This window comes from Scyliorhinus torazame, chromosome 16, assembly GCF_047496885.1.
Source record: "Scyliorhinus torazame isolate Kashiwa2021f chromosome 16, sScyTor2.1, whole genome shotgun sequence".
NCBI classification, from domain to species: Eukaryota; Metazoa; Chordata; class Chondrichthyes; order Carcharhiniformes; family Scyliorhinidae; genus Scyliorhinus; species Scyliorhinus torazame.
In genome coordinates this window covers 147,308,468-147,452,646 of record NC_092722.1, presented here as the reverse complement: position 1 = coordinate 147,452,646, position 144,179 = coordinate 147,308,468, and the positions used below count along the sequence as shown (strand labels likewise).

The window sequence follows — 144,179 nt, the reverse complement described above, 5'->3', positions numbered from 1 at the left end:
TGAAGATGGTTGCTGGGCTGGTAACTCCCTTGGGAGGTCCTTTGATGTGCGACCCTATTCTTGACGATTCATTGTCATTTTTCCTCCTTTCTCCCCAAGTCTACTCTCTTCCAATATTTTAAATCACCCGGGTTTTATTAGTGAGTCCATTTTCAAGTTCCAGTATTAACCAGCGACTCTCAGGTAATCATCATAATAAGTTGGTAAACAAGGGTTTTGATAATGTGACATTACAGATGTAAGGCACAGTAAATGTCAGTGTTTTTTTCTGACAGAAAGGTTTTGAATTTCCATTTCCCCCTTATTAAAATGAAAGTAACGATTTACTGGATGGCCAAGCAGAAATTGAATTTTGACAGCTTTGTCAGGAGAGCTTTCTTCGCCTTCAACAAATATGGGCAGATTGCTGAAGGACCACCTCATAGATGTTTGCCCATGGTATAAAAGTTTTCTGCATCAAGGCCTCACTTTAGACCTAGGCGGCTGCCTGCATTCTTAAACATTTACTATGACTGAATATGCAGAGGTCAATGCATGTATGTTACCTCGGAGTATGGTATTTAAGACAAATTATGCAATAAACCAACACTCATTCTAATTAAGCAACCAGCTGTTTGTATAAGTTACTTTTTTATGATCTTAATGATGATTCTGTGCATTTTAATTATGTAGCCACTTCTAATCAGTCTGAAAAGTGACTGCTTGATAACAGGTTTGCCAAAATATATTAAGAGAATTAGAATGCAATGCTTAGTTTGCTATGTCTAAATGCCTAATAATTGACTGAAAAGTAATTTTGTAATCAACTTGTTGCAATCATATTCCCCAGATTTCATTAACATTCATTTTGAACGATGCAAATAATGTTATCTACTGGGTAAGTAAAGGGGGAACAATTATTATTTTCTAATTAATTGATCGGTTAATGAATCACAAAAGTGTGTAATTATTTCACCCTTCATGGGACAATAGGCACTTAGCTGCACATAATTTAAAAGGGCACAAGACCTTCTTTTTCATTCTGGAGTGTTGGTGTGGTTTTTTTTACTGAGGCAAGAGTTGTTCTGTGCTTGACTGTGAATCCTAGTAATTAGAGTGCTCTTACATTTTTGGTATTAGAAATGATTCTTGAAAAGGGTTGGGAACAGTTAGCTCAGCAGTTTGATCTTGTAAAATCTTGATGTTTTAAGGATATTAAAAAATTTATGTGCATATTTTACTGACCACATAAGTAAATTGTGCTGATTAAGCAGAGTTGCTGTGATAATGAGGAGATCCAGAGATAAATGGCAGAATAAATGAAAAGGACAAAGGGAATCATTATAAAATTCCCATAAAACATTCCTCAGCCTATATCTTGACGTATTTAAGCTTCTTACAATGGACTCCTTTTGTAAGCCACTTTGATGAACCATAGCCTTTAATATGACATGCTTTTAAGACTGCCTTATTCATGAAGAAACTGTACTACAAATTCCCTTTATTGTGCTTCTGTCTTAAGTACCCTTTTGCAGATGACTCCCAAATAGAGCAGGGCAATAAAAATGGAAACCTACTCTACAATTCAAATAACATTGTATTTTCCATTATGTATTTATTAAACATATGTTGATATGTTTTACTGAGCTGCATTTGAAACAGAGTACATAACAGCAAATAAAAGATTTATTGTAGACTTCTTGTAAAAATACTTGCTGAAATCATAATCAATAAAGGGTTTGATTTCACTATGATTGCTTTGACTTGAACTGGGAATATTTAATCATGTTAATGTTATTTTCCATCTTCTGGCAGCAGATTTACAATTTCCTGTTTAAATCCAACTATTTTTGACTTTTCATGCTTTTTCTTCTAAGACCTATTCCCTTCGTCATTCTCCTGGCCTGGTACCTCTATAACTTAGAGGCAGGTACATGTAAACTAGTACCAGAGGGGACCGGTGAGCACCCAAGCAGAATTTTCCAATCTTCACTTACTGTCCTCCCAGGGAGAAGTTCCACACCTGACGAGAATAGGATTTGAACCTAAATTTATCCACACACATTGAGCACTGTGGTTCTGATGCACAATATTATTGACCAAATCTTTTTGTGAAAAAGAGCTCTAATTAATTACATATTTCCGTATAATATCGACAGGATAAGACACAGCTGTGATGCTCTACTCAGCCAAATATATGTGCTTACAGATAAAGCACAATTAAAGGGTGGCACGGTGGCACAGTGTTGTTAGCACTGGCTGCCTCACAGCATCAGGGATCCGGGTTCAATTCCGGCCTTGGGTGATTGTGTGAAGTTTTTATGTTCGCCCAGTGTCTGCGTTTCTTCCGGGTGCTCTGGTTTCTTCCCACAGTCCAAAGATGTGCAGGTTAGGTGATTGGCCATGCTAAATTGCCCCTTCATGTCCAAAGGGTTAGGCACTGTTAAAGGGGTAAGGGGGAGTGGGCCTTTGGAGGGTGCTCTTTCAGAGGGTCGGTGAAGACTCGATGGACTGAATGGTGTCCATCTGCACTGTTGGGATTCTATGATTCCATGAATTATTTGCGCAAAACATTATAGCACAGCCTTAGCCTCAAGAAATGAGTGGGGAGGTAAAGAAATGGTGGTGAGGGGGCAATAAAGAATGATCTTGTTAATTAACACGACTTCCATTGTAAAATGGAATCTTTACCCAGAAGCTAGTGTTGGAGATGAGGGGCGAAATTCTCCGGTATCGGAGCGATGTCCGCCGACCGGCGCCCAAAACGGCGCAAATCAGTTGGGCATCGCGCCGCCCCAAAGGTGCGGAATCCTCCGCATCTTGGGGGGCCGAGCCCCAACCTTAAGGGGCTAGGCCCGCGCCGGACTAATTTCCGCCCCGCCAGCTGGCGGAAAAGGCCTTTGGTGCCCCGCCAGCTGGCGCGGAAATGACATTGCCGGGCGGCGCATGCGCGGGAGCGTTAGCGGCCGCTCACGGCATCCCCTCGCATGCGCAGTGGAGGGGGTCTCTTCCGCCTCCACCATGGTGGAGACCGTGGCGAAGGCAGAAGGAAAAGAGTGCCCCCATGACACAGGCCCGCCCCCGGATCGGTGGGCCCCGATCGCGGGCCAGGCCATCATGGGCGCACCCCCCGGGACCAGATCGCCCCGCGCCCCCCCCCCCAGGACCCTGGAGCCTGCCCGCGCTGCCTTGTCCCGCCGGTAAGAGAGGTGGTTTAATCCACGCCGGCGGGACAGGCATTCCAGCAGAGGGACTTTGGCTCTTCCGGGTCGGAGAATCGCTGGGGGGGGGGGGGGGGCCCGCCAACCGGCGCGGCGCGATTCCCGCCCCCGCCGAGTCTCCGGTGCCAGAGAATTCGGCAGCCGGCATCGGGGCAGCGGGGCGGGATTCATGCCACACCCGGCGGGGGTGTCGGAGAATCCCGCCCCCTGCCACTTTATAAGTTTAAATAATAACAATAATTTTTATTTGTGTCACAAGTAGGCTCACATTAACACTGCAATCAAGTTACTATGAAAATCCCCTAGTCGCCACTCTCCGGAGCCTGTGCGGATGCACCGAGGGAGAATTCAGAATGTCCAATTCATCTGACAAGCACGACTTTCAGGACTTGTGGGAGCAGCGGAGGAAACCCATGCAGACATGGGGAGAATGTGTTGTCTCCGCAAATCACAACTATATACCAATTCTTGTGTGTTTGTGATAACTGACAGATTTAAACCGAAAGGAACACTTTTACTATTCATATATGAATGGAATGTGTTTTGTATGTGTATGGTTCTGAATCTGCAGGGACAATTGAAAGTGCTGCAGAGTTCAAACAGGCGTGGGGCATGATTCTCCGTTCGGGAGATTATGGGCGGGATTCTCCGACCCCCCGCCGGGTCGGAGAATCGGCGGGAGGTGGCATGAATCCCGCCCCGCTGCCCCGATGCCGGCTGCTGAATTCTCCGGTGCCGGGGTCTTGGCGGGTCGGGAATCGCGCCACGCGGCCGGTCCTGCCGGCGTAAATCAAACCAGGTCCGTACCGGCGGGACCTGGCTCTGCGGGCGGCCTGCAGAGTCCTAAGGTGGCTTGGGGGTATCTGGCCCCGGGGGAGGGGGGTGCCCCCACGGTGGCCTGGCCCGCGATCGGGGCCCGCCAATCCGTGGGCGGGCCTGTGCCGTAGGGGGCACTCTTTCCCTCCGCGCCGGCCGCTGTAATGGTCCGCCTTGGCTGGCGTGGAGAAGAACGCCCCTGCGCATGCGCTGGGATCACGCCAGACCACGCTGGCACTCCTGCACATGCACAAACACACGCCGGCCGGCAGAGGCCCTTCGGCGCCGGATGGCGTGGCGCTAAACACTCCGGCGCCGGCCTAGCCCCCGAAGGTGCGGAGGATTCTGCACCTTCCGGGCATCCCGACGCCGGAGCGATTCACGCCAGTCCTCGGCGCTGGTGCGACCCGCCCCGCCGGTTAGGGGAGAATCCCGCCCACTATGTTCTCCCGCCAGAATAGAATCGCTCCTGGTCTGCGCTGCCGCGAGGAATAGTGCCCAGGAGTGAATCTCTCTCCCTTGCAATGCAAATATATGCATGTGTTTTGGCTTTCTATGAAGCCTAAGCCACCTGTAACAGCTGCTGCTTTCAACATGTCTGTCTGAGGCAGCAGGTGTAATGTACTGGTAAGTGAAAAAACAGTTATTTTCCACCGTTTCTGCCTGGACTGCTCTTTACCTTCCATGCCGCGGTGACTGGATGCGGGATTTCTGATGGGGGGGATCCCTGATGGGACAGTCTCTGATATGGGGGTCTCTGTTGGAGATCTGATGGGGGGGGTCTTTGTTGGTGTCTGAAAGCGGAGTCTCTGCCGGGGGTCTGATGGGGGTTCTTTGTTGGGGATGTCTAATATTGAGCTCTCTGATATGAGGGACTCTAATATGGGGGCCACTGATCTGAGGATTTGATGGGGGTTCTCTGTTTGGGCTCTCAGATATGAGGGTCTCTAATAAGGGAATCTGATGGGGGGGTCTCTTGGGGTTTTGATGGGGGTCGAGGGTAGGATAAGCAGGTGGGTGAGGGGTGGGTGAGGGGTGTCCTTTGATGGCCTTTGGGTACAGCTACATTACATAATTATCCCCTTGACCCACCGCGGAGTCCGCTGCATCAGGGCCTCTCTTTAAATTACTTGCAGCAATCCAGACACACGTCAATCCCCTCTGAGAGGGCCAGAACATCATAGGAACGTGGAGAAATGGGCTTCCAGCTCATAATCGAATGCAAATGGGTTCAAATGACCCTTTGCGTCTTCCTGCGGGGTGCATAGCTCGCATTGGAATGGCCAGTGCCGATCCTGTTTTTAGCCTGACGCTCGATTCTCCGCTGCATTGGGAATCCCACTACCAGAAGCGGGCGGCAGAGAATTTTCATTGCTGAAAGTGTTTGAGCCCACACTGTGTGACTCCTGACTGTATTAATAAGATGAAACAGCCTCGATAGGCCTCCGGAAAGATGCCTTTTCCTTATTCAGAGCACAGAGAATTTAAAATTTGACCAGCAAAGGTTTTCCATTCCAGAGAGAGGTTTATGGTTTATCATAAAGGAGTTGGGGCTTCATAGACCGTCCCAGCTCAACAGAACTGAGACCAGTTCAGGATATGAATGTCAATGGTTGGAGAGATATGAGCCATCGTGGAGCAGGATCTGGTACCATACTCAACCAATTCCCATGCCCTGTCAGTTTCACTTAAGGGGCAAAATTCTCTGGAAACGGCGCGATATCCGCCAACTGGCGCCAAAAACGGCGCAAATCAGTCGGGCACCGCGCCGCCCCAAAGGTGCGGAATGCTCCGCATCTTTGGGGGCCGGGCCCCAACATTGAGGGGCTAGGTCGGCGGCGGACGAATTTCCGCCCAGCCAGCTGCCGGAAAAGGCCTTTGGTGCCCCACCAGCTGGCGCGGAAATGACATCTCCCGGCGGCGCATGCGCGGGAACGCTAGCAGCCGCTGACGGCATTCCCGCCCATGCGCATTGGAGGGAGTCTCTTCCGCCTCCGCCATGGTGGAGACCGTGGCTGAGGCGGAAGGGAAAGAGTGCCCCCACGGCACAGGCCCGCCCGTGGATCGGTGGGCCCCGATCGCGGGCCAGGCCACCGTGGGGGCACCCCCCAGGGCCAGCCCGTGCCGCCTTGTCCCGCCGGTAAGGTAGGTGGTTTAATCTACGCCGGCGGGACAGGCATTTTAGCGGCGGGACTTCGACCCATTCGGGCCGGAGAATCGCGCGGAGGGGCCCGCCAACCGGCGCGGCACGATGTCCGCCCCCACCGAATATCCGGTGCCGGAGACTTCGGCAACCGGCGGGGGCGGGTTTCACGCCAGCCCCCGGCAATTCTCCGACCCGGCGGGGGGTGGGAGAATCTCGCCCCAGTTTACCATGGCCCTCAATTGCTATGCTCCTTCCAATGGTCTGCCACAGCCCGCTGCGACATTTTCCAATCAACGGCCCACCTTGCACCTCCGCCATCACAGATGTATTCTTTGCTCAGGTGGGGGAATCACAGCAACTATCCAATGGATGTGGCATCGCAGAGGGCCAGGGCTTCATCAACATAGCTGGCTTCCATAAAGTCAGTGAGTAGTTGGCAGTATCCATGCGCTTATAAATACATTGATGTAGTAGCTGCAAACCTTTGTGAACAGGAAGTTTTTCCACTCAATCAATGTCCAAGTGGTGCGACTGCAACAAGGTCTTCCTGCACTTATATGCACGTTTTCCAGACAGCTGTCAAGACAGTTTCACCTTAAGGCATTCACGGCAGCCACAGCTGTGATGCACGATCAATTGCACAAAGACTAAAGTTGGGTACAACTGTGGCTTTATTACAGTCAGATGCGTGGCCTCCTGCTGCAGGAGGCGAAATGGCAGGGCACTGGAGGTCATGCACTTGATACGCAACTGCACCTAGGTGTTAGAGATAAAAGCAAAATGTGTAACAGGACACAGGCCTGGAATAGAAAAAAGAAGTAATTTTAATGAAGAGCTCTCTGCAACGAACAAAATGTCAGTTAACTTTTAGCTTGGTTCATTACAATGGGGCCTCAACATAATTTTCTGCTCATTTATGTGATTTGCATCTACTTGTGCTAGATGGTTGAGATTAAATGGAGAATCCCTCTGAGGTGGAACCTCGAGCAGCTGAGCACCATTATTACCACTCAGGAATGTAGTGTAATTGAAAATAATCAAGGGTGGGGAGGAATAAATAGAAATGAAAGTAATCGGTTGAGGGGAATGGGAAATAAATATGAGAAATCTGCATGTCGAACGGGCTGTGGAGGGGGTTGAATCTTTTAAAGTAGGGTGCGCAGTCCAAATTCCCTGCAGTTAACATGTAATTCAATCTGTGTAAGCATTAGGGTTGATGCTCTCTATCTGAATGAGGTGAGAGGGGATGAATGTGTATCTTCTGCACGGCTGCTATAATTCCAGATGTATAAATGAAAGGAATCAAGGTAACCAACTGTGCATGAATAGTGACAATTATTCTAAAGTTAGATATGTTTCAAAGCACATGAATAATTCTTTTGCACAAATAAATAAAAAGGATATTTATATTATGTAGATATCTTGTGTTTATTTTCATTACGTAATTATTCAAAACAAGTTTTACTTCAGTCAGAAGCAAAGGGTAAAGTGAAGTTGGAAATAAAATTGGAATTGAGTAAAAGGGCTTCCGGTTAAAATGAGGTGCAGGGGAGTAGGAGAAAGGGAGAGGGGTGGAGATGGAAATTGGAAGACCGAGGGGGCAGAGAGGGAAGGGAAGTAGAGAAAGATGTAGGGGATGGAAATTGAAAGGAGAGAGAGAGGGGTGGGGAAGGGGCGGGGTAGGGGAAAGCTGAGTGGGCACAAAAGGGGATGAGGAGAAGGAAAAGGGAATAGAAGAGAGAGGGGAGGGAAGGAGATGGGGAGGGGAGAGGGATGGGGAGAGGTGAGGAGGATGGGGAGACTGGAGGGGGGGATGGAGAGGGGAGAGGAGGGAGAGAGGGGAGACGAGGGAGAGAGGGGGGAGGGGGGATGGGGACATGGGGAGAGGGAAGGGGATGGGAGGAGGGGAGGGAGAGAGGATGGGGAGAGGGGAGGGGAGAGGATGGGGAGGGGAGAGGATGGGGAGGGGAGGGGATGGGGAGAGGGATGGGAAGAGGAGAAGGAAGGCTGGGAAGAGGATGGGGAGGGGGAGAGGATGGGGAGGGGAGGGGATGGGGAGAGGGATGGGAAGAGGAGAGGGAAGGGGATGGGAGAGGGGTAGGGATGGGATAGGGGAGGGAAGGGAATGGAACGGGCGGGATGGGGAGAGGAGTGAGGGAAGGGGAGAGAAGGAGAGTGGCAGGGAGGGATTGTGAGTGGAGGGGAGAGGGAGGAACCGGGATAGCGGGAATTGGATGGAGGGAGATGGGATGCAATTGGGAGGAAAGGAATAAGTTTGGGAGAGGAGGAGATGGGGTTTTGGAGGGCAGAGGAAGGGGATAGGAATGGAATGGGAGGGGAGGGAAGGGAGGGTAGGAAGACGATGGGAGGAAAGGGAGATAACTGCAGCAAAACCAGAATATATTCCAAGGCACCTTAAAACAGGTGGGAAATTCAGAAGATTGAAGACTCCAACATTGCTTTGGCTTTTGTACACCATTCACAGGATGTGGAAAGCACTGAAAGGATCAACTTTTATTGCCCAGCCCAAATTGTCCTCCAGAAATGGTCATGACCTGCTGCAGTCTGTATGGTGAGTGGTTTGGCACAGCTGTGTGGTTTGTTAGGTCACCTCAGAGGGCAGTTAAGAATGAATCATATTTCTGTGGGTCTGGAGGATTCACACACGTTCTGGGGGTGTTTTTGAGCCACACTCTCCATGTGTGAGGAACTTGGTGTGGCCTTAACATCTGGAGAGAGTTGAAAAATATAATCCTCTCGTAATTGGGTTTTGGAATTTCCATTAGATGTGAGATAGTTTAGCTGATAACATTGTTTAGCATTGTAGAAGTGTATGTAGTGATCTGTACATCTGTACATACATCTGCACATACACCAGGGACTGCAGCACAGATGTGACAGACACAGCATCACTAGAGGGAGCATCAGAGTCGGGTATAAAGGGTCGAGCCCAACGTAGGATCCGCCTCTTTGAGAAGCACCGAGCTAGTGAGCAGCAGCACACAGAGACAGCTCAGCATAGGCAGTTTACCTTAGTTTCACTGGTGATACCTCTTGACTGTTTTACATCTAGTTGAGCTCTGGAAGCAGAATGAATCCTTTGAATAAAGAGCTTGTGTTAACTGTAAGCCTTCAGTCTTCATTCAGACTTGGAGAATAACATATGGTACCAGGTGTGACATCAGCAAGCCAGCTAGACAACAGCAAGAGAAGAGGACTTAAACCAGACATTCGACCACAGAAGGCCTCGCAGCATTCGGACCCTTCAGATACCAATTGGCACGATGGACCCAATCCAACCTCCACGCCTGCTCCAGACAACTGGTAATATGCATTCCAATTGGAAACTTTTTATACAACAGTTCAAAATATATCTAGAAGCTAAGGATCTAACCTCAGCATCTGATGCCAGGAAGATAGCCTTGCTCTTATCCCTGGATGGGCCGCAGGCACTAGAAATATATAATTCCTTTACCTACCTGGCAGGGGAGGACAAGGGCAAGCTGGAAATAATCATCACAAAATTTGAAACCCACTGTCAATCTGAAGTCAATGAGATATTTGAAAGATTCAAGTTCACCAGGCGTTTACAAAAACCGGGAGACTCTTTCAGCAGTTTTGTAACTGATTTAAAATTACTAGCTCAATCCTGCAACTTTGAAAACCTCCGTGACTCCCTCATCAGAGACCAGATAGTCAATGGTATATCTGATGAGGGACTTAGAAAATACTTACTTAAACGAAAAGACCTAACCCTAGAAACAGCCATGAAAAGATGCTCTACTTATGAAAAAAGTAAAGAAGAATATGAGGAGTTTACTTACCGGCCCAAGGCCTTCACCACGAGGTTGAGGCCGTCAAAATGGTGGCCCAGGCGTCCAGAAGGCGCTCCTCTAGTGGCAATCCCGCGCACGCGAACCTGGATGCAGGCCACACGCATGCACAGTTCTCCCGAAGATTCGACACTGAAGAAAGGCCTACTGCGCATGCGCGAGCATGGAGGGACAGCGTCATGACGTGTTCCCTGCTGCAGACACGCCCACTTAAAAGTGGGCTTCTGGAAAACAATGTTTAAAGTGTGGCAAATACAACAACTTTGCCTCACAGTGCAGAGCTGCACTGCTAATGAAGACAACAAGACAGAAACACATGAACTTCAATGTAAAAAGCATAGATTCAATGGAGCACAAAAAACCCAAATGATGAGTATTCCTCGGACGAGGACAACCTCGTTGCGACAACTCGCTTATTGTGGACACGATCGAGACAATCGAGGAACATGACTCAACAATCGCCACGCCTCACCCGGTCAACAGCATTGATTCCAGCAGTGAGTGGACTGCGACTGTGCAAGTCAATGACTTTCCATTAGTCTTCAAACTTGACACTGGGCCTCAGCTAACCTCCTCACTAGTAAGGATCTCCATTCGATTCCAGGAGACCATGAAATAATACCCGCTGCATGTCGGCTGAAGGACTACAACGGCAATCAGATTGCCTCAAAGGGATCGTGCCATCTCCGGGTGGACAACAAGACGATACGCAAGCAGCTACGATTCGAGATTGTAGACGACAATAAATCATCACTGTTAGGCACTCAGGCCTGCAAAGACCTGCGGCTGGTGCAATGCATTTACATGCACACCCAGGATCCATCAAACCTGGAAGCTAAAATCCACAGCATGCTATGAGAATACCCTGACATATTCAAAGGCATGGCATCTTACCCTGCCAATACAAAATCATGCTGAAGACAGACCCGTCATTCAGCCGCCCAGGAGGGTTCCAACTCCACTGCGGGAGAAGTTGAAAGCGGAACTCAACAGACTGCAGTCACAAAGCGTAACATCGCGAGTCACACAGCCGACTGACTGGGTTAGCTCCATTGTCTGTGTTAAGAAAACTTTTGGAGATCTTCACATATGCATAGACCTGAAGGACCTGAACCAGAACATTCGCGGGGAACACTACCCCATCTCCAAGCGTGAAGAGATCACGTCTGAGATGGTGAATGCTCGTATCTTCACCAAGCTCGACGCCTCGCAGGGGTTTTGGCAGATACAGCTCGATGACTCGAGCAGATTACTGTATACGTTTAACACGCTATTTGGACGTTTCTGCTTCAATCGCATGCCCTTTGGCATTATCTCTGCGTCAGAGATCTTCCACAGGATAATGGAGCAAATGATCGAGGGCATCGAGTGTGTCAGAGTCTATCTGGATGACATCATCGTATGGTCCACCACTGAAGAAGAACACCTCTGTCATCTGAAGACGGTGTTTCAGAGGATTCATAAATAAGGTTTGAAACTGAACCAGGCAAAATGCACAGTTGCGAAGGAGTCTGTAACCTTTTTGGGTGACACCATATCATCTCAGGGTGTCAGCCCTGATCAGGTGGAAATCGCTGCAATCGGGACCATGAAGACGCCACACGACAAGAAGGTGGTGCTACGATTTCTGGGCTTCGTCAACTTCCTCGGCAGGCTCATCCCAAACCTGTCCACATGGACAGCAGCTTTATGCAATCTCCTACGAAAGACCACTGTGTTTGAGTGGACACAACGTCACCAAAATGAATGGGTGGATCTCAAACAGCAACTAACGAGGGCACCGACCCTTGCTTTCTTTGACGCAACCAGACCCACCAAGATCTCCACTGACGCCAGCCAGGACGGGCTTGGCGCCGTTCTCCACCAACAGGACGACCAGTCTGACTGGGTCCCGGTGGCATACGCGTCCTGGGCCATGACCCCAATTGAGTGCAGATATACACAGAACGAAAAAGAATGTCTTGGACTCCTCACTGGGATTCTGAAGTTCCATGACTATGTGTACGGCCTGTCCACGTTCATAGTGGAAACCGACCACAGACCATTGGTCCATATCATAGACAAGGATCTAAATGACATGACACCTCGTCTGCAGCACATCATGATGAAGCTGCAAAGGTATGATTTCACCCTAGTATACACCCCGGGACGAGATCTTGCCATTGCTGATACACTGTCCCGATCCATTGGCACTGACAACGCACCATCAGCCCCTATCAGAGAAATCGAGACCCAAACACAGTTATACATGGAGAATTTGCCTGCTTCGGATGAGAAGTTTTGCCTAATCCGACAGGAGACGCAGAAAGACGCAACCTTACGGAGGGTGCTGCACCTACTCCAGCACGGTTGGACGAGGGGACAATGTCCACAATTTCAGAATGTCAAGTCAGAACTGATTGAAGTTGACGGCCTGCTGCTACGCAATGCGCAGATTGTGATTCCGGCCACACTCCGCGCCAAGATGCTACGTAAGATTCATGAAGGTCACCGAGGAATTGAGAAATGCAAAAGGCGAGCACGACAGGCTGTGTACTGGCCCGACATGAGTCAAGACATAACGGACATGATCATGACATGTGACACCTGTCAAAACCATCAACCTGCACAGTGCAAAGAACCACTGCAGCAACACAAACTCACAATGGCACCGTGGCAAAAGTGGGCATTGACCTATTTCATGCCACAGGGCGTGATTACATCTTGATCATGGACTATTACTCAAACTATCCGGAGGTACTGAAACTCCATGATCTCACGTCTTCATCTGTCAACAAGGCGTGCCAGGAGACACTCGCGCGACATGGAATCCTGCGTGAGGTAATGCCAGATAATGGTCCCTGCTTCGCGAGCTGGGAATGGAAAGAGTTCTCAGACCGCTACAGCTTTCGGTATGTAACGTCCAGTCCGCGCTACCCACAGTCAAATTGGAAAGTGGAAAATGATATCCACATCGTTAAACGGCTTATTAGCAAGGCAACAGATTCATGGTCGGACATCAACCTAGCGCTGTTATCCTACCGAACAACCCCATTGAGCTCAGGACTGTCGCCAGCACAGATGCTCTTTGGCAGGAGCATCCGGATAACCCTACCGGCGATTCAATTTCGAGACCCCAAGAACGTTCTGGTACTCGACAAAATGCGGGTACTACGGACCAAACAAAAACAATACCTATGATCAACATGTGATCCCACTCAAGCCACTGAACATGGATGACATCATCAGGATCAGGGACCCAGAAGGCGGATGGTCTGAGCCAGCCATGGTGATCAGGCAAGAGGCACCGCGGTCCTACATTGTCAAGTCGTCGGTAGGAGTACTCTTTCGCCGCAACCACCAGGGTCTGTTAATGCTTCGGCCTACGACGCCGGTGTTTCCCACACTGGACTTGACCAAGTCCATTAGTCCACCGGGCGTTCCCAGTCAGACAACACCAGACAGTACTCTTGATGACATCAAACCGTCATCCCCACCTCCACCGTTACAACGGTCCAGCAGAAGCCGTAAGGCACCTGACCGGCTGGATTTGTAACAACACTTCAACACACCCACAAAACGAATATGAACATTTCTAACGATGGACCCATAATACTGTTAATTGTTTCTGTGTTACTTTATCATTTTCGCAGTGTACAGATTTGCTTATTCTCACCACTTGTTCTGTACAGTTTTCTTGCGGTCAGTTTAGGAAACATATCAACTCAAAAAGGGGGTATGTAGTGATCTGTACATCTGTACATACACCTGCACATACACCAGGGACTGCAGCACAGATGTAACAGTCACAGCACCACTAGAAGGCAGCATCAGAGACGGGTATAAAGGGTCGAGCCCAAGATAGGATCCGCCTCTTTGAGAAGCACAGAGCTAGGGAGCAGCAGCACACAGAGACAGCTCAGCATAGGCAGTTTACCTTAGTTTCACTGGTCATACCTCTTGACTGTTTTACATCTAGTTGAGCTCTGGAAGCAGGACGAGCCCTTTGAATAAAGAGTTTGTGTTAACTGTAAGTCATCAGTCTTCATTCAGGCTTAGAGAATAACATAGTGTACTGTATTCTTTACTTATCTAATTCCTCAGTAAATGTTCGAATCTAATTAAGTGTAATGTAATAAATTAGCTTTGTTTGTTAAACACTGCTTGCTGTTTTTTGTCAGCACTACAACCTTCACCATCCTGAAGAACAATACAAAGAACACAACACAGGGTAAAAAAAGCAGATTTCCTTAACTGAAGGACATTAGTGAACCAGTTGTGTTTTTACTATGATCTACGAGTTGCATAGTCACTATTACATTTTTGAGCATTTTCTTTTTTTTAATAATATATTTTATTCAACTTTTTCGGCCAAACAAAACAGTACAAAGGTTTTTCCCCTTTTTACAACAGCAAAACAATATAAATAACCGTGACCGTATTTTAACAAATAAATAAATAATATATAAACTAAATGGCAACTGCCATAACAAAAACAATAACTCTCCCAAATAATAAAATCAGCAATTCAATATACATAACCAAGTACCAATATCTTTACAAAAACACCCCTGAGGACCCACCTGGGCCCTCCCCCCCCCTCCACCCCCCCCCCTCCCTCCCCCCTGGGTTGCTGCTGTTACCTTCCCATTTCCTTTATCGTTCTGCGAGGTAGTTAATGAACGGTTGCCACCGCCTGGTGAACCCCTGAGCCGAACCCCTTAGTGCAAACGTTATCCGTTCCAGTTTTATAAACCCTGCCATGCCGTTTATTCAGGTCTCCACGCCCGGAGGCTTGGCTTCCTTCCACATAAGCAGTATCCTTCGCCGGGCTACTAGGGACGCAAAGGCCGAAACATCAGCCTCTCTCGCCTCCTGCACTCCCGGCTCGTCTGCAACCCCGAATGTGGCCAGCCCCCAGCCTGGCTCGACCCAGACCCCCACCACCTTTGAAAGCACCTTCGCCACCCCCACCCAGAACCCGTGCAGTGCCGGGCATGACCAAAACATGTGGGTGTGGTTTGCTGGGCTTCTCGAGCATCTCCCACACCTATCCTCTACCCCGAAAAATTTACTGAGCCTTGCTCCGGTCATATGTGCCCTGTGCAAAACCTTAAATTGTATCAGGCTAAGCCTGGCGCACGAGAACGAAGAGTTTACCCTACGTAGGGCATCTGCCCACAGCCCCTCTTCAATCTCTTCCCCCAGCTCTTCCTCCCATTTTCCCTTCAGCTCATCCACCATGTTCTCCCCCTCATCTCTCATTTCCCTGTATATATCTGACACCCTACCATCCCCCACCCATGTCCCTGAGATCACTCTATCCTGAATCTCCTGCGTCGGGAGCTGCGGGAATTCCCTCACCTGTTGCCTCGCAAAAGCCCTCAGTTGCATGTAACGAAATTCATTCCCTTGGGGCAACCCATATTTTTCCGTCAGCGCTCCCAGACTCGCAAACGTCCCGTCTAAGAACAGATCCCTCAGTTGCACAATCCCAGCTCTCTGCCATGCTCCAAATCCCCCATCTATTCTCCCCGGGACAAACCTATGATTATTTCATATCGGGGACCGCACCGAGGCTCCCGTCCTCCCCTATGTCGTCTCCACTGCCCCCAAATTTTCAGTGTTGCCACCACCACTGGACTTGTGGTGTATTTCTTCGGGGAGAACGTCAGCGGTGCCGTCACCAGTGCTTGTAGGCTGGTTCCTTTGCAGGACGTCATCTCCAATCTCTTCCACGCCGCTCCCTCCCCTTCTCCCATCCACTTACGCACCATTGAAATATTGGCGGCCCAATAGTACTCACTTAAGCTCGGTAGTGCCAGTCCCCCCCTCTCCCTGCTATGCTGCAAGAACCCCCTCCTCACTCTCGGGGTCTTCCAGCCCACACAAAACTCATGACGCTTTTCTCGATCTTCTTGAAAAAAGCCTTCGTGACCATCACCGGGAGGCACTGAAACACAAAAAGAAATCTCGGGAGGACTACCATTTTGACCGCCTGCACCCTCCCCACCAGTGACAGGGGCACCATGTCCCATCTCTTAAAATCCTCCTCCATCTGTTCCACCAATCGTGTTAAATTAAGCCTATGTAAGGTTCCCCAACTCCTGGCTATCTGGATCCCCAAGTACCGGAAATCCCTTGTTACCCTCCTCAGCGGTAAATCCTCTATTCCCCTGCTCTGCTCCCCCGGATGTACCACAAACAACTCACTCTTCCCCATGTTCAATTTGTACCCCGAGAATTCCCCAAACTCCCCGAGCGTCTGCATTATCTCAGGCATCCCCTCCACCGGGTCCGCAACATACAACAGTAAATCATCTGCATACAATGATACCCGGTGTTCTTCTCCTCCCCTGAGTACTCCCCTCCACTTCCTGGAGCCCCTCAGTGCTATGGCCAGGGGCTCAATTACCAATGCAAACAGTAACGGAGACAGGAGACACCCCTGCCTCGTCCCTCTATAAAGACGGAAGTAGTCAGACCTCTGCCTGTTCGTGATCACACTTGCCACCGGGGCCCTGTATAGCAGCTGTACCCATCCAATGAACCCTTCACCAAAACCAAATCTCCTCAACACTTCCCACAGGTAGTCCCACTCCACCCTGTCAAATGCTTTCTCGGCATCCATCGCCACCACTATCTCCGCCTCCCCCTCTGGTGGGGGCATCATCATCACCCCTAGCAGCCTCCGTATGTTCGTGTTCAGCTGTCTCCCCTTAACGAACCCAGTTTGATCCTCATGGACCACCCCCGGGACACAATCCTCTATCCTCGTCGCCATTACCTTAGCCAGGAGCTTAGCATCAAATTCAAAAGGGAAATGGGCCTGTAGGACCCATACTGCTGCGGATCTTTATCCTTCAAAAGTAACGATATTGTCACCTCCGACATAGTCGGGGGCAACTTCCCTCTTTCCCTGGCCTCATTAAAGGTTCTCGTCAAGAGCGGGGCCAGTAGGTCTATATATTTCCTATAAAATTCCACCGGGAACCCATCCGGTCCCGGGGCCTTCCTCGCCTGCATGCTCCCAATCCCCTTTACCACCTCCTCCACATCCATCTGTGCTCCCAGTCCCGCCCTCTCCTGTTCCTCCACCTTCGGTAATTCCAGCTGATCCAGGAAATGCATCATTCCCTCCTTCCCTTCCGGGGGCTGAGCCTTATACAACCTCTCATAGAATGTCTTAAACACCCCATTCAATCTCTACGGTCCCCGTTCCATCTCTCCCTCCTCATCCCTCACCCCACCTATCTCACTCGCCGCTCCCCTCTTCCTCAATTGTTGGGCCAGTAACCGACTCGCCTTCTCTCCATACTCATACTGCACTCCCTGAGCCCTCCTCCACTGTGCCTCTGCCTGACCCGTGGTCAGCAGGTCAAATTCCACATGTAACCTTTGTCTTTCCCTGTACAATCCCTCCTCCGGTGCCTCTGCATATTGCCTGTCCACCCTCAGAAGTTCTCTCAGCAATCGCTCCCTTTCTTTACTCTCTTGCTTCCCTTTATGTGCCCTTATGGATATCAGTTCCCCTCTGACCACCGCCTTCAACGCCTCCCAGACCACTCCCACCTGAACCTCTCCATTGTCATTAAGCTCCAAGTACCTTTCGATACACCCCCTCACCCTTAGACATATCCCCTCATCCGCCAACAGGCCCCTATCCATTCTCCAGAGTGGGTGCTGTTCCTTTTCCTCTCCTACCTCCAGATCTACCCAGTGTGGAGCGTGGTCCGAGATGGCTATGGCCGTGCACTCCGTCCCTGTCACCTTCGGAATCAGTGCCCTTCCCAGGACAAAAAATTCTATCCATGAATATGCCTTGTGAACATGGGAGAAGAATGAGAACTCCTTACTCCTAGGTCTGATAAATCTCCAAGGATCTACTCCTCCCATCTGCTCCATGAAGTCTTTAAGCACCTTGGCCGCTGCCGGCCTCCTCCCGGTCCTGGACCTCGACCGGTCCAGCCCTGGATCAAGCACTGTATTGAAATCTCCCCCCATTATCAACTTTCCTGCCTCCAGGTCTGGGATACGCCCCAACATACGCCTCATGAAGTTTGCATCATCCCAGTTCGGGCCATATACGTTCACCAGAACCACCGCCTCCCCTTGCAGTCTGCCACTCACCATCACGTATCTACCCCCACTGTCCGCCGCTATGGTCTTTGCCTCAAACAGTACCCGTTTCCCCACTAAAATAGCCACCCCCCTATTCTTCGCATTTAAACCCGAATGAAACACCTGTCCCACCCATCCTTTACGTAGTCTGACCTGATCTATCAGTTTCAGATGCGTCTCCTGCAGCATAACCACATCTGCCTTTAATTTCTTTAGGTGTGCGAGTACCCGCGCCCTTATAATCGGCCCATTCAGCCCTCTCACGTTCCACGTGATCAACCGGGTTGGGGGGCTCTTTACCCCCCCCCCCCCCCCCTTGTCGACTAGCCATCCCCTTTTTTACCCCAGCTCCTCACCCGGTTCCCACGTACCCGTATATCCCACTGACGGTGCCCTCCCGCCTTGACCACCCCGCCCCATAACAGCTCCCCCTTCCCCTTAGCAGCAGCAACCCAGTTAGCTCCCTTCCCCCCCCCCCTCCGCTAGATCCCCCTCTCGCGTAATTACACCCCCCATGTTGCTCCCAGAAGTCAGCGAACTCTGGCTGACCTCGGCTTCCCGTTTGTCCTCGGCCTCTCACTGTGCGAGGCCCCCACCTTCCTGCGTCCCTGTTCCCGCCTTAATTACCATAGCGCGGGAATGAGGCCTGCGTTTCCCACTCAGCCCCGCTTTCCTACCCACCGGCGCCCACAGTTCCTCATACTCCCCCCCCCCCTCCCCCAAACGAGGGGAAGAGAGAAAATTTACAGGATTAAAGAATTAACAATTGAAAAATCATCCCTCCCCCTTCCTCGTCCCACATAGTCACCCCACCACTTTGCCCCAGAAGCTCTTTCTCTCGCCACACTATTCCAGCTTCTCGTCCACTATAAATGTCACGCCACTTCTGCCGTCTCAAAGTAGTGGTACTTCCCTTGGTATGTGACCCACAGTCTCGGCTGTTGCAGCATTCAAAATTTCACCTTCTTTTTGTGAAGCACCGCCTGAGCCCGATTGAAACTTGCCCTCCTTCTCGCCACCTCCGCACTCCAATCCTGGTATACGCGGATCACCGCGTTCTCCCACCAGCAACTCCGAGTTTTCTTCGCCCATCTTAGGACCATCTCTCTGTCATTATAGCGGTGAAACCTCACCACTATGGCTCGAGGTATTTCTCCTGCCCTTGGTCTTCGCGCCATAACTCGATAAGCACCCTCCACCTCCAAAGGGCCCGTTGGGGCCTCCGATCCCATTAGCGAGTGAAGCATCGTGCTCACATATGCCCCGACGTCCGCCCCCTCTGCGGCCTCGGGAAGACCTAAGACTCTTAGATTCTTCCACCTCGAATTATTCTCCAGGGCTTCCAACCTCTCCACACACCTCTTGTGCTGCGCCTCGTGCATCTCTGTCTTCACCACCAGGCCCTGAATTTCATCTTCATTTTCAGCAGCCTTTGCCTTCACGACCTGAAGCTCCAGCTGCTGGGTCCTCTGCGCCTCCTTTAGCCCTTCAATCGCCTGTAGCGTCGGGGCCAACACCTCATTCTTCAACTCTTCCACACAGCGCCGCAGGAACTCTTGTTGCTCCGGGCCCCATATCGAACTGCCACCTTCCGACGCCATCTTGCTTCGAGCTTCCCTTCCTTGCCGCTGCTCCGAAGGATCCACTGCAATCCTGCCGCTATCCTCTCCTTTTTCCATCAACGTCCGGGGGGGATTCCCTTCTATTTCACCGCACAGTGATTTTGGCCGTTTAAAATTGCCGTCGGGGCTCTTATCAAGAGCCCAAAAGTCCGTTCCAACGGGAGCTGCCGAAACGTGCGACTTAGCTGGTCATCACCGCACCCGGAAGTCATTTTTGAGCATTTTCAACCTCCAACTTCCAGACTGGGATATGAATTCAAGATTGACACCTTCAGCAGATAGGTTTTGTGGTTACCGGGAAGCAAAGGATGTCAATATAAGTCCCTGTTCATCAATTTTGGGTGGTGATCAGCACTTCCTGGGACCTACAAGAATTTTTCACATGCTGGCTCTGGGATGTAGCAGCAAGTGTGGGTAGAAAACAAGAACATTTGCTGTATTCCCTTTCTGCATTCCTTTGCCCCTTCAGTGGCTGGGAAGTTTCAGGCACCAGTGACTCAGAGGTGTGTGAAGGAGAATTTCTCTCAATAATTTCCCCCCTATTCTGCAGGCGAGAGAATAAAAGATAATGCAAGCAGCTGGAACTCTTAAGTTTTAAAACATTTTGGCAGATTTTCAGGAATAAACACTGACAATACTGATTCAGCCTTATTTTTTTTTTAATTCACTGGCAAGGCCAGCAATAGTTACCCATCCCCAATTGCCCTTGATTTGAGTGCCTTGTGAAGCCAGTTCCATTGGCCTGAAGTCACAAGTAGGCCAGGATATCAATGGTGAGTAGGGAGGTCCAGATGTGCGGAACAGCAGATTTTCTTCCGTAAAGGATCAGTCGCTATGACTGAGACTAGTTTTTAATTCCCAATTTATTAATTGAGTTTAAATTCCACCAACTGTGCATGGTGGGGTTTGAGCCCATGTTCCAGACTATCGGTTTTGATTAAAGTAAGTTAAGCAAAGTCGCCATAATCCCAGGTGACCATAGGCAGCTTTCCCCTTTGAGGGGCAGAGCTGACTGGTGGTGATTTAACCTAAGAGTCACCACACCTCAGGCGAGGAGAAAGGTTGAAAAGGGCCTCAATAATCTCAGCCACTATGGGAATTGAACCTGCCCTGTTGGTGCTGCTTTACATCACAAACCAGCTGTCCAGCCAACTGAGCTAAAACAGCCCTTTGGATTATTAGTCCAGTAACATTACCACTCCCCATGGGTGAAGTCATAGGTCCATTATCTTGAAACCTTCAAGACCAATCTTTAAATAATTTCCATTTAAAAGCTTTAATTCACAAGGCGGCCATTTCAGCCGATCATGCCCTGCTTTAGCTAGCATTGCCCATATGAATGGTGGCAGAGTACGAATATTGGTGGGTGATGCTGACACACCAGAAACAGAAGTTAAGAAAAGTTTTTTGTACTTTCAACCACATCCTTTTGTTCGATTTGCTCATGAAAACGTGAACTTATTTTTCAGTGCGGCACCTGAGAAGATGTGAGATGGGTCAGTAAGAAAGGAGCCTCAGTCAAAGGCAGCGCACTGTCAAGTTAAATGTGCAGAAATGAAGGTAGCAGCCTGCTTGCAAGAGAAATGTCATACCTACTCCAAGATCCTTTGTACTTATTCTTGTGTTTTATCCCTTAGCAATGTCTGGAGACGAGTCTCATTTGGTTCAATGTGTGAACACGAGCTTTGTTTCAATGCTACTTAAAGTCTGCTTCCTCATGCTTGCTCTTCAGTTTCAATGGCTAGTATTTTACGCAGATTAGATAGTTTTACGTTGTCCAGGTAATTTAGTGGCAGACAGCCATTCAGTTGTTTCACTTTCCTCATCCAAGGTTGGGATAAACATGGGCAGGAGCACTGGCTGTGCGAGTTCAGGCAAAGAAGTTTGCTGCTGCTTTATTGCAGAGATTTCACCCCTTTTCCTGTGGTTCCTTCTACAATATTTGCTTTGTTTGCCTTGTTTTGAGGACTCTTCTGTTTTCTCAACTCCCACAAGAGTATTTCTGTCCAGTGCAGCCGGGCACAGTGATCTGCATTTCAGCAGATGGGCATTGTGTACTCGGCTGGGGCACCTCCTTTGAGGAGGCAGAGAATCCATTCAGACAAAGTTCCATTCATTAGGCCACGCTCTACCTGCAACAACATACCAGGCTCACCCCCAACCCCGGGAACAGGTTGAAATGCCCAACACATTATTATTATTTTCACACCTGACCCGTAAATGCATCCAGGGCTACTGGCCTGATCTCCGAGTCCCAGCAGGCACACTCTTGAGCACCATGAAGGATGCTCACTCTTCAAGAGTTTTCCACACAATACCATGCCGAATCGGTACTCACCGTTACTAAGCGCAGAATATCATTAAACCTTGCTCGGCACTGAATCCACGTGCAATTCGCCACATGGTACCCGTTGACCCGGGCTGCCACCTCTGCCCACGCCTTCTGCGTTTGGTGGAGTTGTCTCTTCTTGTCATCCTGCAGCATCAGGATGTCCTGCCTGGCATTAACTGCCTCCACGAGAATGCGCAGACACTCAACTGAGAAGCAGGGGGCAGAGTGCCCAACTTCATTGCCCTCCCATCTGGTGTGTTTGGCGGTTGCTATTGCCAGGAATTCTGGAACTTCTGGCAGTCTTTAGTGTGCCGCCTCAGCTGAATTTGAGCCCCCGTTGCGTCCCCATTGGACCCAGCACCCTCACAATCCCATCCACACTGTCAGCCTTTCTCCAATGTGGGGGTCGCGTTTCACGTTGCCCCACCCTCAATTGGGCAAACATCGGGAAATCGCGTTGTTTCGAAGTTCACGGTCGGAAGTGGAAATCGACTCCACCACCGGCCCCACCGATCTTGTGCACCCAACCCAGGCCAGCTTTGCTGTAATCACACCCACAGGCTTGATGAACAGTCAACATACACACCCAATTAACAAATAAAAACTACAGTCCATTTTCTCCAGCAAACTAATTTGTAAACAATTGGTCTAAAATGTCAATGACAGAAGTGGTGATTGTAGAGTTTGATGCAGTGGTTTCTGACCATTTGCTATAGAGATCATGTACAACAGGCAAGACATGCTGACTGCTCGGGGCTGCTTCCACATCTGCACAAATATCGACTTGGACTTGTTGCCATGTTCATTTGGCCCTGTGGTCAGTTGTAGAGATGTGGGACACGGTTAACAGATGTTTTACTTGTCACGATACTCTGGTCTAGTGCCTGGTCAATTCCAGCCCCGCTTGACCCAGAGGCGAAACACAGGCTGACTTCGAGTTTGCAACTTTCTGGAGTTCAAGCTGTTGTTTCGGTCCTTCGCCCTTCCAGGCTTGAGATGGTTTCCTCTTGCAAAGTTGTCTACCGTCTCTGCAGATTCAGGATCGGGTTCAGCAGAGATGTGCCAGGCACTCACTGGTTTAAGAACAGCAAAGCAGTTCTTTACATCAGCAGTGAGAGAGAGAGAGAGACTGTTCCTTTCTCTTCCAAGGGCTAAAACACTTCTGCCAAGTTCTCTCATCAGGTTCAATGTGTGAACAGGAGCTTTGTTTCAATGCTACTTAAACGTCTACTTCCGCATGCTTGCTCTTTAGTTTCATCTCATGGGCCAGAATTCTGCGCAATAGTAGCAGGAGTACGCCCAACCGAAGGAGCATAAAATCTCACGAGAAAATGTCAGGCACACATCTAGATGCCATCCTATACTCGTGCAATATTACGGTCCGTGGGCACATGCGGGAGTTGGAAGTGTGCTCGCCAACAATTACTCAGCTACTTAAAGCACCTTGCCAGGACCAGTGGGAGTAGTGAGGAGTGACTTGCATATTAGTGGATTTGGGGTGTCGCCCTCAGGATCTGTGTGGCCAGGCACTGACTGCCATAGCTGCAGTATTTGTTTTAAATTCAGCCATTTAGGTCAAGTTACCGGCCCCTAGTTGCTCACTCTGCTGATTGCTCAGTGTCCTGTAACTGTTCACAGAGTGATCATTTGGGAGCCCTCCCAGGCCACCCCTTTGGAAACCCTCAATGGGATGGGCATGGCCAAGATCAATCATTGGAACACCAGGTTCTGGCGCTCAGTGCCCTCATCAGAAGCGCAGCCCCACTGCAGGGGAAGCAGGGGAATGACAGAGGACAAACAAAGGACAGATGCATTGTGGCCTTTGGCACCCTGCTTGGCACACTGCCCCTCTCAGGGCAGAGTCCTCACCAGTGACACTCTCAGCTAGCCCACTCCGCAAAACCACCAGCTGTCTCCTAGCCCTGCCTGTCCATCGCGTTCCTGCTCCCATCCATGCTGCCACCAGTCAGGTTGTCACAACCTGTGTGCCACACCCAGGACCCACATCACATTGCAGCTAAGTTCCCAGCAGATGCCCACCCCACTCTCTCAACCCTACCTGTGGGACCAATCCACACACAAGCCTCGAAGCATGGAGGCAATCGGTGGCACACCACGACTCTCCACTGCACAACCAAATGCCCCCCCTGCTAGTGGGATAACACGGCCCACCCAGTGAGAACACCTACAATAGACACCACTGTGGGGTCAGTACATGGGCCGCAGAGCCAACCGCTGACATAGGTTGCGGCAGCCACTGTCGAAGGGACGGGTGGTGAGGATAAAGGCTCCCTGGTGACACTCACTGATGGGGACAAGGTGCAGTGTGGAAGGCAGTAGATCGGGTGAATGGCTGAGGGGTAGAGGTGGGATTGGGAGGGACATGCGGAGGATGGAACTGAAGTGCAACCCAGGGTCATCGTGGAGCCTGTTTGCATTGGATGGGTAAGGGAATACACATCTTGCTAACCTGACTTCTGCTTTCCCCCCTTGCAGAGAATGAATTTCAGAGTACAGAGAGTAATACTTGCTATCCCCCTGGCCGCAGCTGCCCTGAGGATGCACGGAGGCTGCAGGCACAGGTGTTGCTCGGGAGGACCCTGCACAACAGGAACCTGCCCCAGAAGAGCAGGGGCCAGACGGTGGGGCTGACCAACAAGTCGAGGAGGTGGTGCGAAGGAGGCCCCACATCAGGCCCTGTTTATACCGTCGGCGCCTGTCTTTTGAAGACCTGCTAGACCCCATGTGCTGCCGAGGATTCTGGCTAACCGGGGAGACCATGCTGCATCTGTGCCAGGTGATGGTGCACATGGAGCGTGGAGGAGGACACCCGTCCCGATGGCTGTCAAGGTGCCGGTCGCCTTGGACCTTTTTGCCTTGGGGTTTTTTCCAGGCACCGAGTGGGTACCTGTCTGGGATATTGGAGACATCCACACACAGGTGCATCCACACTGTTATAGATGGCCTATGTACAACATCATGCAGCAGAGGGGGGGGGGGGGATATGCTGGAGGAGGAAGGATGCCAGGCCTTGTCCGATGAGGAGGATGGCCAGGAGGACCAGGGCCACCCAACATGTGCTCCTGGGCCGCCACACATGGAACAACCTCAATTGCCTCCAGATTCGACGACTATGGCGCCTGGCCACTGGCAGATCCGCCATCCTGACCCACTTCTCCATACTCCCTTATTGCCACTCACATCCATCCCTGTCCCTCCTCCCTTCAGTCATTCCCCAACCCCAGCTCCCCCACCACCCTTCGAGGGTCTCACCAGCATCAGTACAGGGTGTTGGCCCCGGGTTGGCGGGTCTTGTCCACATGATGGAGGATGATGATGACTCGCTGTGAGATGAGCTCTGGTACTCCACATCGTTTGACAAAGGCTGCCTTCGGGATCACATTCCAGTGTCTCCCCATTTCTTCCCTGCATGTGTGCTGGCCATTCCATCTCATGGGCCCACATATCCTCTGGTGGAAGGTTGGGCGTGGGGCTGGGGTAGGGGGGGAAGTGCAGTCATGGAGATGGTGAGCCATGATGGATCACTCACTGGGTAAGCATGGCGTGCTCACTCTTCTGGCCTTGTTCCCTGTCGCCTTTGAGGGAGACTCCATGTGGAACATCTGATTGTCCTCGGGGCCCTGGCCCATGCTATCCCCTAAGACCCACATCTCATACCACCAATGTCACACAACAACTCCCCACCCCCCTCCCCCCTGACTCTCCCACCCGTGCACCTTATACACCCTGCCCAGCCATCCCTCCCACCCTTCAGATTGAGGCAGGTCGCAATTTTGGTGGGAAGGTGTGACTTTTTACCATATTGTGCCCTGATCCCTACCTCTAGCCTATGTGCTGCACCTGTGCCAACTTAACTGGTGTCTAACTTCTTTATTTTACGTGGTATATTGCTCTTTCTATGTTTTACCTATAACAGCACAACAGACGCAGGGGGAGCCTGCTGCGCATCTCCCCCTGTGACCTGAGGTGCCTTTGGCAGCTGTCCTCTGGAGGGCCTGGGTAGGCCGGGCAACCTTTGGGTGTCACAGATGACAAGATGCTCTGTCTGCTGCCAATTGGATGTGTCAGTGTCAGGTGGGGGTATTCAGAAGCGCTGGGGTGTTCCAGCACCTTCCCTATGGGAGGCATCGGCACGGGCCCCTTCATTTCCTCCTCCCTCAGCCATGGAGCACAGAGGCTGGGACGCGTCCCTCAGTGAATGCGAATTATCCCTCTGTATCTTGGTCATGTCCCTCAACACATCGGTCATGTCTCTCTGTGACTGGGTCATGTCCCTCTGCGACTGGGTCATGTCCCTCTGCGGCTGGGTCATGTCCCTCTGCGGCTGGGTCATGTCCCTCTGTGACTGGGTCATGTCCCTCTGTGACTGGGTCATGTCTCTCTGTGACTGGGTCATGTCCCTTTGCGGCTGGGTCATGTCCCTCTGTGACTGGGTCATGTCCCTCTGTGACTGGGTCGTGTCCCTCTGTGACTGGGTCGTGTCCCTCTGTGACTGGGTCATGTCCCTCTGTGACTGGATCGTGTCCCAGTATGACTGGCCCAGGCCAGTTAGCCCCTGGCCAATGCTCTGGACTCCCTTAACCATGACCCTTTGTGACTGGGCCAAGCTCTGGAGTGGCGCAGCAATGCCCATGTGGGCCCAGTACATGGCTGCCTGTGACTGAGCTCCCCTGTCCTAATCCTCAGCCATCGATCGCACAGCAGGCCAAGCTTTGGATGTTTTCACACATGCCTATGACTTTCTCACCCCAAAGGCTTCCACCGCAGATGCCACCTGTTCGGTGTGGGCCTGGGTGCCATTCATTGTCGGCACGATCTGCACCTGAATGTGGTTGGACTCCTCCAACTGCACCTGCAGGCACTGGAAGGTTGCTGATGCCCCCTCTGGCTCTGCATCTGCATCTTCACCAGTGATGGAATCATTCTTTCCAGAAGCACAATACCTGTCTGGACTGAAACTAATTCCTGGAAACAGGCAGCCTTTCAACTGCCCGTTCCCTTGGGAATTCTTAACTCCACCTGATGTGCCGCAGCATGTGTGATGTGCGCACCGGAGAGTGTCTCAAGAGATCAGCACTAATATGCCCCATCAAGGTGATAGTCTGCAATCATGGAGCGTGCAGGTGAATGCAGTGCCTAAAAGTCAGTATGGTCCCCGGACTGGTCCTCCGGGGTGTGCTGCGGTTGTGGATGGGGACGGTGGGGCCCAGAGGGGCGGCCTGGTCCAATAGTGATTCTGCAAGGCCAAAGACACATGGTGAGATCTCAGGAAGGAGTGGTGTTGGGGAAAGGGGTGACTGACCTGCTATGGGGGCACCACTATGCATTCGGGGATCACTTGTGTCATGATATGCAGACATGCAGATAATGATATACAGACACGCACAGACAGGCAGCTGATGAACACAAGAGAACAGGACATGACCAATGAGCAGGCAGGACACTCAGGGATGGTATCTCACTATAAAAGGCACGAGGCACTCACACTCCGCCTCTTTCCACTGATGAACATCTACAGAGTGCGTCAGGGTGTATTTACAGTATCACACCTCCAGCACGTGGCTAAGAGCTAGCCGGGTTCAGTCAGACAGAGTAACCACACTTAGGTTAGCAGAGAGTCGAACACATAGAGAACTGTGCCACTGGTTCAATAAATCGGATTGAACTAACTTCAAGGTCTGGAATATCTTTTGGTTAAAAGCTGCATCCAGTTGCAGCCTGTGTTATCCCAGAGTACATAACACAACATGCTACCAGGAGACTGCACCATGGAGAAGATTCAGGCTCCTCACCAGCTCAGGACCTCCGACAATCTCAGTGCCAACTGGCGGACATTCAAGCAAAAGTTTCTTTTGTACATCGAAGTTTCAGACCTTGTGGGTGCGTCTGATGCAAGGAAGATCATGCTTCTCCTTTCAACAGTGGGTGATCAAGCCATCAAACTCTTCAACTCTTTTCACTTCACCGAAGGCCAGGACAAGACAAAGTTTCAGACCATCCTGGACAAGTTTGACAGTCACTGTGAAGTGGACACCAATGAAATCTTCGAGCGCTACATAATCAAACAGCGTCTACAATGTAAAGATGAATCTTTCAACTCCTTCTTAGCGCTGTCCTGCAACTTTTTTGATATTGCTGACTCCATGATCAGAGACCAAATCGTTTTTGGAGTTCACTCTGATCCTCTGAGAGAGCAGCTACTGAAAATTAAGCATATGACCCTGCCAGTCGCGAGCAGGCCAAAAATCGCTATGCCCAGTACAAATCAGCTGAAAATGAGAAACTTGCCTCCCACGAGGCAGAGGGTGCAGGCCATCTCCTGGATGCAGCGCCTCAGCATTTTGCGCACTTTTCCCGGGGCCCCACGCATGCGCGATGCGAACGGGATAACGAAGCGGCCGATACCCGCACTGCGCATGTGCGCCGACGCGCGGAGCGTCAGGATGCCGATGTCATGACATGCTCGAACTGCGGCAACGCCCACTTAAAGAAACACTGCCTTGCAAGAGGCAGGCGATGTTTAAACTGCGGGAAGCCTCAACACTATGCAGCCTTGTGCAGGTCTGCACCACCAGTCAGGGACCAGCGCTCCCAATTCCGACAACGGCACATTCAGAGTGTGCAACAACACTAACAGGATTCTGATCCTGGCAGCACAACGGACCCCGAAGAAGAATGCCTGGACTCCGTCTACTGTGTGGGTATCATTACCAAATGTGAATATGCCACATCCAACTCATCACAAATTCAATCCATCCTCGCTGTGGATTCTGCAGACGAATGGCGTGCGGTGATGCAGGTCAACCACTGCTCCATCCAGTTTAAGCTGGACACAGGTGCTTCTGCCAACCTCCTCTCACAGGCAGATTTCAAACGCATCAAGAAGCCCCCCAAGGTCCTTCCAGCAGCCTGCAGGCTCCTGGACTCCAACAGAAATGCCATCACGGCACTGGGATCCTGCCATCTACTTGTCTCCAACTGGAGCACCCATGCACGGTTACATTTTGAAATTGTCAAGCCAGACAGGGCATCCCTACTTGGCGCGCGTGCCTGCAAGCAGCTGAATCTCGTGCAGCGGGTTTACACAATGACATCCTCCAATGTGGATCTTCAGGCCGGCATTGACGACATCCTTGCTCAGTATCCGGATGTGTTCGATGGGATGGGCACGCAGCCATATCGATACAAGATTCTGCTATGACCTGATGCCAAGCCAGTGGTCCATGCACCACGCCGGGTCCCGGCTCTGCTGAGGGAGCGCCTGAAGGCACAGCTCAAGGATCTTCAGCAACAGGGCATCATTTCCAAGGTAACCAAACCGACTGACTGTCTCAGCTCGATGGTATGTGTTAGAAAGCCTTCGGGAGACCTGCGCATCTGCATTGATCCCAAGGATCTCAATAAGAATATAATGCATGAACACTACCCCATCACGAAGCTGGAGGAACTCACCAGTGAGATGGCACACGCACGTTTTTTCACCAAGTTAGATGCGTCACATGGATTTTGGCAAATCCAGATGGATGAGTCCAGCAGAAGGCTCTACACCTTCTACACACCGTTTGGCAGATACTGCTATAATCGCATGCCGTTTGGCATTGTCTCGGCATCGCAGATCTTCCATCGCATCATGGAGCAGATGATGGAGGGCATTGAAGGGGTTCGTGTGTACGTGGATGACATAATCATATGGTCCACGACCCCTGAAGAGCATGTTTCCCGTCTCCAGCAGGTATTCCGCCGTGTCCATGCCAATGGCCTGAAGCTGAACAGGTCCAAATGTTGCATTGGCATGTCGACACTCAAGTTCCTAGGTGACCAGATTTCTCAACAGGGCATGCGCCTGGGCACAGACAAGGTCAAGGCCATCGCAGCTATGAATGTCCCTGAAGACAAGAAGGCGGTGTTGCGCATGTTCAATTTTCTAGGCAAGTTCATCCCAAACCTGGCCTCACACACCACGGCCCTACGAAACCTGGTGAAACAGTCCACTGCCTTTGAATGGAAGGCAGCACATCAGGCAGAGTGGTTGGAGCTGAAAGCCAAGCTCACCACTGCACCCGTCTTGGCACTTTTCGCCCCAGACAGGGAGACGAAGATCTCGACAGATGCGAGCCAGGATGGCATTGGTGCGGTGCTGCTTCAACATGATGACACTTCATCCTGGGCACCGGTAGCCTACGCATCGAGGGCCATGACGCCCACCGAAACAAGGTATGCGCAAATAGAGAAGGACTGCCTGGGTCTTCTCACTGGCATTCTCAAGTTTCACGACTATGTCGACGGCCTGCCGACATTCACTGTCGAGACGGATCATAGGCCTCTGGTCCACATTATCCACAAGGACCTGGACGACATGATGCCTCAGTTGCAGCGCATCCTCCTCAAAACTCAGTAGGTATGACTTTGACTTAGTGTACACGCCTGGCAAGGAGCTCATCATCGCTGCTGCATTGTCCCGCTCCATCACATTGCCTAGTGAACCGCTGGAAATCATCCGGCAGATTGAGTCACAGGTGCAGCTGTGTGCTAGCACCCTCCCGGCACCTGATGAGAAGGTGGTTCGTATCCGCGAGGAGACAGGCAAAGACCCCCTCTTGCAGCGTGTCATGCATCACCTTGCCATTGGCTTACAGAAAGGGCAGTGCCCTCAATTTTACAATGTAAAGGACGACCTGACAGTGATTGATGGTATCCTCCTCAAGCTGGACCGGATTGTCATTCCGCTCAATCTCCAGAGCTTGGTGCTCTGCCAAATCCATGAGGGACACCTGGGCGGCGAGATGTGCAGACGCAGAGCCAGGCAGGCTGACTACTGGCTCGGTATTAGCCAGGACATCTCGAACATGGTCCTCAACTGTGCGACCTGTCAACGCTTCCAGCCAACGCAGAGCAAGGAGATGCTCCAGCAGCATGAAATCGAGACCTCCCCGTGGGCCAAGGTTGGCATCGACCTCTTTCGTGTTGATTATTGACTATTTCTCCAATTACCCTGAAGTTAAGAAGCTCTCAGACCTCACGGGCGCGATTCTCCACTCCCACGCCGGTTGGGAGAATTGCCTGGGACACCAAAATTTCCGGGGACGCTGGTCCGACGCCCTCCCGCGATTCTCCCAAGCGGCGGGAACGGCCCGGTCGAATTTCGCGGGCCGCAGGCCGGAGAATCGCCGGAGACACCGAAAATGGCGATTCTCCGGCACCCCCGCTATTCTGAGGCCAGGATGGGACGAGCGGCCAGGCCAAAACAGTGGGTTCTCCCCAGCGGCGTCCACACCTGCTCGCTGCAGTCGTGAGCGGTGCGTGAACACTGGGGGGGCGGCCTGCGGGGGGCGAGGGGGGATCCGCCACCGGGCTTTACCTGAAATGTGGGGTGGCCCGCGATCGGTGCCCACCGATCATCGGCCTTCCTCTCTGAAGGAGGATATCCTTCCTTCCGTGACCCCGCAAGATCAGTCCCCCATCTTCTTGCGGGGCGGAGTTAGAGAGGACGGCAACCACGCATGCGCGGGTTGGCACCGGCTAACCCGCGCATGCGCGGATGACGCCCGTTATGCGGCACCGGCCGTGTCATCTATGCGGCTCCGCTTTTACGCGGGCGACAAGGCCTGGCGCGTGTAGATGACGCGGCCCCGACCCTGGCCCATTGTCAGGGCCTGAATCGGTTGGGACCGGGGCCATTCCGCGCCGTCGTGGACCTCGACGGCGTTCACGATGGTGCGGCCACTTCGGCGTGGGAGTGGAGAATCACGCCCCACATCTCGGACCGTCATCAAGGCCTGTCAGGAGACATTCTCCGGGCATGGTATCCCACTCACTGTCATGAGTGACAATGGCCCGTGCTTCAACAGCCACGAGTGGTCTATGTTTGCCAAGTCATACCATTTCAAACATGTCTCCAGCCCACACTATCCGCAGTCCAATGGGAAGGTTGAAAAAGGGGTGCACATTGTGAAACAGCTCAACTGCAAGGCCGCGGATTCTGCGTCTGACATCTACCTCGCGCTGTTTGCGTACAGAGCGACCCCACTGTCCACTGGCATGTCGCCAGCTCAACTCCTGATGAACAGGGACCTGCGGACGACACTTCCAACCATACACTTGCCCAACCTGGATCACCTCCCGGTGCTGCAGATGAAGAATGTGATATAAAATAGTTAGTTTAAATATATTAGTTACAGTAATGTAGATGTAGGCCAGTCTAATTCTAGTGAGTTCACAGACAAAGGATTTCAGAAAGCATGGCAAGGAAGGGGGGAGGGGTGTCTGGTGGAGGATGAGAAAAGGATGCTGGGTAACAAGAGGCCCAGGGTTAAGGAATGAGAAGTGAGCCAATTAGGATGTATGGCCAGGTCAGGAGGGGTATAGGATGACCTATGGGAATCGTGTATGTGAAACTTGATGCCATTTGAATGTATTTGCAGAGATCCCTTTGTCTCGGACCTCATTCGTTTCCAAGGGGTCCAGGAGACTGGTTCTGTGTTCTGTGTCCCTGAGAAGCGAGTCAGACTTGCAAGTTGGTTAAAAATAAATAATACTATGCCTACAAATCCATCTCGAGTTTTATTGAGGCCATACTGGCGGGTAAAGAATTCAACATTTGTCACAGAAGGTGCAGCAGCTCCGAAACCAGCAAAAGCAGGGCTATGATACTCATGCCACCGATTTGCCCGTGTTATCCCTGGCAGACACTGTCAGGATCAAGATATCGGATGGTGCCTGGTCTGCTCCAGCTGTCGTTGTTCAACAGGCTGCGCCCCGCTCGTATGTTGTACATACTGATGTACAACAGGCTGGTGGTTCTGTTGTGCGATGAAACAGACGGGCACTGCGCAAAGTTGCCTGCCCGCAACCGCTTTCTTCTCCATTTCCGTCCATTTGTTTGCCACCTCCTGGTACCTGGAACTATGAGGCCACCAGTCAGGCTTCCATCCCGCTTGGCAAGGGCGCCGTCGTCCCCACCACCACCTCTCCGGCGGTCGACAAGGATCAGACGCAATCCCCAGAGACTGGACTTATGAACATTTGTTTGTTTGCTATGTTCTGTTTTCACACATTAGACAGCTGTCTTCACATGTAAATACGTTCACATATGCCACCGCTTGTTAATACATGCCACCAAATGTAAGTACGTTCCCATATGCCAACAAAACATTTTTTAAAAGGGAGATGTCCTGATATGCAGACATGCAGATAATGATATACAGACAGGCAGCTAAGAACACAGAGAACAGGACATGACCAATGAGCAGGCAGGACACTCAGGGGTGGTATCTCACTATAAAAGGCACGAGGCACTCACGCTCTGCCTCTTTCCACTGATGAACATCTACAGAGTGAGTCAGGGTGTATGTATAGTATCACACCTCCAGCACTAGGCTAAGAGCTAGTCTGGTTCAGTCAGACAGAGTAACCACACTTAGGTTAGCAGAGAGTCGAACTCATAGAGAGCTGTGCTAACTGTGCTACTGGTTCAATAAATCAGATTGAACTAACTTCAAGGTCTGGAATATCTTTTGGTTAAAACTGCATCCAGTTGCAGCCTGTGTTATCCCAGGGTACATAACACAACAACTTGGTTGTCCCATGCCAACCTCCACCTGGGAGATAGCCATCTCCTCCACATCCTCGGCTCACTCCATCGCCTTCTGCTCGGCAGCGGTAAAAACATCCTCAGACTGCTTGAACAAGCCCTCCTGAATCCTAAACCCCATACTAGGCCTGCCAAAATCCTCCCCTTACGCACTGCATGTAAAAGGGACCGAAAGGCAACTAATTCCTCATTAGGAATAACCTTCAGCTGTGAAGCTCGAGGCTGGTCACAGTCAAATTGAGTGAAATTGACTTTCAGCCACTGAATCCACAGCAAGGCTCTGACCTGGAAGTGTTTGGTTAGACAGACAGGCTGCAGTTTGCCCATATCATGCATCTCCACAATATTTAAAGATGGATTGAAGGCCTCACAGACGAAAAGCCACTCACTACCCCCGCAGCCCTGGAATGACACCTGACCTGGAACGCTTCAGCTCCCTGGCCAAGCCCAACTCCCCTGAGGGGGTCCTCCCACCTGCCCCACCCCAACTTCCCTCCCCAACACTGGACCAGCAGGCCTTAAGCTGCATGCTGAAAAATGGAAATGGATACTCTCCTCCTCGTTTCCCCATAGTATCCAATGTGCCAGCTTCACGTTTTAAAAAAAGCAGTACTAAACGACATCTGTGTGATTTCACGCTGGCGAGCCGGGTAATTCCCAGTAGGCCGCTTCGTTCGACTTTAATCTCGCTAATGAGGTTGAAATGAATGCAAATGGGTGTTCATGATGCCATCTTTGAGCGAAATCCAGGACTCTCCATCGGAAACAGGCTGGGTGAATTGCAAACTGGTTCGTGCCTGGCATGAATCTCGATTTTGGCCTTTTCCACCATTTACCCGGTGTGCCCAGATTCACGCCAGGCTCAACGCTGTGGTTGAATCACACCCGTAAATTAATTATTCAACATCAACTCTTTGATGTTATGACTCATATAAATAATTTACAGGTCTTGTGGTGTATTGTAACCCTCTCACAGAATTGCCAACTTTTAGCTTCTTCTATGGAGATAACAATAGTCACCCTGGCTCTACCAAGAGGTCCAAAAATGCATCATCCGTTGTTCAGTGCTCACACTTCTACCTCTGACCTTGATGATGAACCTAGGTTAGCATTTAACTGTAATTAACTACAAGCTTGTTTGAATTGAATTTACTTCAAGATTGCATTTCAATTTCTCAATCAGAACTTTGCACTTAACTTACATTTAACAATTTCACTCAAAACTTAAAAATTTATACTCTCAGAACTAAAAGTTATATTCTAGAACATATACATTGTGAACTAAATTTTTGCAAGTCGTGAAAACCTAAAAGCAACAAAACCTCAAGAAGCCAAGTTGTTTCAGGAAGGGAAACCATTTAGAATGGACACTGAGTGACTAGGTTTGGTAACCCCTTGAGGTAATAATTAATATAATGAATGGGATAGACATAGGAGATGTTATTCAGCATCTCAAAGAAAGATAATTCATTGAACTGTGTAGAAATCAGTTTGAAATATGAGTGGGTAATTATATGGGAAGCTAAGACAAAGCTTGAATTATGTCAGCACAGCATTACTGATTAAATGAAGTGTGGTTTTGAGGTGTTTTGTGGGGACCTCTTGTATATATTGAAGAGGAAAGGCTGTAGACAGCTGACCATGCAGAAACACATGAGGTTCTATGGTACAAGAAGCAAGCATCTAGGTGCAAGAATAGTAACTTAAGTGTATTACCAGCAAAGAGAAAGATCTTTCACCATATGGTCTGAAATGTATTAATTACCAGCTTGTAGCTAGAATGGAAAATCGCTCAGCAAGTTATATATACATTTTGAAATATATCAATAGAAGCAAACTAGTTTAACAAAGGAATCATATATTATGACATGCCTGAGCTGAACTGGAGGGAGCAGTGCCAAATGAATGTGTCAGAAGCATTTAAGATGTCAGGAGAATCAGCATGAGTTTCAACATTTTGATTTAAACCATTGGCCCCATGCTAATAGAGAAACAGTTTGAGATCAAGGGTAGAGTAACCTGGGAAGAAGCCAAACCCTTGATTGAAGATTAGGGATGTGGAAAAACAGTTTAAAAATGTCTAATAATAATAGATCATATTCTGTTGCTAACGAAGAAAAGAATGATCAGGTCAGTCATTGATGGATTACGATTTTTCCAAATACTTATAACTGGTCCTGGCTATGCAGTGGGTTGAAGAGATGAACAACAATTCAAGTGTGTAAATGAATAGCAGGCTATTTCTGAGTTATGGATTTAATTCTGTGAGACCATTAGTTGTCGTGTGTAGAGTGTAACATCTGGGTTTCATCCTTTTTGTTATTTTAGCCAATGTAACAGCCATCTCTGCGCGTTCACATTGGGAATGCATCAACATGATGTTTAGGTTTCATCATGGCTTAGTAAAGTCAAATTGAAATAAAGGTCTCCATGACTAATGACCATGGAACTCCTGCTACACCTATTTTTAAAATCAGTAATGAATTGGTTGGTAAATTTTTGTAGAGCAAAATAAAAGTTATTTTATGAGTTATACGTTACCTGTTGTTTTACAAATAGGAATAAGGTGCTGTTGCATATCCTTTTTATCTCCCTTTGCAAATTTCCTTTCCCCCTATGCTAAGGATACTTGACCCTTTGCTGAAGTACATTGCCATAAGTGTTAGCCACCCTCTAGTATCTCACAAAATCATCTATTATTTTCATATGAGCTTTGATGGTGAGTGCATGCAGGCTATTCAACATAATAATAACCTTTATTATTGTTACAAATGGGCTTACATTAACACTGCAATGAAGTTACTGTGAAAATCCCTGAGTCGCCACATTCCAGCGCCTGTTTGGCTACACAGAGGGAGAATTCAGAATGTCCAATTCACCTAACAAGCACATCTTTGAAGGCTTGTGGGAGGAAACCGGAGCACCCGGAGGAAACCCACGCAGACATGAGGAGGACGTGCAGACTCTGCAGACAGTGACCCAAGTGAGAATCAAATGACCACATAACCAGTTAGTTAGTTCAAAAGATGGTTTATTTACAGACACAAGAGTTACCTCGACATGCAAACACAATATCTACTACGAGTTAAATGACACCTATCAGCTATAATAACTTAACTTCAGGGCGACCGGCACTGTGCAAATGGATAATGCCTTTATCTGGATTTCACTTGGCTGGTTCGAAGAAAGTGGCTCTGTCTCTGCTGGGCTCATCCGTCAGGTAGCGATCGTTGGCCTTGAACTTGGCTGGCTGTTCCTGCTACAGTTGGCTGGCACAGGCCGGATCCAAAAGAGACAGAACATATGGCTGTGTCCTCTTTTATCCCTCTGCATTTTCTCGCTCTTTGGGGCGGTCCTTAACCTTGGACCAAATAGTTCGACAGGGCTCTGATCACTGTCTTCGATTTTGACCAATAAAGGGGCGGGGGCCTTGGTGGCTGGGCAGGTCCTTAGCGGTCATTGACCTTGGCAGGTGGGTTCTCTGTGTAAAGGGAGTGATGCCTGTAACCACCTGGGTTGGAGACTTCCCGACTTAAAATGGAGATCCGCAAAGAATGCAGGGAAATGCAGTCAAGCCAGGAAAAACTAGCAGGTGCAAAGTTTCCTGTGTATTAGAACTTGCAGAAACCCAGACAGCACTGAAACCAACAGCCATCTACATATTAATGAGCGATCCCTGGGAACAATTGAAACATTTAAGGTGAATAAGGCCAAGCCAGACTCCTTGGCGCCAGCAGGAGCCAAGACAAAGGAAGGCCAATGGACACTTAGGGACCGCCCAGCAATCAGGGAACGGCTCCAGTATTGGAGAAATCGATCCAAGTGATCATAACGTAGTCCAATCACTTGGAACCAGGTAGGGGGTCTGCCCAAAAGGGCATGAAGCCCCCGGGACTATAAAATAGAGTCCCCAAGTTCAATTCGTCCTTCTTGGCAGGGTCACTCAGCAGCTCGTAACAACCCTTAACAGTGACCTGCCTAGCCACTACAGTAAGTCTCCAGTCAAAGCACGCTATGAGATAGGCGCTCCTAGCTACCAGTCTATACCAGCTTTGAATCCTACAGACTCAGAAGCTGAACGAAAGGCCATTTGTTCCCCTGACCTGGTGGGCCAGTTACAAGCTAAGTATAGGCCTATAGTGTTAGAGATAGTCTAGCAAGTAAAGTTTTATGCATGAGTAGTTATTGACTATGTATAATAAATGTGTTTTGATTTGAATCTTACTAACTGGTGTATTGAGTTATTGATCAGCAGTTGAACTTGAACCTCGTGGTGGTATCATAAAGATACCTGGCGACTCTAGAGCAAAGGTTATAGAAACAGAGCAAATTAAGTAAAGACACAATGAGCAACAAATTAAGAGCCAACCAAAGTTAGCAACACGCTGATCAGTCTGTGGCTGTACCGGTTTCTTGATTGGAGTTCTATTGTCCTGGGAAAATGGGCCATTGAAATGCAAATGAGCAGGGGTTTCGATCAGGCTTGGTTACTGCGTTTCAGATACACATAGGCTCTGTATCTGTCTGAGTCCTGGGTTGGCCATAATTCCCATGGTTCTTTGCAGGTGGCCATCTTGGATGGCTGCATCCCATCCTCTTGATCCTGTACGCAAAGCGTGGTGGTTCACACTATTGATCCCTGTTCACCCTTGGTGGTCCGGTCACCCTTGGTCAAGGCAAGGTTCTACTCATAAATTAATTAATCTCTAACCTATAATCTAGGTCACTATAAAACATTTAATTTATCCACACAGATCTCTAGCTAACGCTATCGAAGCTACTCCCATGCTGCTGGTGGATATCAAAGAACTTATACACAGTACAAAATTTAAAACAGCAGCATCACATTTCTACTTAATCCTGGTAAAGTTACAGAGGTACATGGTTTATTCTTAGCAGCGATTGTTACATGAGTTCAATATTGCTGAATTCCAAAGAAGGGGGCTTGGACTGTGTATATTGGGGAGCGGGAAGCTTTGGCTCGCCATTTACGGAGTTGAAGTGTCTGAATGACACTGCAGATTATTGCAATTACTAGAAGGGCCTCTACTATGTATGAAAGGGGGTTCAATTTGGCAATGTTTTCGCACCAAGTGGGGGTGTCGGTGTCTGTCTTTATGTGTGGTGTAGTGTCCGGGCTGGGGGTGGCCTGTTGTATGGTAGTGTTCGGGGCTGGTGTGGGGCTTGTAACAAACATGTGTTGCGCGCGCAGTTGGAGAAGTCCAGCGATGATCCAAACCCATGTCAGCAGTCCTTGCTTCATCCTGTGTTTTCTGTTTACTGGGTAATCCTGGGGGTGCAAGTATAGTATCTGTTATTATCTTCGGTTAATATCTCGTTTTATTAGTCTTTCTCTCATTACTCCAATTACCCGTTATGATTGTCATCATGTGTGACTCCCTCATTTGTTTTTCGAAATACCATTTTGGAGAGACAAGAAATGCAAATTTTTGAAGTACAGAGACTCTCGCAGCTTGTGGTCGGTGCAGGGAGTGGTCGGACAATTTATTCCACCAGTCTTTTCTTTACTTGCAACCAGTGGTGGTTGAGGCTTATCTTAATCAGCCGAATTTCAGGGCGGCCAGTTTTATAGTTTCGTCCCAGGGTTCAAAGGTCGTTTGTATGTAGCAGCGTGTATAGCAACCAATTGTGTCATATGTGTAAATAGCAGGTGGGGAGCGACCAGGGGTCGTGGATGGTAAAGGAAAGAAGGGGTTTGCGAACAGAACGTGGCAAAATGCATTCTTTAAACCACAACCAAAGGGAGAGCAGAGAAGGTGAAACTAAGGCCTGCCAAAGACAGTGCAGAGTGTAGGGAACCATTCCAGAGCGTTTGAAGTGAAGGGACATGAGGTGCGTGTAGGCCGCTGCAGGATAAGAATGGGTAGAATCCCCGGGTAGGGCGGGGGTTAGTGCCGTTACACCACTACCCGAGCTTAACTGACCGGATGCATTTGGGGTCCTCAGGTAGGGCAGGGATCAGTGCCGTTACTCCCTACCTTGGTGACCTGGGTGGTCGGTAAGAGTTTGTAGTCATGTGGAAACTGGGCATAAAGACTGGGAGAACAGTGATCTGTTTTCCGACAAACTTGTGCCTTTAACTGTCATAGGGCATCGTACCCTCGAATCAGAAGAGTAATTTTGTGTTGGGCTACATGAATTAAAACCATGTAGTAGAAAAAAGAAGAAGGAAAAAGGTGGGCAGGGTACAACAGAACTTGGACACCTTAATACTTAGGCGGTGTCTCTTTCTCATCATCTGGACACCTCAGGGTTCTGTACCAAACAGTGTTGTAAAAGCGTTACTGAAACAAGGCTCAGTATCTGAATCTTCACCATCTCCCAGTTGCCAGACTCGTGTCTGCCGTTTCTGTGCCATGGCCGCGTGGGCTGTCGGATAGTCCAAATCGTCGTGCCTTATTAATCTGCAAGAGTTGTCGCAGTGCCAAAGAGCGGCTTGTTTGTCGTGAGGCGTAGGGGCGGTGGGAGTGGAGGGCAAGTTACTGTCGTCGGGCGGTGGCTGTGGCAGTAGCTGGGGGAGGGCATATAGGGGGTCAAAGATATCTAAGTTGTGTTTCCGGGGGCAGGGGTGACTGGGGGTAGAAAGATCGTGCCAGTGTTCAGGGATAGTAATCAAATCCGGGAGTCTCTCGCTGTCGTCGGAGAGATGTGGTGGGAGTGGCTACATTGGGATCGGTAGACTTTGAGTTGGTTGATGTGGAACCAACCAGTTTTACCGTTGGGGTATGTTATCTTGTACACGGAGGGGCTCATTTTGTCTGAGATGGAGTAGGGTCCTGCAAATTTGGGGGAGAGGAAAGAACTGGGGTTGTAAACTGAAACCATTACTTGCTGACCGACTGTGTACTCTACGGGGTGGACGGTTTTGTCAAAGCAGGCTTTACTCTGCCTCCTTCTAGCGCCTAATCGGACAGCTGCAGCGAGTTGTGCCGCTTTATTGTTATCTGTAGCCTGTTGGACTGCTTTTTCGTGGGTGAGGGCGGTTACTGTGGGGCTTGCCAAATCGAGGCCTAATAAATATTCAATACCCTTCATGGGCTGTCCGGTCATGAGAGTGTGGGGGTGTGAAACCTGTTGAACTGGAAACAATGTTCTGAATAAACATGAGAGCAAATGGGAGGATTGTGTCCCACGTGGTATTGTTCTGTTGCACCATCTTCCTAATGGTGGCTTTTAAAGTTCAATTCATTCTCTCGACAATGCCGCTGGATTGGGGGTGATATGCTATATGGAATTGCTGCCTGATCCCAAAAATTGTTAAAACATTTTGCATTACTCTGCCGGTGAAGTGGGAATCTTGGTCTGACTCAATGCTGCGGGGGGACCCTAACGTGTGAATATCAGTTGGGTCAAAATCTTAGCCGTGGCCTTTGCTGTGTTTGTCCATGAGGGACATGCTTCTACCCATTTAGTAAAGGTGTCGATTACAACCAGCACTTGAAACCATTTCTGCAAGGGGGGAGGGGCCAATGTAGTCGAGTTGCAAATTTGTCCAAGCACCATTCACAGATCGGGTGTGACATAATTGTCCTTTCTTTGAGTAACGTTCAGGATTGTTCTGAGCACAGATAAGGCAATTCTCGACATAATGCATTACACTTTTTAAACCGGGCCACCAACACAAAGGTCTTAAATGGGCAATGGTATTGTCTATCTCCTGATGTCCATGTCCGACATGAAATTGGTAAATGAGCTGGTTTCTGTCCTGGGTGGCAACCACATAAATTCCGTTTTTCAAAACTATGCCGTCCTGTACAGTCAGTGCATCCTTCCATTTGTCATAGGGGGCTGGGAGGTTGCCGTCGAAAACCTGTTTGAGGGTGTTGTCTGCTTTTTGGGCTTGAGATAGATCCTCAATATTGGTCTGGGAAACCTGAACTGAGTGTATCGGTTCGCTTTCAGGTGGCTGCCAGAAGTGACCATGGCGTGATCCTGCTTTGGCTAAGGCATCTGCCTTTACATTAGCGGGTGTGGAGGAGCGATGATGGCTTCTTACTTTAATTATACCATATGTGCGATCTGCGGCTGTCTTGAGAATTTGCTTTAACAACGGGGCAGAGGGTAGGGGTTTTCCATCGGCTGAAACAAAACCTCGAGATTCCCATAGGGGCAGGAATTCTGTTAAACTGTTGCACACATACAGGCTGTCCGAATGTATGTCTGCGGGGGTTGGAAAAGAGTCGGGGTGCTGAACTCCATAGGCTATGACTGCGAGTTTTGCTGCTTGTGAACCTAGATGGCCGGGCAATTTTAAAGAGATCTCTTCTAGTGGGTGTCCCTGCGCGTCTTCTATGTAAATTCCACAACCAATTATTCTAACTCCATTTTCGATTGTGGAGGAACGGTCTACACAAAATTTTAAAGCATTCCCTGCGGTTTGGGAATCCTGTGTCTTACTACCTGTTCGTGGGTGTAGTGACTTTGGGATAAAGGGTCCTGTGTAGTGTTGGGCTGCTATGATCTGGCACTCATGTGGGGTCTCTGCATATTGGAGATTATTGGCCAGTAATGTGTGGATCTTGGTGCGTTTTACCATAATGTCCCTGCCTTGTAATAGTAGTGTCCAGCGAGCTGCTCTGATTTGGCTGACTGAACCGTCCTTTAATCTACCGTCTAGTAATAGTTGCGGGGGTGTTCTCCGTCAAGATTGTGACTGGGTTGAGGCCTGTGATGTACGCAAAGTACTGTACTGCCCAAAAGACTGCAAACAAGTGCCGTTCGCAGGCTGAGAATCCTTGCTGTACGGGGTCCAAAACTCTTGAGGCACATGCTACGGGTCCTCGGGGATCGTGTCATTCTTGCAGGAGTACTGCTGTTAGGGTTCGGTCGGTGGCTGCCACTTCGATAGCATAGGGCGAGTCTGGGTCTGGAACTTGTAAAGCGGGAGCTGTGCCTAGGGCGTGTTTTAAATCATCAATGGCGCCTGTGTGCTGCGGAAGCCATTCCCATGGGGCATTCTTTTTAAGGAGCTCTGAGAGTGAAGTGGCAAAACCATCTATATGATTTGTGCAATTTCCTACCAAACCTAGGAATGACCGGAGTGCAGTGACATTTTGGGGCAGGGGCAATTTAACAATGGACTCGATTCGTTTTTGTTCAATTTCTTTCTTCCCGTGGGTGATGATGGTGCCTAAATAAAGAACTTTTTCCTTTAAAATCTGGGCCTTCTCGGAGTTGACCTTACATCCGATGGATTGCAGTAGGCCTAGTAATTCCGATAAGAGCGCTACGTGTTCCTCTTTTGTGTCTGTTTGCAAGAGCAGATCGTCCACATATTGTATTAGACATTCGGGTAGGGAAAATTTAGAAAGTCCGTTGGCCAATGGTCGGTAGAAAATGGAGGGGGAGTTATGGAATCCTTGTGGGAGGCACGTCCACATGTACTACTGCCCTTGAAACGTAAACGCAAACTTATACTGGCAGGTCTTGTCTAACGGGATGGACCAAAAGCCATTGCTGATGTCCAGTACTGTGAATTACTTTGCCTGTACTCCCTGTTTGAGCATGGTCTCGGGACTTGTGGCAACTGTGGGGGCTGCTAAAGGGGTTACCTTGTTAAGTTCTCAGTAGTCGATCGTTAGTCGCCATGAACCATTGGGCTTTTTTACAGGCCAAATTGGGGCATTATTTGTGGACACTACAGGTTGAATAACTCCTTGGTGTGACAAACTGTTAATAATGTTTGAAATCTCACCCTCGGTTTGCTGTGGGAAACCGTATTACTTTTGTGGCTTTGAATTGGGACCTGAAATCTTTACCGTATCTGGGATCTTCCCACAATCGTGTTTGTGTTGTGCGAATGAAGCTTTGTGTTTTATGAGGACCTCACTAATCGTCTGGTCTCCACTAATTGTTTGTGGATTAAACCTATAGTCCCCTACTGAGAAAATCCTGTTTTCATAATCCCCTACTGTGAGCGTAACGGGAGCCCTAGCTGTTTTGGCCATTCGCCATACACAGTTGTTTACTGGGTCAAACGAAAGGCTATGGGAGCTCATAAAATCAATGCCTAAAATATGCTCTGCTGTTTGGGGTAAGTCAACTAAAACGACGGGGTGTCTGGTCATAATGTTCCCTATCTGAATGGGTACGGGAGCTGTGATATATCCTTGCTATATGTGGCCGGTGAATCCACTCATGGTGATGGTGTCTGTGGTGGGCCATTTGTCACGTTGGAACATGGTGGAGGAGTTTAAAGTGGTGTGGGATCCTCCTGTGTCCCAAAGAAAATCGACTGTATGTCCCCAGACTGTGCCTGTAATTACTGGTCTGCCTGATTTGTCCCAGTGTGTGTCACAGACCCAAGTTGGGGAGTCCAAACACCGTCAATCTGTGGAATTCAACCCTGAATCGTCTGAACGGGCGCTAACATTATGCATGGGCCTAACATTGTTCCTAGGTGGGGGGTTTGGTTGTTGGTATCGGTGCTGGTTCGGGGGGTTTGTCGGCAATCGCGGGTGTAATGTCGCATGTGCCCACAATTGTAACAACCTCGTGGTGCCTGTGCTCTGGGGTGCTGTCCCTCGTGTCTACTCTCGTTTATCAATGCTGGGTCCTGGCTAGTCCTAACTGGGTGCATGTTTGCTTCTATCTCATCCTGATCTGTCTGTTGGTGTAGGGTTTGTTCCCATGCTCTGGAAAGTCGCTTCAATACCCAAACTTCATTGTGTGTGTGGTCTGCGGGGTCGTAGTTTATGTGGTGAGACATGTATGGCTATTGCATATACTCACTGTTGTTCTATTATTACTTTTTGTTGGCGCACCTCCTCAAAGAAGCTGTGTGGGTCTGCGGTGGGCTTGAATGGACTAATTTTCATGCAAGCCTCTCAATTGGGATATGGATAGTGGGGTGGTGTAAACGATATCAGGCTCATCCTGATCCGATGACTTGTGTTGTGTGGTAACCGGATTCATGGGGGTCGAATTGTGAGTGGGGGTGTGTGCTGCCTGTGCAGTCGGTGGTGCGGGTGCTTTTCTTTTTGGGGCGTGGGGGGCTCGATTTTGATTTCCCGTGTCCTCTCCGTATCTTTGGGCGCTTTCATTTAATTCTTGCCAATCTAATCGGGAGCATCTTCCTCATCTAAATCCGGCCCGAAAGTGAACCTGAAGCAATTCTGTACTGAGAGTAGCGACTGTAACATTTCTATCTTATGTCGGCATTTAGCATGGTCAACGGTACTCTGCCTCTGTTTCTTAGTGGGACTGTGGAGCGCTTTCAAAGCTGCTTTTATATCTGCGCATTTGCTAGTTAGCTGGGCTACCTGTTGTTCTGTTTCCTCTCTTACCAGGACTGTGCGCTCTGTATCTTGGTCGGCTTTGTTGTACTGGGTCTGGAAGCTAATAAGGTGAACTAGACAAGATTGATGTGCACGTTTTACATCGGCCATTCCTTATCCTTAGCTGCTAACTGTTCCCGGAGTTGCTCAATTATCTTCTCGCTTTCGTTACTGTTTCCCTCGTTCTTTTTTTCCTTCTCAATTAACTGTATACGGAGCGTCTTCACGACCTTCTCTGTGCCTCGCAACTGTGCCAAACAGAACACTTTTGCCATCGGCTTTCTGACCTTCCCTACGTTTTTCTTGTGGACCTCGCTTAGGTTCTCCCACCAAATTTGTCCTATCTTTCCTGGACCTGACTCATCGTTAGCGCAAAAATTCGACCAAAGGGGCCATCCTTTCCCCTTTAAGTATTTCCTTAATTCTTCCTCCCATATGGGGCATTGCTCTGCTCTGTTGGTCGCTGCGACCTCGGGTTCTTGTGGATTCACCAATCTTTCCATTGCTTTAGTGCCATTAGTTCTCTTATCACTTTTCCTACTCTTAATTTTGGACAGGGGAATAAGAACATAGAACATAGAACATTACAGCGCAGTACAGGCCCTTCGGCCCTCGATGTTGCGCTGACCTGTGAAACCACTCTAAAGCCCATCGACACGATTCCTTTATTGTCCATATGTCTATCCAATGACCATTTCAATGCCCTTAGTGTTTGCGAGTCCACTACTGTTGCAGGCAGGGCATTCCATGCCCTTGCTACTCTCTGAGTAAAGAACGTACCTCTGACATCTGTCTTATATCTATCTCCCCTCAATTTAAAGCTATGTCATCTCGTGCTCGACATCAACATCCGAGGAAAAAGGCTCTCGCTGTCCACCCTATCCAATCCTCTGATCATCTTGTATGCCTCAATTAAGTCACCTCTTAACCTTCTTCTCTCTAACGAAAACAGCCTCAAGTCCCTCAGCCTTTCCTCATAAGATCTTCCCTCCATACCAGGCAACATTCTGGTAAATCTCCTCTGCACCCTTTCCAATGCTTCCACATCCTTCCTATAATGCAGCGACCAGAATTGCACGCAATACTCAATTGCGGCCGCACCAGAGTTTTGTACAGCTGCAACATGACCTCATGGCTCCGAAACTTAATCCCTCTACCAATAAAAGCTAACACACTGTACGCCTTCTTAACATCCCTCTCAACCTGGGTGGCAACTTTCAGGGATCTATGTACATGGACACTAAGATCTCTCTGCTCATCCACATTGCCAAGAATCTTACCATGAGCCCAGTACTCTGTCTTCCTGTTATTCCTTCCAAAATGAATCACCTCACACTTTTCTGCATTAAACTCCATTTGCCACCTCCCAGCACAGCGCTGCAGCTTATCTATGTCCCTCTGTAACTTGTAACATCCTTCCGCACTGTCCACAACTCCACCGACTTTAGTGCTGTCTGCAAATTTACTCACCCATCCTTCTACGCCCTCTTCCAGGTCATTTATAAAAGTGACAAACAGCAGTGGCCCCAAAACAGATCCTTGTGATACACCACTAGTAACTGGACTCCAGTCTGAACATTTCCCATCAACCACCCCCCTTTGTCTTCTTCCAGCTAGCCAATTTCTGATCCAAACTGCTAAATCACCCTGCACCCCATGCCTCCGTATTTTCTGCAGTTGCCTACCATGGGGAATCTAATCAATCACTTTACTGAAATTCATGTACACCACATCAACTGCTTTACCCTTATCCACCTGTTTGGTCACCTTCTCAATGAACTCAATAAGGTTTGTGAGTCACGACCTAACCTTCACAAAACCGTGTTGACTATCTCTAATCAAAATTATTCCTTTCCAGATGATTATGCATCCTATCTCTTCTAAAACTTTCCAAGGTTTTGCCCACAACAGAAGTAAGGCTCATTGGTCTATAGTTACTGGGGTTGTCTCTGCTCCCCTTCTTGAACAAGGGGACAACATTTGCTATCCTCCAGTCTTCTGGCACTATTCCTGTAGACAAAGATGACTAAAAGATCAAAGCCAAGGGCTCAGCAATCTCCTCCCTAGCTTCCCAGAGAATCCTAGGATAAATCCCACCTGGCCCAGGGGACTTATCTATTTTCACACTTTCCCGAATTGCTAACGCCTCCTCCTTATGAACCTCAAACCCTTCTAGTCTAGTAGCCTGAATCTCAGTATTCTCCTCGACAACATTGACCTTTTCCTGTGTGAATACTGACGAAAAATATTCATTTAGCCCCTCTACTATTTCCTCGGACTCCAAGCACAACTTCCCACTACTGTCCTTGACTGGCCCTACTCTTACCCTAGTCATTTGTTTATTCCTGACGTATCTATAGAAAGCTTTAGGGTTATCCCTGGTCCTACCTGCCAAAGACTTCTCATGTCTCCTCCTGGCTCTTCTTAGCTCTCTCTTTAGGTCCTTCCTAGCTAACTTGTAACTCTCGAGCACCCTAACTGAACCTTCATGTCTCATCTTTACATAGCCTCCTTCTTCCTCTTGACAAGTGTTTCGACTGCTTTAGTAAACCACGGTTCCCTTGCTCAACCACTTCCTCCCTGCCTGACAGGTACATACTTATCAAGGACACGCAGTAGCTGTTCCTTGAACAATCTCCACATTTCCATTGTGCCCATCCCTGCAGTTTTCCTCTTCATCCGATGCATCCTAAGTCATGCCTCATCGCATCATAATTGCCTTTCTCCCAGATATAACTCTTTCCCTGCGGTATATACCTATCCCTTTCCATCACTAAAGTAAACGTAATCGAATTGTGCTCACTATCACCAAAGTGCTCACCTACCTCCAAATCTAACACCTGTCCTGGTTCATTACCCAGTACCAAATCCAATATGGCCTTGCCTCTCGTTGGCCTATCTACATACAGAGTCAGGAAACCCTCCTGCACACATTGGACAAAAACGGACCCATCTAAAGTACTCGAACTACAGCGTTTCCAGTCAATATTTGGAAAGTTAAAGTCCCCCATAACAACTACCCTGTTGCTTTCGCTCCTATCCAGAATCATCTTTGCAATCCTTTCCTCTACATCTCTGGAACTTTTCGGAGGCCTATAGAAAACCCCTAACAGGGTGACCTCTCCTTTCCTGTTTCTAACCTCCGCCCATACCACCTCAGTAGACGAGTCCTCATCAAACGTCCTTTCTGCCACCGTAATACTGTCCTTGACTAACAATGCCACCCCTCCCCCTCTTTTACCACCTTCCCTGAGCTTACTGAAATATCTAAACCCCGGCACCTGCAACAACCATTCCTGTCCCTGCTCTATCCATGTCTCCGATATGGCCACAACATCGAAGTCCCAGGTACCAACCCATGCCGCAAGTTCACCCACCTTATTCCGGATGCTCCTGGCATTGAAGAAGACACACTTTAAACCACCTTCCTGCCTGCCGGTACACTCCTGCAACTTTAAAACATTACTCATGACCTCACTACTCTCAACTTCCTGTATACTGGAGCTACAATTCAGGTTCCCAAGCCCCTGCTGAACTAGTTTAAACCCTCCCGAAGAGCATTACCAAATTTCCCCCCCAGGATATTGGTACCCCTCTGGTCCAGGTGTAGACCATCCCGTTTGTAGATGGTCCCACCGACCCCAAAATGAGCCCCAATTATCCAGAAATCTGAAACCCTCCCTCTTGCACCATCCCTGTAGCCACGTGTTCAACTCCTCTCTCTCCCTATTCCTTGTCTCGCTATCACGTGGCACGGGTAACAACCCAGAGATAATAACTCTGTTTGTCGTAGATCTAAGTTTCCACCCTAGGTCCCTGAATTTCTGCCTTACATCCCTATCCCTTTGCCTACTTATGTCGTTGGTATCTATGTGGACCACGACTTGGGGCTTCTCCCCCTCCCCCTTAAGGATCCCGAAAACACAATCCGAGACATCACGCACCCTGGCACCTGGGAGGCAACATACCAAGCTCGAGTCTGTCTCGTTCCCACAGAATCTCCTATCTATCCCCCTAATTATAGAGTCTCCAATGACTTTTGCTCTACTCCTCTCCCCCCTTCCCTTCTGAGCAACAGGGACAGACTCTGTGCCAGAGACCTGTACCCCATGGTTTACCCCTTGTAAGTCCCCCCCCCCCCCCCAACAGTATCCAAAGCGGTATACTTGTTACTGAGGGGAACGACCACAGGGGATCCCTGTACTGACTGCTTCCTCCCAGCCCCTCTCACCGTCACCTATCTATCTTTATTCTTTGGAGTAACTACATCACTGAAGCTTCTATCTATGGCCACCTCTGCCTCCCGAATGATCCGAAGTTCATCCAGCTCCAGTTCCCTAATGCGGTTTCTGAGGAGCTGGTGATGGGTGCACTTCCCACAGATGAAATTAGCAGGGACACTGACGGTGTCCCTCACCTCAAACATTCTGCAGGAGGAACATTGCAATACCTTCCCTGCCATCCCCTCTAGATAAAAAAAGAAAAAGAAAGAAAGAGCTTACCTGTTATTCACTCCCCTTCTCAGCAAGAACTCACTCAGCAACGTCTGCGCCCCACACGATAACACCTGAGGGAAAATAAAATAAAAACCACTAACCAGCCACCAGCCAATCCCTTACATGCAGGCTGTGACATCACGGTTCAACTTCTTTCTATTTCTACCTGCCCTCGAGCCTTCCTCTTGATCTTTACGGCGGTTGTTTGACCAGCTGGTATGGCGTAAGCTATCTTCCGACTCACAATCCCTCGATAGTTGTACACAATTCTAACGAGTTTACCTTACTCTTCCTGTTGGGTATGCTTGCGGGATAGTACACACTTATGAAATTCCGTTATTTGGTCGATATGGGACTTGCACTTGTGGTTCTTTCTCTTTCTCGCAATTGGATTCAAAGTTTGTGGGTTCCCTCGGAGCGACAAAGTCACTTCTAATTCGAGTCCCGTCAGAGGTCGCCAATAATGTTGCTCTGTTTTGATCCCAACAGCGTTGCCAATACTGTTGCTAATATTAATGATGTTGGTGAACCACAAGCCTTCCCTTATATTGATCAAATGACCACACAACCAGTTAATTAGTTCAAAAGATGGTTTATTTACATACACAAGAGTTACCTCGACAGGCAAACACAATATCTACTACGAGTTAAACTACACCTATCAGCTACAATAACCTATACTTAACTTCAGGGCGACCGGCACTGTGCAAATGGATAAGGCCTTTATCTGGATTTCACTTGCGTGGTTCAAAGAAAGTGTCTCTGTCTCTGCTGGGCTCATCCATCAGTTAGCGATCATTGGTCTTGAACTTGGTTGGCTGTTCCTCCTCCAGTTGGCTGGCACAGGCCAGATCGAAAAGAGACAGACACATGGCTGTGTCCTCTTTTATCCCACTGGGATATCGCGCTCTTTGGGGTGGTCCTTAACCTTGGACCCAATATTTCGACAGGGCTCTGATCACTGTCTTTGATTTTGACCAATAAAGGGGCGGGTGTCTTGGTGGCTGGGCGGGTACTTAGCGGTCATTGACCTTGGCAGTTGGGCTCTCTGAGTGAAGGGAGTGGCGCCGATCAGTCTGTGGCTGTACCGGTTTCTTGATTGGAGTTCTATTGTCCTGGGAAAATGGGCCATTGAAATGCAAATGAGCGGGGGTTTCGATCAGTCTTGGTTACCTGCGTTTCAGATACACATAGGCTCTGTATCTGTCTGAGTCCTGGGTTAGCCATAATTCCCATGGTCCTTTGCAGGTGGCCATCTGAGATGGCTACAGGCTTTTACTGCTGCTCTACCTAGAAATAGTTAACATAACATAGACTTTCTAGTCTACATGATCTATTTGCTGGATAATTTAATTCAGCCATTGAGAGAATAAATATCTATTTGTTAGAATTGAGTTACCCTCCTGCTTGCCCATCCACACCCCCTCAAAATGTGGGATTCTCAACTTGCCTTTCAGGCATTTTACATGATTTACAGATTCTTTTCTTATCCCGTTATCTTTTTTGTTGGTAACTGGGAGAGAGAATCGGTCATAAGCCATTGTCGTTATTGCTTAGTTCTTCCTGCTCAGTCCATCCAGTTACATTGATTGGATGCAATCTGACTGTATTCCTCATATTTACACGGGAAATGTTTTTAGAACTACTTATTTCAGACACTTTTAGGTGTTTAACTTTGTTTTTTAAAGCTAATATAAAACTAAAGCTACTCTTAGTCAATATCAGTCATGATCTCATTGAACGATCTCATTGATGGGACGAATAGCCTACTTCTGCTCCTACATCTTCTGGCTTATGGACTTGAACTATAATAATCTTTATTGTCACAAGTAGGCTTACATTAACAATGCAGTGCAATGAAGTTACTGTGAAAAGTCTCTAGTCACCACATTCCGGCGTCTGTTCGGGTACATAGAGGGAGAATGCAGAATGCCAAAATTACCAACATCACGTCTTTCAGGACTTGTGGGAGGAAATCGGAGCACCCGGAGTAAACCCACGCAGCCACGGGGAGAACGTGCAGACTCCGCGCAGACAGTGACCCAAGCCGGGAATCGAACCTGGGACCCTGGCGCTGTGAAGCAACAGTGCTAACCACTGTGTTACCATATCACCCTTATACAGTTTTACTACTGTACTATTGATGTTTCAGAATTAGCACGTACATTGGGTCCAACTTCTGGGTTTCAAAAACCGATTAACAAATATTTTTTGCTTGAAGTTTCGCAAGATGTTTATTTTAATATATTTTAATACGTTACTACCATTGTTTAATGCTGATGTTGACACCTCAGTAACATTTTACAGTAATTTAAAGACATTTTCCAACATCACTCCGTGTGACCAACGAACCTTCAAAAAATATCATGTCAAATTCTGTAGAGTTTGACAGTCTAAGAGTTTGAAGAGTGAATGTGCGACGATAATGCCAAAAATGAAACGATTAAGTGAAAAAAGCAGTTCAAAATAGTTGGGAAAAAATACTATTAAATTATTGTCTGGAAATTATTGCACAGTGAAGATAATTTTGGAAAAGCGAGAGACTTCAGGAAAAAGCACAGTGAATATTCAAGAAAGTGAAGTGAGAGCATTTCTGAATGTATTTGAGGCAGCCAAAGTATTAATGAAAGCAGAGGCCTTTAAGGGTGACAGGCAAGATAATGACAGAGCATGAGAGTGCAATAAAACTTTAAACTTGTTTTTCCTGCAACATATTTCACTTCAGATTGTTGATATTACTTTGAACTTGAAACAAATGTGTAAGAAACCTGTCTGAGATAACAAAGATAATAGAAGGCCAAAATTAAATGATTACGGAACTGGAAAACCTGAATATGCACAAAGTACCAGAGCCATTTGGAAAGCATCTCCGAATAATCAAACAAATTAAGGCAGAAGTAAGGAATGCTCTGGCAGCAATTGTTCAAAGCACTTTGAATATAAGGACAATGGCTAAAGACTGGAAAGTAACTAATGTGATTCCAATTTTTAAAAAAAGGTCAGAAGCATGATCCTGGGAATTAAGGGCCTGTTAGTTTGACATCTACAGTGGGAAAATTATTGGAGTCTATTATATAGGAAGCAATTGAAGTGCATCTAGCAAGAGTAAAAGCAATAAAAGTAACAAATCCAGCCAATGTGGGTTTGTGAAAGACAGGTCATGCCTAACAAATCTGCTGGATATTTTGGAGAATTTAACAGAGCTGTGAACAAAGCTAGTGACTTTTTACCCTGACTTATGTAACCATTTAATAAGACCTCTCGCGAGACTTATGACAAAAATGAAAATTTATGGTATCGAGGCAGAAGTTAATTAATTTGGTGGAAAATACAAAACTGAGATTCTCTGTAAGTGGTAATAATTTTAGTTGGGTAGATGTGACGAGTGAAATATCTCAGGAGTATGACAAGTAAAACATTGATGTTCAATGGTTCAAAGGAAAGGAATAGTTTTTGGACAGCAATGGATACTCAGAAAACTGGAAAATCACAGTTAGTATTGAGAAACATGGGCAGCACCGTGGCGCAGTGGTTAGCTCTGCTGCCTCACGGCTCTGAGGTCCCAAGTTCGATCCTGGCTCTGGGTCACTGTCCGTGTGGCGTTTGCACATTCTCCCTGGGTCTGCGTGAGTTTCGCCCCCACAACCCAAAGATGTTCAGAATAGGTGGATTAGTCACGCTTATTAAGGATAAGCCCTTTAATTGGAAAAAATAAATTGGGTACACTAAATTTATAACAAAAAAGTATTGAGAAACATAAAGGTGACTGGGACAAATAAGGTAAATAGGGATGGGAAATAAATGCTGGTCTTGTTAATGACACCCACATCCCATGAACAAATAAAAACAATTGATATTCCTTCCAAAAATAGTGAATAGAATTCTGTAACAAATGCTAAATTTGTAGAAAAATGTGTAACAGGAAAAAAAAAATTCAGATAACAATTTAAGGAACAATGAAAGGGTTGTTACATTATGTGACAGTAAGTGCCAAACCAAATATAGATGTCCAGGTTTTATTCTGGGGAGGGCACATTGGGGACCTCGGTGAGTGCCATTCAGTACTGGTCTCCATAAACATGGACCCGATGGAACGGCACTCGTGGGGGTTTCACAGGGGATCGGAAGCCCCCAGGTACATGCCCTTTGGGCAGGGTGGTATCTGGCACTGCTGGTGCCACCTGGGCACCCTGGCACTGCCAGTCTGGCATAAGGATGGCGCAGTGACACGGTGGTTAACACTTCTGTCTCACAGCTCCAGGGTCCCAGGTTAAATTCCGGCCTCGAGTGACTGTCTGCGTGGATTTGCACTTTCTCCCCGTGTCTGCGTGGGTTTCCTCTGGGTGCTCCGGTTTCCTCTCACTGTCCAAAGATGTGGTTAGGTGGATTGGCCATGCTAAATTGCCCCTTAGTATCCAAAAGTATAGGTAGTGTTACTGGGTTACAGGGATAGGGTGGAGGCGTGGGCTTATGTAGGGTGCTCTTTCCGAATGCTGGTGCAGACTCGATGGGCCAAATGACCTCCTGCACTGTAAATTCTGCGAATCCACGGATCTATGCATCTGGCATTAATTAGACTTCTTCATGCACATTGATGATTAAACATTGTTGCTGATTGTGCAAAGTTGATAATAGCACAGTGAGGGAAACAAGGCAAGCCAATGTTTTTCTCCACATAACCAGTCAGGTTGAAAAACTGAGAAATAAACTTTGAGAGAAGGAGGGTAAACTAAAGTGGGTGAATTCAATGTCAGACTTGTAGTGGAAAGAGGAATAAAATCAAGGAAAGAAAGACTATATTAAAACAGAAAAAATACAACAGTTTTTTTAACCAATTTTACGTTTAAAAAATCTCTAATGATACTTAGCACCTGAAGGAATAATACGTGTAACAGATGATTTTCAGTGGCGGAGAGGCTGGTTGATAGGAATGAACAATTATCCCATTAGTACGAGGTAGTTACGATTATAATGACAAGTTTTAATTTTTTGTGACAAGTTTAGCTCATACCTACCATGCAAACATAACGGCTTGATGACACTTCCTGCAATTGATACAATTATATGATGAGGCAGTCAGACACATGCCATTTTTGTGGAGCTCGCAGCACAACCAGGAGAGTGACTTACAAATATTGGCATTTATTAATGTATTTAACTTATTAACGTATGTTGGAGTTAATTTAAAGGAACTAAATTGGGCTTTCAATTGGAAGTGTTTTCCCTGCCGATGGATCAAGTGCTAGGGGTCAGTGTGTGGCTGCCAGTTCCAGCAGTGATTAGCACTGCTGCCTCATGGCACCGAGGTCCCAGGTTCGATCTCGGCTCTGGGTCACTGTCTGTGTGGAGTTTGCACATTCTCCCCGTGTTTGCCTGGGCTTCGCCCCCACAACCCAAAGATGTTCAGGGTAGGTGGATTGGCCACGCTAAATTGCCTCTTAATTTGGAAAAATTAATTGGGTACTCTAACTTTATTGAAAAAAAGGAAAAAAAAAGATTCAGAGTTCCAGGTGCGATGTGCACACGAGTCAAAAACAGAAGCTAAGTGGAAAGATAGAGAGTGGAATTTTCTATTTGAGAGATTAAGTACTGAGGCTGAATTGGGGGGGGGGGGGTTGTTCCACGGTTCCAATGGGGAACCAGTTCCAGTGTGATGATATGCCTGTGCACAGTTCTGTACATAGCTAGCAATGTGACCTCCAACCAGCTAGTGGCGATAGAGGCATATCACGTGACTCAAGATACCCGCCAGTTGGTCGTAAGACTTACAACATGATAGTCACACTTCAAGTAGCTCCAGGAGTATTCACTGAATTCCTTTAGTAGCCATTGTCTGTATCAGATTCCGTGCATTATCTTTCCACCAGGACATGGACATGCAACTTAGCGTGTGGACACAACCATGGATCAATCAAAACACATCGGTCCAGCTAAGGTTCTGAAAGCAGCTATGGTGGCAGAAGACACAAGGTGAGCCTGCACAGCAGATGATCCACAAGCAACTAGTCCCATGGTGGGTGCCACCAAAGTAAAAAGGAAAAAGGTGCAGTCAGAGGATCCCTCCCAGAGTCACAACCGGGATACTGCAGAATCAAATATTGGCAATGTGGCCGATGGGCCAGAAAGCACACGATGAAGCAGCAAGAAGCATTGCGGTATAAAATGTTAAAAGCTGGTCACGCAGAGAAGACTAGTAAGAAAACTGGGCTTCCGGATGCATCGTGTCAAAAGGCCAAACAATCTGATAATACACAAAAGACCTGCCAGAAAACCGGTCTTCCGGAAGTTAAAGCTACATCGAGCAGCCGATAAAAGTTCAGAAGACCAACAGGGCGATGTAGTGAATGTCCAATAAGCTGTGCACCAGGGACTGTTTCATCAGGCATATCATGTTGTGTAAAGCACACATGCATCTGTAAATATGACATGTGTAAAATGGCATCACAGTTCATGTTTTGGAAGACCCAGTTATATCTGAACACAAATGTTAACAGTTCCAGAGGAAGAAGGATGTGATGATATGCCTGTGCACAGTTCTGTATATAGCTAGCAATGTGACCTCCAACCAGCTGGTGGCATTAGAGATCTATCATGTGACTCAAGACACCCGCCAGTTGGTGGTAAGAGGTACAACAGGATAGTCACACTTCGAGTAGCTCCAGGAGAATTCACTGAATTACTTTAGTAGCCATTGTCTGTATTATAGTTTGTGTGTTATCTTTCCACATGTTTGTTAATAAATCATCTTCCTAGTTAAACAACTATATGTTCTGTGTACATCATTACAGTGGTTGTATCACAGAAGACAACAGCCACAGCCATTCAGGACACACAAATGGGCCACCACTTGCGCCATGCGGGACGAGTACAATTCCAACCCACACCAGTGTCGGATTCGCTGTGGGATTGGCACTGTAGAGCCTGACAAGCTGGAGCTGCATATAAGCACCACACTCCACACTCTCATTCCAGCCAAGAAGATGAAATCCCAGAGAGCGGCCCTGATGTTCACGGATGCAGGGCTCGAGATAACGCTGGATGCTGTGGAGGAGGGGAGGGACACCCCATTCACCATGGTGGGGAGGAAGCTGCCACCCGTCAAAGCCAACCAGGCCTGGCCTTAGGTGGCATATGCCATGAGCGCCATGGACCCCACCTCGAGGTCCGGCCAGCAGCACTGAAAGAAGGTGCATGGTGTCCTCAGGATGGCATGGGTGAGTCACCACCTCTGTGTTGCTGGCAGCACCCCTGTCTCACACATCACCACCCCTCCCCAAACCACCACTCCATGCGGCCCCCACCAGGCAGACCATTAGGGTGCACTGGGTGTGGATGGGCAACCTCCCAGGCCAACCAAGGGCAGTCACTATCACTGGCACCACCCCTGTCCCACACTCCCCAACCCATTCCCCACGCCCCAGCGGGTGACCGAACAACAGCCGGCCGCAATCCCCTGCACCCCACCCTCCACCACATGCCAACGCCCATACTGGTCACCATGACCAGGTGCCCTGCACACACAGGCCACCAGCTGCAGACCCCGTGCACTGCTTGCGTCCAAGTGTCCCACACTGTGCATTGGCTGACTTCTCCGTTTCGCCGGCAACCCGTGGTTTCCCGAAGGCAGGGGACTGTCCCACTATGGGAAAACCCATTGAGCAGCCGGAGCGATGGAGAAACCCGCCCGTTATCTGTCCCCCCAGGAAAAGGAGGCTCACAACCGCCAGGAGCGGGGGCAGCCTGCCGGACCTACGGCCCCTCACCGTGACAGAGCAGAGGGCATTGGACCTGGTCAGTGGGGTGGTAGAGTGGGCAGTCGGAGGCAGAGGTCGGCATGGGAGAACCAAGTGCGTGACCATTACATTGCGATATCCCTATGGCACGTGAGTCACCCCTCCCCCCCCACACTACACCTACACTCGATTTCATCACGCGTCTTATCTTGTGTCTTGCAGTGTCACCTCCCGACGATGCGGAACCTGCTGGTGGCCTCGCCCCGCTGCAGCAATCCTGCAACTCACCGGGCTATGTGGTGGGACCGTTCGGGGTCCCTCCTCCCCTGTTGCAACCCCCAAACACCCCGAGCACATGTCTGGCGACCACACCGACTTCTCGTCACTGTTGTCATCTTCACTCTCCACTATCCCAGAGACACTTTCCTCGGTTGGGCAGTTTAGTGAAGAGGCTCCTGAGGCGCTATCTGTTGCACACGGCACTAATGCAGTGGTACAGCAGGTAGAGGTCGGAACCCCCCAAGGGGGGGATGGTCGGAGGGCGGCCCGACCCCAGGGATTAGCTGCCATTCAGACAGTTCTAGCACTTATGGAAAGGGCGGTCCCCCTGATGGAAATGCAGGTGTAGAGTCAGGGATTACATGCGGGGATGTCAGTAACCAACCAGCACCTACAGGTGCACTTGGAGGAGTCTGGAGGCGGTACCGACAACGCCTGCCACCCAGGCCAACACTGCACGGGTGGCGTCCATGGTGGAGGCCTTGGGTGAGAACGCACCGGCCATGGGTCAGGGTGTCCAAGGCCAGGGGCACTCTGTGCGGGTGGTGACTGAGGTACAGGACAGGGCAGCCATGTCACATGTATCAGGGCCACATGGACATTGCTGCAGCACTCCAGAGCATGGCCTGGTCACAAAGGGCCATGGCTGCGGGTGTCGAGAGTATTGGTCTGGCCTGGCTGACTTGAGTCAATCCCAGAGAGATATGGCATGGTCACTGGGTGAGGTGGCATACCTGCTAAGTGACCCATTGCCGTTCGTGTTGTCCGTGGGGGTGGGGCGGGATGGTTGAGCTGCCGATGGCCAGGTACCCTAGTTGGTGAACCTGTAGGTAATCAGGTTGCCCCATGCGCGGCGGCCCTGGCGCCTCCTGTGCCTTCCCTGACCGCATGTCCTGCCCATCCAGCCTCTCCTCCGTATCCTCCTTGTCGGACCAGGCATGGCTTTCTTTCATCTCCTCCTCCAGCATGTCACCCCTCTGCTGCGTGATCTTGTGGGAGGATGCAGCAGGTCACCACGATGCAGGAGACCCTCCTAGAGCTGAATTGGCAGGCCCCTCCAGAGAATTCCAGACACCTGAATCACAGCTTCAGCATGCCGATGCACCGTTCAATGATGCCCCTGGTCACTGCATGGGTGTCATTATAGCGGTTCTCCATATCAGTCTGAGGATAGGTGTCATCATCCATAACTGCAGTGAATAACCCTGTTTCCCAAAAGCTAATCTGGGGGACCGCCTTTTAAGTGTCAGGAACGGTCAAGTGTGCCAGGACAAAGGCGTTGTGCATGCTGCCTGGATACCGGGCTCAGATGTGCAACATGTGTATCCAATGGTCACACACGAGTTGCACATTCAGAGAGAGAAACCCCTTCCTATTGATGAAGGGCAGCCTCTTAAGTGCCAGTGATCATAAGGAGACATGTGTCCCATCAATCACCCCCTGGACTTGGGGCATGCGAGCGATTGCGGCCAATCCCGCTGCTCGGAAAACCTGGTGGGCTTGGTCAACGTTGAAGGTGACATACTGTGACGCCCGGGCATATCGGGCAGCCGTTATGACACGAATACACCTGTGCACGGAGGTCTGTGAGATCCCAGACAGCTCTCCGCTTGGCACCTGGAACGACCCCATGGCGTAAATGTTCAACGCGACCATCGCCTTGACGACCACCAGGTGTGGGTGTCCTCCTCCATACTCCCACGGCTCCAGGTGCACCAATATTCGGCAGACGTGTTGCACGGTCTCCCTGCTGAACTGCAGTCATCGGCGACACGCTCCGTCCAGTGAGTTCTTGAACGACAGGCGCTGCTGATATACAGGGGGCCTGATGCGCTGCCTCCTTCTCACCTCCTGCTCAGCCTGTTGGGCAACTGGCTCTCCATCATCACTGGCTGTCCTCTGCTCCTCTGGGGCAGGCTCCTGTTATGCAGTGTCCTCCCCAAGCAGCTGCTGCTCGTGTAGCCTCGGTGTGTCAACTAACGCCAGCTGAATACCAAAATCCATTTTCTGCAGGGGGTAAAGGCCATGTTCGCACAGTGAGTACTCCCGTGCTCATCCAGGTCCACCGGGATGCATGGCGGCCCTGGACTGCACTGCAGCCCCTGCACCCGCATGTCCCCCTCCCCTCCAGATCCTAACCCAAACTCCAACCGTTCCCATCGACATTCTACCTTCTGCACTACGCCCCTGGCCGCACCATTGCCTGTCACTGGGGGGCCTCCAGCCCCACCACCCGCCCCTGCCAACGATTTTACCTGCGGCCCCTGTCCTGCGACCTCCTGTGGGGTCTACCGTGGGTGCCCTCCTTGTGAAAGTTCATAAGCTCTTTGTATTGTCTTTGAAGATATGGAGGAGGAGGTGTTTGGGCGAATGGGGACAGAAGATGTGATTAGCCTTTGAGATGGAGAACCCTGGACTGTGGTTACCATCCAGGATGGTTCTGGGCTAGGCAATTTCGCCCGAGAGTGGGAGATGGAGAGCGATGCCCAAAACTAAATATCAAGTTTAATAAAACATTCCACTGGGTTGTTCGTAGCATTTCCTCGTGGATTAATTGAGTGGAGCAGAGATAGTGGTGGAAGGCCAGAAGAAAGGGAATTGCACGTTAGGACGCTTTGTGAAGGAACTGAGTGGTTGGAGGATGAGAGAAAATGAGCTGGATATTTAAGGAAGAGAAATATTGATAGGGACCAGGAAGTGATCACAGATGGCCTTGTCAACATGAGAACCTTGGAGCTGGCATAGCCCTGCATAGGAACAGGGGTAGATTAGTCAAACACTCAAGTCTATTCTATCACTGACCAAATCATGGCTGGGGCGGACGGTGGCGCAGTGGTTAGCACTGCTGGCTCACGGCACCGAGATGTGGATGAGGTGTTTTAACTTGGAAAACAAAAGTGTTGGAAAGGTAAAGGAAAAAGCTGAGATTGGACTTTGTGGAAAATCGAGTAGCGGTCAATTCTGTTTGGACAGGGGAACGTGGTGAAACATGTAATGAAGCATGGTAAGTTTCAGTGGTTGGAAAGAATCACTGCCTTAGCCAGACCCAGGATACCAATAGATTTCTTGAAAATGTGTCTGTGGCAATAAAGTGAGTTGTTGGATACATCAGGATACAAATCTTGCAAAGATCCCAACCTGCAGCATGGCTATGCTGTCAAGTGGTTCCTGAGTGACCCCCTAGGTTCATCTGAAAACACATTGCAAGCTGTTTGCAATGGTTTCACTCCAGGGCATTCATTGTGGTTCACCACAACTATTCAAGGTTGTCCACGAGAGTTTGGAAAATGTACCATTGCAGAAAATGCTTTCCTTTTCAAAAAGACTTGCATGTCACAGCCTGGATCTGACAGGCTGCTTTCTGTGGTTAAACTAAAAGAAAATTCCTGGTGCTTTCAATCTGAACTCAGATTAATTTCTGCACGATAATTATTGATCGCGTCATTGACAATTTAAAAAGGAAAATCCTTTTTCTCCACGTGACTTACGGTGCCTGTCTGACATACCAGCTTGTACGCTGTTGGACTACACTGTATGCCTCTCACCAGTCGAGAACACTGACTGCTCTTTACTGGATGCTGTGTCTCCTCCCTGCTGCTTTGCTCTTGACGCATCTTCTTTCTGCTCTCCGTAGCTGCACCTGCTTATCTGTATCCACCAGTTCAGCCAATTACAGAGGGGTTATTACACAATAGGCAATTTTAATTCAGGAAAATACCAAGCAATTCCAATGTCAATACACCTCAGGAACGGAATGTGAGGCGAGAGATGAGGTTTGATCACTCTGGTATAGATCTAAAGTTAAAATGCCCCCCCTCCCCCTTATTTTCAATTTGAATCAAATCCACCTAATTGAATACACTTCCATGATTCTCTCACACAAGCAATCTGCTTATTTCATAAAAGATAAAGCTCTTCATCAAACAAGCAAGAATCCAAATTCCTCACTAATCTGACAGCAGCATCTGCTAATTCCTGAAGTACAGATCTAAACAAAAAGAGAATAAAAATCCTTAAGTATTGTGTTAAATTTTGCTCCTTCTCCTGAATACTTTAAAAATAGCAATCCAAATACTGTAGGTATTGCAAGACTAATCAAATAATGCAAAGGGTGTGAATTAAATGGAGTTTTAGCTGCTAGGCATATATAAGAACACGGAAACATAGAACGTACAAGTGTTAACCCTAAATTAATGTGGTAAAGATGCTATGAAAATATCGTAAAGTATATGTTTTTTTTTCCTCCTCCAGTCCCCTTTCTCAGTCATCGCATGTTATGCACCATTCCCCAGCCAAGCTGGCAACCTGCTTCTGCGCTTCTGCCAATATAACCTGCAAGTGCAAAGAACAGCCTGAGCAACCCTCTCTCTTATTTACCCTTCTTCCCTGTGGATAAGCACTTGACATCCCTTGCCATCTCCCACTGATGGCTTGGATGAGATCAGTAACTCACCATGTGGGGAATCAAATTCCTCGCACTTCATGACACATCACATTGGAGTATTATCACGTGCTGTGTAATTGGATTTAACGCACGAGTATTTGTGAGCAGAGTTATGCAGTATGGCATTTCATACAAACAGGACAGCTACAAATGGGGCAGATTAATAATATTATAAAGATTCAGGAGAAAAAGGATTCTTTGAAGAAGGAACTTTCATATGTTTGATTAGATTGGAGGATCTAAATTAGGGCAGTACCCTAAATGCTAAAGAAGGACAACATATAAGCTTATTTGCTGCGAGCTTGAAAGCCAGTTGCAAGAAGGTAATATGGGACCCAAAAACAAATGTATCCATGCACCGAGAGTGACCCCAGTATGGTTTTGGTCAGTTAACACTCAAAACAGTTGAGTATTTTTACCCTATTATCAATCAGCGAGCCTCTTATGAATAAGGTTAGAACTAGGAACTTAATCTGAGAGAGATGGAAACTGTATACATGTTCACCATTTTAAAGTGTGCCCGCTTTTATAGACACTTTCTATTCCTTTATTCTGCAATATTGTACTACAATCCCTGCAACATTGACACGATCAGGCAAAACTTAATATTACATCAAATCCGGATTGAATGAATAAAAAAAAAGATGGCTTTGATTGTTTAACGGTAATAGTCTGCTCTTCTAGGCAACAACAGATTCTTGCATTGGCCGTTTACCATAGCAACCGTTTCTGCAGAGGTTTAAGCAATGTGTGAGCACATGTACCATACTGGGGAATTGAAGTTAAGCCAACCAATTGAAGAATTTCCTCCTGCAATGCATAACATTGTCAATCAGACCTTCAAAATATGCAAGAAACTTATTTATTTCCTGAGGAAAACAGACATATATTCATCTTTTAAAAATTGCATCCAGCTTCAGCTCAGGCTGAGGAACCTACAGAACAAATCACTGTGTTGGCCTGTCTCATTGGGATAAACTCAATCATGACAAGATGATCGGTTGTGTGTGAAGGAATGGTCAAGAGCCAATGTGTGGAACTACAGGTATGAACAAATCAACATTTAAATTGAGCAAGCTGTTTATCGTCATATGAAGGAAATATGGCTATGGGGAATTCTAGTTGGTGCCTATTTAACCTTAAATAATTGTTTTCAAAATGTTTAATGGGAAAAAACCCCGTTATGGATTGGCATCTGTTGACAGAATATAGCGATATATGAGTGTTTTGGTTATTGGTGCTATCGATGATAGGGCTCTGATATTACCGTTTGGCTTAATGCTATCATAAATCTTCCATTGTGCACATTAACAATGGGCTGGATTCGCCGCCTGCAGCGCAAGCAACGCGGATCACAACCGAGCGGAGAATCAGGTATCCAGCCAAAATCGAGGTTCACTCCGAGCACCAAACCGCTATGATCCGTCCCGTTCCCCCCCACATATTTGCGCCCGGGTGCCAGTGGGAGGATGCGAATGGATTGAAATGCGTTCCAATGATCATTTGCATCCATTAGCATCCTCCCACTTAGCATGCCCGGCGCCAGAGTCGCTGGGCCTCCATGATTCTCCGATCTTCTGGGCCGGGAATCACATGGGCGGGGATTACTATAGATATTTCCAAATGTAAACCTGATGTGGTGGATCAAGGGGATAACTCCCAGTTACCCCCAAAGTCAATCCGAGGGCCACCCTCCCTCTTCCCCCACAACGCACAATCTGCCCACCCTTCCCCTACCATCTGTCAATTTCCAGCTCAGCACTTCAAAATCACTAAAGTGTGAAGAATCGCGTGCCAGCGTTGGGGCGGCGTGGCCCGGTTGCGGGGATTCTCCGGCTCGGCCCCGGGCTGGGAGAATCCCGCCCGTGGTGCTTACAGGTGAGTGTTGCAACTGTAATCATTTTCATTGCCTCTGTCTGGACGACTCTCTAGCTTTTCTGGGGAGGAGGTCTCTGGGGAGGCCCCTTTAGTTAGGGGGTCCCTGTGGTGCGTGTCTCCCTATTTAGAGGGTCTCTGTGGGTGCTTCCTTTAGTTAGGAGGTCCCTGGGTGAGGGTTCCCATTTTAGGAGATCCTCATGGGGGGGTCTCCCTATTTAGGGGCTCCCTGGGGGAAGGGTACACCCAGCAAGTGTGGGGTTGAGGGGTTGCTTTGCGATGTGGTGGAGGGGATTGGGTGGCTGATTGGCGGTGCAGGACGGGGGTGGCTAGCTGCAGGATTTCTCTGATGGGCCTGCCACTCAAAATGGCCACCCAATAGCGGGATCCACTTGGGAATACCTCGTATTCCTCACCATACACAAATTTGCATGGCGAGCGATACTGAATGGCTTCCTGGTTTGCGTTCCCAAAATCAGTTCCAATTCACCTCCAGCAGGAAAAGTAAGGGCGGGATTCTCCCTTTCTGAGACTAAAGTGTGGCATCTGCTGGTTTGCGATTGACACTCTGGAGGCTGAAAAGCTGCGGCCGCATATACACACATCACTCCCCACACACACACGGTAGCACAAGTGGATAGCACTGTGGCTTCACTGCACCAGGGTCCCAGGTTCGATTCGCCGCTGGGTCACTGGCTGTGCGGAATCTGCACGTTCTCCCGTGTCTGCGTGATTTACTCCGGGTGCTCCGGTTTCCTCCCACAGTCCAAAGACGTGCAGGTTAGGTGGATTGGCCATGATAAATTGCCCTTAGTGACCAAAAAGGTTAGGAAGGGTTATTGGGTTACAGGATAGGGTGGAAGTGAGGGATTAAGTGGGTCGGTGCAGACTCGATGGGCCGAATGGCCTCCTTCTGCACTCTATGGGCGAAATTCTCCCGAAACGGCGCGATGTCCGCCGACTGGCGCCCAAAACGGCGCCAATCAGACGGGCATCGCGCTGCCCCAAAGGTCCGGAATGCTCCGCATCTTTGGGGGCTGAGCCCCAACATTGAGGGTCTAGGCCGACGCCGGAGGAATTTCCGCCCCGCCAGCTGGCGGAAACGGCCTTTGTTGCCCCGCCAGCTGGCGCGGAAATGACATCTCGGGGCGGCGCATGCACGGGAGCGTCAGCGGCCGCTGACAGTATCCCACGCATGCGCAGTGGAGGGAGTCTCTTCCGCCTCCGCCATGGTGGAGACCGTGGCGGAGGTGGAAGGGAAAGAGTGCCCCCACGGCACAGGCCCGCCCGCGGATCGGTGGGCCCCGATCGCGGGCCAGGCCACCGTGGGGGCACACCCCGGGGTCAGATCGCCCCGCGCCCCCCCCAGGACCCCGGAGCCCGCCCACGCCGCCTTGTCCCACCGTTCAAAAGGTGGTTTAATCCACGCCGGTCGGACAGGCAATTTATCGGCGGGACTTCGGCTCATCCGGGCCGGAGAATCGAGCGGGGGGGCCCGCCAACCGGCGCGGCCCGATTCCCACCCCCGCCGAATATCCGGTGCCGGAGACTTCGGCAACTGGCGGGGGCGGGATTCACGGCAGCCCCCGGCGATTCTCCAACCCGGCGGGGGGTCGGAGAATGACGCCCCAGGTTCTATATGCACCATTCCAGACAGAATTATGGCAGCAAGTCGCGCTGCCCCCCCGTTTCACGGATGCCGAGCTGAAGACTCCCCTGGATGCAGTGGAGGAGAGGAGGATGACCCTGTACCCTGACCCGGGAAGGTGGTTGCCATTCGCCATGCCTGGATGCAGGTGACAGAGTACTTGACGCCGTGGGCAACACCTTCCGGACTAGCCAGCAGTGCCCAAAATACTGCATGACCTCCTCAGGACGACCAGGGTGAGTAGGCAACATTGTGTCCCTGGCACTAACCCTGAGCCACACACCCGTACCCGTATACCCCCAATCCAGAGGATGGCAGAACCCCCCCCCCACCCTGCACCACATATCAGCACCCATACCAGCCGCCAAGGCCAGGTGCCTTGGCCACTGAGGCCACCAGCTACCCAACCCCTAAGGTGCATGAGTCGAACTGTCTAACACTGTTGTTTCCGGTTTGCCCGCAGCCCCCCCTCCCCCCCCACCCACACCCCCCGCCCCGCACATGGATAGGACGCCCACATACTCCAGGAGCGGGAGAAGACACATAGCAGAGCAGAGGGCTCTGGATGTAGTCGGCAGCCTGGAGGAATGGGAGATCGCTGGGATGGAGCTCTGGCATGGGCGAGGAAGTAAGACCCCGCTGAGTTGCGGTTCCCTGTGACATGTGTGTCAACACTCCCCCACCCCTCTCGGAAACACCCCACCCCACCCCCACCCCCACAAACTGCACTACCCCCCGGCCGGTGGTCTAATCATGTGTTTTGTCTTGTGTCTTGCAGGACCTGCATTTGGTGCCCCCGCAGTGCCACAGCCGGAAACCCCGGAAACCGTGCAGTGACGAGGAGAACAGCTCGGATGGCATCCCTCCACCCGAGGTGCAGGACACCCTGGAGCTCGAGTCTGAGAATGACACAGACCTCCTGTCACAGCTGTCTCCAACACCCTCCGCCATCCCAGAGACGCTCACCTTGGGCACTTTAGTGAAGAGGCTCCTGGGACACTGTCTGGTGTGCACAACACAGCTGCTCCGGTACTGCAGGTGGAGGTAGAAACACCCGAAGGGCCCGACAGTCGGAGGGCAGTTTGACCCCAGGGACCAGTTGCCGTCCAGATGGGCTTCGGGCTTCTGGAACGGCAGTCCCATCGATCTTGGAGATGCAGTCGCAGAGCCAGGGACGACATGAAGGGGTGTCAGCGAGCATCCAGCCCCGGTGCAGTTGGAGGAGTCTTTTCCAGATCAACACAACACGGGCGGCATCCGCATTGGAGACATTTGGGGGTGACGGTTTTGGCTATAGATTAGCATGTCCAAGGCAACCATGTGCCAGAGCCACTTGGTAATTGCAGCGGTGCCCCTGAGCATGGCCCAGTCACAGCAGGCCATGGCTGGGAACATCGGTGGCATTGCCCAGGTGCTGGCCGGCACGGCGCAGACACAGAGGGAGGTGGCCCAGTCCCAGAGGGAGGTGGAGCAGTCACTGGCTGATGTGACACAAACCCAGAAGGTGGTGGCACAGTCAATTGGTGATGTGGTGCAGTCCCAGATGGAGATTGCCAACTCCCTGTGCTCCTTGGCATGCAAACCCTGTTGGAGACCACAGCGGGCCTCCAGGACTGGCAGAATCAAGTGGCGGGGGGGCCTCAGAGGATAGCTCCACTTGCACCCCTTCCCATTGAATAACCCGGGGACCATTGAGCACCCCGAGAGAGGAGGAGGTGATATGACCCGTGCCGGTGACTCCTGCAGGGGAGGTGCCGGAAAACCGCTGCACCTCAGAACCCCCACTCCTCCCTCCTGTCCCTGGTGCATCTGATGGACAGCGGGCAGAACAGGATGGCGCCATGCTATCTGGGATGTTCGAGCAGCAGACGGGCCATTCAGGCCCAGGCGTCCCAGAAGGCACCAGCCAACGGGGACCCAGGCCACAGGGCCGGATTCACAGCAGGCTAGCTCCACTCCTGCTGTACAGTCTGGGGATCCACCAAGACAGAAAGTTAGAGCCATCTGGCCATCTATGGCCTCCGTGAAGGCGCAGTTGCACCTGTGCAACGAGGTCTGTGAGATCCTGGACAGGTCCCCACTCAGCGCCTGGGAGGACCCTGTGGCATAAATGTTCAGGACGACCATCACCTTAACAGCCACTGGGAGCAGGTGTCCTCCCCCATACCCCCGCGGTGCCAGGTGTGCCAAGATCTGGCAATATGTACCACTGTCTCCCTGCTCAGCCGGAGACTTTGATGGGATGCCCGGTCAGGCAGGTCCTCCGATGACAGGCACTGCCGGAACACCCGAGGCCTCATGCGGCACCTCCTTTCCACCTCCTTCTCCTCAGCCTGTTGGGAGGCTGGCTCTCCATCCAGGGTGGCTGCCTCCTGTTCTTCTGGGGCAGGGTCCGCTGCAGCATGCTCTGCTGCCGCAGCTTCCTCCTCTTCCTCGAGCAGCTCCAGCTCACACAGTCGCAGGGCATTCCGCAGGCCTGTGACGACTAGCAGGAAGGCCACCATTGCTGGTTGAATTCCAATATCCATTGAATGACCGACATTTTGACATGGTGCATACCTCTCGTGTCCAACCTAGTCCAACAGACCCTGCCTGCACATGTTCCCCATGCCCCCATCTCCGCACCATTGGCGCCATTGTTTCCCAACACCATGGGGGCATCTGGCCCTGGCACCTATCCCTGATGTCAGTGCTACCATTGGCTGGCACTGCACTTGCCAGCGGTACTCTCTGTGGCCCCAGCCCGGCACCCTCATAGGGGCGACAGTCGGCGTAGCCCTTGAATCGGCCGTGTGATGCCCCGCTGGTGGGTGGGAGGGGTATGGTGGAGGGTTGGGTGTGGGGGGCTGGGGGAATCCATACAGCCTTTGTCACTCTGCAGAACCAGGTGCCAAGGTGGGTAGGCAGTGGGGTGCGCAGCAAGATGGCTGTTCGTACCTGGACCTATTCTCCACCCAATCGCGTTTTGCGATTTCAGCGTCAGCCAATGGAGAATCCTGCCCATAGTCTCCAAAATGGAGAATCCCGGTCAGTGTCTTTCAAAAATCCAGCGTCCATTTACTATATTTTCTTGACTGTACGAAGAGTCCTAGAAGTATATTTGTGAGCACAAACATGAAAATTCAATTAATAGCATGCTTATTTGGAAAAACTCGTCAGAGGCAAAGGAGAGGATCAAATGGATGGATACGAATACATCAGGTCCTTGTCCCTTTTACAGTTCCCTGGAATTTCCTGGACTTTCCCCAAGAGGGAAGAACCTAAGACACACATACACGAAGATTAGCTACGCTAATGAGGTAGTTGGTAACTTTCCTGGCCCCGTCACTTCATGTTACATCCACAGAGCCAGAGGTGGATTCATTTTGAGGGACATCTCGAGAAATGGGTCATGGTTGGGCCCTCTCAATTCATAGGTGAGTAATGAGCTGGCAGCAAAATAAATCTTGGGGCCCTAAATTTATTTGCAGGAGCAGGGATCTAGACTCGGGAGCACCTTCCTGCTGTCTCTACTTAGACAATGATCTTGTACTGGTGTTTCTGCATGGAAGATTTCCCAGAAGGAAAACTTCCAACAGTAATGACATGAACTCAGAAATACCAAAGAGTTCTGGTCATCAGGCTGACACTCTGCCTGTCTGGCACCCAAGCAACGTGAGATAGGCAATGTGGCCTCAGTATCTATTACATAACAGTTCTGTACACTTTTCACAAAAGAAATGGGGAAGTCCTGGGCTTGACCAGTGGAACCTCCTAATATTGGAAACACTTGAATTAAATGCATTTCTCTTAGCACAAAAGTAGAATTAGGAAGCAGAGGTTATATTTATAAAGGTCTGACAGAAAACATAATTTTGTCATTTTTATGTTACAAGGTTTGCCCACATTCCAGCATTTAGAATCGTAGAATTTACAGTGCAGAAGGAGGCCATTCGGCCCATCGAGTCTGCACCAGCCCTTGGAAAGAGCACCTGACAAGCCCACACCTCCACCCTATCCCCGTAACCTAACCTAACCTATTTGGACACTAAGGGCAATTTAGCATGGCCAATCCACCTAACCTGCTCATTTTTGGACTGTGGGAGGAAACCGGAGCACGCGGAGGAAACCCACACAGGCACGGGGAGAATGTGCAGACTCCGCACAGGCAGTGACCCAAGTCTGGAATCGAACCTGGGACCCTGGAGCTGTGAAGCAACAGTGCTAACCACTGTGCTACCGGTCTGTCACTCAGAAGTGTGCCAGTAGTTAGATATCATGTGCTATCATGCAATACTTAAAAATGGTATGAGGTGTGTGGTCTGCCTTGAAAACAGTCTATACTTGCCCCTCTCCCCTGGATCGTTCTGACCTGTCAGCACAGTGCACTGCCTGTAGTTGTTCAAAATGGCACCAATTTGACAACCTGTTGTGGTGGAGACAAGTACTTGGAGCGTTTGTGTAGAATGTTGCCGATGGTTGATTATCTTCCTACAACCCGCTCCAGCGCTGTAGACTTTGTGGAGATTGCCCCACACCCTCACAATTAATTGCTTGGAGAAGAGATGAGATATTGTTTCAATGGATCATTTCCTGACCACACACCAACTGAAGTCAGAGTAGTGATGCGATGGTAACAAATACTTTCCAGGGGAATGCAGATGGGAGAACAGTCCAGGTGTTCTCTTTTCCCTCAGTGACCAGGAACCGTATTATGACTTTCACATCCTATTTGACAAGTAGAGAAGTCTGAGGGATTTCCTATAGCTCCCTCAGACATTAGACTTCCATATTTTTCATTTTCATGGCTATCTACATAGGTTTGGTTGCATCCCAATATTGTTGGTGTGACAGCTGTAATAACAGTACCTCTCGTATTGCTTTCACTATTGAAAACTCAATAATTGGCCTGTATATTCTTATTCACCAGCAAATTGAGCTTGAGATTGTCAATGGAGCACTAAACTTCCATAATACATTTGTATATGGCGGGTGAAGATCTTACTGTAAAGTATTCATGAAGAAATAACACCAAGGCTATGGTCTGCACCCTTTACATTAGGTTTTGACACTTAATTTTACTTTCCCTGAACTGCTAACCTTGCCTGAATGAGAAAAGGAATTAAACTATGAATGGTATCTATTTATATTCGATCTTTTAAACGGAAGTGGCAACATCATGATTTACTACTTCCAGCTGGAACATGAATAACCCCTGAACCTTAAGGAGAGCAGGTCTTCACATGAGTAATTTTATGAGGTTGGCTTTGCTGGTAGGGAGCGTCACAGTAGGCAATGCATGTCAGGAAAGTAAGTACCTGCAGCCCACAATGATTGAAAATGACGGGTTGTACGAACCCAAATATTCAACTGCCAATGGTAGTGTAGATTTCCCCCAAACAGTCTTTTAAATAGTCTGTAAATGTCATATTTCCCCTTCACACTTATTACAGCTAGCTTTACCAACGTATGTTATTGACAGGGATAATTTGCCTGCTGGCCTTGGCTGTTATTGAATCCATATTGTCGAGAATTGTCTGATCATTAACAGCCAATATTCATGAAATCATCCTTACTCTGAGCACTTTGCCCTGTACTTGGGCGTGAGGCCTCTTTCCTGTGCTCCGTGAATGTCTATTTTTAATCCATTCTTGAGATATTCATTGTCTATCTGTAATTTCTCTGGAAAATAGTGATCCCGTTCCTTGTACTGTTGCTGCTTCCATGTTTAATAAGAAATAGTAGCACTTTGACAAAACGACAATGATGGTGCATTGCCCATGTCAGGAAGGGGAATGAATTGAGAGGAATTTGGAGGTGATGGTATTTGAACGTTCTTGTTGCTTTTGTCCTTCTTAATGGGAGAGATCATTGGCTGTGAAATGCTGCTAAGCTGAGCTCAACAAGTAACTTCAGTGCACCATGTGGATTTTCTAAGCTGCAGCTTAGTTTGCCAGTGAGAGTGGGGTTGGATCTAATCGCAGTGATGCTAATCGAATGGTTTGCTTTGTTCGGAAGAGTTTCAGCTTCTTGAATGTTCCTCCAGCCGTAACAACAAGGCGACTGGTAAGGACTCCACCAGACTCCTGATGGAAGACGGGTCTGTACATGACAGACTTTGAGGCATATGAGGGTGAGTCATCCTCTGCAGAACATCTGCTCTCTCCCCTGCTTTAATAGCCATTTTAAATCCCTCCATCTGATGGAAAACAGGCAGAACAGGAGTTAAAATCCCCACAGTGCACAGCCCCTTTCCTGTCTTGTGGTTCTTTGAAGGCCATTATTTTCTTAGGCTACTGAGTTGTTTGTCTGACTCAGCGAACATTTGTGTATTAAAATCAGGGTCCCATCACAAATAACCATAATACCCATCAGTACCAACAAACACCTTTTCATAGCAGAACTGTTTTCATACAGAAGGAATGTAAACAGTGGTGCCCACAGGGTCAATGCTGGTATCATTGCACTACTCAAAAAACGAAATAAATGATCTGGTCCCTGTCGTGTTGGGTGTTCTGATGCACCAATGATCCAACACGGCTGTAGATGGTACAACTCTGTTTTATTGTTTAATCAATGGTAACAACTAACTACTGACTTGTGTACGTGCTTTACCAGCTAACCTGTGGACCCAGCCCTATCACTATCTTAGTGAGGCACTCAGCACATGGTCTATGTCTGAGTGGCATGCTGTGAGCTCTGTGCTCTGAGCTATCTCCTGGTAGAATGAGCGGGAACTGTGGTGTTCCCTGTTTTATAGTGCGTGTGCTCTCACTGGTGATTGGCTGCAATGTTATGTGTGTGCTGGTTGGTCCAACTGCCTGTCCATCAGTGTGTGTGTGATTGCCATGATATGCTGATCTGGATATCATGACAGTCCCATTCATTGGAGGCATAGTATTAAAGCTAGAAAATGATACAAAAATAGGGAATGACTGTGATCAGAATCACAAATAGTTTCAGGAGGACATAATTGATTGTTAATGGGCTGAAAGGATGAGTGTTGTTTGAAACTTAATTTGGGAGTAAAGTGATACATTTGAACAGGAAGAATAAAAATAAAACATAAAACTTCAAAAAAGGTAGAAAATCTGCACTTGGGGTGCAGATACATTCTTTCCAAGCGTTAGGACAAGTTGACAAGGGTGCAACACTTGTGATTTTTAAAAAAATTATTCTTAGGATATGCGCACCGCTGGCTAGGGTAGCATTTGTTGTCCATTCCTAATTACCCTTGAGAAGGTGGTTGTGAGCCACCTTCTTGATCCACTGCAGTCCCTATGGTGTAGGTGCACCCATAGAGCTGTTGCGATGGAGTTCTAGGAGTTTGACCCAGTGACAATGAAGGAACAGTGATACAGTTCCAAGTCAGAATGGCGAATGACTTGGAGATGGTGCTGCTCCCATATGTCTGCTGCCCTTGTCCTTTTAAGTGGTAGAGGTTGTGGGTTTCGAAGGTGCTGCTGAAAGAGCCTAGGTGAACTGCTTTTATAATGAGTACAGAGCAAAAAGTCAATTCTAAATCAATACAAATTATTGGCAGGTTTGCAGTGCCCAGTTTTGTGTTCCTTTTTTTCAGATGGATATAAATGCCATTGAAAGGCTGCTGAAGAAATTCACTTGGATGACACCAGGGATCAGGGTCATTACTGAATGAGAAGAGCTTGGAGGTTTTGCGTTCAGCTTCAATTGAAGAGAAATGAGTAAGAGATGATTCGATAGTTGTGCTCAAAGTTCTGAACAGTTCAGGTTAGTTATGAGAGATTCTCCAACCTTTTGTGGGTCAGTAACTGAATGGTACAAATTTAAGGTCATTCCACAAAATCAAAGGAATGGTTAGAAACATATTTTTGCACAATGTTATTTGGACGTGGAATGCTCATCAGAGACAAGTAGTGATAAGCAGAATTGGTAATGGAGTTTAAAAGGATAGTGGATAAATATTTGAAAAATTGAAAGGCTATGGAGAAGGGTAAGGAAATGGAAGTACAATGATAGCTCATTTAAATGTGGTGGACTGAATTTAGCCCTCGCGCCCGAATCAACCGGCCATTGCGAATCCTGACTGGGGCTAATGGCCCTGGAGAATCACCCCAATTGTGTTTCTTTCCTTCCCCCTTTTGCCCTTTTAGTACTTTTGTAATGCTATCAGTGCCTTCTAACATGAAGACTGATGCAAAGTATTTATTTAACTCCTCTGTCATTTCCCCATTCCCCATCATTATTTCCCCAGTCTCATTCCCTAAGCGGTCAATGTTCAGTTTGGCCTCCATCTTTCTTTTTATATATTGAAAGAAACTTTCCTGGCTGTTTTTATATTACTTGCTAGTTTACCCTCATAGTTTATCTTCTCCCTCTTTATTATTTTAGTCATCCACTGTTGATTTTTAAAACTTTCCCAATCCTCTGGCGTACCATTAATTTTTGCCACATTGTCTGTTTTTTCCCCAGTTAAATACTACCATTAACTTCCTTAGTTGACCATGGTTGATTTATCGCCTTCCTACAATCTTTCTTCCTCACTGGGATATATCTTTGTGGTGAATTATGAACTATATTCATGTGGTGTGTAGCGAAGTGAGAGCTGTGGCATTCTGTATGTTACAGGGATCCTCACCCACCAGGAGGCTCTGAGCTGGGTAGTAATTCACATGCTTCATTGCAAGCTGGTCTATCTGGTCCACTTGGGACTCGTGTTCCACTTGCAACCAGCTCCACAGACACATCTCCATTCTGCGCACCACGTTCACATCCATGATAAAAGACAGCACGAAAAATCCTCAGACTATTTGGGAATAGGATTCAAGTCAATCGTGAATGCAAGGAGTTTTGGTACAGATCCTCAACTGCTGGAGATGTCACGGATCAGCTCTAGATCAAACACAGCACATTGCATCCAACTGGAAATAAAGGGAAAAAGAACAAAATGTAAAAAGTAAACATCGATTTGAATGAAAAATAATGTGCAACATTTATACTGCACTGGCGGGCAATGTACTTGCTCTATTTTCACAGTGATGGATATTTTTAATGTGAGAAGAAACTTCTGGTATAAAGCTGACCCTCGACTGAATATCTAATCTCGAGGGTTTTCCCACTCGTGTCAGCTCTGCTTGTTTTGTGATACATTAAACAAGTCCACCTCACTTGTTCTACCTGTTCGCACAAAATCAAGAGTGCCCAGATTCTGGAAATCGGAAATAAAAACAGAAAGAGCTGGAAATATTCAGCAAGTCGGGCAGCTTCTGTGGAGAGACAAACTCAGGTGGCGGGAGGAATTCTCAGAGCATTTTGGAGGCGGGTTTGAAGGCGGGGTCTACGGGAAACAGCCAAATGAATACACCAGGCCGGTTCCCAGCACTGTTACAGGAGGCGCCCATAGAACATGCTGAGAAAGCCAGTTGCAGGGGCAGAATCAGCTGGGATTTTCCTCAGCCCTACCTACCTTCCCAGAGGTGAACAGGATCCCGGCAGTAGGCAGGACATGTCAGCTTAAAGGCAGTGAGTGCATAGCAGCAGATCCTGGCTGCTTGGTATTTAATACAAACTGCCTTGTACATTCTGAAAATTAAAGGCCGCGATTCATCCGCAGGCACAGGAGACTGCTGCCACTGTGAGTGATCAGGTCAAAGAAAAGCCTTCAATCTCATCTCCCTTGCACCTCATCTCCCTTCAACCTCATCTTCCTTCAACCTCATCTTCCTTTCCTCCCATTGATCTCTCTCGTGTCTCAGTTCCTGTAGCTGCGCTCCTAAAATAGCCACAGAGCCTGTCACACATCTCAGGTCCTGACTGGCCCTCCCCCTTCCTCAGCCCACCCGTTGTCTCTAATCGGACAGCAATCTCAGGGGTGGTGTCCTTTCTGCACTGCCTCCCATAAGATCACACTTGAATTCCTTCTCCTGCAGCCGACAGAGTTGGGATTGTCAATCATACCAGGTCCAGGTATTTTCAGGAATACCTGGAAGATTCAGCCCAATGTTTCAAGTTCACGATCGCTCATCGGGAATTTGGAAGTTCATCAACCTGAAACGTTGACACTGTTTCTCCGCTTATTCACAATCAGTGACTCTATTTTTTCTTCAAGCCTTAGGACATCAGCACACATCGACAGGCAGTTATGTGCTGTACAGTCAAAAGCCAGAGCACGCAGAATATGTGCCATGAGATGTCACTACGTACACACAGCCCTGAATAACTTGTGATATTATAATGGCTCAGATTTTGCCATTGCAGGGCCTCTAAAGTCACCTACAATTATTTAGATGTTTCCATTCACCCCTTCAGCTAAATACATTCCCCCACCAACCCGCCACAAAGTTCCTGAAAGTGTGATGCAAGGGAAACAGAGGGCGGGATTCCCCGTTTCAGAGACTAAGGACGGGATTCTCCGATTGCCGATGCCAAAATCACATTCGGCGAAAGGCCGGAGAATAACTTTTATGGCAGAATCGGGGACGGCGCCGTTTTCGGATGCTCCGCACTCTCAAAAATTCCGTAATCGCTGAGTACACCGCATGCCATTGGGACGGCCTCAGGATGTCACCCGATGCCCTCCCCGATGCTCCGCCCTCGATGGGCTGACTTCCCGACGGCATTGGTCGCGTGTCCTCTCAGTTTTCGGGGACCTCACGTATCCAGCGAGGTCGGGGAGGTGGGGAGCTATTCTGCCGGCCGGCGGTGCTTTGGCAGGGGATGGGGGGGACTGGTGGGGGTGGTGCGGGGGTGGCGAGGGGGTTTACAGGGGGGCACTATCTGGCAGGACGGGTCCACGCAGGTCACCGCCGTGCGCATGCGCGACACGGATACGGCCATTCTCCGTCCATATCTGCAGGTTATGTGGTGCGGCTGCTAACCCCCCCACCGGGCGGAGCATCGATGTGGGGCCAGCGCCGATGTTTTGGTCGTAAGACCAGACCCTTGCTCCGGACATTGCCACAAAATTGGAGAGTCCAGCCCTTAGTCTCAGAATCAGAGTATCCAGCCCTAAGTACTGACTTTGAGACTGAAATGATGGACTTCTATGACAACAAAATTGGCGCCGGTCCCAGATCAATTCATAAGTCGTTCATGGGCTAGCACTGGTGACACGTGGAACTCGAGTAATTCCAATAAAAAACGGTGTCCGATTCGCCGGGGTCGAGATTGATAATTGACAGGCTGACAAGCTGCAGCTGCATATTAGCTCTCCGCTCCCCACACACACTCATCCCAGCCAACACGATGGCAGCACGAAAGAGCAGCCCCCCCATTTGCAGACACCAAGCTGGAGACGCTATTGGATTCTATAGAGGAGAGGCAGTCTACTCTATACCCTGGGGTGGGAAGGAGGCTGTCACCTGCCGCTGTACACTGGGCCTGGGCACAAGTAGCAGTGGCCATGAGTCCCACCGCTAAGAGCGGACAGCAGTGCCGCAAGAAGCTGCACAACCTCCTCAGGGAGGCCAAGGTGAGGAAGCAGCACCGTGTTTCTGGCACTAACCCCCATCCCACACATCCGTAACCCCCTCACCCGGAGGGCGACTGGCCCCACCTGATGGCAGTGTGCGCGCTCCCACCCTACACCATGGGGACCGGTATGGTGGTTGCCCTGGCTACGGAGACCACAAGCTATCCATCCCCTGTACTGCACGGGTCCAACTGCCTAATACTTTGCCCTTTTTGTCTCCCACCTCCAGAAGAAGGCATTGCATAATAGCCAGGATATAGAGAAGACCAGAGGGGACCGGCCAATCAGTGGCACCTTACTGCAGTGGAGCAGCAGGCATTGGGCCTGGTTGGTGGGCCCGGAGAAAGGGCATTCGCCAAGGCGGAAGACAGCATCGAGCAAGCAAGTGAGCCCCCGCTGAGTTGCACAGCATGTGTGACATGGCCCGCACACAAAACCCTCACCACCTCAACACAAACCCACACCACACCCATACCACCCCCACACCAGCCCTCACATCCCCTCACTACTGTGGGGATATGCCTAGAGGCCAAATCATAGTGGGATGGTGCGAGACCTCCAACCAGCAGGTGGCAGTGCAGTCATACTATGTGGTCTCCAGACCTGGGACCTGGATATAAAGTGAGGCACATCTGGCCATCTCCAGAACAAGATTAAGAGGGTAATAGACGTACATGTAATTTGTCAGCAGATGGCATATGTTCCATAGGAGTTGCAAGACTCCACGATAACACACTCTGATTCAGATTCCATCCTACTGCATGAGACAAAATAAAAGGATTTTGGTTTGTACAGATCAAAGTGTTTGGCAAGTTCTTCATAAAAGTACAAAGGACCAAACACAACAACCACCACTACCCCAACACGTGATCCAACCATGCATCATGTTTTGTTTCTTGCAGGATCATGAGGCGGGTCCTTCTGATGTTCCCCACTGCCAACCCCAACCCTAAGCAGCTACCAGTGATGACGAGGCAACGGATTGCGGCCAGAGCCCCAAACCGCAGTCCGAGACACCAGTCCGGGGGCAACACTGACTTCCCGTCACAGCTGTCTCCAACACCCTCCACCATCCCAGAGGCACTCACCTCAGTTGGGTACGTTAGCGAAGAGGCTCCTGGGGCGCTATCTGGTGTGTACCACCCACGTGCTGTGGTACATTGGGTGGAGGTCAGAACCCTTGAGGGGCAGTGGGTCGGAGGGTGGCCTGACCCCAGGGACTAGCTGCCGCCCAGGTGGTTTTGGGCTTCTGGAAAGGGCGGTCCCATCGATAGTTGAGATGCAGATGCAGAGCCAGGGACTACATGAGGGGTTGTCAGCGAGCATCCAGCGCCTGCAGGTGCAGTTGGAGCAATCCAACCGCCTGCAGGGGCAGGAAGCGGTGCCGACAATGCGTGCCACTCAGGCCAACACTGCACGGATTACGCCCGCGGTGGAGGCTTTGGGGGCGAATGTATCGGCCATGGGTCAGCATGACAAGGCCTGGGACACTCAGTGCAGGCGGTGGCCGAGGCACTAGACAGGGCTGCCCTGTCACAGCCAGCCATGTACCAGAGCCAACTGGACATAGCAGCGACACTTCAGAGCTTAGCTCAGTCACATCGGATCATGGCTGAGGGTGTCGGCAATATTGCCCAGCCGCTGGGTGGCCTGAGCCAGTCACAGAGAAAGGTGGCACAGTCACTGGGTGATCTGGCACAGTCCCAGAGGGAGGTGGCCCAGTCCTAAAGGGATGTGGCACAGTGACTGGGTGATGTGGCACAGTTCCAGAATGAGATGGCCCACTCCCTGTGCACCACGGCCGTGAGTATTGAGACCCTGGTCAAGATGGGAGCGAGCATCCAGGACTGGCAGTGTCAGGTGGCAGGGGAGCCTCAGGGCTTCGGTCCGGTCACAGCTTCAAGGATTAGCCCGGGGGCCATCGGGTATCCAGAAGGAGGAGGAGATGACTCCCACATGGGAGGTGTCATAACCCCTCAGTGCCTTGGAATCTCCCCTCCTGTTCCTGGTGCATCTGATGGGCACCATGCCACCTGGGACACCCGAGTGACTGCCGGCCCCATCCAGGCCTGTTGCACCAGAGGATAGCCGTCAAAAGGGACCCATATCACAGGGTGGGAACCACAGCAGGCCACCTCCCCTCTTGATGTACCACCTGGGCATCCACCTAGATGTAGCGTAAGGGCCCATAGGTCCAGAAAGGTAGACAGCTGTTAAGTTGGCACGGATACAGCACACAGTATAGCGATTGGTGCTGGGGCACAAACCTGGACAGAAATGTTCAGTTTCACAATAAATGCCTGTTCACAACCAGCCTTTGTGCTCTGTCAAAAGGGTGTAGGGGATGAGTTGGGACTGGCTGAAAGGGGGGGCCCAAGGGCTTGATGAGACCGTGTGATGGAATAGCCAACTCGCATACAGGGATCGCCCGCACCCCGTAGTGAGGCAGGTAGAAATCACGGAGGGGGTTGCAAGCGGGGGGATGGGGAGGTGGTACAGTGAGGGTGGTTATGGGAGGGGGTGTTCGACTAGAGGTGGGGGTGGGATGGGTGTCCGTGCCGCTGGCCAGGCCCCCTAAGAAGGGAGTCAAAGGTTATCAGAGTTAGGTGCGGAATATGAAATTGAGGCCTGATTTTTGATCAGCTCAGATTGGTGGAGCAAGCTCGAGGGCCCAAATGTCCTACTCTTGCTTCCAATTCTGATATTCATAAAAGTACATTTTCAGAAAGCTAATGGTGAAATGGGGCAACTTGGACAGCAACTTTTGGAGTACCACAAATCTACACCTCGCAGAAACAATAGAGAAAGGCATTAGCTTCACTATTTTGACAGCAAGTGTTTCATTCACAAAGCAATTTGAAACTTGACCCATTAAACTGAAACCACTTGATTCCCATATTGGGGTAAATTTCAACTTCCCAACTTCAATGGGCCTACTCAAGCTGTAATCCTTGGGATGGCACACTGTTCCTCCTGCATCTTGCTTGATATGTTGCAGTTGAATTGGACTTGGATTGAATAGAAAGTCTAATAATTTCTAAATCATGGTTACTTCTCCTCAAGATTTGGGAGCAACATGATTTTGAACTGCAACACTTTTAACTTTTGGGCTTATGAAATTTAATTTGTGGAAACGTGACTTTGTGTGATGTTGCATGGGATTGTGGGAACCCAGCCTTACAAAGGAAAGATAAAGTTAAATCCAAAACTATGGGCGGGTTGCGGAAATCACGAAACGCGATTGTGCGGAGAATAGCCTGGACGGCAAAATCGCGGTATGTGCCAGTTTGACGCCAAACCGGGATCCTATGGCACCTGAAAATGACGTTAAAGTGTTGTTCGCCGTGTGGCATTTAAACACCGTTGGCATATCATTAGCGTGCCTGACCCTGTATTCTCCGGGGCCTCTGCGATTCACCGCCTCCACTTGGCCGAGTTCCCGACGGTGCGGTTCGTTTGTGGTCTCAGCAGTTGGGAACCCTGCGTGGTAGCTGCGGACTGTGTCCAGCACCACCACAGTCGGCCGGGAGCCGTGGTGCTGGCTGGGGTGGGGTCTTCTGCCAGGGCTGGGGGATCTGGTGGTGGGGGGTGGCCAGGGAGTGGCCAGGGGGGCAGTATTTGACAGGTTGGGTCCACGCAAGGCCGGCGCCATGTTTTGCGGCATGACCGCTATAGAGCATCGCCATGCGAACGCGCTGCCACGGACCCGGCTTTCTCCAGCCATTTTTGTCGTGGGAGCCGGGCGTTTTACCCGGCGCGGCTGCCTTCACCTCACCAGTCGCAGGATCAGTGAGAGTTCAGCACCAAATTTTGCGATCTAAAACGACAGTTCCCACGCCGGCGACAGCACCTGGCCTCCACATCGGTGAATCCAGCCCATGTTCATGCTCATAGTAAGGATGGCCACTTAAAAATGTTAGCACTTTTTGCTTAATATTATGGGAAATTATTGATGCATATGTTTCTACCTTCTATTTAAGGCATAGGTCGTGGTCAGGTTTAGAACAGATCCAGAGTTATGCAATGCATCATTTATGTTAACAGGAGATTTTTTTTTAATGCCGCAGTTTAACTGTCTCTGGGAAAGCAACACAAAATATAGATTTACAGCCAACACAACTAAAATCAACACTCCTATTTACTAAAGACTCTTAGCATCATAATCAATTGAATTGCAAAGGCATGAGCAGATTTATTGATTTTTTTTTAAATGTGTATAATTTATGGTGCATAGTTCATTTCATTGTAACATATTTCTGAAATAAACTCTGAATATAGTTGTGAAAGTCTCAATGCAAAATTTACCTTCAGATCCTGTGTCAGTTTCCTTTTGACACCTTAATCAGCGGTGAAGTACAAGATAATTATTTCTTCAAAAGGTTTACACATCCTAAATTATAACGTGTAGAGTTGAAGGGAATGTATCATTACTTGCTTTCTGCTGATGTTCATAAACCTTGTGATCTTTTTTTCCCAGCTTTATGACATTTTAGATGTGTTAATTGAATTACTATCTTGTAATACACTGATAACCTTCTTATCGTACATGTCTATTGGAGAATAATGACCATTTGGAGAATCCTATGCAAAGTTAAAGGGTTGAAACTAGGGCAGCACTGTAGCACAAGTGGATAGCACTGTGGCTCCACAGTGCCAGGGTCCCAGGTTCAATTCCCCGCTGGGTCACTGTCTGTGCTGAGTCTGCACATTCTCTCCACGTGTGCTCAGGTTTCCTCCCACAGTCCAAAGACGTGCAGGTTAGGTGGATTGACCATGATAAATTGCCCTAAGTGACCAAAAAGGTTAGGAGGGGTTATTGGGTTATGGGGACAGGGTGGAAGTGAGGGCTTAAGTGGGTCAGTGCAGACTCGATGGGCCGAATGGCCTCCTTCTGCCCTGTATGTTCTATGGATGTAAATGCTAAAAAGGAAAGCTGCACATATAGGGTAGAGGTGATATAAATATGATGCAGATGGATAGATTAACAAAGAGAGGGTTTTATTAGGCTGCACGCTTCTTGTTTGTTACTTCAATTACATTAACTGTAATGATAGTTCTATTTACTAAATCAGATGTGAAATTCAAATAAAATTAATTTTAACCATGTGTTGTTTACAGCGCGGTTCCGCTGACTGCTCCCTACAGTTGTGTGAGCACATTGCTGTAATGTGCTGAGGACAGAGAACAATGCCACCTGCTGTCCACAGCTGGTATTGGTATGTAAGGCAAGCTATGCCACTCAACTACAAGCTTTTTGGTTCAGTATTCAGGACAATAAAAGTGATAAAAATACATTTATAGTCACATTATATTTGCATTATTCAAGCTAATAAAAGGTACTGAAATTGGCTTTGAGAACGGTCTGTGTACAAGGATGATACTAATTATATTGAGGATTTATTTGACATGATAATAGTGTTGTACTAGATAATGCACATAATCTTTGACCAAAAATCTGACATCATATTTAATCTTTCACTAGATGAGTGCTGCTCAATACCATTAGTGAGTGTTCAAGCTCATTGCAAAGAGGTTTATACCTTCAGATTTGAAACTTCAAGGATTGAGGTCATCCATTTTATCTTTTGGAATACATCACCATTCTTACAATCACAACAGAATTAATTTGAACAATTATTTCATGAACATAATTCTCATCATGCAGAATTCTGTAATTGACAAAGAGTGAACATTAGTGGCGATGTATTTTGATGCGGGGCCCTGACATACTCGTGATCATTGTGAAGTTTGAAAAATAAACGACTCCAAACAGACCAAGCTGACAGCCCTGGGATTCCATTCATTCCTTGGTTATATTTCAATATAATGAATACACAAGCGTTCAGTGTTAAGGACTCCTTTGTGATTTTAAGTGCCTCCAGTAGTCTAAGTGTTAAATTTGTAAAATATAACAGAAAAGAGATCTGCCTGAAACACCGCACATTAGTGTCACAAACAGTTTATCCCATCAGCCATGTTACTTAATGCAGTTATCAATAGAAATAGAGAACGCCTGGTGTAAGAACAATTAGAGCAGTCCACAGTGACACATATTACAGATATCTGAGCCATGCAAATAAAGTGCTTGCAAATCTAGATGCACAACATGCACCAGGTCCTACATCACTGGTAGTTTGGACTGGACAAAGCCCTACGAGGGGAATTCACACCTTACGGTGCTTTTCCCCTCATTCAATTCATAGGAGAGTTGTGACAGCCTGAGGGCGCATCCGTCAGAAAGCCAAAGCTTACATTTAAATGGCAAGCCGGCTGCAAACCTCTTTACCCAGTCGCATTTGCGCGTCACTCAAAATTAAGACTTCATTCAGATTAACTACGCCTCTGCTGTGTTTTCCTATTTATTTGAATCAAAGCGGGCCACGTTGGGAAGTAGCACAGCCCTATTTTTACTTCATGTGTTCTTAATTAAAGGGGCCATGTAATCATTTAAGAAATTTGTGTCAGACAGAAATTTGATGCGTGCAAACACAAGACTCTTTCGGGAGTATCCGACATGACAGTGGAAGTGGAGTCCACCAAACCATTTGTGAGAACAGTTGCTGCTGTTAGGTTGGCCACACTTGAATCGGACCCGCACATTTACAGCAATCAATTCCTGCCCGGCCATATTTTCTTAAAGAATGACACAGGCCTTTTAAGATGCTAAAATTGAATTTACTGGTCTTCACAGGATGTAGTAAATCATATTTTTTGTCGTTAGGAAATAAATAATACATTCTCAGCTAAAAGCGAGGTAATTAAGAAATTTTAACAGAAGGGGCTCAACTTTAGTTGCATATTTATACACGTGCAAGTTATTTTATGATCGGTAAAATTATTTTCTGCACGGTTGTTAGTAAATTTACTGATAATATAAAAAAGCTAAGCATCCACCGCATCTTTCATTTGATGCATTCTCGGGGTTGAAAAAAATATACAAATACTGTTGTGAGAAGTTCACTCTGTAAAGGGCTGTTTGATTCATAACAGGGCAATTTTGTTAAATAATAAGAACCTAATACATAAGACAAGTGATTTTAGTTTGTCATATCTGTCAACCTTCAGTGGCGGAGAGATTTGCGAGGAAAATTCATGAGAGAGTGGCACATCACAATTGAGCACATCAGCAAAATGATTGTAAAGTGCATCAGGTTGATTGACAGCATACTTTTTCACATTACTGCCCAGGCATTATGCACAGTTTGTTAAGTTCAGGAGTTTGGTGCAGTCTCAAAGCAGAGACCAGAAAGAAGTGCGAGAATACAATTTGGGGGAGAATATTGCAGATTTTTGAAGTCTTGTTGAGTTATAATGGGATTCAGCTTAGTGTTGCCTGCACTGTGCTAATGATTATCTTCCTTAGTCTGCTTAAAGCAACTTAAATCATGATTGAGACACAGCTTATGCAACTGAAGCTGTACTCACCTAAATGTCAGGAAACGTATTTCACATATGCTTGAGGTGTGTGCAAATGGGTGCTGGAGTCACTCCAACACAAATTAAACCGGAATAAAGTTGCTCTATGGTAAATACCAGCACCGTTTATTTTCTTATAGTATTAATTTGTCAGCTCACTTCCTGCCCTCTGCTGATACTTTCTATACACACTGAAAAGACAAAACATCAAATTATTCGGTTCCTGCTTGTGGTTCAAAAACTGTTTAGATTTTGCACTAACTATTTAAGGCTGTACTAAATAGTCAATGTTTCTGGTCTAATGCTAACAGTTTTGAGCAATGAAATGTCATTACAAATTTCTGAATATGCATTTTTACCATGCGTATATGTATAAATTTTAGCAGGATTAATATTATGACTTTCCAGTATTCAATAACGTGGGGAATTACAGAAATGAAATAAATTATTTTGTTTTAGCCTCTCCCTGTCCCTTCCCACGAGCAAAATATCCACATTGCATGTTGGTAAAATTAGCCATTTAGTTCTCAGTGGTTAATGGCGATTGCATGTTATTCTTCACTCAAAATGACTTTGATTGACATTCTGAATAAATAACAGTTAATAATGAAGTAAGAACGTTCAATATTTTACATATATCTATCCCATGCACTCCTTATTAGAAATTCCCATGTTTCAACTGTTATATTTGAAGAGGACAATGTCTAAATATTTAAGAGAGTGGGAGAGATGAAATAATATGGGCTGTGGATGTGTGAGATTCCAGAGGGACAAAGGAATCCCACAGACCCAGTAGAGTAAGTGATGAATTCCTACAGGTAGAGAGTTTCCACGCACCAGGACGTGTGGGATTTTCAGCATAACTGCCATCCACCAATTGCTTTTGCTTGCCTCCATTTTCTCCCTAACTTGAAAATATTAATGCAAACTGGTCAGATTACTGACACTAATTCATACACTAAGCCAGCACTGTCACTGGCTTAGATTAACAGCGATTAAAGGGGAAACACTGCATGAGAGATAATTGCAAGGTGTAAGGAATAGAAAAAAATGCCGGATGTTTATTTTACATGCAGGGCATGAATGGAGGCACTGTAATTTGACTGAATGTTTTCAGTAACATCGTTATTTGTTAGACTTGTTTTAGGAACAGTTATAGCACTTGGAGATTGAAAGTCTTTAAAATCTACCCCCAATTATCTTATGCAAACTGTTTTTAGAATTTATTAATTTTTTTATGTCTTCCTTACTCTACAGGAATATGAAGTACATTTATTGAATAGAGGAATAGCAACATATGCAAATAAGTAACAAGGCTAAAAGTGGCAGTAGATCTGACATGGGCAGTAATAGATGGTTTAGTGTTCATGAGTTTTAATTCCCCCAATGGCTCATCTTGGGAAAAATAAACCATTCAGTACATATGCAAATATTTTGTGGAATTATTTTAAATATGGTACAGCAATTATGATACTTGTAGTTTTCTTAATTTAGACTAGGATACACACCTGATATATTTACTTTCTATTTACCTTCAATTCATTACTCAAAATAATTTTGCAAACACTATTTAAATTTATTATGTGATGAGGAAAATGCTACTGTGACACAATATACAGAAAATTAAGTGCCCTGAGGGTTAATACAGTCAAGAAGTAAAGAAGTGTTTTGGACATGTACACAACATGTGTTTTACTGCTATGATTAAATGAGTGGACTGGGACTAAATACATATGGGCTTTGAATTGCCTCAATTTAGATTAATATGATTTGAAAACTTTCTACCAAATTAGACATTGAAAGGTTAGATTTTGTGAAAGACAATACACAGGCCAGCTACAGTATTACAATCTACAATGATTCCTGCAAAACACCAAATCATTTTTTTGCAATGACATCCTTAAAAGAACAGCTGGCCTTTAAATAGCTAAAACATATAACGTTGGAACTAGTTGTGAATAATGGAAAAAAACTGAGAGACAATGACCCTATCTGATAAAACATGTTCCGAAAGTGGAACTTATCCCTTGGGAGAGCTGTGCACGTCCACCCAATCGCCCTCACGCCACCCCCCTAGCTTTATCCTACGTCCCCCATTCACCGTCACCCACGACAGTGGCAACAATTGCCTATCGTACGAAACAAAAGTCAATATTTATCGAACATTAACTCACAATTGTGAGCGAACGCGTCAGAAAAGAATTTTCACAGATTCAGGAAACATTAAAGAGGTAAAATCAACATCCTGAGACAGGAGACAGGCAAGCCTTTGACACCAACTTGGTGAAGAAACGTACGAGAGAAACCTTTAGACAGGAAAAGCCTGGTGTGGGGTCAGGACAAGAGGGACACAAAACCAAGGCAAAGGAGAGCAGGACTTTCTAAGCCCCATCACTGCCAATGAGCTTTCCCTTTTCATGGGGATTTAGTCCTCAAGAGTTTAAATTTGCTGAACTGTACTAAAAACTGCACTGGAATCTAACAGTAATTGTGTTACAGTAGAAGCCTGCTAATGGGTACTCTGTTAATATGAATGTTCATTTAAAGGGAACATTTGCTCAGGCACCAATTAATTCCCCATACATTCTACAGTGTTTGCTCAATAGGAATGATTGGATAAAGGAAATGTTTTTCTTGCCACAGGGGTGTTCCTGTAACGAGGCTTGTACAGTTCAGGAAATGATTTTGAATCATTGATAAAATATAATCTGCAAGTTATATCAAATTTTATAGTATTTGTTTCTAATAAAACTGTACCTTTTAAAAACACTTCATAATTTGAGCTTCATTAAGGCAAATTCTGAAAATGACAAATAGCCAGTGTTTTCCCCAGTTCCCTTTTGAAAAACAGCTTTTGTTTTATTTTAGAAAGACCAGTTTTATTTCACCCATTTTGAAAATGATTCTTGGCAGAAATTTCTCATGAAGTGAATCGGCAGATTGCTGCAAATGTGGTCATCAGAAATAGGAAACAGTGATATGGCCTGTAGAGTAAAAACTGTTCAAAGGTGGCTATATATTGCAAAGGTTAGTGTTCCCAGACATTACACCACTGTTAGTAGCTTGTTACTGGAAACTAGATGTAAGTACTAATGATTGGACTCGGGAACAATGGAACTAAATTAGAAACAGGCTGCCATTAATAAAACCGAAAATAAAACTCTATTTCTGCACATTTTTAAAAAATGCGTGGTGCTCTCAGAGGTCCTTTCATTTTAACCAAATCAGGGGAAACTTGTCTTCAATGCGGTGAGGCAGATGGAACAATAAATCACGGAAGCCATCGACTGCCTGCAGTGTGCTCACCGCAGCTGTCACTTTTTTGTCTCTTTGGTTTTAGCTGACATGGTTTTAGGTCCACTGTGAACCAATCTGGACTTTTTTTTACAGTCATATCCATCAAAATGGCTAGTAACCATCAACCTACTGCAGCGATCGATTCGTCCAGTTATTCTCACGCATAGCCAATGCTGTGCTCTCTAGGTGAGACATGGGAGAAGCACCTCATTTTAGCTTTTGCCTGAAGCTACAGCTGTGATTTCAGAGCAATCTTTGCCAACGTTATTAAAGTTGCATTATGATGAAGATCAAGCAACACAGGCTGCTTGCTCTGTGACAACCCCCACTCATCCCTCCAAAATAAATACAAGCAGCATTAAGCATCTTGCACAGTATACCGCGGCACTGGCTTCAAACTTTACTCTTGCAAAGTAAAGAAGTGGATTTTTACATAACCTTAGCTGTCGCTACAAAGGTCAGTTCTTGACCATCAGTTATCATTTCTATCCAGCTGGTGGCGCTCTGGTGTCAGTAATTCCAGAGTTGCTGCAGCTCAAATATAATGACATGTACTGTGTGCCAAGCCAACACAGGAAAAAGATATAACTCTCCAAATTAAAAACCTGAATTAAAACCTGCTGTTTCCTCTTCAATAATGTGAAATGTGATTTCAACAACCAAGAAGTCTGCAAAATATAAATGTCACCTGTTTTTAGTGATGTAAATCCCTGAAGTGGATTGTTACTCATTTTATACAGTTTTCTTTCCACCTTGTAACGGAAGTTAAAGTGTGTCCAGTTTCACGGTAACAACCATTAAAACAGATTCTGAATATCAGAGCAATTAAGCTATCCCACTCAAAATGTTTTGCTTCAAGGGAGCTTGAAAACATTTTAGTAGCTTCCATTAATACATCATGTCCTGCTTAAAAACTACATTTCAACAAAGATTTTGAAACAAATGCTGCCGAATGACTGGCATATTTTGCATGGATTAAATTTTGTATTTTGTTTTAAATTTGCTCATGAGATGCATTTATTGTCCATCCAAAGTTTGGAGTCATGTGTAGGCCAGACCAGGTAAGGACAACAGATTTCCTTCCCTCAAGGACATTAGTGAACCTGATGCGTTTTAAAAAGAATTTAGAGCACCCAGTTCATTTTTTTCAATTAAGGGGCAATTTTGCATGGTCAATCCACCTATCCTGCACATCTTTGGGTTGTGGGGGTGAAACCCACGCAAACAGGGGGAGAATGTGCAAACTCCACAGTCAGTGACCCAGAGCCATGATCGAACCTGGGACCTTGGTGCCGTGAGGCAGCAGTGCTAACCACTGTGCTGCCCTCCAGATGCATTTTTAACAACAATTGTTTCATGGTCATCATTAAACTGGTAATTCCAGAATTTTATTGCATTTAAATTTCACCATCTGCCATGGGTGGGATTCGAACCCGGGTCCCCAGAGCATTACCCTGAGTCTTTGGATTACAAGTCCAGCAACAATATCACTACGCCACTGCCTCCCGTCCTGAAATGGTAAAGCATATTTAGAATTCTGTATCTGAAATTCTAGATAAACTTTAGATGACAATGCATCCTAATTTCCTCGCTCATCATTTGTGTATTTTCAACAGTTTAATGGGTTGAGTTCCATTAACGGCAAACTGCTTCCAGCAACAACAACAAAAAGCTAAGTCACCCAGGTGTCATTTTTCTGGAAGCGATGAAGTCACAGCTTTGGGAAGTGTTGTACTTTCTGGCAGCGAATATGTGACACTTTTCTTTGTAAAATCCGTGACACATTTTCAAATATCAGAAGATGCCTGTGCAGCTCAGGGGAGTCCTTCACTGTGAGTGAAATGTAAGGTCACAGACACGCCTTGCTGTTTGCAAAAGTTGCAGAGCTGTTGTGTTTTGGAGGTTAGCAAACTGAACACAAAGGACTGTGCAGCGTTTTCTCTTACTCTCTGAAATGAATGACAGGAGGAAGATTTTCCTTCTGGACAGTGTCTACCTCAGGGTCTCAAAATTCTGCCCCTTGGCAAAAACTGAGATAAAATTACCAATGTAAATATGGAACCGCTGAGATTTTCAATAGGCAAAGAAAAGGCAATTTTGGCCATTCTTTCACCTGGAAGATAGATCTTATCTTTTTACACTCAGCTTAGAGGCCCCTTAATGCCTCAGAAAACTTATTTTAAACTGGATAAAAAGGAGTTGAAAGTAAGATATTAACTTTCAGGTTGTGAATAGAAGCTCAGCTTAGCCTTTAGATGCTCAAGAACCATCTATTCCGAGGGTGAAATCCAATAGTATCATAGCAAGCAAAGTCAGCTAATTAGTGGCAAACAGATGAGAGCCCATTCATAACAGGCTATGGTTGGGATGATGAATGTTGCTATGCATCTTGTAACATTTACAAGGATACTGAGAAGGCAGGCAGGGTGTGATAACATGGCAGGAAGCAGAAGAATGATTCATTCCTTCATAGCCTGCCCCATGTTCCATGGATCACTAACCTGTCCTAAAGTCCCATAAAGTTCTAGTCAAAGATGACATTGTTCATCCCACTCATGAATGTTTCTGAAAGGCTAGAACAGCATGCAAAACAAGGTCCACTTATTGTCTCTTAAACTAAACTCTAACCTGATATTTCCAGGCCACTCTTACCTCTGTACCTCTATAAGCCTGGCCTTTCTTTAAAAATAGTGCCACATGAGATCTGAAGACAATATCCCTAGTCAAACAAAAATGTAATAGATGCGTTACGACAAAAATTCTGTGCATTTACCTCCCAGCTTTAGCTTTCTGTTTTTAATGTGCCTGCTCTGTCATTCTGTCAAAACTTTTATTAGCAATTGCAGATGTCCCTGTGCTGTTATAATGCATTGGTGTTCAATGTACTCCATTGATGTAGTATAAGGAAATAAAGAAGAATGAAAATGGTTTTAAATTAAATTAAATGTTGGAATGTTTACTAAGAAACATGACATTTCTAAAACGAATGTGGGAGTAAAGGTTTTTGATTTCTGCACATATTTATTGAAAGCATTTAATTTTATGATCAGTAAAATATACAGTGGAAGAGAAAGTTACACATTTTAAAGCAGACTAACTCAGGAAGGAATGTCACAGGAACCGGTGTCCCATCTTGCAATAAAACACCATAATCTTCTTAACAGCAGAATGCCTGTATATCAAGTTTCCTTTAAACATAAAGTTTTGCGAGTTTGAAATTATGGTTTTGGCAGCACAACACAGTGCGTGTTAATCCACAAAACTGGCAGGCTGCACTGTATTAAGAGTAAAGATTAAAGGATTATAATCTCCGAATCCTGTATTTTGTATTTTTTTTTGTCCCAGCAATATCTCGTCAGCTTCTAATGGAATTATTGCTCTGTTATCTGCAGGGCTTCAGGAGCCCAGTTTGGCTTTTAAAAAAAAACTACCTTTCTGATTCTTGCCTCATGCCTCTTCACATGACAGACCTCTGTGTCACATCAGCATGTTTCTCCAACTTGTCCTATTTTGCAGTTACCAAGCTGAGGCATTGTTTCAAGCAGGAGGTGACATGTTAATGGCTTAATAGTATAATCTCACAAATAATAATATGCTGTCACATTGTCTGAAGCAAAATGTTTGCAAGAAAAGTGGTAATGTACGATGACAGTAATTTGAATAAAAATGAATTTACTGCTGTTGTCTCATTTGCAGTAAATTTTCACATCTTTCATGCACAACTGGTGCTCCATGACCTCATCTCATTATTGTGTTCTCCGTGGCTGATGAATGCTTCAAAGCGAAAAGCAGGCAAATGAAACAGAAACCTGCAGCTTAATAACTGATTTCAGAAGTTCGCACTGTGGTTTAGATGAATCTCACTTCATTTGTTCAGGAGACAGATGTGGTGTCAATCTGACTGTTTAATTAATACGAGCTCAAAGTGCCTATTAAAAATCAGCCGCTATCTGATATGATTATATTTTGACAATTTGCAATTTTTTAAATTAAAATGTGTTTTAAAAAAATAGCCTTCTTGTACAGCACTTAAAGAACTCAAAAGACTCTGGACTCAATTTGAGCTTCTTTGCGCTTGGATGCAGTAATGCTTCAGCATACGGTGGTAATATTTCACATCCTCTTTAACCGATGTTAATCAGCAAATGCATGCCTTTAGTCATACCGGAGTATTTTCTTGTAAAGGGGATACTAGGTTTCCCACTAGTGCCACAGATAAAATCTCTGGAGCAGGGTGATATTGTAACTGATGCATGGATTAAACCACCCCTGCTCACAGAGGGCTAAAAGATCAGTAATTATACTACATCCACTCCCATCTTCTGCGAGGCTTGCATTGGCTCAATGTATTCTAGTCCAAAAGTGTCTTACTATGAAGTTGTGTACGATTACGTTCTTGCAAAAGTACAGCAGAGCCTGCTTGTGATTTTTATCCTTGCCTTTGTGAGCAGGCATTAGTTACAAAGCCCTGCATGAGCTTTTAATGAGAATTTCATTACTTTCTGATGGAGTGAAAGTGAAAACAGCTTTAAGACTAGTGTCTAAAAAGCCACACTATGAGTATACATACATCAACACATCCAAATGTATTGAGATTGTGGGGTTGATTTTCCACTCAATTGCAAAGCAATTTCCACTGCTGTCTTTGGCAAAAATGAAGAGTTTGCATCTGCACTAGTGTCCATGATAATTTGTCTATGCCAGGCAGCGCAATGGTGGCTGGACAGAATATCATAGAATATCATAGAATTTACAGTGCAGAAGGAGGCCATTCGGCCCATCGAGTCTGCACCGGCTTTTGGAAAGAGCACCCTACCCAAGGTCAACACCTCCACCCTATCCCCATAACCCAGTAACCCCACCCAACACTAAGGGCAATTTTGGATACGAAGGGCAATTTATCATGGCCAATCCACCTAACCTGCACATCCTTGGACTGTGGGAAGAAACCGGAGCACCCGGAGGAAACCCACGCACACACGGGGAGGACGTGCAGACTCCGCACAGACAGTGACCCAAGCCGGAATCGAACCTGGGACCCTGGAGCTGTGAAGCAATTGTGCTATCCACAATGCTACCGTGCTGCCCCTAAGGAGCGGGTGGGTCTTTCTTTCACTGAAGGTCACTGTTACTTGAACCCTGTGCTTTGATTTTCAAATAATCATTATCAGCTAAGACCAGTTTGAAGTAGCTCGGTCGATTTCTGCCCAGATTCCAATATATGCCATGTCGAGAGTTGTGCCCAGCAGTGTGAGATTGCTCAATCAGATCTGAAGTTTATGTAAAAATAAATAAATTGAGACCAAGTGGCCCTCGTTTTGAAGAAGCAAAATCTCATCTTATTTGCAAATTACGTGCACGTAAAATGGTAACTGAAGAAAAACAATTGTTCTGCAGCCATGTGGGCCACACATATGTGTGCTTGTCACTTATTAACACTTTCTATCGCTATACTGGAAAAAGGCTGACTAAGAAGGAATGATAATATTTTTCTGGATTGGAACCACTTGCCATTCTTCTTGTGTGAAGACATTTGGGGTGTGAAATTCCGGCCATGCTGCACTGGAAAAGCATCTTGCTGTGACGCAATGTGGTCATTGAAAGCCAGGAGACCCCGCTCCTGGGATCTACCCGGCTCGCAATGCCTCGCGAGATTCAAAGCAATCTTGCGACACGTTGTAAGGGGACTCCTGCCCACAATGGGCGGGATCATTTTTTAGAAAATCTGCATATTAGAATGAGGGCCTTACTTTAATGTACAGATTCCCTGAGGCTTCTGGATTCAACCCCTTTGCCTCCGGGACTTTGGGTGAGCGCTGTTTGGCACTGGTCCCCACAAACGAGGACCAGATGGAGCGGCACTTGTGGAGGTCGAAGGGGATTGGAGGCCCCCAGCTTCATGCCATTGGGGCAGGTGGTGCCCTGGCATGTCTGGTGCCACCTGTAAACTAGCAGTGCCACCCTGCAGTGCCAACTGGATGCCAGCCTGGCACTCAAAGGTGCCCAGGTGGCACAGGCAGGGGCACTGCCAGGTTGGTACTGCCAAGCTGGCATTTTCTGCACATGTGTGATTGGGCCTGGGTTGCCTGCATTGGGTGTTGGGGTAGCGGTGTTGCGCTGGAACATGTTGCGTTTGGGAGGAGAGGTCGGGGATTATTTTTGGTGCCTCATTGGGCCCTGACTAGCTACAATGGGGAGTTCTGGCAAGCAGAGCTCCCCATTGTAAAAAACAGGGCCATGTGTGGCCACGGCCGTGCATTCCCCCTTTAGTCCCCTTATTCCAAGCAAGTCATGTTGAATAACCATGTGTTTCTCGGCACTGCGCGCCAGGAAACACACGGCTAAACGCGCTTGCCCAGGGACTTTGTTCTCTTTTCGGAATTTCGTGCCCTTGGACTTTTCTGCCAGTACCTACATGTCAGTTCGACTCACTCAGTTCTCTCCTCAGATGGTCATGGGTTGCAAGGCTCTTCCAGGAGCTGAGTACATAATCTATTTTAGTGCAGTATTGAGGAGGCAATACATTGGAAGATGTGTTACCTTTCAGGTGAAGCATTAAATTGTGATTCTGCCTGTTTGGATAGATTTAAAAGATCTTGTGACATAATTTGAAGCTCTCTAGGTGCCCCAGTCATCGTGCCTCCAATCTATCAACTCTCTAAGGCCAAGGAGCTGATCAGACATTGCACTTACTGTACGTGAGGGGTGGGGTTTTGTGATACACAACATGGCTTTATGTTTATTTGCATAGCAGAATTCCCTGAGGATATGATAAAGAGCTGTATGGATACAAGTTCTTCAATTAAGTGTATGAATGTGTGTCCTCGGACCATAAAGGAGTAAAAAATGAAGGAACTTGAAATCATGGCAGAGAAGTTTCCTTGTGAAAATGAAATGAAGTCTTACACACAACAGGAGATTTCTCTAGCTAAGGTGATGTAGGATCCTGGGGATAATTGCCAATTGGCAGTCAGGTTGCCATCAACATTTTGATTATCATAATAGCGTTAGGTTGGCATATTGTCCGCTAGAGCTGTAATAACTGACCGATAGTCTGCTTATTCAGTGTAAAATTTGAAGTTTAGTGGCGTTAATTACCTGCTGGTCCTGACTTTCCAACGCTGAATGAGATCTATTATCATGAGAAACTTGGAACTTCCCCTAACACCACTTGAGCTAACTATTTTTCCTTGCTATGTCCCTCTGTGACCAGATGCAGAGTGTTGGCCTCAACATAGCAGGACTCCCATATTGGCTATCAACAATTAGCTCTGTTTCACTTCAACAACAAAACTGGTTTCCAACCTTTGCGCCATCACTGAACTACGCACTCATCCATCTGCCAGAACTGTGCATTTTTGCTTCTGGTGTTAAACTACTGAATACTTCCATTGGTAAATTAAAGTCCTTAAATTAAAGCCTTCATGCCACAAATGGAAAGTGTCTATTCATCTTACCCATGCAGATGTTAAATGCCCATGCCCCGCCCACCTAAAAATTGACTTACAAACATTTTGTCCCTGTGGCGATTATATTAAGCTGCACCAGGTATCATAACAGAATGAAAAAGGTTACAAAAAATGCAGTGTTCTTTTCATACTGATGGATTTGCAACTTGTAGGGCCTTCTCAGTGTTTTCACAAGAGTACCAATGCCTTCATGAACATCCTTCGAAAAATTGTAATGCCTGCACTAATTAAGATCTGTTTGCCCATTTCTATTTGAAGCTAGAGAAATGAGAATGCTTATGGCAGAAATATAGAATGGCCTCAGTATTTGGAAGATCTTTTTTAACAGGGAGTGGATCAGGGATGGGATGGAGAAAAATTGCCCCTTTAACTGCGAACAGGTTGTGTTGCTTTTGTCTCCGTACTGCAGTGTGAAAATGGTGCCATTCATGTGAAGGCTTAGCAGAAGGCCTTAAACACATACATTCATCTTATGGCAATTACACGATCATGTGAAATGTGATCTTTCTAGCACGCAGTACGAAGTAGCTTGCATTATGTTGCTGACTCCAATAAATGTGCATTTAGAATCCAGTTCCTTAACTCTATATTATTTTTGTGAATTATACCATAAACAAATAATTGTAAGTGTTACAGAGACTCATACACTGTTCTCTATTTGTGAGGGGTTATTAGGCATCAGCTATTGGGTTTTGACTGTAGACTTCATAAAATTTGGATATTTATGAAGTTAACACAGAAAATAAGATCCCGATCCCTCAGGCAAGTAGACAAGCCTCCCCAAATCCCTAGGAAAATCAGACTCATTCCCCTACTATATCGCTAGGGAACATGGATACGGATCAGATGTTCTCCTTCCATTGGTTCCACTGGGGCTTGGATGCCTTCCACATTAGACCTCCAGGAATATACAGTCCATTTAAAAAAGGAAGTATCCGATCTATGTAGCTGCATTAATGAGAGGGGCACAGAAAATAAATAAAATTGCCCAACACCACTTAATCATCACTATTTGCATCACGAGATGCAAGAATCAAACTGATCTGTTTGAATAGACAAAAAATGGCCCAATTAGCATTCACTACTAAGAGTTTTACAGAATGCATATTACAATAAAACTAGATATTGTAATGAAGGGTTACTGAAAGCCAAAGATATTATCATGTTAGTGAAAACTAAAAAGGGGTAAATGCATATCTGTGTTGAGGGAATTCAACATATTATTTTCCAGTGAAGTTAATTTTCTCTTTCGCTACTTTGGCCAGCTGTATATTAGACTTTAAAAAAATTTAACATAACTTTTCACAAAGGTTAAACTGTATTTGTTTTCAAGCATAGCCATACTCCTTCTTTTAACTGCAATATTGAAGAGCTGAAGGGATATATGCTTTGTTTAGAAATGAAATACTGGGATCTTATTTTTCTCACATTTCTACAAGTAAATCACTTTCCTGTAGTTTCACAAGGTAAATGTAAGTAAAACAAGTTCCAGATGTGATGTCGGCTATATCTACGGATGAGGTTTATGTGTGACTCTCGAGGGCTGCGCAGTTCAATTTCCCTTCAGTTAACAGATAAGTCCTTGTGAAAATGGAGATTGCTGAGAATATAGTTGCATGTGTGAATCAGTTATTGTGGTTGGGTGTGTGAATGAACAAGTGATTACAAAAGAGTCTGTGTACGTGAAAATAACCAAGCAATGTAAATGGATCTAATGGAGCTGGACATTGAATGGTGGGATCTAACAGTACAGCTTCAGTTTTTAACAGAAATGAAAGCAATGTTTTGCAAATCTAACATTTAAATTCCTGTTGCAAAAATTACTCAAGCAAATTATATCATCTAAAATGTTTATAAAATTAAAATTATTTCCCAATTAAAGTCCTTTAATACATTTTCAGGCTGCAAATATGTAATGCACAGCTTTATCTTTGTATACCCCCCCCCTCCACACCCCCCCCCCCCCCCCCCCCCCCACACACACACACACACACACACACATCAGTTGAAACATTTTTGGAGTTACTTGATTGACAGCATTCAAGTCAATCTACTTGGATAATCAAAGTCAGAAAACTCCTAGCAACAGCATCTCCTCAATGGCTAACTGCACTGTCAATCAAAAGCTGCTGCATCTGTCAACTTAGGTTAAATAGTGTGTTTTTTCCCCTCAAAGGGTCTGAAAATTGTTAAGACTTGAGAGCTGTTTCAAATTGATTTTGAATATTTAAGGTACTTCTATGACAATGTCACGTTGATGTGACTTACATTGATTACCTCTGAGATTTATTAAAGGAGTTTCTGATTTTTGTATTCCCTTTCCAGGATACAGATCTTGTTCAATATTCATTTACTCTGGCAAATTTTACAATTCAAATACACTTCAGCTAGAATATGACTTAATACATATAGCATATCCAAATGGACTAAAATAATCTACACTTTTAATAAGCAGAATTATAATGGATGTCCTTTGGCATTGCTCATGATGAATTAGGTTGAAATGAGGAAATAATAAGTACAAGCCGAAATATCAGTTCAACTCAGCACTGATCTCAGGAAAGCCCAGCAAAAGAAACTGATCTGCCAAATGGGAATAAAGTGAAAAAAGAGACAGAGCAGAGGATAAAACATGCTTCCTTCAGTAAGGCAACTTTACCAGCACTGTGAATTTCAATGGCATATTTTTGCTCTTAGTTTTTAACAATGACTATTTACCATTAAGCATTTGACTGATAACACCGCATGATCAGCACCAACCAATCAGAAAACCAGCAAGGAAGATACATTCATTCACACAGGCCCTTTGCTAATGTTCTTGTCTTCCCTCCATTAAAAGGGGCCTCTAAGAATGTGGCAATGGGATGAATTCAAAGCCCCATTTACCGACAATTTTCACACAAATAACAGAGTTGGTAAGGTGAGAAGACCTTTCCAAGTGACTCGATAAAAAATTGTTAAATATCTCCACAAATGGTAACCCACTGCTGGCGACACGAGGCTGTGATGAAGCCTTTGGCCTTATTTTCCACCAGATGCAGCACTCACATTTGCTACAAAGCAACATAGTTTGTTCTAGCATCACATCACAAATAGTACATTTGGGCCCCATACGGCACGCTGTGAAAATCATCAAAGTTTGGATTTCTGAATTCTGTTTTTGACGAACATGCATCTTTAACAACAGTGGCGAACGTAGCTTGTGCTGATGCTGTAAGTCTCCCAAGATGCTGGGAGCTGCAGTTCACTGCGCATCACCATAAGCAGGCTGCTAGCAAAACAGACGCCTTTTCCTGAATAAAAAAAAATTGCTATTGCGGTGATGGTCTGCAAGCTGAAAGCCAACGCCTTGGGACACCAGTTCATGACAAAACCCGCAATATATGGACCATTGAACAAACTTATGGTGTATTCGAGTTCCATGTAGAATAATTGATTCTACTGCACAAAAAAAATCTAGAAATAAAAGATATACTGGCAACTTCATTTTTCAATCATTTTGATTTCTTATGAGATATTAATGAATATTCCTGAAGGACACCAACAACCAAACATATCTTATTATAGGACTTACATGTACAGATAGTGCCAGTAACTCTCCTCTCCGTACATAGATTCAGTTATGAGCAGCTTCGTAGCTTTTTCAGTCTCCAAGCACAGCATATTAGCAGGAAATGAACATTATTCCCTTGAAATCTGCTAAGTCTTTGGCTGCTTCTTTCTAGCAATTACATGCGCTACATAAAATTGATGCTGTTGAGGTTAAGATTTCTAACAACAAAACTGTATTTATAAAAAAAAGAACCTTTCTAAATTTCACAAAGGCACTAAAGCTGTCCAAATTATTCTTTTTAAGCCATTTTAACCTCTGTTCCTTTTAAACCAAGAGGAATGGTTCTCCATTCAGTGTAGAAAAAAATGTATTTTCATATGAAAAGATTCTGCACCTTTTGATGAATTCAACAATTAGAACTGGAAGGCATGGGCAGAATAAACAAATAAAGTAAAAATATTATTCAGTTTTACTGTGACTGGGTAAGGCTTGAATCCATCCCCTGTACTTAGAATTCAAAATGTTAACTATACATATTGTACCATAATATCCAGGTCTGGCTTGTTATGCATGTTTACTCAGTAATACATAGTTTCAAAATGCCATTCTGAACTATAAAGTCAATACTCTGATTCCTGCAGTATTTATAGGATTGTTGTTTATGACTGTGTGCAATCTAAACATTTCCTTCTGCTACACATTTTAATATTTTAACCATTCAGAGACTGAAGTACAATGCTCCACTCAAGATGCATATTTAGAGGATGGAAATGCTGAGTGCTGTACATAATTGTCTACATTTCTATTGCATGATTGGGAATTGATAGACTTTTATTTTAGCAAGTGCGGATTTTGAATGTTTTACGTGGCGTGTAATCCAGTTTTCAATAAGATTTTTGTTGTTAAATCTGCAAATAATACTGAAATCCAAACCACAATTTCCTCCCTCTCCCAAACATATGGTGAGATAAATTTATAAGTTCATATAAATCTTTAATAGCATTTGAAAAAAAAGAGAATTGAAGGTAGCTAATGCTATTGTAATTAGGCCACAAAATTATTTTTGATTCCTGAGTTGTTGGCTTTTGTACACCGTCAATATGAAATATGCAAAATGAGGACCATTAATTGAAATAGGAGAGGCCAATAGGCACATGAAATATCCCTTCCCATCTGGTAACCTGGTGTTAAAGTTCATAATTAGACTATCATGACTAACAGAATATAGTAAATTAGCATGCAAATTGCTGCTATTAAAAGTATTTCATTTGCCTTATTTTCTCTGCTTTCAAAGCTGTCTTTGAGCAGCTTTGAAGCACTTTATTTTAATTGAAAGTAGATGTGACAAGCACTTATGGGGTTAAAGGTAGGTGATCTTTTGTGGCAGAATGTAACTGAAGCTGAAAGCCTTGTCTGAAAAGTCTTTATATTTAAACATCGTATAGCTATGGCTATGCTTCTAGCCTGTAAATATTCACAGATCTGTAAAGTAATAATAGCATTACCACTACAGGAGCCTTTGGGGAAGAGAGGCTGCCAGTAATAGATTATTTAAACCTGCCCAAGATGGCTTAGAAAAATCCTTGAAGACAGAAAGGGTCTGTCTTGTTTAAAGATGTCTTTCCAAGGATGCGATCTTACTTGCAAAGATCCTTATTACACTCTTGTACTGCTGAGCCGCCAAGTTGACACCATCAGTTACAGGTGGTACTGTAAACGCAGGCAAAACACCAAACCCCCAAAGTCAGTCACTGACTGAAATCATCTTCAGCTCCCAAATTGTCATCGAAGGAGAATAGCATAGGATGTGTCTTATGCTGTCTGGCCAAACTGGGGCACAGATGGGATAATGGATTTTACAAACAGCATTTTGATGAGAGGAGGGGAGTAGAAATCGTATGTAAAATGCACAAAGGCTGTATAAACACACTGATGCCTGCAGCTGGAACAAACTAAAAAGATGTTTAATAATTTAGAACCAAGCAGGCAGGGCCTGTGCAGCTGTTCTGTGCAAGGGACCATGAAAGCCTTCCATCTGACAGCTGGCTCCATCTTCCCTCATCGCTGTGAGGAAGAAGAATGCAGATTTGGGATTAGCCAATCCCAGTTACCCTCTCCCATCTGCCACAAAGACCTATGCAGTGACTTTTCTCAGCAGAAAAGCACACACATAAAAACATACACACACACACACACATATGTATGCATCAGTATCACCCATCAGCCTTTCTGCAAGTCTGTTGACACAAAGCCAGAACATGGCTGCTGTCATTTTTGCTGCAGGGCACATTTTGCATTTCACACATTTGCAGAAATACAAAATGTTGCTGGATGCAAAATATTCTGGCGTAATTGGCTGAATTAGTCAGTGTTACCTTGTGTCCTCCACCTGATTATCATAGCTCAGCTGGGAGGGCTGGGAAGAAAGTGCAAGGAGGGATTTGGAGGGCAGGTGATGCTATGTTTGTCCAGGAAAAAAAAGAGTCCTTAGTAGATTCCCAGCTGGGCAATAGCAGGCTTGTGCCAGGAAGATGGCTGTTAGCAGGCGACAGTTTTCACTGCTCGCAAATATATACCATTAACATTCTCCAATATTAACAGAGATCAGTAAGCTGTTCTGTGTTGCAAAAATATTTTTCGATTTTAAATAGCTAAAGGAGTATAAATAAATTATTTCAACAGACTGCTTCTTGTTACCAAAACTTTATTTTCATAATATTTTATGTAACTTTCTCGACACTTAACCTTTCTCAATCTGTACACCCTGACTGTATCAACTAGTTTTTCCAAAGTTATGAAAAGAAGCTAAATTAAATCCAGATTTTCATTACTTTGCAAGAAATGTGATATCTTTCAGCGTTTAAGTAATATTTCCTGCAAAAACATTCCAGACCATCTGCAGAGGCAGTTTCCAGACACATTTCATAGGTGGCAAGGCCCACTTAAGGCGAGCAAAACACAGCTCAGCATAGAAATGTGAATCGGAATCAAAGCGAGGCTGTTTCCTGCAGGCTTGCTCTGCCTTGTTGACAGACACTTCACCGCTAATTAATGTTAATATTTACCAAAAGAAAATGCAAAAAGTTGACTTGAAAAGAAGGATAGCACATTGGTTAAAGCTGTGGAATTAGTGGGAAATCTCAGCAATTTAAGTAAATAACTTGTGTTTTAGGGGTGTGTGTAAAAGTTCAAATAAATTAGAAAAAGAAATGTGTGACTCGGTGGCCCAGTGGCAAAACACTTGCCTCATGCTCTGTGCTTGCAAGGTTTGATTTCCTGCAGGAGTCTGCTTCAAATTGCAGTCAAATGCGTGATATGTGTGTCAGAGTTATCAGCTTACTGCTTTGCAGGAGGGCAGAAGCTCGTGCTAATTCTCTTTTCTTAACCCAAAAAGTCTTCTTTTCATTACACGGTCGCGACATGTGGGGTGATGCAGTGTGTTGTTCCACTGATGGATTGTGGCAGGGTGAGGGGCATTGCCCTTGACCAACTAATACTGCCCAGCTGATTCTTTACGGCCTCTTTATTTCGAGCCAACGTGAGATGTTCACTTTAAAATAGAAAATAACTCAATCAAAAGTTAGTTCGCCTGTGGTAAACATTAAACTTCAAAGGCTCGCCTTAACCAGGTATTGACACTGGCTCAGTCATGATGGTCTCCAGGATGACCTTCAGCCACCATAAAAATCTACGGTCAACATAGCAAGAGGCATTTTCAATTGGAGCCCAAAATGGGTGCTTTCTCAGAATGTGCCCATCACCCGAGTCCCAGGTCACTATCTGAGGCCTGAACCTTCTTCGGGTTTGGACCTGATGCACACAATTTGTCGGTGAGTGGTGGGCGCCGAATGGCACGACAGATTTGCTTGTGTCCAAGATGACCATCAATGTTCCACATAAAAACCTTTCAACAAATATCTTTTATGGATGGTCTCGAGTGGCACATTCAAGGACGACTGATGAGGCCACTCAATGTCAGGAAAAACTATAACTTACATATTCCACTCATTTTGACTTGAAAATGAAAAAAGAAACAAGGTACAAAGGCCATGGTAGTGACTCAATTTTCATTTTTTAAAGTGTAGCTCGCCTGTTTTGGGTGAGCAGGTGTGTTACGTGCTCATTTAAAGGCCTGCCTGAAAATAGAATCACTCAGGAAATGGTTGTCTAAAATATCTCTCAGATTTTCCTCTCCCAGTTAGTTATTCTTTTTTTCAGGCAGTCAGCAGTTGAAAATGCCTCTCAGGGCTTTTATCATCCTGGAGTAGCCTAACCATAGTGGGTAGAGTGACACAGAGAGGAGGTGAATGAAAATTGAGTCCCTACCGTGGCCTTTGTACCTTGTTTCTTTTTTCATTTTCAAGTCACCGTAGGTACAGTAATGATAATGATACTGAACAATCTGGAGATTGTGAATTTCTAACCTACCATCCCAAGTATTGAAACTAAATTCAGTAAAGTAGGTCATTGGCAGATCAGTCTCTGAAAAATAGCCGTAAAAACATCAGAAAACTGTTGGATTGGGTCTGTGTAGACACTGAGCCAACCAACACAGGGAAGTCAGCCATTTGATCTCATTCTCACCAACTACCTAAAAAGAGTGGCAATTGCAGAGTTCCAGGAAAGAAAAAACCTCCCCAGTGAGGACATTGTGTTGTGAAACGAAAGATCGAACAGCCAAAACTGGGCATCAATGAGATATTGTGGAACACCATCAGCAGATAATACTAAACAATATGTCCCCAAGAGTCTCTAGCTGTAGCCTCCTGCCACCGTGTTCCCTCCTGTCCACTGGTCAGGCTGTACATTTTGCCGGCTCACATGCAGGAAATAGAGTTAAATAGTTTCAATAAGGCCCTGTCATTAAGATTGGCAGGACCTTTGTAATGCAGGCCGGTGGGCACTTTGGTTATTTTCGGCCTCACCTGTGCTCCTCCTCCCGTCAGTCCTACTAAGGCCTAAGAATCAGCTGAGTGAACTGGATGGGGTCAGTGCAGCTTAGTAAGATCCCAGCTATGGTGAGAAAGACCTGTCCTGAGCCAAGCCATTCCAGTGCAGCGATGATTCTGGTATCCACACAACAAAGTGGAACATTTTCTAGGTATATGCTAGCCACAAAAATGGACAAATTTAATCTGCCTAATGTGGTGACTGTATAATTACTGATAATTCACCAGTGCACTGTGTTATGTTATTAACCCTGTGGGCTCTACCTATGGGCCATTGTGTGGCTTCACCCACAGGGGATATGTTGGGGCATGTACGGGTTCCGCCCATGGCTCCGCCCCCTTTACAGGAAGTATAAAACCTGCTGACCTGCGGGGCCGCCTTCAGTGTTGTACTGGTCACAGGCAGGCTCAGTTCTAAGATGATTAAAACCACGGTTTACTTCTCCATGTGTCTTCGAGTGAATTGATGGTCGCATCAATTTAATCAGCTTAAAATACTACTATGGAATCAGCCCTCAAACCTGACAGACTGGAACTCGATCCGCAAGCCGCGGAGGCGAAATACATTTTTTCACATTGGCTTCGATGCTTCAAGGCCTATCTCGCCGCATCGTCTACGCCATCCGTCACTGACGAACAGAAGCTGAATCTCTTCCACGCACGAGTGAGCAATCGCATTTCTGTCCAGCTCGACGAAGCCGCTTCATATACAGAGGCCCTCGCACTACTCGAACACCTCTATGTGCTGCCTGTGAACGAGGTATACGCGCGACACGTCTTCACCACTCGCCGCCAGCGCCCCGGGGAGTCGCTAGATAATTACCTACGCAATCTCAAAGCTTAACGCGCAACTGTACCTACCAGGCCGTTACGGCCACTCAGCACATGGAGCTCGCCATCCGAGACGTTTACGTGGCGGGGGTCCGATCGAACTATGTGAGGCAGCGCCTGCTCGAAAAAGGGGCCCAGGGCCTGGACGACACGGTAAAACTGGCTACCTCTCTCTCGAGGCCGCTTTTCAGAGCCTTACTGCGTTCCCGGCCAACTACGCAACACCCTCGTGGGCCCCCGATCCGAGACTACCCCAGGCCTGTGCCGTGCGGCCGCCCGCCCATCATGGCTACTGTTGCACCCTGCTACTGCTTACACCCTGCTACTTTTGCGACCAGTCTCAACACCCCCGACTGCACTGCCCGGCCCGCAACGTGAACTGCAGCAGCTGCGGGTGAAAAGAACACTTAGCCATGGTCTGCCTGGCCAGGTCTAAGGACTTGAACTCACAGACCCGATCCACAGACTCACAGGCCCGCAGACCCTGCAAGGTGGCAGCGTGTCTGCCGACTCCGCCTCCGCATAACATGTGCGACTCATGGGGGCCGCCATCTTGGCTATCCTCCCCCACGCGGCCAGCCACGAGCAATCCATGGGGGCCGCCATCTTGGACGCCATCTTCCTCACCGCCCGCCACGCTCGACCATCGGGGGCCGCCATCTGCTACGCCGCTCGACACGTACGATCTACATGGACAGCCACCGCGGGGCCGCCCCAGCACCTCCGACCACGCTGCCGGCTACCCACACCTCAGCGCGGTCACCCTGGACCAGTCGCGACCTAAGCACCTCCGGAGCTCCATGATGGCCGTCCGGGTTAACGGGTACGAGACACCTTGCCTTTTCGAATCCGGGAGCACAGAGAGCTTCATTCACCCGGACATGGTAAGACGCTGCTCGCTCCCAATATTCCCGACGCAACAAAACATATCCCTCGCCTCTGGGTCGCACTCGGTGCAAATCCAAGGGTGCACTACTGCAACCCTAGCGATACAGGGCACTGAGTACGCTAATTTTCAACTATATGTGCTCCCAGACCTCTGCGCTCCTCTCCTTTTGGGACTTGACCCAGTCCAACCTCAGGAGCCTAACTCTTAAGTTCGGGGGGCCCCTGTCCCCGCTCAACATATGCAGCCTCGCGACCCTAAAAATCGACCCTCCCACTCTTCACAAACCTCACCGCCGATTGCAAGCCAGTAGCCACCAGAAGCAGGCGGTATAGCATGCAGGACAGGATGATTATTAGGTCCGAGATCCAGCGCCTCTTGCGGGAGGGGGTCATAGAGGCCAGCAATAGCCCCTGGAGAGCTCAGGTGGTGGTCATCAAGACCGGGGAAAAGTTCCGGATGGTGGTTGATTACAGCCAGACCATTAACCGGTTTACCCAACTCGATACGTACCACCTTCCCCGGATTGCAGACATGGTAAATCAGATTGCGCACTACCGCGTGTTCTCCACGGTGGAACTGAAGTCTGCATACCACCAGCTCCCAATCCGCCCGGAGGACCGCCACTACACGGCGTTTGAGGCAGACGGCTGCCTTTTCCATTTCCTCCGGGTCCCCTTTGGCGTCACGAACGGGGTTTCGGTGTTCCAACGAGCGATGGACCGAATGGTGGACCAGTACGTGCTGCGGGCCACGTTTCCATACTTGGACAATGTCACCATCTGCGGCCATGATCAGCAGGACCACGACGCCAACCTCCACCGATTTCTCCAAACCGCCCAAAAACTCAACCTCACCTACAACAAGGAGAAATGCGTTTTCCGCACAACCAGGCTAGCCATCCTCGGCTACGTCGTGGAAAACGGGGTCCTAGGGCCCGACCCTGACCGTATGCGCCCCCTCCTACAACTCTCTCTCCCTCACTGTCCCAAGCATTGCGCAGGTCAAGGACACGCAGCCTGAGTGAGAGAGATACAGACCGAGTGAGAATTTGGTAATTTGGTGCAGTGAGGTAACCAGGAAAGGTAAGTGGTTCATCTAATTTTGCTGTTTTTCAGTTAAAAGTGCAGTGTAGATTAGTGTCTGATTGGCTGAAGCTGCCCCCACCCTAATTACTGAGAGGCAGTTATCTGGCAGTCACCTGAGGCCTGTTAAGGGGCACAAAGGTACACATTGTATTCTTCTCTTTGAAGTTTTAGTGTGAGTCATCCTAAAGTCTGTATAAAAGGCAGACAGAAAGCGCACATTAGTAAGCATTGCGCAGGTCAAGGACACACAGCCTGAGTGAGAGAGATATAGACCGAGTGAGAATTTGGTAATTTGGTGCAGTGAGGTAATTCGATGAAGAGTGGGAGAAGGTGCTTTTTCCCTACTGTTTTGTTCTCTCTCTTTCTTCGGGCCTAATTTAGGGAGCCGTTCGGAGGAGGAGGAGGAGCAGTCTCTGTGAGTATAAAAACCTAACGGAAACTTCCTGTTTTCCAGTTTTTTCCCCAAAAGTGACGTCAGAGGGAAGCTGTGATCTGAGTGGTTGATAGCAAATCTGCCCCAAATTTAATAAAAAACACAGCTAAACTCATAAACTTAAATTAAACTAATTAATTAATTAGTGATGGCTGGTCAGGTGATGTGCTCGAGCTGCTTGATGTGGGAGCTGGCAGATCCCATTGTGAGCTGCAGCGACCACATCTGCAGTAAGTGTTGGCTGCTCGAAGAGCTCCGGCTCAGAGTTGATGAGCTGGAGTCTGAGCTTCAAACACTGAGGCACATCCGGGAGGAAGAGACTTACCTGGACACTGTGTTTCAGGAGGCAGTCACACCTGTCAGAGTAAGTAGTTTAAATCCTGCCAGTGGCCAGGGACAGCAGGGTGTGACTGCAAGTCAGGCAGGTAAAGGGAACCAGCAGTCAGGAACTCAGGAGCCTCAGCCCTTGACTCTGTCCAACAGGTATGAGGCACTTGCTCCCTGTGTGGATGGTGAACAGGGCTGCAGGAAGGATGAGTCAGCTGACCAAGGCACCATGGTTCAGCAGGCCATTCAAGGGGAGGGAGTAAATAGGCAAGTTGTAGTTGTAGGGGATTCTATTATCAGGGGGATAGATAGTATCCTTTGTGAGCAGGATAAAGAGTCCCGCATGGTATGTTGCCTGCCCGGTGCTAGGGTGCGGGACATCTCTGACCGGCTTGAAGGGATACTGGAGAGGGAGGGGGAGGATCCAGTTGTTGTGGTCCATGTCGGTACCAACAACATAGGCAAGTCTAGGAAAGAGGACCATTTTAGAGATTATAAAGAGCTAGGATTCAAATTAAAAAACAGGTCCTCAAGGGTCATAATCTCCGGATTACTGCCCGAGCCACGTGCAAATTGGCATAGGGAGGCAAGAATAAGGGAAGTTAACACGTGGCTGAAAGAGTGGTGTGGGAAAGAGGGGTTCCTTTTCATGGGACACTGGCATCAGTTTTGGGACAGGGGGGACCTATACCGTTGGGATGGTCTCCACCTGAACCGAGCTGGGACCAGTGTTGTGGCGAAAAGAATAAATAGGGTGGTCAATAGGACTTTAAACTAAAGATTGGGGGGGAAGGGAAAGTCAGGGAACCGAGAGGTGAAGGAATCAGTGGGAAGCGTAGCTGCTTAGGAATACAAAAAAGCACGAAAAGACAAAACTCAGGAGAGGTTACGATAGTCCCCATCCCACAAAATATGACACAGTGTATGGAAAGGCTCAGTAAACCAAGGTCCACCACACTAAGAAAACAAAAAGGGACTGTCAATAGAGAATTAAAGGTGCTATATTTAAATGCGCGCAGTGTACGGAACAAGGTAGATGAGCTTGTGGCCCAGATTGTGACTGGCAGGTATGATGTGGTAGGCATCACAGAGACATGGTTGCAGGGGGTTCAGGACTGGCATTTAAACATCCAGGGATTCACAACCTATCGAAAAGACAGGGAGGTGGGCAGAGGGGGCGGGGTTGCTTTGTTAATTAGGAATGAAATTAAATCAATAGCACTAAATGACATAGGGTCAGATGATGTGGAGTCTGTGTGGGTAGAGTTGAGGAACCACAAAGGCAAAAAAAACATAATGGGAGTTATGTACAGGCCTCCTAACAGTGGTCAGGACCGGGGGCACAAAATGCACCACGAAATAGAAAGTGCATGTCAGAAAGGCAAGGTCACAGTGATCATGGGGGACTTCAATATGCAGGTGGACTGGGTAAATAATGCTGCCAGTGGACCCAAGGAAAGGGAATTCATTGAATGTTTACAGGAGGGCTTTTTGGAACAGCTTGTGATGGAGCCCACGAGGGAACAGGCCATTCTGGACTTAGTGTTATGTAATGAGCCAGACTTGATTAAAGATCTTAAAGTAAGGGAGCACTTAGGAGGCAGTGATCATAATATGGTAGAATTCAATCTCCAATTTGAAAGAAAGAAGGTAGAATCAGATGTAAAGGTGTTACAGTTAAATAAAGGTAACTATAGGGGCATGAGGGAGGAACTGACGAAAATCGAGTGGGAGCAGAGCCTAGTGGGAAAGACAGTAGAACAGCAATGGCAGGAGTTTCTGGGAGTAATTGAGGACACAGTGCAGAGGTTCATCCCAAAGAAAAGAAAGGTTATCAGAGGGGGGATTAGGCAGCCATGGCTGACAAAGGAAGACAAAGGGAATGCATCAAAGCAAAAGAGAAAGCCTATAATGTGGCAAAGAGTAGTGGGAAGTCAGAAGATTGGGAAGGCTACAAAAACAAACAGAGGATAACAAAGCGAGAAATAAGGAAAGAGAGGATCAAATATGAAGGTAGGCTAGCCAGTAACATTAGGAATGATAGTAAAAGTTTCTTTAAATACATTAAAAACAAACGGGAGGCAAAAGTTGACATTGGGCCGCTCCAAAATGACGCTGGTAATTTTGTGATGGGAGACAAGGAAATAGCTGAGGAACTAAATAAGTACTTTGCGTCAGTCTTCACAGTAGAAGACATGAGTAATATCCCACCAATTCCGGAGAGTCAGGGGGCAGAGTTAAATATGGTAGCCATCACAAAGGAGAAAGTGCTAGAGAAACTAAGAGATCTAAAAATTGATAAATCTCCGGGCCCAGATGGACTACATCCTAGAGTTCTAAAGGAGATAGCTGAAGAAATAGTGGAGGCGTTAGTTATGATCTTTCAAAAGTCACTGGAGTCCGGGAAAGTCCCAGAGGATTGGAAAATCGCTGTTGTAACCCCCCTGTTCAAGAAGGGAACAAGGAAAAAGATGGAAAATTATAGGCCAATTAGCCTAACCTCGGTTGTTGGCAAGATTCTAGAATCCATTGTTAAGAATGAGATTTCTAAATTCTTGGAAGTGCAGGGTCGGATTAGGACAAGTCAGCATGGATTTAGTAAGGGGAGGTCGTGCCTGTTAGAGTTCTTTGAAGAGATAACAAATAGGTTAGACCAAGGAGAGCCAATGGATGTTATCTATCTTGACTTCCAAAAGGTGCCTCACGGGAGACTGCTGAGTAAAATAAGGGCCCATGGTATTCGAGGCAAAGTACTAACATGGATTGACGATTGGCTGTCAGGCAGAAGGCAGAGAGTTGGGATAAAAGGTTCTTTTTCGGAATGGCAACCGGTGACGAGTGGTGTCCCGCAGGGTTCAGTGTTGGGGCCACAGCTGTTCTCTTTATATATTAACGATCTAGATGACGGGACTGGGGGCATTCTGGCTAAGTTTGCCGATGATACAAAGATAGGTGGAGGGGCAGGTAGTATGGAGGAGGTGGGGAGGCTGCAGAAAGATTTAGACAGTTTAGGAGAGTGGTCCAAGAAATGGCTGATGAAATTCAACGTGGGCAAGTGCGAGGTCTTGCACTTTGGAAAAAAGAATAGAGGCATGGACTATTTTCTAAACGGTGACAAAATTCATAATGCTGAAGTGCAAAGGGACTTGGGAGTCCTAGTCCAGGATTCTCTAAAGGTAAACTTGCAGGTTGAATCCGTAATTAAGAAAGCAAATGCAATGTTGTCATTCATCTCAAGAGGCTTGGAATATAAAAGCAGGGATGTACTTCTGAAGCTTTATAAAGCATTAGTTAGGCCCCATTTAGAATACTGTGAGCAATTTTGGGCCCCACACCTCAGGAAGGACATACTGGCACTGGAGCGGGTCCAGCGGAGATTCACACGGATGATCCCAGGAATGGTAGGCCTAACATACGATGAACGTCTGAGGATCCTGGGATTATATTCATTGGAGTTTAGGAGGTTGAGGGGAGATCTAATAGAAACTTACAAGATAATGAATGGCTTAGATAGGGTGGATGTAGGGAAGTTGTTTCCATTAGCAGGGGAGACTAGGACCCGAGGGCACAGCCTTAGAATAAAAGGGAGTCACTTTAGAACAGAGATGAGGAGAAGTTTCTTCAGCCAGAGAGTGGTGGGTCTGTGGAATTCATTGCCACAGAGGGCGGTGGAGGCCGGGACGTTGAGTGTCTTTAAGACAGAAGTTGATAAATTCTTGATTTCTCGAGGAATTAAGGGATATGGAGAGAGAGCGGGTAAATGGAGTTGAAATCAGCCATGATTGAATGGCGGAGTGGACTCGATGGGCCAAATGGCCTTACTTCCACTCCTATGTCTTATGGTCTTAAGGCCCTGAAGAGGTGCCTTGGACTTTTCTCCTATTATGCCCAGTGGGCCCCCCAGTATGCGGACAAAGCCCGCCCACTATTTAAGGCCACCCTCTTTTCACTGGCAGCTGAGGCCCGCCAGGCCTTCAACTGCATCAAGGCGGACATCGCCAAAGCTGCGATGCGTGCGGTGGACGAGTCTGTCCCCTTCCAGGTGGAGAGCGACGCCTCAGCGGTCGCTCTCGCCGCCACCCTCAACCAAGCAGGCAGACCGGTAGCGTTTTTTTCACGCACCCTCACCACCTCCGAAATTCGACATTCCTCGGTCGTAAAGAAGCCCAAGCCATCGTGGAAGCCGTGTGGCACTGGAGGCACTACCTCGCTGGTAGGAGGTTTACCCTCGTCACCGACAAACAATCGGTTGCCTTCATGTTTGACAATACGCAGCGGGGCAGGATCAAGAATGATAAGATCTTGAGGTGGAGAATCGAACTCTCCACCTATAACTACGATATAGTATATCGTTCTGGGAAGCTCAACGAACCCCAGATGCCCTGTCACGCGGCACATGCACCAGCGCGCAAGATGACCGACTACGGGCTATCCGCGATGACCTCTGCCACCCGGGGGTCACCCGGCTCGCCCATTACATCAAGGCCCGCAACCTGCCCTACTGCACAGAGGAGGTTAGAGCTATAACCAGAGACTGCCAAATCTGCGCGGAGTGCAAGCCGCCCTTCTATCGACCGGATGAGGCCCACCTGGTAAAGGCTTCCCGGCCCTTTGAATGCCTCAGTATCGATTTCAAAGGGCCCCTCCCCTCCAATAACCGCAACACGTACTTCCGTAATATCATAGATGAGTTCTCCCGCTTCCCGTTTGCCATCCCCTGCCCTGATATGACCACCCCCACTGTCATTAAAGCCCTGCAGAGTGTCTTCACCCTGTTTGGTTTCCCCAGTTATGTCCACAGCGACAGGGGCTCGTCGTTCATGAGCGATGAACTGCATCAGTACCTGCTCAGTAAGGGCATCGCCTCGAGCAGGACTACCAGTTATACCCCCGGGGAAATGGGCAGGTGGAGAGGGAGAACGCGACAGTCTGGAAGACTGTCCTACTGACCCTACGGTCCAGGAATCTCCCAGTTTCTCACTAGCAGGAGGTCCTCCCCAATGCGCTCCACTCTATTAGGTCCCTCCTTTGCACGGCCACAAACCAGACTCCTCATGACTGTTTATTTGTTTTCCCTAGGGCTGCTACCTCAGGGGCCTCGCTTCCACCCTGGCTGATGACACCGGGTCCAGGCCTCCTCCGAAAACAGATTTGGAGCCATAAGACCGACCCCCTGGTAGAGAGGGTTCAGCTCCTGCACTCCAACCCACACTATGCATACGTTGAACACCCCGATGGCTGGCAAGATACCGTCTCCCTCCGGGACCTGGCGCCCGCAGGCTGCAACACCACTCCCACTACTGCATCCCCCACACTATGTCCCATCCAACCTCCCATGCTCAGCGCCCCCACCCCTATATGGTTCCCGCGCTCCCTCCCACCCGCCGCAGGGTCCACAAGAATGAAGCTCCGGAAGAGCCGCTCCCGGAGTCCATGCCTGTGCCTACTCCGGACCCACTTCCACAGCCACCTGATACGGCTGCAACACCAGTGGTTTGGCGGTCGCAACGTACGATCCGGACACCGGACCGACTGAATCTATGAGCCCGTCACCCCCGCCGGACTTCATTTTTAATCAGGGGGTGAATGTGGTGAATGTATAATTACTGATAATTCACCAGTGCACTGTGTTATGTTAATAACCCTGTGGGCTCTACCTATGGGCCATTGTGTGGCTTCACCCACAGGGGATATGTTGGGGCATGTACGGGCTCACCCCATGGCTCCGCCCATGGCTCCACCCCCTTTACAGGAAGTATAAGACCTGCTGACCTGCGGGGCCGCCTTCAGTGTTGTACCGGTCACAGGCAGGCTCAGTTCTAAGCTGATTAAAACCACGGTTTACTTCTCCACGTGTCTTCGAGTGAATTGATGGTCGCATCACCTAATTATTGGCCCATCGCCCCTCCAGATATTTAGTGAAGTGATAGAAGGAGCATTGATAGTGCCATCATGTAGAACCTATTACTCTTCTCACTTCAGGCTCGACCAGAATCACTTGCTCCAAGGTTTCCAAAGCAAATGTAATCATTAATCTCCAGATAGTGTTGCTAACTTTTGGTTGGCTCTTAAATCATAATTTGCTCTGTTTGTTTAACCTTTGCTCTAGAGTCGCCAGGTATCTTTATGATACCGCCATGAGGTTCAAGTTCAAGTAATGATCAATAACTCCACACACCAATTAGTAAGATTCAAATGAAAACACATTTATTATACACAGTAAATCACTACTCATGCATAACTTTACTTTCTAGGCTATTTCTATAACTAACAGGCCTATACTTAGCTTTGGACTGGTCCACCAGGTCAGGGGAACAAATGGCCTTTCGTTCAGGTCCTGAGTCTGCAGGATTCAAAAGCTGGTGTGGATTGGTAGCTAGGAGCGCCTATCTCGTAGCGAGCGTTGACTTGAGACTTTCTTGCTTGATGAGGCAGCTTGGGCAGTTCACTCTCAAGGGTTGGTTTGCTGCTAAGTGACCCTGCCAAGAAGGATGATTTGAACTTGGGGGCTTTACTTTATAGTCCCCAGGGGCTTCCCGCCCTTCGGGGTGGACTCCGTACCTGGTTCCAAGTGATTGGACTGCTTTCCGATCACTTGGATCGATTTCTCCAATGCTGGAGCGGTTCCCTGATCGCTGGGCGGTCCTAAGTGTCCGTTGGCCTTCCTTTGTCTTGGCTCCTGCTGGCGCCGAGGAGTCTGGCTTGGCTTTATTTACCTTAACTGTTGCCATTGTGCCTGGGAATTGCACATTACTATGTAGATGGCTGCTGCATTACTATGCAGATGGCTGCTGGTTTCAGTGCTGTCTGGTTGTTTTGCAGATTTCAATATACACGATTTCTGTATTTGCTAGTCTTTGCCTGTGTTGGCTGAATTTCCCTTCAGCCTTTGCGGTTCTCCAATTTAAGTTGGGAAGTGGCCAAGTCAGGTGGCTGCATACCCTCCTTGTGATCCTAACGCGAAGCGTGAAGGATCACATAACTGCGTTGTCTTCATTCCCTGACACGGCGAGCACTCTTCTATGGCCTCGACACTGACCATAACTATGCAAGAAAAATTTTAATTAACATTCTAAGTGGCGCTATGTCAAAACAGGGACATGCATTACAAAATAAGAAAAACAGTACCTCTAACTGTCCTCAATAAACTACACTCACGCAAACATTCAATCATACTAACTTCCTAAACAATACAAACAAAATCATAACATTATTCACATTTTTCCTGGTTTGGCAGTCAAGCTCAGGATTGTACAATCGCTCATGAAACACATTTCGTTATTCACAAAAAGAACGCAAACGAATGTCCTTTTGTTATAGATCGCGGGGGTTGGGGGTCTGGTCATAACCGTAAATCGGGGATCTTATCCTATATACTGGGGCGCGAGCGCGGTAGGCTCTCCTTCGCCATTTCCTCAGGCGAATAGTCTGCACGATGCTGCAGAGTATCGCCAATACTAGTAGGGATTCTATTAAGTAGGACAGGGAGTACCAGGTTATAAACCTGTCACACCAAGATGGTGTGGTGTCGCTTGTGACTGGGCTCTGGGTGCTATGGGGAAGTGAATCTTTAATGGCTGGGGGGGGGGGTTGGGTTCAGGGGGTTCGCGTTCGCGCGAAACCAATTGTTCATTAGGGTGATGAGCAACACGGAGGATGTCCTCATGGTTCTTCTTCTTTCTCTTCTCTTCTTTTCACTGGAGCTTCTGGAGTTCTGTGGGATCAAGCATAGTGTCTGTTACTATCTTGGTTTAATATCTCGTCTGTTAGTATGTCTGTCCTTCAGTGCTAATTCTCCCTTTACAATTTGTCACCATGTGTGACTCTCTCATTTTTTTTTAAAACCGAATATTCAGGACAAGACACACTTAAAATTACTGAAACAGTGCGAGCCGTCTCGCAGGCTGTGCGATTTACCATCCAAATGTTTGAGGATGTAAATAGCATAGGGTTGGCAACCTAAGGGTCGCCTGAAAACAAAACAAAACTTTTTGAACCAAAAGTGCCGAAATGAGGTACGTATGGGCCGTGACGGTTAAGAATTGGATGGAATCCCCAGGTAGGAGGGCGACCAATGCCGTGTGTTCTCTACCCGAGCGTAGCTGACCAGAGGGGGGTCCTCAGGCAGGGCAGGTCCCAATACCGTTTCTCCACTGCCTGAGCAATCGGCAAGAACGGGCAAAAATGTAGTCATCGTGGGGGGTTGCCGTATTGGTTCCACCTTCGAACCAGAAGAGCAGTTATGAACGGGAGTCTGGCAAGCTCTCAGCGGTTTCTGCCGATGAGCGTGCTGGCAAGTTCTCATAGGTTTCTGCTGACAAATAAGGCGTGGGGCCGTGGAAAAAAATTACGATCTGGTAACAATACCAGTAACAAACAACATTAAACAACATGCTGCAGTTTCCATCAGAACACAGTGCATCGTAAATCACATTTGGACTGCGGTGTAACTAGCATATGGAGGCAGTGTAGTGTGGCCGAAGAAGAGAGGAAGGAGGAGTGAAACAAAAATGAAGTGGCCTTGCTGAGGTGTCCCTGCCAGGAGAAGTGGTGGGTAAGCGCTCACAGTTTGCTTGGGGCAGCTGGGAGCTTGTAGCTGCTGTGGGTGGTGTTCTCTTTCATATCTGGGGGCTAGTCTGGTGGGGGTCTCCTGCAATCTCAGGCGAAGTGGCCTGGCTGCCCACAGTTGTAACGTGACCCCTGGGGCACATAAGGTGGAGCAGGCTCTCTGGTGCATTGTTCCCTTGGGTATGGTTCCCTACGTGGGGCGTCACGGCTGTTGGTGTCTTTGCTGGTTCGGGGGGCATTTGTGGGCTGATTCCGTCGCTGTATCGGGGGGTTTGACATTCTCGTGCGTAATGTCCTAATTATCCATTCCGGTGGTTTCTGTGGGGACTGTTCCTACCTTCATTTACCCATGCGGGGTACTGGTGTGCCTTAACTGTGTGTATGTCTGCTTCTGCCTGCTGTTCTTCGGAATTGTTATTCGTGGGTTTGTTTTGAACAGATTGCTCCCATACGCGGGACAATCTTTTTACAGCCCATTTCTCATTATGAGCCTCCTCTGACGGATCATAATTCGTACAGGCTTTTTGTCCTGTTTCTGTGGCATGGGAGATAAGGGTGCGGGTCCATTTGGCCATGTTGTCTGGGGACAAATGGGCGCGGTCTAAGTCTCCAAAAACCGCTGCGAAATGGATCCACAAGCGTCCAGCAAACGCTGTGGGGTGCTCGCTTTTCTTTTGCCTGCACTTATTGAGGCCATCTACGGGGTCACCCCTGTTATAACCGATCGCGTCTAGGATCGCGGTATGCATTTCTGCAAGGGTGCCTCCTCCTACATTCTGTGGGTCGGGAAGGGCTGCTACGATCGAAACGTCTAAACTCAAAACTGTGAGTTTCGCTTGCTCACGCTCGTCCAGGCCGTACATGGTCGCCTGCTGCTTTACTCTGGCAAAGAAGTGGTGGGGGTCTGAGGTGGGGAAGAACGGTTTGATTTTATTGCGCGCGGCCCGTAATTGGGTCGCTGTTAAGGGAGTGGTGTACAGAAATTCCGTGTCGTTCGATGTAGCTGTGCGGTGGGTGGTGACTGGGTTCATTGGAGCCTTAACTATCTGCTCTGTGGGGGGTTGGGGCGCTTTTCTCTTTTGGGGATTTCCCTGTGCACATGTTCCCTGAACATATCTCTGCGCTGCCTCACTCAATTCTCCCCAATCAGGGCCGTCTTCCTCATCTAACTGTGATCCAAAGGTTTCCTGGAATTCTTTTTGAACTGAAAGCAGAGATTGCAGTTCTGCAATCTGCTTCCGGCACTTCACGTGGTCTAATGAGCTTTGTCTTTGCTCCGTGGTGGCAGCATGGAGTGCTCTTAACGCTGCCTTCAGGTCATTACACTGCCTCTGCAATGCCTCCACCTGCTTCTCTGTTTCCTCTCGTACCAGGACTGCACGTTGCGTGTCCCGATAGGCCTTTTCGTACTGGGATTGGAAGCTGCTTAAGTGCGCCAGACAAGACTGGTGTGCCCACTTGGCATCATCCACCTCTCCATCTTTTGCTGCTAACTTCCTCCTTAATTCTATATTCTCTTTCTCAACCTCACTAACATCGACCTTGCTCATTCGATGTACTCCTTTTATCTCTTTTAGGAGCGTCCTAACGACCTCCTCTGTGCCTCGCAATTGTGCCAAACAGGACACGATTGCCATCGGCTTGCAAGCTTTTCCTAAGCTCTTCTTGTGAATCTCACTCAGGTTCTCCCACCAAGTATGTCCTCTACTCCCAGGTCCTGTTTCCTCATTGTCACAGAATTCGCTCCAAAGGGGCCATCCTTTCCCTTTGAGGAACTTTCTTCGGGGTTCATGAGGCATTGCATTGCCTGCATTGCCATCTTTCCCCTCTAAATACTTCTCTTAAAATTTGGAACAAGTGGTATTAAGGCGGTGCTGTAATTACGGGTATGGCTTTCGCTATTTTCCGGAATACAAACTCCCGACAGTTTTGTCGAACAAAAATCTATCAGTTTAACTTATAGCCCTGTTAGTTACGCATGCATTAACACATTTCCGAATTATGAGGATTGATCAGAACTGTTTGAACGCTTGTGGTTTTTCTGTTCCCAATTGGATTTCTAATTCAAATTTTGGGTTCTCCCGGAGTGGTTAAGCCACTTCTAGATCGGGTCCCGTCAGGATGTCGCCAGTAATATGTTGCTAACTTTTGGTTGGCTCTTAAATCGTAGTTTGCTCTGTTTGTTTAACCTTTGCTCGAGAGTCGCCAGGTATCTTTATGATACCGCCACGAGGTTCAAGTTCAAGTAATGAACAATAGCTCCACACACCAATTAGTAAGATTCAAATCAAAACACATTTATTACACACAGTAAATCACTACTCATGCATAACTCTACTTTCTAGGCTATTTCTATAACTAACAGGGCTATACTTAGCTTCGGACTGGCCCACCAGGTCAGGGGAACAAATGGCCTTTCGTTCGGGTCCTGAGTCTGCAGGATTCAAAAGCTGGCATGGACTGGTAGCTAAGAGCGCCTATCTCGTAGCGAGCGTTGACTTGAGACTTACTTGCTTGACGAGGCAGCTTGGGCAGTTCACTCTCAAGGGTTGATTCGCTGCTGAGTGACCCTGCCAAGAAGGATGATTTGAACTTGCGGGCTTTACTTTATAGTCCCCAGCGGCATCCCACCCTTCGGGGCGGACCCCGTACCTGATTCCAAGTGATTGGACTGCTTTCCGATCACTTGGATTGATTTCTCCAATGCTGGAGCGGTTCCCTGATCGCTGGGCGGTCCTAAGTGTCCGTTGGCCTTCCTTTGTCTTGGCTCCTTCTGGTGCCGAGGAGTCTGGCTTGGCTTTATTTACCTTAACTGTTGCCATTGTGCCTGGGAATCGCACATTACTATGTAGATGGCTGCTGTATTACTATGCAGATGGCTGCTGGTTTCAGTGCTGTCTGGTTGTTTTGCAGGTTCCAATACACATGATTTCTGTATTTGCTCATCTTTGCCTGTGTTGGCTGAATTTCCCTTCAGCCTTTGCGGTTCTCCATTTTAAATCAGGAAGTGGCCAATTCGGGTGGCTACACTAGGCAGTCGAACAAGGATAGTACTGGAACCAAACTTTATTTACAGAGTTAAACATGACCAACATGCACCTCGTAACTCAACAATACCACAGTTTCAGTAAGTGTCTCTTTACATGTGCTCAAGTGAAATCTCGAGTAATGTTCATGACGTACGTACAATTAACAAAATGAATATACAATTAACAACTGTTGTTTTTGAATAACAATAATGTCGCTAAGCAACAGCAGGTAGATGAAAGTAGGATATGGTCAAAGATATCTGGGTGCACTCCAAAGGTGAAAGTACAGGTTTATGAAGAGAAGCCATTGCAGGAGATTCTTATCTATGACTATATAGACAAGAGGGGAACCATAAAAGGACTCAGCTAGACAATGGAGAAGTATTGGATGAGGATGGTGTGGTCAATCATATGTGTAAACTATTGGATGGATGCAGCAACTTGCTAAGGCATCTCACAGTTTCCACCAGCCAGAAGGACAAGAGCAGTGAGTGCATGGACGATAGCATCTAGGTTTCTTCCTAAGTCATTCACCATCCTGACTTGGATGTATTTTACTGCTCCTTTATCATTACTGGGTCAAAATCCTTGAAAACTCTAAATAACAGCATAATGGAAGCACGTTCACCACACAGATGGCAGCAGTTCATGAAGAGGCTCGCCAATTCCTTTTCAGACAACTCCTTTATCACCGCATGTTGGGGAAATGCATTCTAGAATAGAATCCCTGCAGTGCAGAAGGAGGCCATTCAGTTCATTGAGTCTACACCGACCCTCTGAAAGAGCATCCTACAAGGCCCAATCCCCCACCCTGTCCCTATAAGCCCCGTAACCTCACCTAGCCTACACATCTTTGGACACTAAGTGGCAATTTGGCATGGCCAATCCAACTAACTTGCACATCTTTGGACTGTGAGAGGCAACCAGAGAACTCAGAAGAAGCCCACGCAGACACTGGGAGAACCTGCAAACTCCACAATCACCCAAGGGCAGAGTCAACCCGGGTCCCTGGCGCTGTGCAGCAGTGCTAACCATTGTGCCACCATGCTACCTATGTCCTCCATGGTATAGGAAAGACAGTGCGGCATAGAACATTGCCACTGAAACATGCACATCCTGATCGAGACTGGACCATCAGCTGCAGAGATAGAGTATTAACGACGAAAGGAAAATTAGTATCAAGAAGTCAAAACTACCAACTAATCTAATCGTGTATCTGTTAATTTATGATTTAAACATAAATATGAACCTGGATAACACTTTTATGCATATTAATATTTCAGTTGCATATCTTTCATATGGAATTTACAGTTCCTTTTATTCTGACTCAATGATATAAGAATATTGTGGCTTGCGCTAAAAGTAGGTATAATGGCAAGCAACATAAGGTAATAAACAGAAAATCCAGTGTCAATCTGGGTTTGATTTGGTATTTACAATGCAAAGGAATGATTTGACCCTATAAATTGTACGTGAAAGAAAGAAAACAAAGACCTGTATTCACATAGCAGCTTTCACCTCAAGACGTCCCACAGCACTTTACAGCCAATAAAACCCTTCAGAAGTGGAGGGTGGAATTTTGACAGTCGTGCACAAGTCACAACAGTAGTGTCGGAAATATCCACTTTGCTTGCTTTACCCTGTTTTCCACACAATTACAATTAAAATTTAAAGTCCTGGCGGAACCTCGCCAAGAGCTGACTATGCTGCAGCTACAGGTGGTATAAAGGAACCTCCTGGGCGAGCAGGGAAGCTCTATACCACGGCCAAAACATCACTCCCCAACACCATTGCCACCAATATTACTGAGAGCACAAGGGGTGATTTTTCATATTTAAATTCCCCTTGTAAATAAGTCACCTGACATGGTTTTTACTTCACTGCATGTTCCCCTCCAAGCCACAACATCCTGATTTGGAACAATATCGCTGTTCCTTCCTGCCGCTGGATCGAAGTCCTCGAACTCCCTTCATAACAGCACTGTGGGTGTACTTACACAACATGGGACTGCAGCAGAAGTGGGCTCACCACACCTTCTCAAAAGCAAAGAAATAAATGCTGGCCTAGCCAGCAGCATGGGCGCCATGGGGAATAATAAAAAGAAACCTTTATTCATATGTGCACCATTGTTACTTGCTGAGACTAGCTTAGTCAGAGAGTTAAATGAACTGGTATGCCTCATGGTTGGCAGGGGTGTTAAGGACATTTCTGTGGAAGAAACAATTATGCGTTTCTGCATACACTCTTTATTAAATGTTCATATTAGTGCCCAATGTTTCACTCACTACCCTGTGCGACATGGCTGAACTTACAGGCTCTGCTGGTTCTCCCTTCTATGCACCGCAAAGTACAAGATCACTCTCAGCGGGGTTAATTGAAGTGTTGCACGTGAACTGAAAACCCTAAAAGGACTTTGCCAGCAATTACCCTGATATCGGCTCGATTTGGACAGTACTGACCTCAGAATGCCTGCAGTGCAGAAGGAGGCCATTCGGCCCATCGAGTCTTCGAAAGAGCACCTAACTACACCCCATCCACATAACCCCATAACCCCACCATGGTCAATCCATCTATCCTGCACATCTTTGGATTGTGGGAGGAAACCAGAGCATCTGGAGGAAACCCACGCAGACATGGGGAGAAGAAGCAAATTCCACACAGACAGTCACCAAGGCCGGAATTGAACCCGGGTCCGTGGTGCAGTGAGATAGCAATGCTAACCACTGTGCCACCATGCCTCCAAGACCTGGTCTGTTGGAACTCTGATTTTCTTAACTTGATTCACTTCATCCACACCAATGAACTACATCCACACCATTTTCTGCCTCACCACTGACTCCCTCTTGTGGACCCTGAGCCTCCATGCAAGCTGTTATTCTCCTACTCCCTTCCTCGTGACATAGAGACCAATAAGGAAAATGGCTGACCTCAGATACAACTTCACAAAGTTGACTAACCAAATGCGAATTAGCTGTGATGAGATCTTTGTGCACCGCTGACTTCACCTTGAAGATAGGATGTAATCCGGGGCACAATCTGGTGAGAACCATACATTTCTTTTATTCATTCAATGGACGTGGGTGTCAGTGGCTGGGCCAGCATTTATTGCCCATCCCTAATTGCCCTTGAACATGAAATGGCTCACCAGGCCAGTTCAGAGGGCATTGAAGAGTCAACCACATTGCTGTGGGTCTGCTGGGTAAGGATGGCAGATACCTTCCCTAAAGGACATTAGTGAACCAAACGGACCTTGACAACAATCGACAACGGTTTCATGGCCATCATTCCAGATTTTAATTTCAAGGGCGAGATTCTCCATTGCCCGACACTGAAATCGGGAACGCCAATCGGGAAGAAAATGGCTCCCAACGCCAAAATTGTGGCAGGCGCCTGTTTGACGTCAAGTCGCGATGCTCTGACCCCTCCAAATCATTGTCATCGAAACGCACATCCCGTTTGAGTATCATTATCGGCCCACCCACAATACTCCGCCTCCGATGGGCCGAGTTCCCGACGGCGTGGGCCATGTCTGGTCTCAGCGGTCATGAGCCTGATGTAGCGGCTGCGGAGAGAGAGGGCATGCAGACAGTGTCCAGCCCCGCTATACTCCGCCAAGAGCCGTGATACTGGCCGTGGGGCTTCTGCCAGGGCTGGGGGGGAGTAGTGAGAGGTGGCCAGGAGGTGGGGCTGTGGGGTCACGGTGGACGGGTACTTGGTCCAGCACAGCCGGCACCATCTTTTCCGGCGCAGTCGGTGTGTTTGTTGGGGGTGTAGGCATACGCGCGGCTGCAGCTTGTCAACCCAGCACATGTCCAGCATGGACCTGCCGATTCTCCCACCATTTTCCGTGCGTTCTGTGGGTGTTTCAGACGGCCCCGGCATTAGCGGAATCGGTGCAGGTGTGGAGCCTAGTTTTCCATGGTGAAACATCACGGACCTGCCGTTGGCGTCAGGAATGGAGAATCCAGCCCCAGATTTTTATTGAATTCAATTTCACCATCGGGCTTTGAACCCGGGTCCATAGACTATTAACCTGGGTCTCTAGATTACTAGTCCAGTGAGTAACAATACCACTGCACCTCTGCCTCCCGCTGATGCTAATGCACATCTGCTGGAGGCAGGAACATCCAATGGAAACAGCAGTCGGAGGTCTATTGTATTCTAGGCCAAAGCTGGGTCCCAGCCAGATGCCAAGCCTCTGGACAAGGTTCGCCCAGAGCTGATGTAGATAATAGGACCCAGCCGTGAGAATCAGGAGCGGGTGTCAGCAACATTCCAGTGATCGGAGTATTCCCAAAGGCTACAAGCACAGGGGATGGTGCTGTGAATGTGTGGTACTGAGGCCAACCATCAGACCTGCGGCCCCTCACTGTGCCGGTGCAGGTGGCCCTGGATGTGGTCAGCAGTCGGAGGAAAGGGGGGTCGCCGGGGTGGAGTTTGGTCGTGGGCGAGGATGTGAGACCCCGCTGAGTTGCGGTTCTTTGCGGTTCCCCGTCTCACGTGTGTCAACATCTCCCTCAACTACACTCACCCCACACCATCCTCACCCTCACCCGACACCACCCCCGGCCTCACCATCCCCTCACCCTCACGCTCAGCCCCACCACCCTCACTCTCCCGCCGGCCCGCAGTCTAATCATACGTCGTGCCATGTGTCTTGCAGGACCTGCTGGAGATGGGGCTGGCCCATCGGCAGACCCCACCCACAGCCAGTGCCACAGCCGGAGTCCCCCTGTGAGCCGAGCACCGACAATGAGAGCAGCTCAGACGCCAGCCCTCCACCCGAACTCAGGAGATCGTGGAGCTCGTGTCGGAGGATGACACTGATTTTCCGACACAGCTGTCTCAACACCCTCCACCATTCCAGAGACACTCACCTCGCTCGGCACTTCAGTGAAGAGGCTCCTGGGATACTATCTGGGGCACACCACAAAGCTGATCCGGTACAGCAGGTTGAGGAAGGAACACCCGAGGGGGCGGACGGTCGGAGGCGGGTCCCCCAGGAACTAGGTGCCGTTCAGATGGGCTTCGGGCTTCTGGAACGGACAGTCCCATCAATCGTGGAGATGCAGTCGCAGAGCCAGGGACTACATGAGCGGTTGTTGATGAGTATGCAGTACCTGCAGGTGCAGTTGGAGGAGTCCAAATGTGTGCAGGAGCAGGAGGTGGTCCCGCCCATGCGTGCCACCAAGGCCAACACCAGCCGCAACATGGCATCTGCATTGGAGGCAACGATTCTGGCTATGGATCAGCACATCCAAGGCCTTGGACATTCTGTGCAGGCACTGGCCAGGGCCCAGGATAGGCTTGCCGACTCACAGGCAACCATGTGCCAGAGCCACCTGGAAACTGCAGCGTGTCCCAGTCACAGCAGGCCATGGCTGAGAATATCAGTGTCATTGCCCAGGTGCTGGCTGACATGGCGCAGACACAGAGGGAGGTGGCCCAGTCTCAGAGAGAGATGGTGCAGTCACTGGCTGATGTCATACAAACCCAGTAGGTGGTGGCACAGTCAAATGTTGATGTGGCGCAGTCTTAGACGGAGATGGTTCATGGCCTGTGCTCCATGGCCACGAACATGCAGACCCTGGACGAGACCAGAGCGGGTCTCCAGCTGCACCATCGGGAAAGCCAAAAAAAAACTCTGAAAAAAGCTTCGCACCTGGAGGTACCTAAACATGTCCGAACCTAACAGCCTAAATTTCTCCTTCAGCTCCTCCAGGTTAACAAACCGTCCCTACAAAAATAAATCCCCAATTCTCTCCAGCCCTCTCTCTCTCCATGCAAATGTGGCAGCCAGCCTTGCCAGCTCAAATAGGTGGTTAGCCCAAATGAGAGTCAGCCTTGAAGGTACCTCCAACTTAAAATGTTGGCTGAGTTGCCTTCATACTTTTAACATGGCCACCACCACGGCATTCATTGAGTACTTTGCTGGTGCCAACAAAAATGGTGGTGTTACCAATGCTTCCAAACTTGTCCCTCTACATGACTCCGGTTTCATCTGAGCCCAGAGAGCCTCTGGATTCCCGCACCACCCCAGCACCTTCTCCATGTTATCCGCCCAATAATAATACAGCAGATTTGGCAATGCCAAGCCCCCTATCTGTCTCTCCCTCTGAAGTAACACCCACCAAATCCTCAGGGTCTTATCCGCCCAAATAAAAGCAGAAATAAGGCGTTCAAACTTTCAGAAAAACAACTTGGGCAGGTACACCGGGAGATACTGAAATATAAAGATAGAAATCTCGGCAAGATGTTCACCCTAACCGATTGGACCTGGCCTGCCAACTTTAATTGGAGACGATCTCACCTCTGCTAGTTTGCCTTAACTCTACCCAACAGACTTGTATAATTCAACCTCTGAAGCTGCCCCCAATCTCCCGCCATCGTCTGAAACGGCAAAACCCCCAATCCGGCTCCCCACCATGATGCACAAACCACAAGATAATCACTCTTCCCTGTGTTGAACTTGTAACTGGAGAAAGCCCCAAGGAGATGAAAAATACCCATAATATTCCCAATGGATGACCACAGGTCCCTGACATACAGCAGCAAATCAGCAGCATATAGTGACATCCTATGTTCCACCCCACCTCTAATGATCCCACTCCACTCCTTTGGGGCCCTCAATGCAATGGTCAACAAGGGAAACACCCATACTTTGTACCCCGATACAACCGAAAGGACCTGGAGCTCATGGTGTTTGTACAAACACTAGCAACCAGAGCCACATACAGCAACTGCAGCCATGACACAAACAATAATGGACCCAGCTGATCCGAAATCTCCTTATAAAATTCCACTGGGAACCCATTCGGCCCTGGTGCCTTTCCTTGCCTGCATATGTTGCATGAATCTCCTCCAGGCCGAAAGGCAGCCTGGCTCCTCCTGCAACTCCTCCCCCACCTTGGGAAATTCCAGACGCCCCAGAAGACTCTGCCATCCGTTGTTCGTCCTCTATCGGCTCTGACCTATTCAATCTCTCATGGATGGCCCTAAACATTCCATTCACCTTCGCCGGGGCGAAGACCATCCTACCTTCCAAATCCTGAACCTGAACCATCTCCGTTTGCCTCCTTCCGCCTCAATTGGTGAGCCAGGAGATGACTGGCCTTGTCCCCACACTCATGCATTGCCCCTTTTTTCCACCTCAATTGTCGCACCGCCCTATTTGTAGACAGCAGGTCAAACTGTATTTTAATTTTTTTTCCTGCACGCATACCCACAATCACCGCTAGAATGTCATCCACCAGCTTCTGTTGCTCCTCCCTCCCCTCCATGTCCACATGTGTCTTAAACACTATGATCTGTTTAAGACTCTTTGGGCAGCACGGTAGCATAGCGGTTAGCGCAATTGCTTCACAGCTCCAGGGTCCCAGGTTCGATTCCCGGCTGGGTCACTGTCTGTGCGGAGTCTGCACGTTCTCCCCGTGTGTGCGTGGGTTTCCTCCGGGTGCTCCAGTTTCCTCCCACAGTCCAAAGATGTGCAGGTTAGGTGGATTGGCCATGCTAAATTGCCCTTAGTGTCCAAAATTACCCTTAGCGTTGGTTGAGTGGGGTTACTGGGTTATGGGGATAGGGTGGTGTGGGCTTGGGTAGGGTGCTCTTTCCAAGAGCCGGTGCAGACTCGATGGGCCGAATGGCCTCCTTCTGCACTGTAAATTCTATGAAATTCTATCTCTCCCCTGATCACCACCTTCAATGCCTTCCACAAAAGTGAGGGCAAAATCTCCCAATATCATTATTTTCCACATATTCCCGTACGGCCCTCAAAATCGTCATGCACAACCCAAGTCCGACAGCAGCCCTACATCTAACCGGCACCCTTTATGGCACTCCCAACTGACCTTCAGCACCAAGTCCACCCAATGGGGTGCATGATGGGAATAATTACCGCCGAGTACTTAGCCTTCTTCAGCCCAGCAAGAAGAGTCCGACTCACAATAAAATAATCAATCCTCGAATACATCTTGTGTACCGAATAAAAAAAACGAGAACTCCTTCCCCCCAGGATGTAGAAACCGCCACAGATCCACCCCAGCCCCCACCCCACCCCTGCCCCCCACCAGCTCCTCCATAAAAGAAGACAATGCCTTCGTCATCCCAGCTGGGACCAAAAAATTCAGCCTTGTGCGATCTACCTTTGGTTCCAACACACAGCTCATTAAACCATCAAAATCAATTGGTAGGTGTCCAGATCCAGCACCATAGCCAGCAACCATTCCATAAATAATGCTCGTCCCAATCTGGGGCATGCACATTCGCTAGAACCATCTGCTTCCCCTCGAATACCTCTATTTTGATCACATATCGTTCACCCTGGTTCACTGTAACTTTCTCTGCCAAGAACCAAGCTCTTTTATTAATTAGGGTCACCACCCCTGGGCCCTACTATCAAAGCCCGAGTGAAACATGTGGCTCACCCAAGCTTTCTGGACCCTAGTCTGGCCCGTACCCACATGTGAGTCTCTCTTAAAAACACCATGTCGACTCATGGACTCTTTAAATGAGCAAAAACACACACCCTCTTTACTGGTGCTACTCCAGGTCACGTACATTCCAGGTAACTAACCTTGTTGGGGACCTCTCACCACCCCTCACCCTCAATTCAGCCATTACCACCGTAATGCGTCATACCTTCCCATCAGTTCTTAGGCCCCAATCCGACCTAAGATGGCAGACTTCCCCACCCAATGGGTGAGACAAAGAAAATTCTTTGGTCACGAGCTACCTCCCTGCCTTACCAAAACCCCCCACTCACCCACCTCATCCCTCTCCACCCCAAGCCGGCCCCAAAAACAACCAGAACAAAGGCCTTCAACCCCATCTCCCAGGCCAATTCTCCCTACTCCCATGTCCCAATCCCAGCATTCCCACCATGCTTCTCTTCCCCTCCAATTACCATATCAAACTATCTGTTCTACAATCTATGACCCTCGTCTCCAGGAAAGAAATTGCCTCTCTCCATCCCCAAGAGAAAAGAAGAGTTAAAAAATAACACACAATATTGTGATATTTGCACTCACCCAACCCAACTTACACATGCAGGAAAAACATCCCACCAACCCTCCTCAAACCAGTCCCAGATCTTTGTCCTTAATGAAGACCTCAACATGCGCTGGCGTGTCAAAATTATGATCCCTCAAGTCCAACGTGACCCTCAGCCACCCCGAACCGCATATCTTTCTGTACAGCACCACCTTTGCCTTATTACAGGATGCCTGCTGCTTCGCCAGTTCGGTACCAATGTCCTGGTAGGTGCGCACCATGTACCCAATCAATGTTCTGACTCTTCTTGGTCCACTACAGGACCCGCTCTTTCCTCTGGTAACTGTGAAATTGGATGATTACCGCCAGTGGGAGCTTGTTTGAACGTGGCTTCTGCTGCAAGGCCTGGAGCTTCCTGTCCAATTCCAGAGCAGTGACCACTTCATCCCCGGCCACCAACCGAGAGAACCTTTCTGAAAAATACTCAGTTGGCCTCGGGCTCTCTGCTCCCTCCGACAAACCCACTCTGAGGTTCATGCGCTTCAATCTGTTCTCCAGATCTTTCGCGTTGGCCTTCATTCCTATCCAAAATGAGCACCATCTCATGTTCCAACAAATCAAGCTGGTCCTCATGCCTCGACAAAGCCTCCTCCACACCCTTCTCCACACCATTCAAACGTCTCCTCTCGCTCCTTTACACCTTTGACAGCCATGACCAGCTGCTCCCGTCTCGGGCCCAATGCCTCCTCAAGGGTGGCCTTAAACGATTCTTTAATCTCCTTCCCTTGTCACTTGAATTGACCATCCATCTGCCTGCCAAACATCTCCAACTCCTGCGCCAACACCCCAGCCAATGTTTCCAGCAAAATGGGCGCAGCCGCCTCCGCCATCTTCTCTCCCCACAGATTCCTTTGTGGGGCTCCTAGCCAGGGATTTCTTCGGGGAGGCTTTCGACATTCCACAATAAACTTATCCAAACTCCACACCAATCTATTGGGTTAGAACCCAAAACCCCCAAAACAGGCAAAAAGGATCAAAATATCGGAACATTGGCCGGAGCCACCTTTTGTGTGACCCCCTGCTTCACATGCCGTCCCTGGAAGTCTCCTAAACACCATGACTGACAGGGTTTCTCCCCAGATCTAAGAAGCCCATAATTTTACAAGATTTGACTCATCCAAACAGGCCACTGTACTGTGGCCGAGATTCTCTGGCCTCCTCCTCGGCATGCCTTTCAGTGGCAGGAGGCAGCGCATCGTCAGCCAGTGGTGGATATTCTGGTCCCAGCGCTGACAACGGGATTCTCCATTGAATCCACACCACTCCGTTGGGATACCTGTGGCAAGGATAGGCCTTTGGCAGGTGGGGAAGGTCCCACCACTGTTAACAGCCGGACAATCTCACCATATGTCGTTTTTGGTTGGCCTTGAGAGTTGAGAGTCAACCACATTGCTGTGGATCTGGAGTTACATGTAGGCCAGACCAAATAAGGTTGAAAGGGCATTAGTGAACCAGATGGGTTTTTACGACAGTCGACAATAGTTTCATGGTCATCATTAGACATTTAATTCCAGATTTGCATTGAGGTAAAATTTCACCATCTGCCATGATTCGAACCACATCCCCAGAACATTACCCTGGGTCTCTGATTTACTGGACCAGTGACAATATCACTATACCACTGCCTTATATTTAGAAGCTGTAGGTACTTCATGCTACTTCTGATCTGGAAGAGTTCAATGTTCATTATGTGTAGCAAACTCTTCTATTTCCTTCTACTGACACCTTTCACCTACACAAGCATAAAACGTACAAATGTAATTTTTTAAAAAAACGAATGTATAAAACTATCTTGGGGGCAGCACGGTATTGCAGTGGTCAGCATTGCTGCCTCACAGTGCCGAGGTCCCAGGTTCGAGCCCGGCTCAGGGTCACTGTCTATGTGGAGTTTGCACATTCTCTCTGTGTTTGCGTGGGTTTCGTCCCCACAACCTGAAGATGTGCAGAGCAGGTGGATGGGCCACGCTAAATTGCCCCTCAATTAGAAAAAATTAATTGGGTACTCTAAATTTATTCAAAAAAAACTATCTTGGACGGTACCATTGCACACCATTAATAAAACTAAATTATCGAAAATATTTTTCTCGAAGTTGATGCTAATTTAACTGCAGACTACGAAATTGTGATACTACGTAGTACAAACAATAAGCTCTGGAATTTAGAGTGGCAGCACAGATCTTATAAAGAAATGTAGAAGCCAAATACCTGACTGAATATTTAGTGGGTAGTTCTGCAAGTCAATATTTTGAAAAAATATTGCAACTCATTCTAGGTTTTAGCTTGTTAAATAATAGAGCAGCTTCTCATCCATGTGTCTAAATCCCTCCATGCTCTCTCTCTCTCTCTCTCTCACACTCCCTGAGATCTCTGCATTCCTCCATTCTATCTCCTTGCCCACCGCTTATTTCCATCTTCAGCTGCCTAGGCCACAAGCTTTGAAATTTCTTCCATAAATCTCTCTGCTTCTTTATTTCTCTCCCCTCCCTTAATGTTAGCACAGTGGTTAGCACTGTTGCTTCACAGCACCAGGGTCAAAGGTTCGATTCCCGGCTTGGGTCACTGTCTGTGTGGAGTCTGCACGTTCTCCCCGTATCTGCGTGGGTTTACTCAGGGTGCTCCGATTTCCTCCCACAAGTCCTGAAAGACGTACTTGTTAGGTGAATTGGGCATTCTGAATTCTCCCTCAGTGTACCCGAACAGGCGCCGGAATGTGGTGACTCAGGGATTTTCACAGTAACTTCATTGGAGTGTTAATGTAAGCCTACTTGTGACAATAATAAAGATTAAGAGGCTCCTTAATACGTGTGTTTTTGACCGAAATATTGGTCACCTGTCCTAGTATCTACTTATAAGGCTTGGCATCAAATATTGCTCGATTTCCTTCCTGTGAAGTGTATTGTGAATGTTTTACTGCATTCAAAGTGTTGCATAAATATATATGACTGTTGTTGAATCAAATAACTTGGGCTAGATTCTCTGTTTGTGAGACTAAGTCCCCACGCCGGCGTGAAAACGGTGGTGTCTTACGCCAGGAAAACTGGCGCAAAACGGCCACCGATTCCCTGCTCCGGGAGGGAGCTAGCAGCCAGGCAGCATGGAGCTCCTAGCTCTATCTGCCGATACGGCCTGGAATATTGCCGGGTCCATGGTCGCGCATGCGGTCGGTGGAGACCTGCATGGCGGACGCAGCCCGCGGACTTGAACTGCAAAAATAGTACCGTCCCCCCTTCAGCCGCTCGCGCTCCCCAGGACCGCCCACCCCACATTGCCCCAGCCCCGAACAATGCCCCCCCTGCCCGCTGATTGGCCCTCCCCTGACTGGGGCAGCACTGGACTAAGTCCGCAGCCGCCACGCTGAGTTCACGCCGGGTGAGACCACACGTGTCCCACGCTGTCGGGAACGCAGCCGGTCGGGAACGGAGCATCGCGGAGCGGGCCTCAGGCTGTAGATATAGCGGGTGACGTACACCTAGAGTACGCCACTTTTCAGGCGGTGAAGCATCACGAAAGTGGCGCCGCTCCCGATTTTGGCATCATCGGGGTTTCACCACCCCATCGCCGAAGTGATATCAGCACCGGGAATCGAAGAATCTAGCCCCTTGTTTGGAGCTAATTGCAGAAAATACTGGAAGTACTCAGTAGATCTGGAAGCACGTGTGGAAACAGAAACAGAGTGAACATTTCCAGTCTGTGACGTATTATCAGAGCTGGTGAACCGGTTCCATCACATTAGAAATATTGGGCCAGAATTTTGTCTTTGAGACAGAAATTGAGAGTCAGGAATTAATGCTGCAACCATATTTTCATCTGGAGGTGGCAGACACAGGCGGAGTTGGGAAGTTAGAGTCCATCGAATCCCGACAATGCAGAAGGAGGTTATTCGGCCCCTAGAGTCTGCACTGACCCTCCGAAAGAACAGCCTAGCAAGGCTCACTCCCCAGCCCTATCCCCGTAACCCCACCTAACCTGCACATCTTTTGACACTGAGGGTAAATTTAGCATGGACAAATACCTTAACTGCACATATTTGGACTACGGGAGGAAACCGGAACAGCCAGAGGAAGTCCATGCAGCACAAGGAGAACATGCAGTTGACACGCAGACAATCGCGCAAGGCCGAAATCGAACTGGGGTCCCTGCCGCTTTGAGGTAGCGGTGCTAACCACTGTTGGTACAGAAGAGATGCCTGTGTTTACTTGGACAGTGAACAAATTGTATTCATGATTGTTAGGTCCTCTAGCCCTCACCCTTCAACTCCACCCTGTCCCTGAATATCTCTTATGCCTCCTTCATATCCAATGGCCGTTTCAAGGCCACCCACCCAGGATTGGATTTGTTTATTGTCACATGTACCAAGGTACAGTGAAAAGTATTTTTCTGCGAGCAGCTCAAACAGATCATCAGGTACATGAAAATAAAATAAAATAAAAACAAAATACATAATAGGGCAACACAAGGTACACAATATAAATACATAGACACCGGCATCGGGTGAAGCAAACAGGAATGTAGTATTAATCAGGTCAGTCCATAACAGGGTCGTTTAGGACTTTGGTAACAGTGAGGAAGACACTGCTTTTGAGTCTGTTCATGCGTGTTCGCAGACTTTTGTATCTCCTGCCCGATGGAAGAAGTTGGAAGAGTGAGTAAGCCGGGTGGGAGGGGTCTTTGACTATGCTGCCTGCTTTTCCCAGGCAGTGGGAGGTGTAGATGGAGTCAATGGATGGGAGGCAAGTTCATGTGATGGACTGGGCTGTGTTCACGACTCTCTGAAGTTTCTTGCGGTCTTGGGTCGAGCAGTTGCCACACCAGGCTGTGATGCAGCCACATAGGATGCTTTCTATGGTACATCTGTAAAAGTTGGTCAGAGTCAATTTGAACTTGCCGGATTTCCTTAGCTTCCTGAGGAAGTATAGGCACTGTTGTGCTTTCTTGGTGGTAGCGTCTGTCATAATATCCACTCATGTGTATAATGAGATGCAGACAGGCAGAGATTGACACACAGGATAACCAATGAACACACACGACACATAACAACCAATCACCAGACAGGACACCACCATGAGAAAACACAGTGAATGAGTGTACGGGCCTTGTCTGCACAGTTAAGGACCCACTGGGCATAGTATGAGAAGAACCCAAGGCATCGTTTGAGGGCCTTGGGGCAGTGGGGGAGGGGGAGTTCCATGAGGGGGAGCATGCGGTCGGGGTCGGGCACTAGAACTCCATTTTGCACCACATAGCCAAGGATGGCTAAGCGGTTGGTGCTGAACACGCACTTCTCCTTGTTATACGTTAGGTTCAGGTGTTTGGCGGTGTGGAGAAATTTGAAAAGGTTAGCGTCGTGGTCCTGCTGGTCATGGCCGCAGATCGTGATGTTATCGAGGTACGGGAAGGTGGCCTGCAGACCGTACCGGTCAACCATTCAGTCCATCTCCCGAGACCCCATTAGTGACGCCGAAGGGAACCCTAAGGAAGTGGTAAAGGCGGGCGTCAGTTTCGAACGCAGTGTATTGGCGGTCCACCTTGCGGATGGGGAGCTGGTGTTAGGCAGATTTCAGGTCCACTATAGAGAAGACCCGATATTGTGCAATCTGATTGACCATATCAGATATGCGTGGGAGGGGGTACGCATCGAGCTGCTTGTACCGATTGATGGTCTGACTGAAGTCAATGACCATCCTATGTTTCTCCCCAGTCTATACAACTACCACTTGGGCTCTCCAGGGGCTGTTGCTGGCCTCAATGATGCCTTCCCGCAGTAGCCGCTGGACCTCTGACCTGATGAAGGTCCTGTCCTGGGTGCTGTACCGTTTGCTCCTGGTGACGACGGGTTTGCAATCCGGGAAGGTGGGTCGACCTTAAGTGTCGTGAGGCCGCATACAGTAAGGGGTGGTAGGGGCCCACCGAATTTCAGAGTTGGGCTTTGGAGGTTGCACTGGAAGTCCAGGCCGAGTAGCAAGGCACGCAAAGGTTGGGGAGGACATAGAGCCGGAAGTTGCTGAACTCTACGCCCTGGACGGTGAGGGTGGCGGTGCAGTACCCCTGGATCTCCACGGAGTGGGATCTGGAGCCAGGGAGATTCGTTGTGTAATGCGGTGTTCCGCAAGGGGGCAGCGCCTTTCCGTATCGGGGTGGATGAAGCTCTCCATGCTCTCGGAGTCGAGAGGCAAGGTGTCTTCTGGCCATGGACCTTCACCGTCGCTGTCGCGGTTGCTAGGTTGTGTGGCCGGGACTGGTCGAGCGTGATGGAGGCGTGCTGCGGCTGGTGTTGGTGGGCCCCAGGCTAGTCAGCGGCGGTTGTGGGCGATGAGCGGCCCGATGAGGTGCCTGACGAGCAGGGGTCCTGAGGCACCGTCCAAAATGGCGCCGAAGGTGGCGGCGCCCACGGGGGCGCTCGTGGCAGGTGGCGTTAAAGGTGGCACTGCCTACGGGCTGCACGAGGTCTGGTGGGGGGAAGATGGCGGTGCCCACGGGCCACCCGAGGGTTGCGGGGACAAAACTGGCAGTGCCCACGGGTTGCACGTGGGGGGTGCAGGAACAATGGGGCTGGTTACAACGGCGATCGACCGGGCCTGGCACACCGCAGTGAAATGTCCTTTCTTCCTGCAGGCCTTGCAGATTGCGCTCCGCGCCAGGGGGTGCTTTATCTGCCCGCAGAAATAGCACTTGGGACCCCCGGGGTTGGTTGGCTGCTGTGCGGCGCAGGCTTGGGGTTGGCTGGGGGCGGTCGCTGGTGGGGTCCACGATGTCCAGGGGGGTGGTGCCGTGCGGTCGGGGGCGTACGCTTGTACATTACGGGAGGCTACCGTTAGTGAGGTCATGAGTTTCTTGATCGGTGCGAGGTCGAGCGTACCCCTTCTAAGATGCGCTGGCGGATGTACGCCGACCCTATGCCCGCAGCTAAAGCGTCCCTGATTAGGAGTTCGGAATGTTCAACGGCCAAAACTGCCTGGCAATCGCAGTTCCTCGCCAGGGCGTGCAGGGCACGCCAGAAATCTTCCAATGACTCACTGGGAAGTTGTAACCGCGTTGAAAGGAGGTGCCTGGCATAGAGTTTGTTGATCGGCCGGATGTAGTTCTCTTTCAGAAGCGCCATGGCCTCAGTGTAATTGGGCGCATCCCAGATAAGGGGAAAAATATCGGAGCTCAACCGTGTGTACAGGATCTGGAGTTTCTGTGCTTCTGAGTGTTGTTCTGTCACTGATCCGATTTAGGCTTCAAAGCAAGCTAGCAAGTGGTCATGGACCGACGTGGCGTTGTCTGCTTGAGGGTGCAGCTGCAGGCGATCTGGCCTGATGTGTAGGTCCATCGCTGCAAAATCTCTGCTTAATAAATTGATGCACTATCAATTACGACGAGACAAGAGAAGAGATTAATTGAGGCTTTATTTAGCAGAGATGTGTTGCCTCCTACAGCTGCTGCCGAAATGGCTGCAGCTCGGTGAGCACACACATTTATACTCTGCCTACTGGGCGGAGCCAGCAGGCAGGGATCTACCCCCGTACATGTAGTACAGGAGCCTTCCGTATTACTTCTCATATACAGCATATATACAAACAGTGGTGACTACCACACACAGGGCGCAAATCAGTTTGCTATCTATCTGGCCTGCTCCCGCTGGCAAGTTCTGGATTTCGTCCAAATATGGCAAGCATATCATTGACCCCAATTTGTATCAATTTCTATCTCATTAGCAAGGTTGAAGATTAATATAACAGTCTCGCTGGAACTAACCGGCTCCCCAGCGAGAAATCACGTGGGTGTCGTATAGCAGCCATTTTTAAATATTGTGGATACCGATAACAGGGGCAACTTCAGCTGCTGCCTGTCTCTCCTACCAAATGCTCCCAGGACAGATCCCTGTTCTTGGTTCGCTGAAATGTCGCAGACATCCGCTCCTTAATTTCACAGCCATATTCCTAACATCTGCATTAGCTCTGGGATAACCTTGTCCAGAGGTTCAGACCTCGGACTGCTGATTCCCTTGCATGTACAAGCTCCACCTGATGTGCATCAGCAACTGTGTGGTGCTCACCAGATTGTGCTCCAGAAGCCTGTTCACTAATGTCACCCACCAAGGTATGTGTCTCTGCGTGAGTGGAAAGTGTGGATGATAGCTGTGACGCCTTGATAGTGGTCTCCTCAGAGCTCTCCTCTTGGGTTGCGGTGGCGGAGGGGACGACTCCGGATGGCCTGACCCCATCAGATGGAGATCCAGCAAGAGAATGGACATGTGGTCAGTGAGAGGGTAGGATCATTTTGTCTGACATGAACAACTCAGTTGAGACAGGTCACCTGGGTGAAAAAGCAGTAGATCGTCACCTTTGCAGCGCAGGCCAACCTCGCTGTGAGTGACTGCTCTTTCCTTGGTCAACCCCGCGATCTCCAAGGCCCGTTCCTCATAGGGGGTGAGGACTCATAGGGGGTTCTCTGGTACTCTGCCACCCGTCTTGGCCCTTTCCTGTATTATGGGATATCTTCTCCTGCAGGGACAAAGAGAGGACTATGTGAGCCGCGGGCTTGATGGATCAGCGGTGTCTATGGCGGGTGGCATGTGTGAGCACTGCAACTGGACATGAAGAGGTTGTGCTGGTGGGTGCCACGGGGTGCTGAGGAACAAAAACGAAGATTGGATGTGTGGAGGGTGCCCTTTACGAAGCCTGTCTGGTCCTCCGCGACCACCCCCGGGATATAATCTTCCATCATCCCCACCACCAGTTTGACCAGCACTTTTACATCAGTGTTTAAGAACGATGTGGGCCGTATGACACACATTCTAATGGGCCCTTCCCTTCTTTGGTATAAATATGATCATTACCTGCATCATCGTCTCTGGCAGCTCCCCCTTTTCAAATGTCTCACTAAATGCCCCAACAGATGCAGTGCCAGTTCCGTCGCAAACTCCTTATGAAATTCCACCGGATAACCATCAGACCCCGGGTCCTTTCCTGACTTCATACCCATCGTACTGTCCAATACCTCCTTCAGCCCAGAGGCTCCTCTAATGCCTGCCTCTTCTCTTCCTCCAACTGTAGAACTTCAGCCCATCAAATAAACGCCCCATGTCCCCTTCCACCCTGTACAGCTCCTTCTAGTATTCCCTAAACGTCTCATTTATCTTCCCCAAACCAGCTCCTCTGTCTCTGTCCGTATCCTCAATATTTCCCTGGACGTGACCTACCTCCGTAGTTGATGTGCGAGCATTCAGCTTGCCTTCTCCCGATACTCGTACTGCACTCCCTTGCCCTAAGCAGCTACCCCACCGCATTCCCCATCGTCAACCTATCAATTTGCCCCTGCAACCTTTTCCTTTTCAGCAATCCCTCCGTTGTGGGCGCCCCTGAATACTCCCTATCTACTTCGGCTATCTGTCATGTGAGAGTACCTTTAAGAAATGGGTGTTTATAAATGGGTGTGTGTATAGGTATCTGTAGTGAGAGTACCTTTAAGAAATAGATGTTTATTACTGCAGTGATGTCAGCGAGTTGGTGGAGCTGGGCTGTCTGTCAGCTTTTTACTTTTGTTTTAGGCTGTTTGTTGCAGGATGTGTTTTAGTTTTGTTTTCAGAGCTGGATAGCTGCAGTCACAGCCAGAAGGTGTATTAGAGTCTCTCTCTGTAATCTAAAGACTGTAAATCGATCCTGGTGATTTAAAACTAATAACAGTAGTGACTTTAACCTGATGTGCTTCTGGTAAAAGGTGTTTTAAGTCATATCGATGTTAAAAAGGAAGCTTAAAGGATTACTTAGTGTTGTATTCTTTGGGGGTTGTATTTGAATTAATAGTTGCTAAGATGTTCACTGTATGTTTTAAAAAGGTTAACTTGAGTTCATAGAATAAACATTGTTTTGCCTGTAGAGTGGGCCGTGTGCTCCCCGTACCACAACCTATTAAAAGTTCTGGGTCAGGTGAACTCCATGATACACTTTTGGGTTCTCTAAACCCTGGCCCACAACATATTGGGGGCTCTAGGGGGATAAAAGTCTATCTATTGGATTGGCTTAGTGAACTTAAAGACAGTGAGGGGTGAGCATATTGTGATTGCTTTTCAGATGTGGTATTTCAGTTTAAGTAGGGAGTGTGTTGTGGACAATGGCTGTTTCAGAGGCTCTGAAGGTTTTCGGGGTGGAGACGGTCACACGCAGTACCTTACGGACAGAGACTAAAAGCAGACTGTTAGATTTGGCAAAAACATTGCAGTTAACATTACCTGACAAAATGCAAAAAGATGAGGTAATTATGGTGGTGGCTCAGCATTTAAAGTTTCCTGAGATACAGTTTGACTCATTGGAAATGGCAAAAATTCAGTTACACATTAAACAAATGGAACATGAGAAAGAATTAAAGCAGCTTGAATATGAAAGAGAGAGAGAGGAAATAGAGAGAGAAGAAAGGAAAACATAAAGAATAGCCCTAGCTGAACAAAAAGAAAGAGAAAGGGAGATACAGATCAGGGAAAAAGATAGAGAGAGTTTGAACTTCAGAAAATGGCCATGAAACATGACAGTCAGTTAAAATTGCCAGGCGTAAAGGGAAACGTACAGTTGGATGATAGTGATGAGGATAGTGAGAAAGAGCATCAAAGTCAAACGCTTGGTGGGAATCTATTTACATATGTCCAAGCATTGCCAAGGTTTCCCGAGAAGGAGGTAGAAGCCTTTTTCATTTCATTTGAGAACATGGCTAAACAAATGAAATGGCCACAGGACATGTGGGTATTACTGATTCAAACAAAGCTGGTAGGCAGGGCTAGTGAAGTGTTTGCATAACGACCAGAGGAGGTTTCTGAGACGTAAGAGGAGGTGAAAAAATCCATCTTCTGTGCATATGAACTAGTGCCTGAAGCTTACAGACAAAGCTTTAGAAATTTAAGGAAAGAATTTGGTCAAACATACATGGAGTTTGAAAGGATCAAACAGAGTAATTTCGATAGGTGGATAAGGGCTTTGAAAATAGACCAAATGTATGAAGCTCTCAGAGAAATTATGCTTTTGGAGGATTTTAAAAGTTCAATTCCTGATGTAGTGAGAACTCATGTGGAAGAGCAGAGGGTTAAAATTGCGAGATTAGCAGCAGAAGTGGCAGATGTTCATGAATTAGCTCATAAATCAAAGCTTGGTTTCCGATATCAGTTTCAGCCTGTGCGGGATGGAAACTGGGAACATGAGAAATACTCAAGTGATAAAGGTAAAGGTGATCTGATGGGAGATAATAAGGAGAGTGTACCTCAGATTAAAAAAGCAATCCAGGAGGGTAGAAAAGAAATGAAAAATTTCAAACGTTTTCACTGGAATAAACTAGGCCATGTAAAGTCACAGTGTTGGTGGTTGAAGAAAAGCTGATGTCGTAAAACAGGATAAGACAGTGGTGTTTGTTAAAGTGGCAAGTGAGGCGAAGGAGGTGCAAAAGATTGTACAGCCTTATCAAGAGGTGATTGATCAGAAGGTGCCAGATCTCTTTAAAGAATTTATTTGTGTGGGTAAAGTTTACTCATGTGTATCATGAGGAGCAGGTAAAGAAGTCACAATTTTAAGAGATACGGGAGCTAGTCAATCTTTAATGGTAAGAGATTAGGAGTTTTGTAGTTTTGGAAGAATGTTGCCAGAAAAGGTGGTAATATGTGGAATTCAGGGTGAGAGGAGTAGTGTTCCATTATATAAGGTAAGGTTGGAAAGTCCAGTGAAGAGTGGTGAAGTGGTAGTAGGTGTAATAGAGAAACTATCTTGTCCAGGAATACAGTTTATCTTGGGTAATGATATAGCTGGATCGCAGGTGGGAGTGATGACTACTGTGGCGAATAAGCCAGTGGAAAATCAGACAACTGAAGTGTTGAAGGATGAGTATCCTGGGATTTTTCCGGATTATGTAGTAACAAGGTCGCAAAGTCACAGGTTAAGACAAGAGGAGAAATCAAAGAGTGAAGATGAAGTTGAAAGGCAATTATCAGAAACGATTTTTGATCAGATTGTTGAAAAAGAACAAGAACAGGTGGAGGATGAGGCAGATATTTTTAGTTCAGGAAACTTGGCGGAGTTACAACAAAAGATGTAGAAATAAAACTGATGTATCAGAAAGCATACACGGAAGAGGAATCTGCGTGTATATCAGAGTGTTATTACCGTAAAAGTAATGTCTTGATGAGAAAATGGAGACCTTTAAATACGCAGGCGGATGAAAAGTGGGCAGAAGTTCATCAAGTAGTATTGCCGGTAGGGCATAGAAAGGAGGTGTTGCGAGTTGCATATGAGGTACCAGTGGGAGGTCATTTGGGAATAAGGAAAACTCAAGCTAAAATACAAAAACATTTTTATTGGCCTGGACTACATAAATAAGTAGTTAAATTTTGTCAATAATTTCACACATATCAAGTGATAGGAAAACCTCAAGCAGTGATAAAACCAGCACCCTTAATACCCATTCCAGCATTTGAAGAACCTTTTACAAGGGTCCTAATTGATTGCGTAGGACCGCTTCCTAAAATAAAAAGTGGGAATCAATATCTTTTGACAATAATGAATGAGGCCATTCCAGTACGTAATATTACAGCTAAAAAGATTGTGGAGGAGTTACTTAAATTCCCACAGAAATACAATCGGATCAAGGATCAAATTTTTCCTCGAGGTTATTCAAAGAAGTTATGGATAGCTTAGGAATAAAACAATTTAAGTCAACTACGTACCATCCAGAATCGCAGGGAGCATTAAAAAGGTGGCATCAGACATTAAAGACAATGTTGGGCGTTTATTGTCAAGATTATCCAGAGGATTGGGATAAAGGAATTCCATTTGTACTGATGCAATTAGGGATGCACCTAATGAGTCAACCAAATTTAGTCCTTTTGAACTAATTTTTGGTCAAGAGGTAAGAGGACCACTTAAATTGATTAAGGAAAAATTGGTGAGCGAGAAATCGGAAATTACATTATTAGATTACGTGTCAAATTTTAGCGAACAATTAAATAGAGCAGGTGAATTGGCTAGGCAACATTTGAAAGTTACACAAAATGTGATGAAACGGGTAGCGGACAAGAAATCCAAAGTTCGTAGTTTTCTCTGTGGAGATAAAGTTTTAGTGTTGTTACCAGTGGCAGGTGAACTAAAACCAAGATTTTGTGTACCTTATCAGATTGAAAGGGAATTAAGTGAGGTGAATTATGTGGTAAATCACCAGATAGAAGGAAGACTCACCGAGTGTGTCATGTGAATATGCTTAAAAGGTACTTTGAAAGGGAAGGAGAGAAAAAGTAGGAGGTTTTAATGATTCTAACTCAAATCCAGATGACTATGAATTTGACATACCTCAAATTAAATTGGAAAACGAGGATGTTCTTAAAAATTGGATAAATTGTTGAGTTACCTTCCAGAGGAAAAACGAACTGACCTGAAAGAGTTATTGATATCACGTGGGCAAGTTTGTGGAGATAAATTGGGAAGTAGTAAAATGACAATACGTGATGTAGATGTGGGAAATGTTGTTCCGATCAAACAACATCCATATCGAATTAACCCTTTAAAATTGGCACACGTTAACAAAGAGATTGAGAGTATGCTTAAAAATGGCATAATTGAAGTGGGTTGCAGCCAATGGAGCTCACCCATAGTGAAGGTGCCTAAACCAGATGGTACCCAACGGTTATGTGTGGGCTATAGAAAGGTTAATGCAGTTACAAGAACGGACTCTTATCCTATCCAACGTTTGGAGGATTGCATTGAGAAAGTGGGACAATCAGCTTTTATTTCCAAACTGGATTTACTTAAAGGTTACTGGCAGGTACCTTTATCCGAAAGGGCGAAGGATATTTCAGCTTTTGTGACTCCAGATGGTATACCAATTAAACGTTATGCCATTTGGTATGAAAAACGCCCCAGCCACATTTCAACGGTTAACTAACAAAGTCGTTTCAGGATTACCCAATTGTGCTGTATACATCGACGATCTGGTCATTTTCAGCCAGACATGGAAAGAACATTGAAAACATCTGATGGAGTTATTCGATCGACTTCATGTGGCGGGTTTGGTGATAAACCTAGCCAAAAGTGAATTTGGAAAATCTCAAGTCACTTTCCTTGGCCATACAATCGGACAGGGTCGAATGGTCACATCGGATGTGAAACCTGCAGTTATTGAGGAGTTTCCGGTACCCTCAAGAAGAAGGGAAATAATGCGATTTCTTGGCGTGAGTGGATTTGATCGAACATTTGTGCAAACGTTTTGTAGCGTGGTTGCTCCACTGATGGACTTGCTGAATACACATCAAAAATTTCAGTGGACAGCGGACTTTCAACAGGCATTTGACTGGCTGAAAGCTGTGATAACCAATGCTCATGTGTTGGAGAATTACAAGGGACTCTGTGATCAGATTGAACTAAAGTGTCTGACTTTAAAGAGAAATGCTGGTAGAACCCTCAAGAGTATTGAAAGTCAAAGAGATCTAGGAGTACAGGTCCACAGGTCATTGAAAGGGGCAACACAGGTGGAGAAGGTAGTCAAGAAGGCATACGGCATGCTGGCCTTCATTGGCCAGGGCATTGAGTATAAGAATTGGCAAGTCATGTTGCAGCTGTATAGAACCTTAGTTAGGCCACACTTGGAGTATAGTGTTCAATTCTGGTCGCCACACTACCAGAAGGATGTGGAGGCTTTAGAGAGGGTGCAGAAGAGATTTACCAGAATGTTGCCTGGTATGGAGGGCATTAGCTATGAGGAGCGGTTGAATAAACTCGGTTTGTTCTCACTGGAACGAAGGAGGTTGAGGGGAGACCTGATAGAGGTATACAAAATTATGAGGGGCATAGACAGAGTGGATAGTCAGAGGCTTTTCCCCAGGGTAGAGGGGTCAATTACTAGGGGGCATAGGTTTAAGGTGAGAGGGGCAAGGTTTAGAGTAGATGTACGAGGCAAGTTTTTTACGCAGAGGGTAGTGGGTGCCTGGAACTCGCTACCGGAGGAGGTGGTGGAAGCAGGGACGATAGTGACATTTAAGGGGCAACTTGACAAATACATGAATAGGATGGGAATAGAGGGATACGGACCCGGAAGTGTAGAGGATTGTAGTTTAGTCGGGCAGCATGGTCGGCACGGGCTTGGAGGGCCGAAGGGCCTGTTCCTGTGCTGTACATTTCTTTGTTCTTTGTTCTTTGAGACATAGAGAAATGGATGGATCGTGCAGAGACCTTCTTGTTCAAAGAGACTGTCAACCGAGAAGGATGTCAGTTGGAGGTAGACGAACGAAAAAAGAAATGGACAATATTATTATACCTGCTGGCATGTGTTGTTTTTTGAAACGAGAAAGTGTATTTACTGTGTGAATTTCTCAAAGGATGGTGAAAAGGTGAAAATGAAACCATCTTGAAGTTGATGGGGTTTTTTTTTCTTGGAGGGAAGTGTCATGTGAGAGTACCTTTAAGAAATGGGTGTTTATAAATGGGTGTGTATATAAGTATCTGTAGTGAGAGTACCTTTAAGAAATGGGTGTTTATTTCTGCAGTGATGTCAGAGAGTGGGTGGAGCTGGCTGTCTGTCAGCTTTTTACTTTCGTTTTAGGCTGTTTGCTGCAGGGTGTGTTTTAGTTTCGTTTTCAGAGCTGGATAGCTGCAGTCACAGCCCGAAGGTGTATTAGAGTCTCTCTCTGTAATCTAAAGATTGTAAATCGATCCTGGTGATTTAAAACTAATAACAGTAGTGACTTTAACCTGATGTGCTTTGGGTAAAAGGTGTTTTAAGTCATATCGATGTTAAAAGGGAAGCTTAAAGGATTACTTAGTGTTGTATTCTTCGGGGGTTGTATTTGAATTAATAGTTGCTAAGATGTTCACTGTATGTTTTAAAAAGATTAACTTGAATTCATAGAATAAACATTGTTTTGCTTTAAAAAATACTTTTCCATTTCTGCTGCACCACACCTGTAGAGTGGGCCGTGTGCCCCCCATACCACAATCTATTAAAAGTTGTGGGTCAGGTGAACTCCACGATACACTTTGCAGTTCATTTCCCTCTACTGTCTGCCATCTTCCCCTTTCGGCTCCACCCCTTCTAATTTCACCCTGTACTGGAACCATCCAAGATGGCCCCATTCTCCGCCCCTGAACACCCTTCTTCTCCAACCCTGCCACGTCACATCTTTCTCGCCCCCCCACCTCCACACTCCTCCCTCCCACTACCCCTCCCCGGCCACCCCTTCCCCCTCTTCCTCCCTCGGCCACATCTCACGCCCATCTCCCCACCTCACTTCTGTTCACCAGCATTACCTGCCAGCGTGGCAACTTCTGTCCAAAGGCTCCTCCTACTGACACCCCATCCTCCCCCATCCTCACCTCTTTGTTCTGTGCAGAAGGGTCCCCGAGGACCTCCCCCTCCCCCACCCAAACAAAGACACATCTCAGACCACAGGTCACCTTCCCCAAAGACAAACAGCCAAAAAAA

The 144,179-nt window shown here is 47.6% G+C and overlaps 1 long non-coding RNA gene across 1 annotated transcript; it reads right to left on the bottom strand.

Moving 5' to 3' along the window:
* Positions 1 to 36,674: 36,674 nt before the first annotated feature.
* On the bottom strand, positions 36,675 to 98,679 carry LOC140393124 (uncharacterized). The gene is made up of 3 exons (XR_011935505.1): positions 98,617 to 98,679; positions 49,460 to 49,524; positions 36,675 to 38,950 (listed from the first exon to the last, which is right to left on the bottom strand). It is a non-coding gene; the product is annotated as an uncharacterized lncRNA (long non-coding RNA).
* Positions 98,680 to 144,179: the final 45,500 nt, after the last annotated feature.